General features: G+C 43.9%; 1 protein-coding gene across 1 annotated transcript; it reads right to left on the bottom strand.

Moving 5' to 3' along the window:
• Nucleotides 1-42,613: 42,613 nt before the first annotated feature.
• On the bottom strand, nt 42,614-105,341 carry LOC147425974 (uncharacterized). Its single transcript, XM_086499081.1, has 4 exons — nt 105,142-105,341; nt 43,592-43,711; nt 43,410-43,512; nt 42,614-43,305 (listed from the first exon to the last, which is right to left on the bottom strand). The coding sequence occupies exons 1-4, from the start codon at nt 105,237-105,239 to the stop codon at nt 43,057-43,059; spliced, it is 570 nt and encodes a 189-aa protein (XP_086355207.1). The 5' UTR covers nt 105,240-105,341; the 3' UTR covers nt 42,614-43,056.
• Between the last annotated feature and the right edge of the window lie 38,838 nt (nt 105,342-144,179).

Below are 144,179 nucleotides of genomic sequence, written 5' to 3'. Positions count from 1 at the left end.
AGGCGGAATGGGTAGCACATCTGAAATATACACAGTTGTTTCTATACATCTCAGGGTATTCATAGCACCTCTGTTCTAGAAAACACCTTCAAAAGAGACAAATCACACTATTAGGACCTTGCCTGCACACGTTCCAATGCACACACAACCGGCAAGATCGCCATGCCACATGGAAGCACCATTGGAGTTCATTTCGGTACTTCCAACTCACACTATACCTCTTAATCACTCTCTTCACACACAGACACCGCCGGTTCGAGGGGCACACACATCCACAACCAACACCGCAAAAAAAAAAAACGAGAGGAGGAGAAAGAGAGGGGGGATGGGGGAAATCAACACCACACGGAGCAAAGCGGACTTGATCTTGATTAAAAAAGCACTTCCAACCTTCAAGGTACCAACACCATGGCTAGCTTTGACAAAAAATCTCACTCTTGCCTTCATAGGCACCGTACACTCTCAAAAGCTCTTCTGTTAGCTTGACACGCACTCCCTCTTCGCAAGAAACTCCTGGTCTCCTCCCAAAAAAAAAAGACCCCCCAATTTTTTGAAGCCTCTTATAGAGGTGCTTTATATTTTAAAGGGTGTATGGTTCCTTCACACTCAAAAGCTCTTCTCTTAGCTTGACAAGCACTCCCTTCTTCCCAAAACTCTTGGTATCCTCCCAAAAACCAAGTGAAAGGGTCAGGATGGCTTTCTAAAACAATAAGAAAATGACTCTTGGTATCCTCCCAAAAACCAAGTGAAAAGGTCAAGATGGCTTTCTAAAACAATAAGAAAATGATAAAATCATTAGGTTGAGTTTAACTAGAATTATATATAATGTAAAACATTGTTCAGAATATCTCTTTTATTAAGAGACTTAGTTTCCTCCTTGCAAAAAGGCAAACCGAAAATAATAGTCGAATTTTTGAATTTGTAAGATTTTTGAACTAAGTTCTCATATATTTGACCATTTTTTCTTCCCTTTACCATGGTTTGCTCATTTAGTATATAATGTGTGTGTGTGTGTAAAATAAATAAATATATGTATGTGTGTATGTATGTATATGTATAGAATTACTAAAATTATGCAAGGTGAGGCTTCAATTGAGAATTCTAAAAGAATAGAATGCAAGTGAAGTCAAGCCGTGTATGAAAGGTGAAATAAAAAGATTCATTTAATATTTTAAAATGGAAATAACATTTAAGGTAAGTCTCCATCATGGCACTGAAAACAATGAAAGTATGCTTAATCCAACTCAACACTAAGGCTTCTTTTAGAAAGCCAAAAAGACCCCCAAAAATGTTTTTTTGAAGCTTCTTATGGAGGTACTTCACATTTTTTGGTAGCTAGTCTCCTATTGGTCCATCCAACCACGTGACTTAGAAATTTTGAGAGGATGCTACCCCCCTTGGTACATTATACACTTCATAAGAGCCTTCAATATCAAGCCAATAGCGCCCAATGCTACTACCCCCCCACGGGGTACTTTTGTCCTCAATAAAAGGTGAGGGCATCAGTAGCGCTAAGCTCCACCAAACATGATGCACCACAGACATCATCGAGGGGACTGCCAATGAGCGTCAAAAGCCACCCAGGCAGCACCGTGAGGGCCGCTCATGCATGCACGTCATAGCCGCCCAAGAGGAGCTCTCTCTCCCTCTCACTTGGATGCTCAATGAGGAGACTCCAACACCATATAAATATCCCTACCTGTTAGTGCCCCTCAATGCATATGGGCCTACTACTAGGCCACATGACAGCACCTGAGTCTCCCCCTCCTTATGAGTTAGGGAAAAACTTCACAAAACTTCATAAAAATCCGATGTTTTTCCAAATTTTAGGGCCCTCTCATTCATTGCTCACAGACCCAGTGCTCAATCCTTAAAGCCCGGTCAAAATCTCAGATCTCAGACTCCAACCCCCATCCTCTGCCATGCATTCTACTACTACGACTTCGAACCATCGGTGCCAAAATTGCAAAAAATAATTTGCTCCTACTCTCCCAGCACCTGCTCCCAACTTCAACCTGCCATATCTTAGTGCTTGAGATCCCGATCAATGAGCCATTACTTCTAGTCAACTCCACACACTAATACTATCTTCTAAAGCCTGAAGGAGCCGCAGGAAGTGTGTGTGAGTGCAAGTGCGAGAGCAGAGAGAGAGACCTGCTTTGGGTTGAGCGCACAACAAAGTTATCCTATTGTGGCTCCTTATTCTATTCTATTAAAGAATAAGTGTATACATGGTTAAGTTAGTAGATGGGTTAGTAGTAAGTGGGATGTCTGGCTAGTTGGCGTGAATCCCAACAAACTCCCACTTTAAAGCCAACGCAGCCCAACTGACTTGGTATGTACAATTGTGAAGAAATCTAGTGGCTTCAACCTATACCCATCAACTCACCGCAATGTGTTAACCGCTCCAAAGCTAAGCCTTTCATCAAAGCGTCTGCTAGGTTGTCGTCAGTGTGTACCTTGACCAAATCAATGAGCTTCTTGGTCAGAAATCTCTCACGAGATGATGCCTGACTTCAATGTGTTTCAATTTGGAGTGAAATATGGGATTCCTTGCCAATGCAAGAGCACTCTGACTATCACAATATATCACTTGGAGTCTCATCAATGCCAAGATGTCTGACCAAGTGAGATAACCATACAGCCTCTCTACTTGCATCCAACAATTGCAACGTACTCTCCTTCCCTAATGGAAGACGACGTACAATCTTGAAGACATGACCTCCAAGATACTGTTGCTCCAAAAAATATGAAGACATAGCCAAATGTCGATCTCCTATTGTCGACATAACCCGCATAGTCTGCATCCGCATAACCCACGATGGTTGCATCACTGTTCTCGAAGCGTAAACACCTACCGACCGTACGTTTGAGGTACCTAAGAATGTGCTTCACTGCTTCTCAATGCTTGCTGCCAGGATTTTCCATATATCGGCTCACCACACCCACTGCAAAAGCAATGTCTGGTCTTGTGGCCACCATAGCATACATGAGACTACCCACTGCCGAAGAATATGGTACCTTAGCCATTTCAGCTCGCTCCACATCAGATTTGGGTGCATCTTCCTTGCTGAGTTTCAAGAATGCCTGCATTGGGGTACTCAATGCTTTCCCCCCCTGCATATTGAAACGCTGCAAAACTTTCTCAATGTATGTTTCCAGAGAAAACTCAAGTATACGACGTTTGCGATCTCTTTTGATTTGCACGCCAAGAAAGTGTGTAGCATCCCCCAAATCTTTCATTGCAGAATTATTGCTAAGTGTTTTTTTTAAGTTGGCAATTTCCACAATGGATTTCCCAGCTATAAGCATGTCATCAACATACAAAACTAGAATGATCATCAAGCCATGATCTAGCTTTCTTGTGTACAAGCAGTGATCCTCTTCGCTCCTTTTATATCCTTGAGACCTCATACATGCACCAAATTTATGATACGAGTGCCTTGAACCCTTCTTTAAGCCATAAAGTGACTTTTTGAGCTTACATACTAGCTCCTCACGAGATGCGCTCTCCTGAACAAACCCTTCAGGCTGCTGCATGTAAACATCCTCATCGAGATCCCCGTGAAGAAATGTTGTCTTCACATCCATTTCCACAAGTTCCATGTCCTCAATCGCTACAAGACCAAGTACGGTCCTAAGCGTTCTCATCTTGACCACAGGCGAGAAGATTTCATCAAAATCGACTCCCTTTTACTGTTTGAATTCTTTGGCTACAACTCTAGCCTTGTACTTTGGATTTGGATCACTTGAGGTAAATTTCTTCTTGTAAACCCATTTGCAAGATAATCTTTTGCATCATTTGGCAGTTCTACCAAGTCCCAAGTGTCATTAGCCAGATTCGAGTTATACTCAAATTCCATAGCCTGCTCCCACTTCACCACATCATCCGTCATCATGGCTTCTTGGTAGCAGCTTGGCTCACCGCAATCGATCAACATGATGTAATCAAGACATGGCTCAAAACGCGCAGGAGGACGAGAGACTCTAGTAGACCGTCTCACTCCTTGACCATTTCTATCCGCTCCCTCTGGAGCATTGCTAGTGGAAGGTACATCACTAGCCCGCTGAGTTGATTTCACTGTCTCTGAGGCAACATCCTCAAAAGTGACTCTCCGAATTTCTATTTCCTTGATAGGTTGTTTATGCATCTTCGACTCATTGAAGATCACATCTGAACTACGGATGACTCGATGAGATTTCGGGTGCCAGAGACGATATCCCATCTCTCCATCTGCACCATATCCAATGAAAATACATGTATGTGACTTTGGCTCTAACTTATGTCGAAGTTGTTTAGGGATGTGAGCATAAGCTTCACAACCAAAAACACGTAGATAGTCATAGTGGGGCTTACGTTTAGACCATAATTCTTCTGGAATCTCATAATTCAATGGCGTACTAGACGAACAATTTATAATGTGCACTGCGGTCAAGACGGCTTCTGCCCAAAAGCCTTATGTGAGATTTTCCCTAGAAAGCATGGCTGTGACTCTTTTCTGAATCGTACGATTCATGCGCTCAGCAACTCCATTCTGAGCTGGTGTGTATGGTGCAATAAATTGCCTTTTAATCCCCCTTTTAGCATAGAAATTGTCAAACTCCTTGGAGACATAATCTCCACCGTTGTCAGTCCGCAACCTCTTGAGTTTCTTGCCAGACTGATTCTCAATGAGTGCTAAAAATTTCTGGAACACAAGATGAACTTGATCCTCCTGTTTCAAAGGATATGCCCACACCTTTCAAGTAGAGTCATCTATCAATGTCACAAAATAGTTGGCCCCCCTAGAGATTTGGTTTACATAGGACCACAAACATCACTATGTACTAAATCTAGTGGTTCAGCTCGCTTTTGACCCAATAGTAAGTGCACGGACCTAGTCTGTTTGCCATAGATACAGTGCTCACAAACAGGAAAGTCAACATAAGACAAGACAGGTAAGTAGCCAAAACGAGTCAGAGTTCTCATTTCTTTTTGGCTAATATGACCTAGCCGACAATGCCACAACTCAGTAGGAGACGACAGCTCGGCTGTAGATATGTAATCATGACCAACATCTGACACATGCATGGAATACAAGGTACCATGCTTTTGACCTCTGAGTACAACAAGATTACCTTTGTGTACTATCCACGAACCATTGCCAAATGTGGTGTTGTAGCCCAAATCATCAAGCTGACCAACAAAAATCAAGCTTTTAGTCAACTTGGGCACATGTCTGACATTACATAAATTAAAGTGCGTGCCATTCCTTAGATGAAATTTGATGTTTCCAACACCCTTGATGTCTAGTTCATAAGCATCACCAAGTCTCACTTTGCCACAAGAGTGAGAATAAGTAGAGAAACACTCTCTATGTGGTGTCTCATGGAAACTCGCACGAGAATCTACTATCCAGTTATGTGCATACTATGCATCATCTGTAACAAGAGCCTCGATAGGTAGATCTGCTGTGAAGACCACATTAGAGGTAAGTGGCATAAAAACCGTTGGAAGAGTCTCTCCAATAGGAGCATTTGGGGACTCTAGCACATTGATCTCCTCTAACTTTGCTTTGCCCTTGTTTGAATCATCAGACTTAGAAGTTTCAACGGATTGTTTATCCTTCTTGCTTTGCTGCCATTTCTTGCAATCCTTCTTCACATGCCCTTTTTTATTGCAGTGATAGCACTTGACATTACACATAGAACCCCAAGACATACTGCATGAGCCCCCACGTTCCTTGATTTTGGCACGACTTTCAGTGCGACCCCTCTGTCTATCACTAGCAACATATGCATCACCATCCTTCTTGCCTTCGAGAGCTTTCCTGCGAATCTCCTCGGTAAACAGACTCCCAAGGATGTCATTATACACGAGACTAGTACTAGGTGCTGAGTTTCTAATCGCAGTACATAACGTATCCCAAGACAAGGGTAAACTGCATAGCAAGAAGATACATTTGATTTCCTCATCGAAGACCAAATTCTGAGTGGTCAACTGAGTGAAAATGATATTGAACTCATTAAAGTGAGTAGAAATAGTGCCCTCTTCCTTCATACAAAGGTCAAACAGCTTCTTCATCAAGAAAACCTTATTAGTGGAACTTTTGTTCTCATAACTGGAACACAACTTATCCCATACATCTCTAGCAGTTCTTTCTCCAACTATAGTAAAGTACACAGACTCGGCCAAATGCAAACGGAGGGCAGATTTGGCATTAGCATCAAGTTTCTCCCACTCAACATCTGTATACTCACCCTCTGAGCGCTCCATGATAGGATCTAGCTTGCCTTTTTGTATAAGAACATCTTGAATCTTCTCTTTCCAGATAGAAAAATTCGTCCCACCAAATTTTTGGATATTGTAAATATCCTTTTCACCACTACATAACACGACTGCAAGCTAAAGATAATATGGCAATAAACACTGGTAATTCTGAGAAAAATTCAATAGAGTTTCCCCAGAAAAACTGACAAAATCTCAATCCAAAACTGTCATAAGAGATCAGTAACGCATCAAAAGTAATGCTCTCAAAGCATAAGATAGGTTCATCAACCACTAACTGTGCATAAAAAGTCAAAAGCTGACCCAAGACTACCAACATGGCGTCAAATGCACCTAGCCCTCTCTATACATGTCCTATGACGAGGCCACAAAAAAGGGGTACTCCAGCAACCTGTATCACCAAAAGAACATTCGAGAATCCCCCAGCTCAAGAAAACCTCATGCTATCGACCCTCACAAAAGGTTATGCAGACAAGGAACCAGCCCAGTCTCAGAAAGGGCCTCCGAACCGAGTCTCAAAAAAGGTTGAGACTGCCAGAAACAAGCCAAACAAAATGTGCAAGCAGTAAACAAATCCCTACGGGGAGTAAAACCGCTCTCAAAAGAGCTCAAGCACTATCAAAAGTGCCAAAACAATGCATATCCGCATCAAATACTCCCACTGAAATCTGTGATGATGCTAAACACTGCAACTTGTAAGAAACCTGGATGTCTTGTATGTATGCAAGAACCTGTGAGGAGATGGATGCTTGAAAAATCCGAGACAATGTTGATGCCGAAAAGTGCTCCTAATCAGCCCATAAACACCGTCTCAATAGCACATAATAGCCATAAAATGGCTATATACCATCCCAAAATAGTCTTTGAACAACCTGCACCTGAGTCCTGAACCTGTACCTGTAGCTGTAGCAAAAGTGGAGTTGACAAATACAACTTCTGAAGCGTAGCTCGGATGAAGCTTTCGACTGCACAAACAGCTTCGAAAGGGGGGTAAACCTACAGGACACCTGTTGGAAACACTCTCAGAATGCTGAATTTTCCAATGCCGAAATTGAAAATCTGTTTGCACTTTTGAAAGTGCACGCATGTAGACGCAAAGACAGCCAGCCTGCTCTGATACTAGTTGAAGGAGCCGTGGGAAGCGTGTACGAGTGCAAGTGCGAGAGCACACACACACACACACACACACACACAGAGAGAGAGAGAGAGAGAGAGAGAGACCTGCTTTGGGTGGAGCGCATAGCAACATTATCCTATTGCAGCTCCTTATTCTATTGTATTAAAGAATAAGTGTATACATGGTTATGTTAGTAGATGGGTTAGTAGTAAGTGGGATGTCCGGCCAGTTGGCCAGAATCCCAACAAAGCCTTGGCTAGCCCAAAATGATTCATGCCGGCATGCCTATTGAGGCGGTCAAAACACACCAAGATTTTTCCCCTTGAAAACTTCATCGGTCCATAATTTGCCCATTTGAACTCCAATTGACAATCCGAAAAGGCCACATTCACCACAATTCAAGACTTCAAGCATATCCACCCAAATCAGCTCTAATGATCCATATGCGCCCGTCGAATCCGACAAGGATCAGCAAAACGCCTTTAAATTGAGATATCTCGCATGTTGGAATTAGGGTTGCAAGAAAACACACACAACTTGGAGAAGAAAAAGGAAGCTCAAGGCACACAATAGAGAGTGTTTTACTTAGTGTGCAATGGAAAGATAAGATAGCCCTAGAGTGATGGGCATATGTACAATGCACGGGTAGAAAAACCTCCTAGTGAGGGAAAAAATGCCCCGAAGGTCCTAAGTGTGTTCACACACATCACTACCACATGTATATGGTAAAAAATCCCCCCTAGGAGTGATGCGGTGAACAAGAGCTGGCACCTAGAGTATAGGGAGGTGTCATGCCCTAAGGACATGATCAGTCCACAAAGGGGAGTAAGCCCAAAGCTTTGTGGAAAGCTTCAAACTTCTCATGAGACAATTCCTTTGTGAAAAGTTATGCAAGGTTGTCATGTGTTGGCACATAAGCCAAGTTGATCTCTCCTGTTGAGAGCCTCTCCATGACATAATGGTAATGCACCTCAATGTGCTTTGTGCGAGCATGAAAAATTGTGTTCCTCGCAACTACCAATGCTCTCTGACCATCAATGTAGATAGTGTTGGCAGTTTCCTATCCAACACCCAAATCAACCATAAGGCGTTTGAGCCATACACACTTAATTGTAGCTGTGAAGACTACCTTGTACTCAGTCTCACAACTAGAAGTGGCCACAGTAGGTTGCTTCTTGCTCAACCATGATATGCATGAACTACCAAGCATGAAACAAAAACCACTCGTGGACACTCATGTGTCAAGACAACCAACCCAATTTGAGTGCGAAAAGCATGTAAATCTAGCAGCAATGATCCCCGCTTGGGATAAAACAAGCCAAGATGTAAAGTGCCATTTAAGTAGCAAAAAAATCCTCTCGACAACCTGCCAATGCTTAGACCTTAGGCTATGCATAAATCTGCTAACATGTGAGACTGCAAATGAAATATTCGGCCTCGTGTTGCATACATAAATGAGGTAGCCAATAGAAGTTCGTGTAAAGAGTGACATCGGCAAGATCAACAGCATCATGAAGACTCAATTTCAAAACCTGTTTCCATGGGAGTGGAAATAGGTTTGCAATCCTCAAGTCCAAACCTACATAGCAATGTCTCTATGTAACTTTTCTTACACAAGGCAATACCACCACCACATTGCTTAAACTGTATACCCAAGTAATGATGCAACAGCCCCAAATATTGCATTGGAAAGTAGCATTCAAATCAGCCTTAAATTCAGCAATATGTCTCATTTGATCCTCTGATCAGCAAATCATCCACATAGAGAACGACAATGAGAAGTACATCATCCTCACGCTTTACATACAATGTTCTTTCTAGTGGACTATTACAAAAGCCTCGTCTGACCAAATGAGTGTCAGCCTTCTCATACTAAGCACGAGGAGATTGCTTCAACCCATATAAAGCTTTCTTACATCTGCACACTTTATCATCTTGTCCTTTCTTGACAAAACCGCGAGGGTGCGTTACATAAACTTCTTCAAATATGTCACCATTCAAGAAAGCAGTAACAATGTCTGACTGATGTACATCCCAACCAAAATGAGCTGCCAATGCACATAAAAAACGCACATTAGTCATATGAGAAGTGGGAGCAAAAGTCTCTTCATATTCAATGCCTTTCTTTTTTGCATAAATTTTTGCAATAAGTCAAGCCTTATAGCAATAAATCTCACCATTCGGCTTGCATTCCAACTTGTAAACCCACTTTGTACCAATGGCCTTTTTTCCAGGAGGCAAATCACAAAAAGCCCATGTGTCATTTTCTATCAGTGCATCATATTCTGATTGCATGGCAGCCATCCAATTTTTTGAATTATGTGCTTCATCAAAAGATAGAGGTTCCTCAACATCATGTAAGCTAGACACAGCCAAAGCATAACAATCTGATGTATAAGATGCATGGCGAGAACCTGAACGAGTATGACTAGACAAAGGTGCATCCAATTTACTATCACGCAAAGTATGCACCATCCATTTTGGCATACCTCTAGCCTGCTCATTCTCATTCCTTTCCTCATCAAGTACATCATGTACATTTGCATGAGTAATAGGGTGATCTGTAACATTTTCAGAAACCCCCATAGGTTGTACATTTGCCTCATTGGAATTATTCAAACGTCCACCACTGAAAAGAGGCAACAATGTCATAAATGTCATTTGAGATTACATTATTGTCTCTTGTACATGACAGCAAGGGCTGAATAGAATCTTCCACAAACACAACATCCTGTGAGACCATGATATGCTTTGATTACGGATGATACAACCTGTAACCTTTTCTGTTAGTACTATAACCAACAAAAATACATTTGACAGCCTTATCATCCAATTTTTTGCAATGTGTTTGTGACACCAAAGCTTATGCCAAACAGCCAGGAACATGCATGTGCTCAATAGAAGGCTTTTTATCATTCCATGATTCATATGGAGTGATAGACTGCAAAGCTTTCATAGGACATGTTAAGTACATAAGTGGCACACATGATGACCTCAAGCCAAAACAAATGCGGCAAAGCTTGACTTTTTATCATACACTGTGCCATTTTCATAAGTGACTTGTTTTTCCTCTCAGCAACACCATTTTGCTGAGGCGTATAAGGCATTGTACATTGGTGTTTTATCCCACGACTAGCCAAAAATACATTAAATTCATGAGACATATACTCCCCCCCTCGATCGGAATGGAGGGTGCCCATAGTACATTTCAAGACATTTTCAGCCATAGCCAAAAATTGTTTGAAGCGCATAAATACTTTGGACTTTGCTTTAAGTGGATATACCCATTCATGCTTGGAGTAATTATCAATGAAAGTCACAAAGTAAAGGTAATTTCCCAAGGAAGGAGTTTGCATGGGCCCACAAGCAGAAGCTGCAACCTGCATGTGGTCCTAGCTGAACCATCCTTTGGAAACTTCAAGCGCTGCATCTACCCAAAATATAGCCTTCACAAACATGTTTGACAGGTGCTTCATGAGACGGCAAAGAAGCAACCATATTAGATTTCTGCAAATGCGGCAAACTGGTAAATTTCAGATGTCCAAGACGTGCATGTCAAAGTTTTGCATCTGAAATTGCCTCAGATCCACAAACGCATTTGAAAAATTGTCATACAATGTGAGCTTATACAGGCCACGACATAAAATGCGAGACGCAACAATTTGATCATCGAAACTGAGATCATGTAATGTACATCTGTCATCCACAAATTTGACTACAAGTCTGAGTCTAGTAAGTGCATATATAGACAAAAGATTCTTCTTGATCCCATGTACATAAAGTGCATAAACAAGTGTGAAATAACTGCCATTTGAAGCAATAAGCACAATCTTTCCAACTCCCTTAACATGATAAGAGGCATTGCTGGCACAAGTGACAGAATTCCCATGGAAACATCCTTGAGAGAGGTAAACAAGTCACGATGAGAGGTAATGTGCTTTGTAGCACCTCTATCAAAGTACCACACTTGAGCATCTACAACAACTGACCAACATGCATCATGCACAGAAGGATCATAAGTGCACATTGTACTAAAAGCCCATTTTGCATCAACATCAGCATCACACTCTCCTTTCATAGAAGACTCAACAATAGTTGCATTTGTATTGGAACCAGCATTAGTAGTGGAACCAACCTCTTTCTTCTTAGCCTCTTTGGCCTTCAACTTAGGACACTGCTTGATCAAATGATCATTAGCTTTACAATAATGGAAACACGTCTTCTTTTTTCCCATTTTACTAGAATTCTCGGAAGAATTTCTACCAGTAGAAGCATTCGGAACAAGTGATTTACCACTCGTAGAAGAACCATGAGAAGTGGCTACATTGTTGTTACCACCTTTTCTTTGAGCAACAATAAAGGCATGTTCAATTGCACGCTATTTACACCCTTTTTTTTTTGTAAAGTGACTCTTGCAACAGCAATGTACATAATGCATCAAACTTGACAACTTCAGGATTTCCTTGGGTCATAAGTCTTCAAGTACTAGCAAAAGTCTGGAATATGGCAAGACATCAAGAACACTCTGCACAAGGGAACTATCTGAAATAACTTCATCTACAAAAATAAGTTCCTCATTGATATCCTTGACACCAGCAAGGAAAGTGTCCATGTCATCTTCCTCATGCATATTATTTGACTCCATTTCTTTATGCAACAGCAATGCAATTTTTGCCTCATTGTGACTTGCATAAAGACCAACCAGAATATCCCAAGCATGTTTGCAAATTTTGTTGAACGAACGTGAGGAGTAATATTGCACTTCACACAGAATGCAATCAATGCATGAGCCTGCACATCTTTTACATCCCAACGAGCTGGCAGCGGCAACCCTGCCACCAAAATGTGCAACATCCTCTGTTACCATATACATGTGGTAGTGATGTGTGTGAACACACTTAGGACCATCGGGGAATTTTTTCCCTCTTTAGGAGGTTTTTCCCCTCGTGCATTGGATATACGCCCATTCATTCTAGGGCTATCTATCTTTCCATTGCACACTAAGTAATACACTCTCTGTTGTCTTCTCCAAGCTGTGTGCAATTCCCTACAACCCTAATTCCAACAATTGGTATCAGAGCAGGTTGCTTCCTCTCGGGCTTAGTCGCCAGCAGCTCCAGTGCACGCCTGCTCACTTTCTCTGATTTCAATGAGCTTTGGCAAGCGTTTGCAGGTCGACAAAAATTTTAGGATTCGGGCTCATTTTGGCCTCCGTTTCAACTGCAGGCAGTACTACACAAGCTATTTTGTCATTTTGTGCAGAATTTTGTCAATACTGTTTTTTGCATAACAGGTCCCTTACAGTCTTCTACGGTTTGTGCTATATAGCACATGTTGTTCCCACTTTGTTTCTCCTCTTTTCGGGCAATTTCCACATCAGGTGCAGCATTTACCATGGTTGACAACAACACAAATGTGTTCAAGATGTTTGTTGCTGAGGACAGATTGGATGGGGACAATTACCCTATGTGGGCTTACATAATGCAACACGTTCTTGTGTCAAAGGGTGTCTGAAATATTGTGCAAGGCATTGATGTACGTCCTTGTTCCGAGGATGTAGGCGATGTTGAGGATGTTGTAGGTCTTGCTACAAGGATTGCTGCTGTTAGAGTTGTTTTGCCTACGGCAGAACAAGCTCATTGGAATGTAAAGGATGCGTAGGCTCATGCATTGACTGAATTGTCTGTGAAGTGCACCATTACTCCTCACATTTATTCATCAAAACCTGCAAAACAGGCTTGGGATATTCTGGCTGGTCTTTATGCAAGCTGCAATGAGGCAAAAATTGCATTGCTGCGTAAAGAGATGGAGTCAAAGATTATGCATGAACGAAGATGATATGGACACTTTCCTTGCTGGTATCAAGGATATCAATGAGCAACTTATTTCTGCAGGTGAAGTCATTCCAGACAGTTCCCTTGTGCAGACTATTCTTGATGCCTTACCAGATTCTTACCAGATTTTTGCTATTACTTGGAGACTTATGACCCAAGGAAATCCTGGAGTTGTCAAGTTTGATTCATTATGCACATTGTTGTTGCAAGAGTCACTTTCCAAAAGAAAACAAGACTAGAGAGCACGCAGTTGAACAGGCTTTTATTGGTGCACAAAGAAAGGTGGTAACTACAATGCAGTCACTTCTTATGGTTCTTCTACGAGTGCAAAATTACATGTTCCTAATGCTTATACTGTTAGCAATTCATTTGGAAATTCTGGCGATAAGGGAAAAAAGAAGATGTGTTGCCATTATTGTAAAGCTAATGATCACTTGATCAAGCAGTTTCCTAAATTAAAGGCCAAAGAGGCTAAGAAGAAAGAGGGTGGTTCCACTGTAAATGTTGGTTCCACTACAAATGCAGCTATTGTTGAGTCTTCTGTGAAAGGAGACTGTGATGCTGATGTTGATGCAAAATGGGCTTTTAGTGCAGAGTGTACCTATAATCCTGTTGTTCATGATGCATCCGTGTCAATTAAAGCATATTCACATGTGTGGTATTTTGATAGCGGTGCTACAAGGCACATTACCTCACATCGTGATTTGTTCACCTCTCTTGAGTTTGTCCCTCATGGGAACTCAGTCACTTGTGCCAACAATGCCTCTTATCTAATTTAGGGAGTTGGAAACATTGTGCTTAATTCTACAAATGGAAATTCTTTCACACTTGTTGATGCACTTTATGTGCCTAGGATCAAGAAGAATCTTTTGTCTGTATCCGCACTTGCTAGACTTGGTCTTGTAGTCAAATTTGTGGATGACAGATGTACAGTATATGATCTCAGTTTACATGATGAAATTGTTGCATCCGGCATTTAAATCCATGGGCTATATAAGCTCACTTTGTATGACAAGTGTGGGTAGAATTTTGCAAATGCAGTTTTGGATTCAAAGGCTATTGCAGATGCAAAACTTTGGCATGCTTGTTTTGGTCATCTGAATTTTGCCAGTTTGCTGCGTTTGCAGAAATCTGATATGGTTGCTTCTCTGCCACCTCTTAAAGCACTTGTCAAACATGTTTGTGAAGCTTGTATTTTGGGTAAGATGCAACGTTTGAAGTTTCTAAAGGATGGTTCAGTTAGGGTCACATGCAGGTTGCAGCTTGTGCATAGTGATGTTTGTGGGCCATGCAAACTCCGTCCTTGGGAAATCACCTTTACTTTGTGACATTCATTGATGATTACTCTAGGCATGCATGGGTAGTTCCGCTTAAAGAACAGTCCAAAGATTTTATGTGCTTCAAACAATTTCTCGTTATGGCTGAAATGTCTCAAAATGTACTATGGGCACCCTCCGTTCCGATCGAGGGCGGGAGTATATGTCTCATGAATTTAATGCATTTCTGGCTAGTCGTGGGATAAAACACCAATGCATAGTGCCTTATACGCCTCAACAAAATGGTGTTGCTGAGAGGAAAAACAAGTCACTTACAAAAGTGGTACTATGTATGGTCAAAAGTCAAGCTTTGCCACTTCTTTTTGGCTTGAGGCCATCATGTGTGCCACTTATGTACTAAACAGGTGTCCTACGAAATCTTTGCAGTCTATTTCTCCATATGAAGCATGGAATGATAGAAAGCCTTCTATTGAGCACATGCGTGTTTTTGGTTGTTTGGCATATGCTTTGGTGCCACAAAAACAGTGCAAAAAAGTGGATGATAAGGCTATCAAATGTATTGTTGTTGGTTATAGTGCTGAAAGCAAAGGTTACAGGTTGTATCATCCACAAACAAAGCATATTCTGGTTTCATGGAATGTTGTGTTTGTGGAAGATTCTATTCAGCCCTTGCTGTCATGTACTAGAGACAGTAATGTAAGCTCACAAGACATTTATGACACTTTGTTGCCTCTTTTCGGTGGTGGAAGTACGAAGGGGAATTCCAATGAGGCAAATGTATAGCCTATGGGGGTTTTTGAAAATGTTACAGATCAGCCTATTACTGATGCAGATGTACATGATGTACTTGATGAGGAAAGGGCTGAAAATGAGGAGGCTAGAGGTATGCCTAAATGGCTAGTGCATACGGCTCTCACCATGCATCTTATGCATTCAGATTGTTATGCTTTGGCTGTGTCTAGCCTACATGAAGTTGAGGAACCTTTATCTTTTGATGAAGCATAGAATTCGAAAAATTGGATGGCTACCATGCAATCAGAATATGATGCACTTATAGAAAATGACACATGGACTTTATGTGATTTGCCTCCTGGTAAGAATGCCATTGGTAGAAAGTGGGTTTACAAGTTGAAACACAAGCCAGATGGTGAGATTGATCTCTATAAGGCTCAACTTGTTGCAAAGGGTTATGCACAACAAAAAGACATAGATTATGAAGAGACTTTTGCTCCCACTTGTCGTATGACTATTGTGCATTTTCTATGTGCATTGGCAGCTCATTTTGGTTGGGATGTACATCAGTCAGACATTCTTACTGCTTTCTTGAATGGTGACATATTTGAGGAAGTTTATGTAACGAAGCCTCACGGTTTTGTCAAAAAAGGACAAGAGGATAAGGTGTGCAAATGTAACAAAGCTCTGTATGGGTTGAAGCAATCTCCTCGTGCTTAGTATAAGAAGGCTTCATGACACTCATTTGGTCAAACAAGGCTTTTATAACAATCCGACAGAAAGCACATTGTATGTAAAGCGTCAGGGTAATGTACTTCTCATTGTGGTTGTTTATGTAGATGATTTGTTGATCATTGGACCAAATGAGAGACATATTGCTGAATTTAACTCTGGTTTGAATGCTACTTTCAAGATGAAAGATTTGTGGTTGTTGCAGCATTACTTGGATATACAATTTAAGCAGTGTGATGGTGGTATTTCCTTGTGTCAAAAAATTTACATAGAGACATTGCTATATAAGTTTGGACTTGAGGATTGCAAACCTATTGCCACTCCCATGGAAACAGGTTTGAAATTGAGTCTTCATGATGCTGGTGATCCTGCAGATTTCACTCTTTACCAAACTGCTGTTGGATGCCTCATTTATGTATGCAACACGAGGCCAGATATTCAGTTTGTAGTCTCACAGGTCAGCAGATTTATGCATAGCCCAGGGTCTAAGAATTTGCAGGTTGTCACGAGGATTTTTCGCTAATTGAGTGGCACTTTACATCTTGGCTTGTTTTATCCCAAGGGGGGATCATTACCGCCAGACTTACATGCTTTTTCGAACTCAGATTGGGCTGGTTGTTTTGACACGCAAGTGTCCACAAGTGGTTTTTGTTTCATGCTTGGCAGTTCATGTATATCATGGTTGAGCAAGAAGAAACCTACTTCTAGTTGTGAGGCTGAGTACAAGGATGTCTTCACAGCTACGATTGAGTGTGTATGGCTCAGACGCCTTATGGCTGATTTGGGTGTTGGACTGCACACTACCAACACTATCTACACTGACAGTCAGAGCGCATTGGCAATTGCGAGGAACCCAGTTTTTCATGCTCGCACAAAGCACATTGAGGTGCATTACCACTATGTCAGGGAGAGGCTCTCAGCAGGAGAGATCAGCTTGGCTTATGTGCCAACACAGGACAACCTTGCAGATCTTTTCACAAAGGCATTGTCTCGTGAGAAGTTCGAAGCTTTCCACAAAACTTGGGGCTTACTCCCCTTTGTGGATTGATCATTTCCTCATGGTATGGCACTTCCCTTTACTCATGGGCCAGCTCTTGTTCAGCGCATCACTCCAGGGGGGTTTTGTTACCATATACATGTGGTAGTGATGTGTGTGAACACACTTAGGACTGTCGGGGCATTTTTTCCCTTCTTAAGAGGTTTTTTCTCCCGTGCATTGGATATACGCCCATTCATTCTAGGGCTATTTATCTTTCCATTGCACATTAATTAATACACTCTCTGTTGTGTGCCTTGAGCTTCCTTCATCTTCTACAAGCTGGGTGTGTTTCCCTGCAACCCTAATTCCAACATCCTCAACATCGCCTACATCTTAAGAACTAGGATGTACATCAATGCCCTTCAGAATGTTTCAAACGCCCTTTGTCACAAGGATATGTTGCATCATGTAAGTCCATATAGGATAATTGTCCCCATCTAATCTGTCCTCAGCAGCAAACATCTTGAACATATCTGTGTTTTTGTCTACCCCGGGGGAGTCACTTATCAAAAGACCCCTATATCACGTGCGTTCAAGAGGTAATTAATAATACCCCAATATACATACTATACTTACAATGTGAGCCTATTTAAAAAAACCCCGGGCCCCCCTCTGTATGTATACATTTTCATACATTTTGGTCTTTTAATAATCCTCTCCGGTTAACTCATGTGATATCATACACATTCTAAAAAGTGACCGCCCCGGGTTGTCAACCATGGTGAATGTTGCACCTTTTGTGAGAATTGTCCAAAAAGAGGAGAAATAGAGCAAGAAAAACACATGCTATATAGCACAAATTATAGAAGACTATAAGGAACCTGTTATGCAAAAAATGGCACTGAAAGAAATTTTGCACAAAATGACAAAATAGCCTGCACGGTATTGGCTGTAGTGGAAATGGTGGTCGAAATGAGCCTGAATCAAAAATTTCATTAGACATGGCTCTACAAGCTTTCCCAAAATATTCGTCAACCTACAAACGCTCGCCAAAGCTCACAAAAATTGAAGAAAGTGAGCAGGCGTGTGTTGGAGCTGTTGGCGACTATGCCCGAGATGAGGCAACTTGCTATGATACCAATTGTTGGATTAGGGTTGCAAGAAAACACACACAGCTTGGAGAAGATGAAGGAAGCTCAAGGCACACAACAAAGAGTGTTTTACTTAGTGCGCAATGGAAATATAAGATAGCCCTAGAGTGATGGACGTATATACAATGCACGGGGGAAAACCCTCCTAGTGAGGGAAGAAATGCCCCAACGGTCCTAAGTGTGTTCACACACATCACTACCGCATGTATATGGTAACATCGCACACCGTAGCTCTGATTGAGGAGCCGTCTAGACTGGTTTGGAAAGCACCTTGAGAACCACAGCCTCCCACATATTCCCAGTGCCTTGGACACCTTCAGCATACAATATGATTAGCCCACCATGGGGCCCCCTCTAGCCTAGAAAACCACCAAAAACATACATTTTGAGATATCCCTAGCTCCTCTGGACCCTTACACCTACTTTAGCACTCTAGCTGGTACTTGTGTACACCCTTAGCCCTACTTTGCACCATTCAAGCATTGACCATCTTTGGTTGCACCAACGTGCACATGCGTACGTACGCTGTGTGTTTGGTCATCATTACAAACGAAACAAATGTCAGCATTTGTGAGAAATTTTTGCCAACATTAAAAGGTTTATTACTCAACTCTTTTAAGCTTTACTACTTAAATCTGTCATTAAAAAATTTATGTTGTGTTTAGAAAATATCACTAAAACTCTATATTTTCTTTTGTGAAAATAATAAAAATAATCTTTGATGTATAGTATCTCTTGCTTCTAGAGTGAGTTTAAAAAAAGGATCTAAGTCCTCTCTTTATTTTTGAACATTAAATTCAAAAGTCAATTGATCGAGTAAATTCCACATTCTCTCAGTGTAGTATCAAAACCATCATAAGAGATCATTGGAGTGCATCTAGGGGTACCTAGTGATTAGTGCTACCTTTGAATGTGAATGAATGAAAGCTTACTCAAGAAGATGACCAAGTGGAGGGGGAATGTACACATCATGTGTGTGTGTGTGTGTTGGGGGGGGGGGGGGGGGGGGGGATAGGGATAGAGAGAGAGAGAGAGAGAGAGAGAGAGAGAGAGAGAGATCCAAAATCCACCTTAGACATCGGATTCTATAGACCAACAACTAGAGCAACATCTAATAAATAGCCTTATTTTAGAAAAAATTGGAATGTCTAAATCAATAGGAGAAGAAAAATCAGGTTATTAGTACAAAGCATCATGACCAATTACCAACCCAATCAAGAATTACAATGATAAGGATTCTAGAACCAGTTAGTGAGGTAAAGATTTAGTATCCCCAATCACAACAAGGAAAAAAACCATTCAAGCAGTGCTTTCCCCCTTTGTTTAAACAAAAACCATAGCTAAAGACCATCACAAAATATTTCCAAAATCTAAGTAAACACAAGAAAATAAGATTTTCAATAAAAGACATGCGAAGAAGAATCTCCCTCCACAATCTCCATATGGTCACAAGGGGAATACAGCCCAAATTTCCCAAAGATCAACTAGATGGCATCACCAAAAACCCTCTTCCACTCACTCTCACTCTCTCTTACTTGGAAGATAGGAACAACAAAACATCCAAAGGTTGAGTGAGGGATAGAGATCTCTCACCTTATGTAGACACAGGGAATTTATTATTAGTTAACAACCACCACCTCATCATGCATAGCCTTGAGCATTTCAAGCTACCTTTTCAACAAAAAGTAGACAAAGAGCCATTGAAGCAACAAGAGTAGTACTAGTTAGATAAGACACAATAAACATGATCCAAAAAGCATCTTCGAGACAAAACAAGACTAGCCTACCTTCATAGTAGCAACACGGAGGATGTATGCATCACAAGCATACATACCAAAGCTTGGATCCAGTAGTCATTGTGGGAGAGAAATAAACCAATGCACCATGCCATTTTAAAATGCAACAAAGCATCGAAGAAAATAGCAACCACCACACCGTTAGTTTTATGTCAATCAGGGGGAGTATCATATCCATATATCATTTCACACCGTTAGTCCTATGTCAATCAGGGAGAGTATCATATCCATATATCATTTCAAGTCTGATCTAGAAGAGTAGGAAACCATAAGGTGGCAATTAAATACAACAAGGGACAGAAAATTAACTCTCAAAACAAAATTATGTTGCAATATTGACTTCCAGGAAAAATCGATCCAATTAGCTACTAAGATGAGGAGAGAAAAGGACTTCGTACGTATAGGGATGACAGGGGGTTAATTCTCAAATGGTGACATTGCTATATAGATTTGCCAGAGAAAGGGAATGAGGGAAGGGAGCTTGTATAGGACCACGTGGCATGGAAGGTAGTAATAACTGCTTCCTCAAAGTCCAAGGAAGCCTTGGTGGTAGGTGAATCAATTACAAGGTTAGGGTCTCACCAAGAAAATGTTCTCCCCTAGGGAGTTAGAAATCTTAAAAACATGTTAAATAAGAGGCCATCTTCATGGGGGCCTTCAAGGTGAAAAAGAGAGTAGATTAAATGGCAAAAGCTTATCAAGGGGTTTAACCATGTAATAGATTCGAATCCAAGGGCAAGATATATCATCAAAGCATCACAAGGAGTTACATTCAAGGAGAGAGTGTAAAGCATTGAGAGGAGGTACAAACAACTTATGCCTATGTGTGTGTGTGTGTGGGTGTGCATGTGTGCACATGCATGTGCACGTAGATCTCTATGTGCGAGTATGTATTGACGAGCGCAAAGCACAACATGGACATCGATGGCCTCTAAAACGTCAGGAGTCGATGCACGCCGCAAGCCGGTCATAGTGAAGCAAACAGGGGGCACCACCTAGCTTTGAGCGACTAGGACGCAGACAAGGGTGATTTGAAATATCACGGACTCTACACACACACACACACACACACCAAAAAAAAAAAAATAGACAAGTGATGAAAACCCTCGGGGGTGTGAGGGAGAATTATTCTCTTGCAATATTTCCAGCAACTTTATTTCCGGCGAGGTGGCAAATCATGGTGATAGAGAGATAGAGGGAAAGATAGTGAGCCTACTTGGTGAGTTCCCTAGAGATGACTCACTGACACGAAAGCTTGTTAACATGAGTGTGTGTGCATCGACCGTTGGAGTCGAGATGTAGACATAGCTTCTTCACATAGTACAAATTCCCAAAGAAAATTGCTACACTAAATCCCCTCTCTCGTGGTGCAAATGTTGCCAATTCCTCCACCAAAATACTACCAAGTGCTGACCTCTGATGAACTTGCCTCCCCCTCGATAGTGACCTCTCAGTGACTTTTTATAGGTGTTGTCCGCTTTAGATTAGGATAATCTGGTGTGATTAGGGTAATCTAATCAGGGGAGACAAAGCAAGGCGGTGGGTCCTGGGTGGTTGACCCTTGCTTTGTCTTGGGAAATATTATAAGGAAAACCTCTAGGTGGGCCTTAGTGACCATCACCTAGAGAGATGAGAATTTACAAATTTGGGATTTTTTACAAGGTTTGGTTGAAACTGGAAAAAAAATGATGACAACCTACGGTTTTTAATGAAAAGGGCGTCGTGGACGTGATGCCGGTGAATGACAGCCTCGCTGGTGCATCGGTGTAGCGCATTCGTCACTTTCGGGGTCGGCCGGGGCATGCCTTCGGTGCCTTTGCTTGTTTTGGTGTCATTGTCGCGAGATTTGGTCGTCTTCTTTCTTTTGCCGATGTTGATGTCATTCGGTTTGTGTTTTTTGTATTTTTTGGTGTGTGCGTATACGCGTGCGTGTGTATGTATGTGAGTGCGTGTGGATATGTGTTAATATATATGAGTGTACCGTGTGTGTGCATGTGTGTAGGCGGGAGAGTGTGTGCGTGGGAATGAGGGAGTGTTATATATATATATTTATATTAAATTTTTTTATGTTTCTTACTGCAGAGAACGGCGATGCAGAGGTGTGAGTGAGAGACGGAGAGTGTGCAAGGGGTGTGTGTGTGTGTGTGTGTGTGTTTTACCAATGCGCCCACTGGGCCTGCTTACGGCGAGCGCGATGGAGAGACAGGAAGTGAAAGACGGGCCAACATGCACCGGGGAGTGAGTGGGTGAGGGATGGGTGTGTGTGGGTGTGATAGAGAGAGAGAGAGAGAGAGAGAGAGAGAGAGAGAGAGAGAGAGAGAGAGAGAGAGAGAGAGAGAGAGAGAGAGTTCCGGTTACTCTGCTACACCCGCATGGGCTAGGAAGAGAGAGAGAGAGAGAGAGAGAGAGAGAGAGAGAGAGAGAGAGAGAGAGAGAGAGAGAGAGAGAGAGAGAGAGAGAGAGAGAGAGAGAGAGAGAGAGAGAGAGAGAGAGAGAGAAACGGGCTGCTGTGGATGACACAGAGAGCATGGGAGGGAGTATGAGGGTGATGGTGAGGATAAGAATTAGGGGGAGAGAGAGAGAGAGAGAGAGAGAGAGAGAGAGAGAGAGAGAGAGAGAGAGAGCGTGCATATGCGGCTGTTGGCGATGCAAAGAGCGCGCGATGGCGGGAGAAAGGAAAGGCCCGGGTGGCCCGTAGCCAACAGAGGGCGAGAACGGGGGGGGTATAGTCAACGGAAAGAAAGGGGGGGGTTGTGTAGTTGTAGAGAGAGAGAGTGTGTGTTTTGGCGGGTTCCCACCGAGTGAGAGAGAGGGTGTGAGAGTGTGTGAGTGAGGGGGGAAGGATGTGGATAAGAGGTTATTGAGAGAGGGGAGTGAATTGAGAGTGAGAGAGAGAGAGAGAGAGAGAGAGAGAGAATATGAGATTCCCTCCTATGCCTGTGGGGCCGCTTACCCAAAGGAAGAGAGTGAGAGCTAATGGAAGGGGAAAATAGGGGGGCGGGGGGGTAGTAGGCCGGTGGTCGCCGGTGGGAAGAAAACAAGGGGGGGGGATAGGGAGGAGAGTGAAGCCGAGGGGGAGTGGACGAGAGGGAAGAGGTGGGGGTATAGTATGGCGGCCCGCTAGGGCTGGGATATGGACGAGCGAAGAGAGAGAGAGAGAGAGAGAGAGAGAGAGAGAGAGAGAGAGAGAGAGAGAGAGAGAGAGAGAGAGAGAGAGAGAGAGAGAGAGAGAGAGAATAATGGAAGAGAGAGAGTGAATATTACAAAACTAGCGGCCCGCTAGGGAATCTAGGAAACGTTTTTTTTATGCGCCCATTGGGCCGGGTGGTGCAGCGGCAAGGTAAGTGAGAGAGAGTGGGTTGGCGGAGCCGAGCAGTAGGAGAGAGAGCGGGCCCCAGGTGCTAATGGAGAGGTGTGGCCAAATTGGTGGCGCCCTGCCAGTGGTTAAGCCTAGAGGGGTGGTGAATGTTAAATAAACCTCCTTTTTCTCTTTTTTTCTCTTTTTTTCTTGGTAATATGCTCTCCCTTTCTTGGGGTTTGGTTCTCGCGATCGCGGTTTCGAAAACCGGCCATCATTAGCCCTCCCGTCTGGCTAGAGGCATTCATGCTTCTAGCCCTACCTCTGATTCTTTAGTCGTGGAGTTGGAGGGTTCTCCCTCTTCTGGAATATCTAGCATGCTCTGGATCAAACCTAAGGAAATACCTTTTTAGCCTCCATCCATTGACTCTAGTCTTGTGAATTCTCCCATCTGCTTCCATTGGCTTATAGCTGTCGTTGTCATACCGCCTTTTGACAATGAATGGTCCTTCCCATCGGGGTTGAAATTTCTTCTCCTTTCTGGTGTCAAATCTGTTGTCGTATCTCAATACTAACATGCCTTTTTCCAAGCCCTTTTCCTTAAGCCCTTGATTGAAGGTGAGCCGGCGTCGCTCTGCTTGTGCTGCATAGTGATTGATTGCATCTTCCCTATCTAGTTGGATCCTTTCCAGATCCAGGATGTGGTTGCGGAGATTTACAATTGGGCGCTGTAATTGGCTAGCCATGACTCGTAAGCTGGCTATCTGTACCTCAATGGGTAGGATTGCCTCCTTTCCGTAAACTAGATGGAAAGGGGTGAAACCTAATCATGTTCGAAACGTCGTTCGGTAGGCCCATAGAGCAGCCATGAGATGTTTATCCCAATCTCCTATGTGGTTATTCACCTGTTTTGTGATGATTTTGTAGATCATTCCATTTACCTTTTCTACTAGGCCATTTCACTGTGGATAGTATGGTGTGGAATGTCGACGTGTAATGCATAAATTTTTCATCAGTTCTCCCACCAGATCGCCTCTGAAACCTGGTCCCCTATCTGATGTTATCTCAAGAGGAGTGCCAAAACAGCAACAACAGATGTGCTCAAATATGAACTTTGCTACCTCTTGGGCTGTAATGCGGGTGGTGGCTACTACTTCTGCCCATCGGGTCATGTAGTCTACACCAACTAGAATGTATAGTTTTCCAGATTGGGCCCTTGGTAGTGGACCGATTGCATCTATTTCATTTCTCAAATGGACCATATGAGATGATAGGAGTCTGTGGCTCATAGGTTAGTGTGCAATCACTGGCCACTTGACAGGCCTTGCATGTTTTACACCAATGATGTACATCCCAGTTTAGACTAGGCCAAGAGTATCATGCGTGTAGAATCTTCCTACTGGTGATATCTAAAGCAAAATGACCGCCGCAGACACCATCATGGCAACTTGAAATTACCTCTGTGATCTCACTGGAGGTTGGCACTCGCCTAAGAATCTGATCCTTGCCCTTACAATACAAGTGGTCGTTTACAAGGCAGTATCTTGTAGCCTTCCTTACTAGCCACTGTTTCTGGCCTTTAGTGTACCCTTTCAGACATTCTCCTGTATCTAGAAAGCTAATGATATCAGGCATAGCATCACTAGCTTGAAAGAGGGGCAGTTTCAGTTTGATTGCTCCTACGGGAACGTCTTGTATTCTTTCCTTGGCTAGAGCATCTGCCTCCTGATTTTCTGTCCTTGGGACATGAAATAGTTTCACTGCTTCAAACTTCCTTAAGAGATCCTTAACTTGGCGTAGTTGACCAAGTAAAACTTGATTTTTGCAAACCCAAGTGTCGTTTATGTGCTTTATCAGAAGCAAAGCATCGCCAAACACATTTAGGTGCTGAATCCCTTACAAAATACATTGTTAAAGCTGCATACTCTGCTTCATTGTTGGAGTGGGAGAGTAATAGCTGCCCGATGGAGAATACTCTTTCCTATTGCTCATTGAAAATGATTATGCCAGCTGCAAACCGGTCCACTATTCTCTTGTATGCTCCGTCAAAGAAAAGAGAGTGAGCTCTTTCTAGCTTAGGACTTTCTACCATTGGTGTCTCTTCTTTTGCTTCCGTGTTGACCTTCAGCTTCTTCTCATAGTGGCAATGAGTAAGAATACCCGCTAAACTAGCCCTGGTGGAGTTTTCTACTTGCATGGTGTAGTCAAACTCTTGTATTTCAACCAGCCATTTAGAGTTCCTAGATGAGACATCCATGTGTCGCATTACATACGAAAAAACCTCCTCCATTGTCAGAATTACAAAGGGTCTAGGCAGTAGATAGGAGCGGAACTTTGTGGTAGCAAACATTAGTGCGAGCACCATGTGTTCTACTTCGGTGAGTCCCTTTTCTGATGGGGTCATGACACGTCAAGAGAAATAAATAGGACGCATGAAAGAAGTTTGGGGGTCCTTTTGCAGTAGTACATTGCTGCTCATTTTCTTCACTCCATGAGAAGACATCCCTCTGGGTGACTTGTTGTAGAGGGAGAACCACTTGAGATAGCAAGTGAATGAACCTACTTTAGTATCTCACCTTCTGAAGGAAAGAAACCAACTGCTTAGCTATGGTGGGTGATGACAAAGATACCAGAGCTTGAATATTGCTAGGATCAACCTCAATCCCTTTTGCTAAAATTACATGGCCAAGGAGAGTGACTTTGCTTTCACCAATGTGACACTTATCCACGTTGAGTTGGCCACCCAAAGTTTGCAGCCTGGTCAGGCCATCATAGACTTTGCTCAAATGGAGGGAGCATGAACTATGGATTCAAAAATCATCTATGAAGACCCATATTGACGTTCCAAAGTATGGTTGGAAGACAAAGGTCACATAGCACTGGAATGTGGCCGAAGCGTTGGTGAGGCCAAAAGGCATCACTCTGTAAGCAAAGCATCCCCAAGGTGTTATGAAAGTTTTCTTTTTGTGGTCTTCTTCCACAATGCTAATCTAAAAGTATCCTGAGTAGCCATCACATACTGTGTAGCGCTCATGACCTGCCACTTCATTGAAAATTTCATCTTGGAATGGGAGGGGAAAGTGATCCCTCTTTGTGGCTGCATTGAGAGGTTTATAGTCGACACAGACTCTCCACTTGCCATTCTTCTTTGGTGTGACTACTACTGGAGAGACCCATTATGAGTTTTCGACGGGGTAGATGAAACATGCCTATAGCAATTTCCTCACTTCTTTGAGTAGTGCCTCTTGTTGGATTACCCCAAGTCTTCTGAGCTTTTGCACTACGAGTTTACTTCCTTCCTTGAGTTTTATGCGGTGTTGTACTACTGTGATTCCTGTGATCTTGTCATAACCATCAATGAACAATGTAGTGAAGTTACCTAGCATGGAGACATATTCCTTCCTCTCCTCATCGGTTTACTCATTGGAGAGCATCCGATGTAACTTACTTGTATCCTCTAAGGATTGCGTACCTGATGGTTCCTCTCGGTTTGTCGAGGGTGCTTCAGATTGTGTCAATCTTTTTGGTTCTTTAAGGATGACCCCCATCACTTTGATGCTATTGTCACTCTCTTCAGTTGTTGTTGTCTCTTCTCCTGAGGTGGACGAATAGTCACTGGTGGAATCATCTTCTAAAGCCTCCAAGATCATGTTGCGTTGCTTCTCGGTCCTCATGTCGTAGAATATAGACTTCCCTTTAGCGTCCTTCATCTGGATCATTCCGGTACTCCAATCTTGCTTAGCTTCCATAGCCATGAGCCAGGGTCTCCCAAGAATGATAGGGTAGCCCTTCTCTTTGTGTGGCATGACGAAGATGTCTACCTCCACTTCTGTATTGAATGCCTTTACTTTGACCGCATTCACAATGCCTGCACATTTCACTCTTACATTATTTGCCATTTTGGCTCGGCAGGGTGGTGGCCTACTCATCTCTAGGCCTAGATGGTGCATCATTCTTTCACTCATGACGCATATTTGCGCGCCACCATCTATGTAGATGTTTGAGATTCATTGCCCCTTGATGTGGGCATCCATAGTTGGTAGGATGTCATCGAGATCCCTCCCAGAGATAGCTTGAGCTATCCTTGGTCTTGATTTCCTTGTACTTACCATCTTCGTCCATTGCCTCCTCATCTTTCGTGCAAGGTGGAGTAATTGGGGCCAAGTTATCTTCGGGCCATGCATCAACACATCCTGAACTAAGTCATAGGGTTTAGCATACTCACCTAGTGAGAAATCCACGATGTCTATCTTCCGTCGCGGTTTAGCTGCTTGCTTGCTAGACTCGTCGTTCCCTTTCATTTTCTCTTCTTTTTGAGAGGCTTCTTCGTGCCTGGCACGCTTTACTCCCATGGCATCCACTTATTCTACTTTTTCTTTCCCTTTGTGCTTCTCTCGAACTATTTCTTCTACCTTTGCCTTCCCTTTAGATTCCAAGCTAATAACACTCACTGCTTGGTTTACAGCAGGTGGTGGGGGTAGCGGTGGAATAAGAGGTTGTGGTTGTGGTTGTTGTACAAGTGGTCAAAGGATTTGGACCGGTGGAATCGACCCTGGTTGCCTGGGTGGTGGTGGTCTTGCCCTTGGCGGAGAGACCTGATTCTGTCTCCCTCCTCTATTGAAATTCTGCCTTCTTGGATGTGGGCAGTAGTACATACCATGGCCGTCTTCCCCGCAATTATGGTAGTGGTACTCCTGGTTTTTCCTTCGTTGTCCTCTTCCTTGTTCTGGATTTCTGACGGGTGCATGCCCTTGCTGCACCAGATGTACGGATAAACTCTCGAGTTGGGTAGTGATGTGACTCAACAGGTCTTGCTGCTCTTCTGATGCCTCTTCTGGTTGGGCTCTATGAACGGCTGTTGCAATCATTGGGGTTAGTCGGACTGAGCTTGATTCCTCTGACTCGTTGACTTTTGCTTGCATGCGCAGCTTCTTGTCTTTAAGGCGGACTACTTCCACTGCGAACTCATACGTTGCAGGAAACCTTCCCTTCACCTTCTCCTTAAGCGGCGACCACAGGCCAGCAATGAAACGGTCCTTCTTTAGGAAATTAGGCGCTCCTTCACCCTCCTCCAGTGAAGCAACCCATCTCTCCCACAAATCCACAAACTTGGGCTCGTAGGTGGCATACTCTAGCAGACCTCCTTGCTTTAATTCCGTCAGTAGCTGCCATAGCTTCTCCGAGGTTGTGCCTCCACCAAACCTCTTCACAAAGGCAGCATGTAACACATCCATGCATTTTTGGTAGCCTGGGGCAAAGCATTGTACCAAGACTTGGCCTCTACTTTTATCAGTAGAGGAAAAATTCGTATCCGTGAGGCGTCGTCATCCTTGTTGGAAACTACACAAGCGATGTCCAAATCATCCAGAAAGTCGGTGGTGACATCTTCTCCCTTCTTTCCACTGAACATGGGGAAAGAAACACTTGCCATGGTAGTGACTCAAGAAATTACAAACTTTTTTTTTTTAATTAAGGACAGTAGCGGCTCATAGCGGCTTTTTACAGGGTTGGACGGATAGATTAAAACAAAATAAAGAATGGATCGCAAAGCTAGAATAGAATAAAGATGCTTACATCAAAAGAGTGGTAGTAATCCAGAAGGGGCAAGATGATGGGGCGTGGAGATCTCAGGATTTCATCAAGCATCTCGGCTCCGAATAAGAAAACAATCTTTTGCTGATAGAATATCTTCCTATCAATATACACGTTTACATGCATGTGTTGCAAGAAACAGAAAGGAAATACTTCTGGCCTATTGTTATTATCCATGTCAGGTGTAGGGCAAGGATCTTGACCACTAGGGTTGAGTACCTCAGGTGTTGACGAGGTGACACCTTCACCACATGCTTCTACCTCTTGTAGAAGTCCGCACAATCCTCCACATTAGGTCCAAAACAGACTAGGCGAGAAGAGTCTACCACAATCGGCTTTCCATTCTGCATGCGGCGACGGTGCTTGGGTGGTCGAACTTCATTTGAACTCTCCAGGCCTAGAGAGAGTGTAGGCCCACTTGCGTCCACCAAATGCTCTAGGCTTCCAGACGTAGACTTTGTGGTTGATGTAGTTGACGATTCCTCTTGAAGCATTAGAGAGAAACACTTGGTGCTACAGAAAATTTGATTGTCGTGAGAGTGCCGCAGTTTTCAAAAGCAAAACTCACCGTTCTTTCTTCACTTCCTCTGTTGGCACTCATTGACAGAATGCTTTGGTTGACAGCAGTGATGGCACTTCATAGCCTTCCCACCTGATGCTCTCAGCTTGCAGTTAGCACGAGTAATACGAGATGGAGAGTTTACCTCTTGGATGTTTACGATGGTGTATTCTGGCAGCAGCACTTCGATGAAGGTGGTCAGTGCTTCTCCAGTCTCTTCCTCCGTCGTTCTCCAGTTAGAGAATTCCTTCAGCCATTCGTCCATGATTGATGAGGTTTGTTGCTTTCAGCATTGTAAACTGAAGGTTTCCGAGAATCCCTCCTTAGTGGGGACACCAAATGACGAGCGTAAAATGCGACACGGACCCCAACGGCCTCTAAAACGCCGGGAGCCGATGCACGCCGCAAGCCGGTCACAGTGAAGCGAACAGGGGGCACCACCTAGCTTTGAGCGGTTAGGACGCAGACAACGGTGATTTGAAATATCACGGACTCTACACACACACACACACACACACACACACACACACACACACACACACACACACACACACACAGAATAGAAAGGTGATGAAAACCCTCAGGGGTGTGAGGGAGAATTATTCTCTTGCAATATTTACGGCAACCTTATTTCCGACGAGGTGGCAAATCATGGTGATAGAGAGATAGAGAGAAAGATAGTGAGCCTACTTGGTGCGTTCTCTACAGATGACTCACTAACATAAAAGCTTGCTAACATGAGTGTGTGTGCATCGAGCGTTGGAGTCAAGATGTAGACACAGCTTCTTCACATAGTACAAATTTCCAAAAGAAAATCGCTACACTAAATCCCCTCTCTCGTGGTGCAAATGTTGCAAATTCCTCCCACCAAAATACTACCAAGTGATGACCTCTGATGAACTTGCCCCCACCCCCTCCGATAGTGACCTCTTAGTGCCTTTTTATAGGTGTTGGCTACTTTAGATTAGGATAATCTGGTGTGATTAGGGTAATCTAACCAGGGGAGACAAAGCAAGGCGATGGGCCCTGGGTGGTTGACCCTTGCTTTGTCTTGAGAAATATTATAAGAAAAACCTCTAGGTGGGCCTTTGTGACCATCACCTAGAGAGATGAGAATTTACAAATTTGGGATTTTTACAAGGTTTGGTTGAAACTGGAAAAAAAATGATGACAACCTACGGTTTTTACTGAAGAGGGCGTCGTGGACGCGATGCCGGTGAATGGCAGCCTCACTGGTGCGTCGGTGTAGCACATTCGTCACTTTCGGGGTCAGCCGGGGCATGCCTTCGGCGCCTTTGCTTGTTTTGGTATCAATGTCGCAAGATTTGGTCTTCTTCTTTCTTTTGTCAATGTCGATGTTATTCAATTTCTTTTTTTTGTATTTTGTTGGTGTGTGCGTTTATGCGTGCGTGTGTATGTATGTGAGTGTGCGTGGATGTATGTGTATATATATGAGTGTGTGTCGTGTGTGTGCGTGTGTCTAGGCGGGAGAGTGTGTGTGTGGGAACGAGGGAGTGTTATATATATTTATATATATATATATATATATAATGTTTCTTACTGCAGAGAACGGCGACACAGAGGCGTGAGTGAGAGAGGGAGAGTATGCGAGGGGTGTGTGTGTGTGTGTGTGTGTGTGTGTGTGTGTGTGTGTGTGTGTGTGTGTGTGTGTGTGTGTTTTACCAATGCACCCACGGGGCCTGCTCACGACGAGCGTGATGGAGAGAGAGGAAGCGAAAGACGGGCCAGCGTGCGCCGGGGAGTGAGTGGGTGAGGGATGGGTGTGGGTGTGTGTGTGTGTGTGAGAGAGAGAGAGAGAGAGAGAGAGAGAGAGAGAGAGAGAGAGAGAGAGAGAGAGAGAGAGAGAGAGAGAGAGAGAGAGAGAGAGAGGTTCCGGTTACTCTGCTGCGCCAGCATGGGCTAGGAAGAGAGAAAGAGCAAAAAAGGGGCTGTTGTGGGTGACACAGAGAGCGTGGGAGGGAGTATGAGGGTGATGGTGAGGATAAGAATTAGGGAGAGAGAGTGCATGCATATGCGGCTGTGGACGATGCAGAGAGCGCGCGATGGCGGGAGAGAGGATAGGCCCAAGTGACCATCGAAAATCGGTGTCATAATAATCAATATCTAATTCTCCTAAATGATTTTCTCATATTAAACTGATCATTTAATGTGGGGAAGTGCCAAGGGAGAAAAAGCTAGAATATTGGTTAAGCTAGCAGACTGGCCACAGTAGGGATCCAAAGGAGGGAAAATAGGGATCCAAAGGGGGGGCCATCTGCAAAAGAGCCATGTGAAACAATGGGCCAAAAAGACCCTAAGGTTCGGCCCATTACGACTTCCAAAATGCTAAGGTTCCAAAATTCAAAGGTTGTGTCCAAAGGTCAACCCTAGGGAAAATTGGATGCTTAGTGTGTGCCCTAAAAGTCTTTTCACATCCCTACATGGGAGGGGGCGAGCCCCAAAGGTAGGGGATGAGAGAGAAAGCCACACACACACACACACACAGGCTCCCTTTACACAAAGGGAATGAGGGACACATGTCAGCTCCCTAGGCCAGATGCCCACAAGGTGTGCCCAATTCCTATTGGAAGACCCTTGAAGTGGACCAATGAGAATTAAGCTAGAGTAAATGTAGTTTAATTAATTTAAAAACATTTAATAAAAGAAACCAATGAGAATTAAGTCTCCTAGAAGACTATTGGGCAGTCTCCCAAAGGGTCCAATGAGCATTCAGAAGCCTCATGGCTTGCCTGATTTCTATTGGCCAGGAGACAAAGGGGTCCAATGAGAGTTTTGTTTAATTATTTAATTACCTAAAGCTCTCACAAAAGGGGAAAGGGGGACACATGTCAGAAGGCTATCACTTATGCTGATTAATTCCTATTGGTTTGACCTGGGGAGGTCCAATGAGGCAAAAGCCAGACCTAATTAGCAGCTAGGGCTCGCCCAAGAGAGAGGGAGGGCTGATTTTTGCTTGGCATTGACACACACACACTCACACTTGACCATGTGTGAAGGAAGAATACTCTATCTCCTCCCAAGCTTTAATGGAGAGCTCATCACCTACTCCAAGCTTGTGAGATAGAAGCCTACATCAACACTCTCTTGGCATGTGGATGCAAATCCAACCAAGAGCCAAGCTTCAATGCATGCTCATCTTCTCTACCAAGCTAATTACTAAGCTAAGCTATGCTAATATGAGTGATAATGTGAGGAGATGTACATCTTTCTCGTAAGATACTCCTTCTTCCTCTCAATCTACTCTCATACCCTGCTAGCTCTCACCATCTTCGAAGGTGTGTGAGGTCTTGGGTCTGAGAACGGGGATAATTCAAGTTGTGTTTGATTTAGTGTTTTGCTTAGTGTATGAAGCTTCCATCTTCATTGCACTAGCTAGTCTTGAAGGAACACAAAGAATTGTATTGTACAATGTCTCTCTTGATGGGAGAAACTATAATACAAAGCCTTTTGGAGGGGGGACCGGCTCCATGCAAATCCGGTCCTCAACTGTTGTCAATAGCTTAATTTCTCTCTCTTTTGAAAGTATTGTCGATGCTATCTAATTAGGTGTTATGCTTTTTGTTGCTCTCTCCACCCAAGCACTCTTGTAATTCTCATTAGGAAGCTATTCTAATGAAATGCCCACTATGTTCATGCTGATTTCCGCTACACAAAAGTTATTAGGCCATTAAATGTTACATTGGTATCAGAGCACAAGGTTTCTCTTTTCTTGCTCAAGAAGGGAGGTCCTCAAGCTAGCTACAAATGGTTGGTATTATTAATTGCCTGTGAGTAAGTAGAATAGGGATTTTTCAGCCTTGCAGTGCGCCTGCCTTTGTGCAGTTAACGGGGCATCACCGTCGAGAGCTATGGTCTTAATAGTGGAGTCCTACGGGGCTTGCCTACGGCTTAACCACTATTGAGCTATTAGAAGCTTGACAGGAGCCGGTGTTGTCTTGGTGTCGAAAGACCCTCTCTTCTATTCCTTGCAATTAATGGTATTCGAGTCGCGGGTACAGTAGCTTGAGTGCTTTTTCTAAAGGGGTAAAGAGGAGTAGCAACTAGGGCTTGAAGTGCCAAAGTACACCTAAAAAGTTTACACCTAAAAGTTGTTAGAATGGCTGACAATAGTAAAGAGAGTGAAATTAATGTTGATAACTTTGATTTTGCTCATGAGCAAGCTACTAATGATGCTTCAATGCTTGTTAACTATCTTGTTTCTAGGCTTCAACAAGCCATGGGCAATCCATCTCTCCAAAGTGAAGTGCAACGGCAGCTCCGTGCTCACGGGATTCTCCAAGCTCATCACCATGACGAGAGAACACCTAGGAAGCCTCCTTGTGAGACTACCAAAAGAGGTCTCTCTCCGATTTGGGAAGAAGAAGAGAATCCATATGAAGGGCTCAAGAATTTACTTCTTGATGATGTATCTCCTTCCAAAGGAGAACTCAAGAGCCTCCATCGAAGGAACGAGAAAGAAGCGAGTCTCCCGCCACCTCGGCGGAGATGGCTCCACGAAGACGGCGGGCTAAACGCTCTCCATCACCACCAAAGCGGAGAAGACCATCACACTCTTCTCCACGCCATAATTCAAAGAGGGATGATAAAAAACAAGAGAAGAAAAAGGCGAGAAAGAGGACACCCTCTTCTCCATCTTCTTCATCCTCTTCCTGTTATGAAAGCTATGGTGAAGACAACAAAGATCAAGACAAGAAAAAGGCGAGAAAGAGGTCACCCTCTTCTCCACCTTCTTCAAATTCTTCACCTTCTGAAGAAAGTGATGGTGCAACTTTTGAACCATCAAAAAGAAGAGGCCATAGGAAATCCTATGCCGCATGGAAGAGGTCGTCCAAGCTGAAGAAATTCAAAGAGGGAGGGAAGAGCATCTCTTTCCTTACCTATGATGGCACCTTCGGTGCTACAGACAAAGTTTTGGCCTTTATCCAGCAATTCGATGCGGCGTTTGGAGATGAGGGCTTCACGGAGTCCTCTAAGCTACGCCATGTAGCTATGCACTTTCAAAAGTCCGCCAAACAATGGTGGTCTAGCCTACGAGCCAACGGTGAAGCTCCACGAACATGGAAGGCTTTAAGAGCTTCCATTATGAAGCAGTTTTTGGCCACCGATGCCAAAGACAAAGTACTCACCGAATGGCGAAGCTTAAAGCTCTCTCCCAATGAATCCATCCACAAATATGTAGACAAGTTTTGGGACCTACAACTCAAAGCCACTGTCTTCAAAAAGTTGGATTTTGGAGAGCAAAAGCAACAATTTTGTGCGGGCTTAACCGAAGAAATGGCAGAGTATGTCAACTCCCAAAGGCCACGTACCATATCGGCGGTAATACACCATACTATGGTGGCCTCGCGAATCAATTTCCAAACGGGGGGTAAAAGAAATAATAAGCCCCCGGAAAACAAGGGTTCCAATGAGCCTAAGGGGAAGGACAATGTCCAAAAGTCTCCTAAGGGCAATTCCAACAAAGCTAAAGAGAAGGGAGTTTACAAAGGAAAGAATAAACTCTCTCTGAAGAGCTTGAGCGTTATCGTAAGGATAACCGGTGTTTCAAGTGCGGCGAACAAGGGCATGCGTACCGCGCTTGTCCCCAAAAGAACAACCGCCAAGATCCTCCTAGAGCTTCTTTGGTTGAAATCCAAGAGGAGGAGATTCACCAAACTCACCACAAAGGATCTCCTCTATGCCATGCTTGGGGAAAGGTAAGAGAACATGATGCTTTTATTCTCTTTGACCCTGGTTCTACTCACAATTTCATATCTATGGAGTTAGCCACCAAGCTAGGCATACAATCCTACGAGATGGGAGATATCCTACCCGCAGACAGTGCCTTCAAGGGGCAAGAAGCTTCAGTCACTCCCTTAATCGGGAAATTGAGGCTTCATGTCCAAGGCTATGTGGACAAAGAGGACTTCTTTATCTCTCCTCTCAAGCATGAGGATGTAATCCTAGGGGCACCATGGTTTGACCGCCTGGCTGCCGATGTTAAATTTCCTGAAAGGAGAATCTCCTTTAAGTTCAGGGAAAAGGACATGTATATAGATGCTAAGGAGATGGGTAACACCATCCCCATTGTACATACACCAGCTTTCAACAAGTCAATAAAGAGCTCTATTTCCGTGTACATGATTTTTGTTAAAGATTCTCAAAATGAACCTAATGCTTTAGCAAAAGAAAATAAAAGCAACCAAAAGGAATTAGAGTTATCCAATTTTCTCAAGGGGTTTCAAGATGTTTTTATTGACGACATCCCTTGTGAGCTACCTCCTAAACGAGGTAATGATGACCATGCAATTGAACTTCTTCCAGGAAGTTCACCGCCTAACAAACCTCCTTATAGAGTTTCTCAAGCTCAACAAGAGGAGATTATGCGGCAAGTGCATGAGTTAGTTGAGAAGGGCATGGTTAGGCTAGCTCATCTCCATTTTGCTCACCTGTGCTATTAGTGCAAAAGAAAGACGGCACATATCGTATGTGTGTCGACTATAGAGCACTAAATAGGATCACTATCAAGAATAGGTTTCCCGTTCCACGGGTAGAAGACCTATTTGATAAGCTACAAGGATCGACCTACTTCAGTAGGATTGACCTAAAAAGTGGCTATCATCAAATAAGGATAGTTGATCAAGACATTGTAAAGACCGCATTTCGTACTACATTTGGTCTTTACGAATACATTGTCATGCCTTTTGGCTTGACTAATGCACCAGCCACATTCAACCGCTTGATGGAGAAGCTGTTCAGGCCTCATCGAACCTTCACTGGAGTGTTCTTTGATGATATTATCATCTACTCTAATTCATTGGAGGAACACAAGCAACACCTCCAGGTAATATTTCAAGTTTTAAGAGAGAATAAACTTTATGTTAATCGAAAGAAAAGTGAATTTTTCTTGCAAGAGATTCAATATTTAGGTCACATTATCTCTCAAGATGGAATCCAAATGGATCCATCCAAGTTAGAGGTAATAAAAGGATGGACTAAACCAAGGAATCTTCATGAACTAAGAAGCTTTATAGGTATGTGTGCATACTATAGACGCTTCATAGAAAAGTTCTCACGAATTGCGGGACCATTACATGACCTAACAAAGAAAAATGTTAAGTATATGTGGTCTGCTAAGGAGAACAATGCTTTCGAAAAGCTTAAAGAAAAGCTTATCTCTCAACCTGTGCTTACACTACCGAATCTCTCAAAACCATTTGAGGTCCAATGTGATGCTTGTGGTGATTGCCTTGGGGCTGTTCTGCTCCAAGAAGGGCACGCCATAGGCTATGAGAGTCGAAGGCTCGACCCTGTTGAGCAAGCTCTAGGCATATACGAAAAAGAACTCCTTGCAGTTCTACATGCCTTAGACTCATGGAAGCACTATTTATTGGGGACTCCTTTCATTCTGCGAACGGATCACCAAAGTCTTAAGTACTTCATGACGCAGACCAAGCTTTCCGACAAACAAATGAGGTGGGCAAATTTCCTTTCGCAATTTCATTTTCATATTGCTCACATTGCTGGCAAGCATAATCAAGTAGCCGATGCACTCTCAAGACGACCGAGAGTGAATGCGGTTTCCATAGCAACTCACAATGATCTATCTTCAATGATAGATGAGTATGCTATTGATCCCGATTTTAGAGATGTGATTTCAGCCCTTGCATTAGGGAAGAAAGAAGAACCATTTACTTTACAAGATGGTTATCTTCTCTATGGCAATAGACTATGCGTTACTAACTCACTACGTGAGAAAGTAATGTATGAATCTCATGCTCCCCCATATGCGGGGCATAGAGGGATTCAGTCTACCCTAAAGGGAATTGAAACATATTTCTATTGGCCTACCATGAAAGTGAACATACACGAGTATGTTTCCAAATGTGTGGTATGTCAAAAGACAAAATTTGATAGAGGGAAGCAACTTGGATTGCTTCAACCCTTGCCAATCCCTAATTCACCTTGGGAGAGCATATCCATGGATTTTATCTTTGGATTGCCTAAGTCTATCCATGGGAATACGGGAATATGGACGATAGTAGACAGGTTCAGTAAACAAGCTCATTTTATACCTGTCAAAAAGACTATCAAAGCCCATCAAATGGCAACCCTCTTCATTTCACAAATTTTCAAGTACCATGGCTTGCCAATGTCCATAGTGTCGGATAGAGATCCTAGAATGACCAGTAATTTCTGGAAGGGTCTCTTTGAGAATTTAGGAACAAGGCTAAACTTCTCTTCGGCCTATCATCCACAAACTGATGGCCAAAGTGAAATAGCTAACCTAACCATTCTTGATCTACTGAAAGCCTATGTAACGGAAGTAGATCAAAGATCCCAATGGGAGAAGTACTTACCTTCAGTAGAGTATGCTTACAATAACACTGTACATACTTCCACAGGAAAAGCACCTTTCGAGGTAATTGAGGGAAGATCAAAAAGTCCCTTGCTACTTAAGGTACATGGGAAGATCTTCGCTGCAGATGAGTATAGCCGAGACCTACAAGAATCTTTCCAAAAGATTAAGGATGCTATCTCTATCTCATAGCAAAGGCAAAAGGCTGCTGCTGACAAGCACAGAAGAGCCCAAGCCTTTAAAGAAAACGATTGGGTCTTGTTAAAGTTTCCCAAGGCTCGATTAAGGCACACAACGGGCAAGAATCCTACGGGCCACCAAAAGTATTATGCTAAACTAGCAAAAAGGTATTATGGTCCCTTCCAGATTCTTAGGCCAATCAATGAGATGGCCTATCAACTTATCATTGGCTCATACACAATGCTTTTCATGTGAGCCTATTAAAGCCTTACAAAGGAGAGCCACCTCAAGAACCAACTATTGAAGACCCACCGGAGATCGAGGACCACGAGGAGGTGCTGCAGCCCGAGTCCATTCTCCGACATGAAGACAAGGTATTAAGAGGCGGTAAGACTATCCGACGATATCTTATTAAGTTTAAGAATTATCCTTTTGAAGATGCTAGATGGATGCAAGGCATACAATTAAAGGATAACCTAAACCTTGTCAATGCTTACAATGCTTCCCAAGAGTAAGCAAATGTACAAAATGTTAAAAATGAACAAAATTTTTGTCTTATAAGACTCTCTTTCTCTTTTTCTGTGCACAAAAATGAAGTAGTATGCATGCTTAGATCAAGTTTGCGGAGACAACGTCTCCCAAACACCAAGTAGAGCTTGTCACTCTACTATGGAAGATTGATAGGACTAATGTGCAGACATGCTTGCGGCAACCTCAGGCTCTCAAGCGCCAAATGGACTAGTCATCCATTATGGAATGATGTCATAGGGTAACATAGGGATCCTCTACCCGCTAAGAAAAGGACTCATGCATATGCTTTATCTTCTCTACACCATAGTCGAGGACGACTATGATTTCAAGAGAGAGGTAATGTCATAATAATCAATATCTAATTCTCCTAAATGATTTTCTCATATTAAACTGATCATTTAATGTGGGGAAGTGCCAAGGGAGAAAAAGCTAGAATATTGGTTAAGCTAGCAGACTGGCCACAGTAGGGATCCAAAGGAGGGAAAATAGGGATCCAAAGGGGGGGCCATCTGCAAAAGAGCCATGTGAAACAATGGGCCAAAAAGACCCTAAGGTTCAGCCCATTAAGACTTCCAAAATGCTAAGGTTCCAAAATTCAAAGGTTGTGTCCAAAGGTCAACCCTAGGGAAAATTGGATGCTTAGTGTGTGCCCTAAAAGTCTTTTCACATCCCTACATGGGAGGGGGCGAGCCCCAAAGGTAGGGGATGAGAGAGAAAGCCACACACACACACACACACAGGCTCCCTTTACACAAAGGGAATGAGGGACACATGTCAGCTCCCTAGGCCAGATGCCCACAAGGTGTGCCCAATTCCTATTGGAAGACCCTTGAAGTGGACCAATGAGAATTAAGCTAGAGTAAATGTAGTTTAATTAATTTAAAAACATTTAATAAAAGAAACCAATGAGAATTAAGTCTCCTAGAAGACTATTGGGCAGTCTCCCAAAGGGTCCAATGAGCATTCAGAAGCCTCATGGCTTGCCTGATTTCTATTGGCCAGGAGACAAAGGGGTCCAATGAGAGTTTTGTTTAATTATTTAATTACCTAAAGCTCTCACAAAAGGGGAAAGGGGGACCCATGTCAGAAGGCTATCACTTATGCTGCTTAATTCCTATTGGTTTGACCTGGGGAGGTCCAATGAGGCAAAAGCCAGACCTAATTAGCAGCTAGGGCTCGCCCAAGAGAGAGGGAGGGCTGATTTTTGCTTGGCATTGACACACACACACTCACACTTGACCATGTGTGAAGGAAGAATACTCTATCTCCTCCCAAGCTTTAATGGAGAGCTCATCACCTACTCCAAGCTTGTGAGATAGAAGCCTACATCAACACTCTCTTGGCATGTGGATGCAAATCCAACCAAGAGCCAAGCTTCAATGCATGCTCATCTTCTCTACCAAGCTAATTACTAAGCTAAGCTATGCTAATATGAGTGATAATGTGAGGAGATGTACATCTTTCTCGTAAGATACTCCTTCTTCCTCTCAATCTACTCTCATACCCTGCTAGCTCTCACCATCTTCGAAGGTGTGTGAGGTCTTGGGTCTGAGAACGGGGATAATTCAAGTTGTGTTTGATTTAGTGTTTTGCTTAGTGTATGAAGCTTCCATCTTCATTGCACTAGCTAGTCTTGAAGGAACACAAAGAATTGTATTGTACAATGTCTCTCTTGATGGGAGAAACTATAATACAAAGCCTTTTGGAGGGGGGACCGGCTCCATGCAAATCCGGTCCTCAACTGTTGTCAATAGCTTAATTTCTCTCTCTTTTGAAAGTATTGTCGATGCTATCTAATTAGGTGTTATGCTTTTTGTTGCTCTCTCCACCCAAGCACTCTTGTAATTCTCATTAGGAAGCTATTCTAATGAAATGCCCACTATGTTCATGCTGATTTCCGCTACACAAAAGTTATTAGGCCATTAAATGTTACAATCGGCCATCAATATTTTTGGGCACCATTACCTAAACTCTTGTATTAAAAGATTACAAAGTATGAATGCTAGTTTTTCAAATCAAATAAATATCAACATTTATGAGAAATGTGGGATTCATAATCCTTTAAGAAAAAACGCATGCCCTTATGGCGTTGTGCAGCCCATAGTACCACAATTCTCCAAGCATGCACCTTGAAGAGGTTGCACAACTCCCCTGTGTCAAATTGTTTTCTTGTGCTTGGAGATCAATATATTGATTCTTTGATTTTATTACTCAAGATTATAACATAAAATTCAAAACCACTTGTAGAAAAAGCAAGCTCCAAACATTGTGCCAAAACAGAGACATTGCTTCCTTGAGGGTTTGAACCATCTACATAGCAAACAAATGTGTCTTATTTCAAATTACCTTGCAATTTTGCTTTAAAATTTTGGTTGAAAGCTAGGTGGAAAACCTTCTCTATATTTAAGTAGTGTAGAGCTCACACATGTTTGTTTTCTAATGGAAAAGAAAGCACCTTAGAAATCTTATATGTTTTTGGTCATTTGTATTTGGAGACTCTTATGCCCCTCGAGGGGAGGACTTTGTGTGTAGAGCCTTCTCTCTCTCTCTCTCTCTCTCTCTCTCTCTCTCTCTCTCTCTCTCTCTCTCAAATTCTTCTTGTTTTCTTCTTCTTGTGTAATTTATGCTTAAACATATGGTTGTACACTTAAGCATAGCTTACCCTAGGATACTTTCCAAGTAATCATTTTGTATCCCACTCAAGATAGTTCAAAGATGAATAATCTACCCCATTTGTAGGGCTTGCACAAACTAGATCCTTTATACGACATAGTTCATCCATGATGTAGTTTAATACTTCTCTTAGAAAGTCCCTAAAGGCACTAGGTCTCAGAATGTCCTTGAAGACACTAGCTCTTTGTACTTTCCCCATGCATTGCAGTAGAAGCTTATCCCCATTTTTTTGTCAACCTCATTATATCATGAGTGCCACACTTGTATCACAGTCAGATATCCAAGTTTGAGTTAGATTACCTAAGGTAAAATTGATGTGGCAAAGATGTCCATAAAGGAGCATTCAATCAATGACGCTTCTAGCCATATGAGAATGACCATAGTAATACATGTGGAGTACCAAAGTAAAAGTAGATATCCACTCAGCAAATGAAGGGAAAATTGTCAAAACTCCTTTCAATGAGGTGAAATCCGTTATAAAATCTAACAAAGAAACATGCAATACTTGAGATAAACGAGAGCAAGAAGCTCAAGGCATACACTTACAAATCAATGAGGGAATTTCGTACAACACAAAGGATACAAGTGGAGCTTGAGAATGGAGTAAGGTCAAGGTAAGGTGCTTGACACTAGAGTTGGAGATTCCAATATAATGTCATTTCGCACATGGAGTCTACTACAAAATTCTAGTCTAAGGCCAATTGTCTAATCTAAGGTAACCTCCCAATCAAATGATTATATTAAAAGGAGAATATGCCAAGTTCGTTGGAGTTACTAATGCCTATGTATACATTTGACTTTTGTCTAGTACATGGGCATGTTTGCTTTGTGGCCCCGAGGGACCTACAAAAGAGAAGAGCTAGTTTTAGTTCTAGGTTGAATCCAAAAGCTCACTTATATTCCACAACACCAAAAATACAACCACCATTGGTGAAGCATTTCCTCAATTGCAACAATCTCACAAAGCCCCAATCGTCCATTGCCTCACCATAGTGCACATGATACACATTCTAGCAAAGACCAACCCATTGAAATAGTTCAGAAGTTAGATCATATCAGAACCTCCCAAAAATTAGTAGCATTTCCCATTTCACGATGGATCCATAAATACCCTTTGTAGTTGCAATTCAATTGCAACGTCTTTGGCAAATTTTGCGAACTAAAATATCTATCTCTTTGAGATCAAAGCAAAGGACAAGCTAGTTTCTATCTATTTAGCGAACTCAAATAGAATCGATGATCCAATATGGCTAGAGAATCCCAGCACATAGGATCAAGTAAACACATGGGATGGAAAGTCTTGGAGTATAGCTTATAGAACAAGGATGCTACCAAGATCAAAATTATGAGTGCCCAGCCTTGGCTTGAAATTTGTTCATAGAATTCAATGGCATATTAAATAAAAAGAACACACCAACCACTAAAAAAGCTAAGGGCACTCCAAGCAAGATGAAGAAAGATGAGATTAGAGAGCTAGTTTAATTGCTTCGAAGGCGTCTATCTACAAACAGTTTTCTCATGCAAAGCGGATCCCAACTCTTGAAATCAAACGCAACATTCAAGAAAGAGAGAGCCATCAACAAAGCGGGTCAACATTTTTGCCACCCTTTGCAATTGTAGTCCAATTGCCACCTCGTGAGCAAATTTCCCAACTCAAGTATCCCTCTCTAAAGATCAAAGCAAGAGGCAAGCCAAGAGAATCCCCAAGCAAGTAAACACAAGAGGATAGTCTCGAAATACCTTGTAGACAAAGGCACTCAAAAATGTCACTGAGACAGGAGCAGCTTGGGACATTTTAGCATTCACAATTTTCTCCGTAGCTTTGACAAATCTGACTGGGTTACCTGTTGTAGGTAACCCATTTTATCTCTTCAACTCTCACTAGAGAAACAATTAAATACCACTTGCTCATACACGACGTTTGATGAAGCTTGCAAATGAAAGTTGAGCACAACGTAGGCCCCAAAAATCTACACAATCAATCATCATCGTCGGTATCCTCATAGTCTTCCTCTACCCTTTGTGCAGCCAGAATTCTAGCAGCCTCCATAGCCTCCCTTTGCAATTTCTGCTTTCGTAAACCTTCCTTCAAGTGGAAGGCTTCTCGCTCCTGAATGCGCCTGATCATTTTCCTCGGCGGTGGAGCTTTTTTCCCCTCAGCAATGGCCTCAGCCCTTGCAGCATCATACTCCAAGTTCTGCTCACGCCTCACATTCCAAAACTCTCCCTGCATTACAAGGATAGGGTCAGACAACTCATAAAATGTTGAAGAGGATATCTCAGAAATGACAAACCACTCCTCCATATCTTTCGACTATTGTAAAGTCATACATCAGCAATTTCAGTAGCCCTCTCCTTCGGGATCCCCATGTCAATAAGCTCCATGATACGGTGTGCCAATTTTCTGGCTGGGTACTTCTCAAAAGTGCTTGGGCTGTTCAAGGTGCCTGGATGAGTTTACACTATTCAAAAATCATACAGCTTTTGGTTGAACACGCTTGAGAAAGACATACTCATAAGCTTCATATAAGAGCTCAGGATGTCGTTTGTAAACTTCCTTCACAAATGGATCTTCTGGCAAGACAATCTGGCCTGGATCTGTTGGAGGTGTATAAGGTGCGAGAGGCGGATTCCTGAAATAGATCTCTCTCTCTCTCTCTCTCTCTCTCTCTCTCTCTCTCTCTCTCTCTCTCTCTCTCTCTCAGATTCACCAGTTTGTAACGGATTGGTCTCATATGCCATTTTGGCCTTTTGTAGACATGAATATATCATTTCATCTCATTTCATTTCTCTCTCTCGCGCTTTGTGGTTGCCAGAAAGCAAGGTCTTAGACCCTTGTGTATCACATAAACAGCTTACAAAGTTTGTAGGCATCACAAGATAAACCGAAATTGGCAGTGAAAAAACCCCTGAAAATACATCAATAACCACGAACCATAGGGGAAAAACCACCGGTGGCACTCAGTTACAAAAGATGGGTGATGCAAACCACTCACCAACCCACAAACCACCCACATACATAAGCAGTAAAAACATTGCAACAATACTGAACTGAATGTAAAAACATCAAATTGAACTTGAAAATACACTACAGACGAGCCACAGAGTGCCGGAGTTCCACTTCACAAGCACTAGCCCCTCAAGTAGGCGTCTGTGGCACTTTTCCTTCATGTTGTTAAAAAATTGTTGTGGTAACAATTATTCACCCAATCTAATACAATCATTTGCGCAAATCTAGGATCTGATGGTATCCTAGCCTCTCTTTTATAGGCACTTGGCCCCAAAAGCAAGTTAGAAATCACATGTTATTTTTGCAAAGTGCTCAAAAGCACATCAATAATCGATACATATAAAGCACCAAAAGCCATCTCTTTAAAAATCTGGTGCCCAAAAGAGCTAAAAATCAGCCACATCAGCATGTCCATATGCCATGCCACTTCATCGGCCATGTCATCCTATCCATGGACTGGGCAATCAACTTCTGATGCTTTTTGGGGACAAATGTAATTATTGGATGCTTTTGATTATCATTTGTAATAAACTTGTAAATAGCGTATGGCTTAAATGTGCTTTCAGTATGGGACCCTTAAATATGTGGCCTCTATGTCGGTTGTTACTCAGATTATGAGAAGTAGTCTCTCCCAACAGTCGTAACACTTGTCGAAGGTTTAGCAGAAAAGTGAACCAGATGACGATCAAGTCGACAACTCTGAGCAAATCTCCTCTTGAACATGGGCAGCCACCAGATCTCTGCGCTATTGCGATAGAACTCCACTGCCAAACAAGGGGAGCCCACTGCACAGGCCTCCGACAACCACAACCTGCAAAACAAGGCTAGGGGAGGGTGTCACAAAGTGCCAACCTGGCAATTCACTGAAGAGGACTTGTTTTAAAGCGCCTAAAGTAATTGAACATTGAGGACATCTAAAAAATAAGGATGTGGCAGTTGTACAGACATCCCGGTTTTGCGCCACAAACTGCAGAGCTTACGGACAGGCCCAGAAATCGTAGAACAGCCCTTTGGGCATCAGCTTTTCATATCGGATGCTTTTGGGGACTCGGCTTTTCATATCTATCACTTTTGGGGCCAAGGGCCCTTAAATACAAGCCTTGGGGACCCTCTCTAGCATTCCGGTGTGCGGAAGCAAAGGCAGAGCTCCTTGGTGGTTGCACCTTTGTCTGATCAATACAGTAAGAAATACCAAAAAGGGCGCCAAGGTTTGGGGCCAAAGCTTCTAGGAGTGAACTCCACCACTCTCCGTCTACCACGTGGATTCTCTCTCTCTCTCTCTCTCTCTCTCTCTCTCTCTCTCTCTCTCTCTCTCTCTCTCTCTCTCTCTCTCTCTCTCTCTCTCTCTCTCTCTCTCTCTCTCTCTCTTTGTACGAGGTCTTGAGTTCAACTTTCCTCGTCGGCTAGATCTTTAATGTCTCTTGGGATAGTTTCCTAGGCGATAAAACTCTCTTCTTCGTCTTCGTCTCTCTCTCTCTCTCTCTCTCTCTCTCTCTCTCTCTCTCTCTCTCTCTCTCTCTCTCTCTCTCTCTCTCTTTTGGAAAAAGTCAGGGCTGTATATTACTGAGTACAATATAATCCCCAGCGGATGCCAAAATAGCCTATCACGTGGGGTGTACAAGCTGAATGTAAGGAGGAGAGCCACTATAGTGACAACTCGACTAGAACAATCTCATGGTGGTCGGTGTGATGAGTGGAGGAGAAACCACCGAGGAGGGGCATAATGCCACGTAATCTGGCCACCTGTAAGTGTGAAGAAGAGTGGGGATCGGGCCCAACGCCGAAGGAAGGCAAATCGGCGAGCCTCGGCTGCTCGAGATGTACCTGAGGAAGAATCCCACAGCCAAATCAGGGTGTGAATGATGTCCAGCCAAATGGCAGTGAGGGTATCCTGAAGGAGCTGTGGAGCCGCACTTAGAATGTGGAGACAACGAGCTCTCCAAACATTCCATAGTGTAATACTAGTGATGACTGAAAAAACTTCATCACGTGTCTGAGAATCCCCCTGCCAAGCAATCTGTGGTAGCATAGCCAAAGTCCCTCGTCGATAACCAGTCGAGGTAAGCATAAAGGCTGGATCGTTGTCTGAGCCCTCGTAGAAAAGATGCGGGCTGGGCATCGGCATCAACCATGAGACAGATCCCCAAGTAAGAAATCCATGCTGAACACCTGCTCTGCTAAGTAGAAAGCAAACTGCAAGCCACACTACATGGGAAGCTGAGCATGACCAAAGACAGTGTGCAGCTGACTCAAGTAGGCGCAAAGGACAGCGAGTACATAACGGATCATGACCCACAGTAGCTAGCCAAGTCCCAACTGGAAGTCCCGCATGTGCAATCATCCACATGAAAAAAGAAATACAACGAGCCGCATGTAAATCCCAAATGGCAGACCAAAACTGCTGCAGATAGGCATGGGAGAGGCCTGAATGTAACCAGAAACGCAAACGAGTGGGCTGCTCTGGTCGCTGTCTCATCAATGCTAACCGTCCAATCCTGACAGTGTACTCAAAGAATGATACAGGTGCACCGGTGGGGTCAGAGTGAGGCCAATGCCACTCTCCTGGGTCCCAATAAAGCTGAGATAGGGCACGACCCTCCCAGACCCAAAGCCTCCAAAGTGCAGCATCTGCGGAAGCGAAACGGGGGTCAACACAACGACGCTTCCCGCGGGAGCCAACTACTCTGATGGCCTCCCATCGAGCGCCGGGGAAGACAAGGTGCGGAGAGGTGGCATCATATGTCAATCTAGCATGAATCCCCTGAGACTGGTCAGTATCAATTGTGAACAGCATGGTGTCTAAACGAACTAATAAGAGAGTGCTCTGAGCAAAGAGGCCTTCCCAGCCACAATGGGGAGGCATCTGAACCGTGCCTCGCATGACTGCATCCCACTGTGAAGGAACGGCGGAATCAATCTCAAGCAGTCTGTCTATCACCCCGCGACCAATGTCATAATGTTCTGCCACAAAATCAGCATCCAGCATACGTGTCTCATGAAACAACCGCATAGAGGCAACAGGCCAGTGTCCCAAGCAGCCCAATCAATGTGAGTCCTCTCTCCAAGCTGACGGGGTGGATTAACCGAAGAATCAAGAACTGCAGCATTCCAAATGAGAGGCTTGCGCTCAATCTCCTCACGACATGAGGGAGGTGAGCGTATGATAGCCCGTCGCATGGAAACCCAAATCTGAAGGAGCAATCGGATGAAGGGTGAGAGGGTGGTGATGGACAATGGGGCATCCGTAAAGAGAAAACGATACCCTATATGCCAAGTATGACCATCTCTAGTGCCGAGTCGTGGAGTCACTGCGCAAAGAGCGGCTTGAAGAAGCATCTTCCAAGGTTCTTGGCCGGGAAAAAGACCCCGAACAATAAGCTTGGTAAGAAGGGCGCGGCTCTATAACTCTGGATCAATAAAGCCAAGGCCTCCCTCTGACCTAGGACGAATAATCGTGGACAAGCACGAGTATCAGTAGTCCCATCTGTGCCACTCCATAAAAAGTTCCGCACTAGTCGGCGGAGCTGACTTATCACACCAGAATGTAACATCCAACAAGAGGCCGTATACCATACTGTAGCCAAAATGACCTGGTTGGCGACCAATGCACGGCCAGCCAACGACAGATGACGTGAAGACCAATGGCATAGCTTCCTGCGAATAGACTGTAGTACGGGTGCAAACTGCTGCTGTGAGGTAACATCGAATCCAACCTGAAAGCCCAGATATCTGCATGTCTGACCCGGCTGCAGCCATGTGAAACCATCAGCTACCCCCCAAGTAGGTATGTCATCACTGCCAACCAGTAACCCATAGGATTTATGCCAGTTAATGCGTGCACCACTGGCAATGCAAAAAACCTCTAGGGCCTCCCGCATGGCATCAAGAGCGGCTAGCAAATAGCGTAACATGAGCATAGTGTCATCAGCAAACTCCTGATCAATAAGGTCTGGAGCTGTAGGTACTGGCATGGTCAAGCCACGAAATGCATGACTCTGAGCACGAAGAAAGTCAGACATAGTCTCTCCTACAAACAGATACAGATATGCTGCAAGAGGACATCCCTGACGGACAGATCGAGAAAGCTCAAAACTGCGACTGACACGGCCACCAATAGTAATAGCACTGCTAGCATTCCTGTAGAGAGCGGAAATGCCTGAGATCCATCTCGAAGGGAAACCCATCCTGGCTAAAGATCCTTCGAGAAAGTCCCACTCAACACGATCGTATGCTTTCTCGAAGTCAAGGATGAAAAAAGCGAGAGGCTCAGAAGATGATATGGCCTACTCTACTGCCTCATAAAAAGTGAAGATATTATCCAGGATGCATCGATCCATGACAAAGACTGTCTGAGAAGTATGAATAATATCTGGTAAGAACGGCCGCAAGCGATGGCTGATCAGTAACGCTAATATCTTATAGACCGAAGGAAATAGGGTAATAGGTCTCCACTGTCGAAGTTGAGTGGTGTCACCCCCCTTCGGAATAAGAGAATGAGACCTGAACAAAGATCCGGATGCATATATCCTGATGCAAAGATGTCCTGACAACCGCGAAGCAGTCGTATATGCAATACATCCCAATATGTCAAAAAGAAAGCTCTAGTGAGGCCATCCTCTCCTGGACAGGAGGATGGATCAAGACTCTCTATAGTAGCATGGAGCTCTGCAAGTGTGAAGGGTGCCAACAAGATCTCTGCCATAGTGTCTGTACAACGGTGTCGCGTGTGATGCCAAATTTGCTCACGGGCAAGTAAAACCTCAGTAGTTCATACATCAACAGTGAACAATGTCTCAAAATAATCTACAGACATATCAAGTATAACATCAAGATGCATATGTAGTGTCCCTTGAGCATCGCACAAAGTCCGAAGGGTGGTGCCAGGAGGGCGCTCTTTATGCGCAGCGAAGAAGTCTTTATTCATTCGATCAGCTTTAGCTATCCAATGAGATACTGAAGCATGATGAGTGAACTCAGACCTAGCCTCCTGGACATGACGAATCTCCTCTGTGAGCTCTATCTGTCTAGCAGCGAGATAAGCATCTTGAGGCCACTCCTCAAGCAAGCGCTGAGTAGAACCAAGAGGGATATGAAGATCAAACTCGCGTACTCTCAACTGACGATGAATAATAGCAGTCTGATCACGGCAGTAAATACTAGACTGCGTAATGCAATGAGCAAGAAACTCTCCAGGGGGTCCACAATAAGAAGCATCCGTGGACCATAAGTCACGAATCTGCTGCTGCAATACTGGAGTGGTGAGAACATTGTCAGGGATGCGGCAGTCTCGTCTCTGTGCAGAGGATCTAGTGAAGGAGATAAACAATGAGATGGGTAAATGATCTGAGAGGCTGGTCCCTCTCCATATAGTAGTAAATCCGCCTAGAGATGCTGCCCAAGGGCCAATGTAATAACGATCAAGTCGCTCTAATAATCTCCCCTGTTGTCTCTGAAACCCCCAAGAGTAATGGAGTGTAGCAGGGTGGTGACCAAAAGAGGGTATGTGCCAATCGTCAACACCTTGAATAGCGAGAAGAAATCGATCCCAAGCTGGCTGCTCATCGGGAGAAATGGATGATAGAACTGGAGGTGTGATGGCTCGCCAATCAGAGTCGCTCTCAACGTTGTTGAAGTCACCTCCAACAACCCAAGAGTCTAAAGCAGGTAGAACAGCAGCCGAAGAGGACCAAAAAGTAGCCCTCTCCCGAGGAGTAGTGGGTGCATAGACTGACATAAAACCAATGATAGATTCCCGAATCCGAATAGAAACATAAACTGCTCTGCCAACGACAAGGGTGCCATGCTGCTGAACTGAGGCCAAATAACGTGGCCCCACTGAGATGCATACACCGCAACTCTGTCCATGAAGGCCCAGAGCAGGCTCCCAAAAAGTGCGGGCGTCCGAGTGCATGAGATTGCCAAAGGGAGTGGCAATCTTATGCTCCTGTACTAGTAATATATCCACAATGCCCACTACATGAGCGTGTAAATCTCTGCGAAGTAAAAGCTTACGGGAACCTTTTACCCGAGAAGTCTGTAAACCATTAGCATTCCAAGAAACTACATGTAAATCCATAGACTGCATGAAAGAGTTTGAATAGCATCTGACTAACTGCGCATCTTCTTGGAGGCAGCTAGGCCATCCAAGGGGTGAGCTTCAGGCGGTAGGAACGCTACCTGCAAGCCCTCTCTAAGATATGGTGTCTCATTGCACCCACTGCGGACCTCAGCTTGTTTACATTGCATTACCGATGCTGCAGCTTTGACACCCCAAATGCGCATAGACATAGGAAGTACCACATCTGAGGATACATGAATGACCATAGGCAATGAATAGCAAGCATAAACATCACTCCACTCCATAGCACCAATACATGAAGGGTAGTGAGGAGACAAAACATCAAGAGCGGAAGTAGACAACCATAAATGAAGCTGAGCCATAGTCTGTGCGTGCACAAAATGTAGAACCTGATCCTTGGACCATTCCTGAGCAGCGTGGAATGGAAGGAAAAAGGAATGGGTAGGTTGAGAGCGACTGCCTATTAAAGAGGGAACACAACCTGTCTTGTGATGCATAAGATAGAGTGCACCCGCAATGGCCCTTCTGAGTCACCGCACATCTTAGCCCAATGAGTGCCCCAGGAAAGAGGGCAAGAGCTGAGAAAACTGCATGGGACGTAAGTATGAGCTGCTGAGGGAGGGGGAGGACCAGAAGGCGGAGGGGGGAGAGTAAGGGCGAGAGGAAGAGGAGGAGAAGGGAGAGGTAGTAGCGGTGAATGATCCATCTGCATGGGAACAGGTACCTCGGGAAGAGGGGAAGGAGCGGGCGGGGGAACTGCAGGTGAAGGAGGAGCTGGTAGCAGAGGTAAGTGATCCTGTGGCGAGGAAGAAGAATGGCGAGGAGATGCAGGGGGTAAGGGGGTGGTGGAAACTTGAGAGGGAGCAGGAGAGGTAACACTGGGGGCTGGCTGCGTTGTTGGTTGCTGACGAGGACGGAAGGAATGATTACAACCCACTGTCTGCCATGCTGCCTCAGTGTGAGCTGAAGCGGAGGGAGGAACATGGAGGGTCGGAGCTCGAGGAGCGCCTGTAGGCTGCTGCGGTGCTTGAGTAGTAGATGGGAAAGAAGGAGGAACCGGCTGTTGACGCTGACCACGTGGCTGAGCATGACTGCCACGAGCCAGCTGTTGTTGCCGCCGATGTCGTGGCAGGGTGGGGCAATCTCGCGCCAAGTGTCCCATCTCATGACAGCGTAAGCATTGTCCTAGGCGGCCAGTGACTACCATTCGGAGAGAGTAGTCTCGATCGTGCACAGCCACAGTAACTGTATCTGGTAATGAAGTATCCCCAAATACCAAGACTTGAATGCGAGGTGGGCCATATGAGAAGATGCAGGATCCTGGAACTACCGTGCCAAAATGAGCAGCAATCATCTGGAGGAGATGCTCATCAATAAAATGGAGAGGCATATCCGAGAAGGAGAGCGTCAGAGGGAATCTGGGAATAAGGTGTCGACTGTCAAACTCCTCAGTGGAAAACTCGGGATACCACCTCGTCAAGTATATCATCCTGCGATCAGAGAGTATCGGAGAGCAAGCCAGGAGAGCTGAGGCGGTGGCGGGATCTGAAAGACGTACCATGAATATGCCTCTGCCAAGGAGTGTAAGCTTCGAGATCCGTCCCTGAGAGTGCCCAATGCAATCTGACACCAATCACGTATAGAAGATCGGGGTGGAGACTGTCCAATCATCCGGCCAACCAAGGCATGCTGAGCCAAGTGTTGTACTTTGGAGTCAATGCGTGTCAATAGGTCGCCAGTGCAGTCCATGCGACAGGCAAGTGGTGATGGAGCGCCGTGTGTAGCACTCGAGACCGGCAAAGCCGCCATGAAGAATGGGCGAGACTGGCAAACGGTAAAAGCAAGACCCGAAGTGAAGCTTGGACTCTCTCTCTCTCTCTCTCTCTCTCTCTCTCTCTCTCTCTCTCTCTCTCTCTCTCAGGCAATAGGTTGTTGAGCGCAGGGAGTGTGTGAGAGCAGGAGGAGATGGACACACACTGCAGGAAGTAGGGTGCCCAACAGATCGAAAGAGAGAGAGAGAGAGAGAGCTCAAGCGTAAGAAACCCACCATACTTCTTTTGAGGGTTCTTTGTTTTATTTAAGTACACTTATAAGTTGTCCGGCCAAAGTGGCCGGACACTTAATAAAAAATGTGTGTACTCACTTGTAAGTGAGTTTTAAGTATAAGTATGTGTACACTATACGAGAAAGGGGGCCACAGGGGGCCTTTACCCCCAACAACCTCCCACTTAAAGGCCCAATGTGGTACCTTTAAGCAACTCCCACTAAGCGTCTGCAATGCTCATGTTGAGACTTTGCAAGACTTTTAGTGAGGACATCTGCAGGGTTGTCTTGTGTTTTGATCTTTGTCAATGAGACAAGACCATCATCCAAGACTTGTCGTATAAAGCGGTACCGCACATCTATGTGTTTGGTACGAGCATGAAACATGGCATTCTTAGCCACGCATACAGCACTCTGACTATCACAACCAAGCACTAGAGCATGTGCAGGAAGACCAAAATCCCTGACCAACCTGCCAAGCCATATGGCTTCCTTAGAAGCCTCTGTGGCTGAAATATATTCAGCCTCTGTAGTGCTCAGTGCGACAATCTTTTGCAACCTTGAACACCAAGAAATAGCACCTCCAACAAGTGTGAAGACATACCCACTGGTAGATTTCCTAGTGTCAAGATCACCTGCCATGTCCGAATCACAATAACCCCGCAACGCAAGTGTACTCCCACCATAGCATATACATATGTCCTGTGTACCTTTCAAATATTTAAAGATGCATTTCACTGCCTCCCAATGTGGTTTGCCAGGGTTGGACATAAACCGACTAACAACTCCCACTGCATGAGCAATGTCTGGACGTGTAGCAACCATGGCATACATCAAAGAACCACAGGCGGATGCATAAGGAATCCCTTTCATGACTTGTTTGGCCGCATCATCTTTTGGGCAATCAAGCTTGCTAAGCTTTGTGTGTGGCGGTAAAGGCACACCAAGAGGCTTAGCATCAGCCATATGAAAACGTTCAAGTACCTTCTTGATGTACTTGTCCTGTGAGAGAAACAACAATCGTTTCTTTCTATCTCGCTTAATGCGCATGCCCAAAATATTTTCAGCTGCATCCAAATCCTTCATAGAAAAGGCTGAATTCAGCTCTTTCTTCAATGCATCTAATGTCGCTCTATGCTTTCCTGCAAGTAGCATATCATCCACATAAAGGACCAACACAATAAGGCTTCCATCCTCAGCCTTTTTAGTGTAAAGACAGTGATCTGCATGACTGCGTTTGAACCCATGGTTGAGCATAAAAGTATCAAACTTCTTGTACCACTGTCTAGGGGATTGTTTCAACCCATACAAGCTACGTTTCAATTTGCATACCAAATGCTCTTTCCCTGGAATGACAAAACCCTCAGGCTGTGCATATACAGCTCCTCATCCAAGTCACCATGTAAGAAAGCAGTGATCACATCCATTTGATCCAGGTCCAAATCCAAGATAGCACATAAAGCAAACAGCACACGGAGAGTGGACATCTTCACCACATGTGAAAAAATCTCCTGGAAATCAATGCCTTCCTTCTGTGCATAACCCTTAGCAACTAGACGTGCTTTGTACTTGGGTTTGTCATCAACACTTTTGACCTTATAAACCCACTTGTTAGGAATAGCTTTCCTTCCTTTGGGCAAAGGCACAAGCTCCCATGTATTATTTGCATACAATGATTGCATCTCAGATTTCATAGCAAGCTCCCACTTACTCTTTATCTTCACACGACTGGGCCTCTTTGTATGTAAGAGGCTCTCCCTCATCCGTCAACAAGACACAATCCAAAGATGGCTGAAACCTCTCTGGTTGTCTTCTTACACATGTAGACCGCCTCACCCAATGATCTACATTAACCGGCAATGGTTCTACATCATGCGGAACATTAACCCCATCAATTAGAGGCTGATTTTCAGCATTTATACCAATGGCTGACCAGGACGAACCACTCATATCAAAGGTTTCGGAACCCAAATTTTATTACCCAAAGTATGGTTTCTCAGAGACAACTAGACACAAAGTACCTTCGTGCGAGCAGCAAAAGTCTCCGCATGAATATTCTTAGAAAAGTTACAGTTCTAAGAAATCTACTTCTTATTGGAATCGTCAGCACCAGAAGCAGCAACATGAAGCTTCCAAAGGATCATCAGCAATATCAAGATAGGCTTACTTAGTGGCACATATATCCGACCCTAGTCGAGTACTCGGTCATGAATGCCACGCGGCTAGACAAGTTCCCCCTCACGAGCCATGCCCTACATTTAAGTCTTTCTTGTCCGATGGTGGTAAAGTTAAAGATTTATTAATTCTTTCCTTGTCCAAGAGGATTCTTCAAAGGTCTAGGAGGCAACAACTCCCTCAACCTCCTCCTTCTCAATTGGAAGTCTTAATACCCGCTGAGAAAGCTGAAGTTTCAGAAGAATTTGGTTCTTGTGTGACAACAAACAATCACATGACCCCTTCTTTGGCCATGATCCAGGCAGAAAAATTTACGGAGTCACCGCCCTTGCAGAATAAAGTCTTTGTCTCTGAACACATACCAAATACAATGGTGAATGATAATTCTTCAAACTGGAAGACTCGAGTCCTTATCTTCAATGATGCAAAGGATAAATGAGATGTAGAATCTTGCAGCACGACTTTAGTCGCAGCAATTGAATCTTTGGACACAACTTGTTCCTCATATAAACCTTTACAAATGGATATACCTCCAAATGCTACTCTGTCTCAGTTTACGACATCCCTTCAGGAGGATTTTACTGTTCCAAATAAACCAATGGAATACCTTACAGATTTTCAACCAGTGGTCATCACTCAACAGAAAACTCAAGTCAGTTTACAAATAATTTCACTTGAAGCAAATAAAGATTCAATCTTTTCTTGGACAAAGCTCGAAGTTACAAATGACTTTGACAAAAGCACTATCAAGTTACAGATGTGATACTGATACTTTTGACAAAGATGAGACAAGTTGCAAATATGATCAGTTTTCAATTTGGGAAAATAATTATGGTCAATAATAGTGCCATGATGTGGTACTTAACAAAAAGAGCTTTAGATGCAAAAGCACTACAACAATACATTTCCTTTCTCCCGAAGTTCCTACAGGCTACAACTACCCTAGGTTTTATTTTAAATGGGAGGGAATGTCACGATTGTGACGTATTCTTTGTCTTTGTATTACCTTCTTCAATTATTCTTTTGTAGATACGAGATGCACCAGATCCGAGACCCCGATTCTCCAAAGGATGTGTCTCTTCGTCCAAGAGTCGCACATGTTCGGCGAATAGCCATGCCTCTTCAGCAAATGGCTGCACCTTTACGCCGAAGGGTCACGACTCTACAACAAAAGGACACGACTATTTGCCTAGAGTCATGTCTCTTGACCTATGGTGGTGTCTTTTCATCGTGCTCTTCAGTTTCTATATAAGAACACCCTTGTAACTCATTTCAATGAATGAATCGATCAAACACAGTCTTCTCAGTCTTGTCTCTAAGTGAAGTTCAAGTTTCTTAAGTCTTAATCATGAGTTTAAGTACTTAATTAAGGATTAGTAACTAGAATCCTTACAGAGAATGTTCAAAAGTGTTTTCTTACAAACTTTCTCCAAGTTAAGAGACAAACACCATAGAGAGAGAGAGACAGTAGACGGGCTCGCTGCTGCTCCCGCACGCCCCCCCCTCCCGCCCTCGCATTGTAAGCCCAACCTGCTACGCGCTGCCCCTGCTACCCATTGCCCACTGCCCTCTGCCGTCTGCAGCGCGCCACGCGCTGCCCTCACCCCTTGCCATTTCCAGCTCGCCGCACGCTACCCTCACCCTCTTCCATTTCCAGTCCCCCCTCCCCCTTGTTTTCATTCTGCCATCCTTTCCCTGAAGGCTTCTTTCAACTTGCTCCACCAGTTCTGGTTACTTGACAATGCTAGTTGAGGTTTTTTTCAGAGAAACTTCTTCATCCACTCCTTTTCCGCCAAGCAGCAGACTCAAGCTCCGCCACAGAGGGACTCTGATGAAGTCCCTCGCCTGACCCCGATGAGCCCACCATTTGACTTGCTCTTACTCCGACAAAGCAAGCGAGCCTAGCCACAAAGGTGGAACGCCTTCAGGCGACTTCCGTCATCTACAAGATTCTCGGCACCAGACCCAACAAAGCAGAGCTCCGTGATCTTCTCCAGGCCCGCCTTCTCGCGGAGGTGGGCAAGATCTTGGATGTTCAGTTCCTCAGATGCGGTTACTATCAGATTGAGTTTGAGACCTCCGAGTGGCGTCCAAGGTCATTGCGATAAGCCCCTTGACCATCCGAGCAATTCGAGCCAACTTTTGACAGTGGAGACATGGTTTTGACCCCGCCTCAGATATTCTGGTAAAGGAGACAGACCTCCCCATCTCCGTCTGCTTTCTTGGTTTGAGAAGGGAGTACCTACCACTTTTGTCCAGGATAGGCTCAGAGATTGGGACTGTCCTGGAGACACCTCGCACGGCAACCTCAGTAGTTGCCAAGGCGGCTGGCATTCCTTCAGTACGGGTTCTCGTTAGGGACACCCACACTCTCCCGAAGGTCATCCTACTTCTTCTGGTGAGTGGGGGTTGGTTCCGACAGAGCGTTGAGTATTCGGGTCTCCCGTATCAGTGTTTCATTTGTCGACAGAAGGGCCATCTTGCAAAGGCATGTCGACGGAGGAGACCTCGACCTACACCACAGGCCCAGCCCTGGCCCTCAAGGGCTAGCCAGCAGCAGCAGGCAGAGTCAAGAGTACGCAAGCAGCGCCACCATCCGAGCCTGGGGCTCAAGCAGAGGAGGGCTAGCAGCAGGTTCGTGGTCGACGTCGGCAGGGGCCACCGCACCAGCCTAGCACTCAGAGTGGTCCTCAGGCTCCTACCCAGCAGCATTGGGTTCCCACGCGAAACCCTTTCGACCCTCTTCAGCAGGACGAGGTCCCTGCTCCAACCTCCACCTCAGCCTCACCCTTGACAACCCCTCCTCCCTGGGAGTTCCCCCCCTCTTCTGCCCCCCCACCTCCTCCTCCCTCTTACCTCTCCACCCCGACCTCCTACCTTTGCCGATCCCCCTCGCCCCTCCTCCCCCCCTTCTCCCCCTGCTCCCTCACCTCCTCCCGCTCCAGTCTCGCAGCCGTCCCAAGGGGCAGGCCTTCCTCGACTGCTAGGAGATCTCTTGGCAGCACCTTTGCCACAAGTCGCTTGGCGCGAGAGGGACAACCTTTCTTGCGACCACCTCTTTTGGTGCAGACGCCTCCCTTTGCAGTAGTTCCTCGTGATCTGACGAGTTTCGACATTCGTCGTCATTGGGATTTCTTTGCCTACGACTTTACACAATTTCTCGACGATCCCTTACCAGACCTTGAGACAGCCTGCTTCAGAGTTCATGTGTTGTTCCTTGCAGCTAGGGGGATAAAGGCCTTGGACTCGGCAGTTGGCTTCTCTTTTCCCCTATGCAGCATGGACCAAGCTGAGTGGACTATAGACTCAGTATGGAGTGGCTACAGACACAGGCCCTAGAGTTCTCTCATCACACGGGAGACCTAGGGGTTACAAACTTGCTTCAGACTCTGTGGCCATTGGCCAAGTTCGTTGTGACACCTCCAGACGCAGCAGGATGTAGACACATTGTGGTTCACTTTTTTGCTGACATGCAGAGCCCGCCATGCTATGTACACATACATGAGGACTCCTAGACAGAGAAGGTTGCTTTACGCACGGCTCGGTCTACTTGGGCTTGGGCTAGACACTCTTTACAGTCACGCCTATCTCGAGGACGCTCGGATGCGGATTACTCCCCATCCAGCCTGCCTCGAATATAGCACGGTTAGCTGCTATGGCAACATCAGTTCTCTCTCGCTCCCCATGAGGATCGTCTCATGGAACGTACGGGGATTAGGTGGGCCCCAGTTTCAACGTCAGAGGGGCCGACTGCGTCAGGAGCTTCAGCGATGCCTTGTGGGAGGAGAGATTGACCTTCTTATGCTACAGGAGCATCATCGGTGTAAGAGCCACATTAGACATTGTGGTCAGCTTTAGCGTGGAAGATATGAGACTTTTTGGTCAGCTGCATTTGGACCTGGAGGCATCCAGGGCGATGTAACTAAGTCACACTTTGTAACTAATTAATTTATTTACGAGAAAAGAATTATCTAATTAGTTGTGTGCACACCAGAATAGACCTAGCAGTTCTAAGGCCTCAGGTGAGCCTAAATGCGGGCCACAACACCTCAGAGGGACCTTAGCAGAAATAACCCTGAAGCCCTAGTGATTGGGAAATCGGGTCTTCAGAAAGGGGTAAGCAGTAGCCTCAGATTTTAGGCTCAGAAAAATACGCACGTCAATACAAGCACATGAATGAGATGGGGTCCTTAGAACAGTGACCCTAAGGCTAATAAAGCTAATGAAGCCTTAGGGTAAGTTTCGTGAAATTAAATTTAACGGTCCGTGCCCGGGCGGGCGGCTGGACAAGTGTGAACAGGTAAAGGCGGTGCAGTGCCCGTGCGGCATTGCGCCAGCAGACCTTTGGTGTTCTCATAAAAGAATCATTGGTAGCAGTTGTTAGTTAGTTGCACTTTTTTTTTTAATTAATGAGCTAGAAGTTTTTAAAGTCAAAAGTTGAATGGTTTTTACAATGCAAGCTTTCACTCTCACTCTCCCTTATCTCCTAGCGCCCCCTCTTCATGCATGAAGCCTATTTAAGAGCATCAGCGCCCCCTTCACAAGGGCTGGCAGTGCACCTACACCCCCCCCCCCCAATGTGAGCGTGCTCTACGCGGTGGAGCCCTCCATTGAAGCTTGAGAGCAGCCCCTTGCGACATATGTGGTAGCCTTGTGCTCCCATTGTCAAGAACAAGGGATCTCACAGTCATAGACACCTTCTAGTGAAGTTTCATCGCGAGAAGCTGCCGTAGACGCTCTCTTAGCAGAGTGCGGCTGCTGTAATTCTCTGTTTTCAGCCCCTAATCACCTCGATTAGGGCTGTTTTCAGCAGATCAGCCATAGAAATTCTCTTCTCTCTCCTTATCCTAAGTCTACATCAAGTTTGGCGCGATTCCATCGCGAAGAAGACCTCTGTTTCGGCGTAGGGGTGTGCACAGGTAAGAATTTCAGGTTATGTGCAGAAAATTACAGCAAGCATGTGCGTGTGCATTTTGCTTGTTTCTCTTTTGTGTTCGATGCATGAATGAATGAGCATGAAGGCAACACATAACGGAAGATGGACTCTCCTCTGTGAGAGCTTCCGATGAGCTGTTTCGGAAGATAGACTCTCTTTTCGAGAGCTTCCAACCAGTCTCGCAGAAGAGGGGAAATCCCCTAAGCAGTAAGAAAGTGGAAACACTTTCTCAGTCAGTAGTCAGAACAGAACAGAAGAAAGAATAGAGGACGGGCGTATGCCCCGTTCCTGTGCTTGTAAAGATTCTCCCTTAGTGATAAAGATATTCTCTTTATGGGGGGGGGACCAGCCCATCTTCTGGTCCCCAATGAAGTGTCAAGTTTTCTCGCTCCCTCTAATTCTCTTGAGTATTTGAAGTGCAATTAAACGTCAGTTTACGCTTCCGTATTTTTGTGACAGTGGTATCAGAGCAAGGTCCTCTCTCTCTTCCTGAAGGGATTGACGACTCTTGGCAGACTGCAGAAATGGGAGGACGCGAGATAGAGTTCTCTCTCCTTCAACAGCAGGTGGAAGAGTTGGAGAAAGCTCTCTCCCATCCAGAAGTCCAAAAGATTCTCCATACTCTTGAAAAAGGGAAGGAGAAAATGCCGATGGGGTCGGGAGAATTTCTGCAGAACCCAAAGGCGCCACAACCAAGAAAAGATCCTTTGATTGGAACTTCACGCATGCACGAGAGGCAGAAGAAATCTCCAGAACGTCATGTGCGGTTTAATCCAAAAGTTCAAGAGCACGATCCCCCTGATTCCCCTCAGTTCTCTTTCATGAAGGATCTGGAAGACATAGTTTCTCCGGAAGACATGTTTCTTGACGATCCGTCGCAGCAGGAAGTACATTCAAGGGAAAGGACTCCTGTCCCCAAGGAGTCTAAGCATAGAAAGAAGGAGCACCATAAGAAGAAGCACCATAGGCAGAAAACATTCAAGTCGGGAGATAAAGATGTGAAATTCGACACCTACAATGGACGGCGTGATAATGACAAAGCTTTGGCTTTCATCCGCCAATTTGAAGTTGCATTTGCTGAAGGGAATTTTAAAGAAAGATCCAAGCTTCGCCATGTTAGTTTGTACCTGAAAGGCACCACCAGCAATTGGTGGTTAACCCTTATCCTGGAAGATTGCAAACCCCAAGATTGGACCGCTTTCAAGAAGGAGTTCTACGCACATTTCCTTCCTCCAGACTATGAGGAAGAGGTAAAGAAAGAATGGGATCGACTTTCACAGTCAGAGAACGAAACTGTTCCACGCTATGTGGATAGGTTTTGGGACGTTCTCTTGAAAGTCACTCCATTCAAGAAGATTGACGATTCGGAGAAGATGCGCAAGTTTGAAGCAGGTTTGCATGAAGCCTTGCAAAAGGCTATGAAGCTTTACCCTCGAGGTAACTTGCAGATACTTATGGAATCAGCCCGCATAGCTGATGGAATACATGACAAGGGTACTCCCAGGAAGATGGAGCAAAGCACTTACCATGCTAATCAGAAGGCTCTCCATGAGCAGCCTACCTCTTCTACTTCTTCTCAAAAGAAGAAAAGAACCGCCTCCGAAGCAGAAGCAAAGCCAAATCAGCCCAAGAAAGGGAGATATCTCTCTCCTGCTGAGTTGCGAACATACATTAGTGAAGGAAGATGCTTCAAGTGCGGACAAGTTGGTCATATGAAGGGTGACTGTCCTACCAAACCTCCACAACCACCCTCTTTCAATGCAGTCCCAGATGTACAGGGAAATACAACCAAGGATGGAAAAGAAAGAGCTCTTCTCAAAGCATGGGGTAGTATCAACAACCAGCGGGCTCTTATTTTGTTTGACCCTGGTAGCACAGACAACTTCATCTCTACCAAGCTAGCTGACGACCTGAACTTGCAGCCCAATCGTTTCGGAGTCTCTATTCAAGCGCAATCTGCTTTCAAAGGGCAGAACTCAAACTCTACTCCAATCATAGGGAAGTTGAATCTAAAGGTCGACGACTACAAGGATCAAGAGTCTTTCTTACTAGCTTCACTTGAAGGATGCGATGTTATCTTGGGAATGCCTTGGCACTACAAGATGCATCCCATTCCTGACTATGTTCACAAAACCTTATCTTTTGCTCATAAAGGAAAGGAGTATCTTGTACTTGCAGATGCAGGTGATTGGCGTATTCCTATCGCCAACCACATTGCCATCAAGAAAGAAATGAAAAAGTGTGTTTCAGCGTACTTGATTTTTGCAAGAGAGAGAGATGTGTCTGTTTCACAACTTTCTTCCTCTTTAGAGCAAAAAAGACTTAAGTTATTAGAAAGTTATAAAGATTGTTTTACAGATGAACTTCCAAATGAACTTCCACCTTCACGACCTGAGGATCATACCATTGATTTGATCCCAGGAAGTTCTCCTCCAAATCAGCCCCCTTATCGAGTTAGTCTAATGCAGCAAGAGGAAATTCTCAAGCAGGTTAACGAACTTTTGGAGAAGGGCTTAATAAGGCCTAGTACTTCTCCATATTGTTCACCTGTCTTGCTAGTACAGAAAAAGGATGGCACATTCCGCATGTGCATAGACTATAGATCTCTAAACAAGATCACAATCAAGAATCGATTTCCAATTCCTCGGATTGACGACATTCTTGATAAGTTACAAGGAGCCAGTGTCTTTAGTCGTATAGACTTGAAGAGCGGTTATCATCAAATCCACATAGCTCCTCAGGATGTGCATAAGACTTCATTTAGAACAACCTTCGGGTTGTATGAATTTCTAGTGATGCCTTTTGGGCTCACTAATGCACCAGCTACATTCAACAGAATGATGGATAGAATCTTCCACTCATACAGAAGCTTTACAGGCGTTTTCTTTGATGACGTCTTAATCTTCTCAGAGACGGAAGACGAACACTATAGGCATCTCGCCTTAGTGTTTGAAGAATTACGCAAACACAAATTATTTGTGAATGCTAAGAAGAGTGAGTTCTTTCTAAAAGAAATCCACTATTTGGGCCATATAGTATCTCACAACCAGGTGAGAATGGACCCTGATAAGATTCAAGCAGTTGTAGAATGGCCTACGCCAACTACAGTACATGATGTACGAAGTTTCCTCGGCCTCTGTTCTTACTATCGTCGTTTCATTTGAGCTTTTGCCGCGATAGCAGGTCCCCTCCATGACCTGACAAAGAAGTGGATTCCATTCCATTGGGGGTCTGGACAAAAACAAGCTTTCGAAAAGCTTAAGTATCTACTCGGTCACGGACCTGTTCTCACCGTCCCTGATCTTCGCAAACCTTTCGAGGTATACTGCGATGCATCTGGAGATTGTGTAGGAGCAGTTTTGAACCAAGAGGGTCACGCGATAGCCTATGAAAGTCGGCGCCTTAAAGATGCAGAGTTGCATGCCTCCATATACGAAAAAGAGTTAATGGCAGTAATTCATGCTCTTTCCATTTGGAAACACTATCTATTAGGAGCTGATTTTATTATCAAGACAGATCATCAAAGTCTTCGCTACTTTCTCACACAGAGAAAGTTATCAGAAAAGCAGATGAGATGGGCCAACTTTCTTTCAATGTTTCATTTTCAGATTTTACACACTTCTGGAACAAAGAATGCAGTTGCAGATGCTCTCTCCAGGCGTCCAAAGATCAATGCACTAACAACAATTTATCATGAGGAACTAGAATCTCTCAGCGAGATGTATCCTCAAGATCCAGACTTCGCCACAATTTGGGCAGATCTTCAAGCTGGTCACTCAAAGCCACCTTATTCTATCAGGGATAATACACTCTATCGTCAACAAGCAATATGCATAGCTCAACCCTTACGACAAAAGGTGATGGATGAAGCACATGATTCACCTTATGCCGAGCATCGGGGAATTGCTTCCACCACTAGTACCCTCGAAAGGTATTTCTTTTGGCCAACACTCCGTGCGGACATTGAAAAATATGTACGTCAGTGTTTAGTCTGCCAAAAGGTAAAATATGACAGACATAAAGTTTATGGCAAGCTTCAGCCGCTCCCTGTGCCTAACACGCCATGGGAAAGTATTGCCATGGATTTTATTACGGATCTTCCTCGATCCAAGAATGGAAATGATGCAATCTGGACTATAGTAGACAGATTCAGTAAGCAAGCCCATTTTCTTCCAGTAAAGAAGACGATCAAAGCTGATCACATGGCTAGAATATTTCTAACTCAGATTTTTAAACACCATGGATTGCCAAAGACTATTGTCACCGATAGAGATCCCCGCATGACTAGTCTATTTTGGCAGGCATTGTTTGAAAACTTGGGAACTAAGCTTGATTTTTCATCAGCTTATCATCCTCAAACAGATGGTCAAAGCGAAATCGCTAATGCCACTGTTTTAGATCTCCTCAAGTGCTATGTTTCGGAACGACAATCCGAATGGGAACAGTACTTACCAATAGTTGAGTTTGCGTATAATAATACCATACATTCCTCAACTGGTAAAGCCCCCTTCGAAATTATTTACGGGAAGCCACTCTTACTTCCTATTATGGTGACCAAAGAAAACATCTTCGCCGCAGATGAATTTGTGCGCAATATTGATATTGCCCATCAACAAGTAAAGCAAGCGATTCTTCGTACTCAAGAGCAACAGAACAGAAAAGCAAACAAGCACAGAAGGAATCTCAATCTTGAAAAAGGACAATTTGTCCTGCTTCGGTTTGAGAAAGCTAGATTGAAAAAGCGGGTCGGCAAAGGGAAAGTTGTCAAACTTTCCCATAGATTCTACGGCCCTTTCAAATTACAGATAAAGTCAATGATGTGACTTTCAGATTGGATTTACCTTATAATTGGCGAATCCATAATGCTTTTCATGTCAGTCTCCTCCGACCCTATGTTGGACCTCCTCCAGTGGCGCCCGTACAAGAAGATCCTCCAGAAGTCGAAGAGACTGAGGAAATCCTTCAACCTGAACAAATAATACACCACTCGGAGAGACAACTCAAGTCGAGGAGTCTACATCGAAAGTATTTAGTCAAGTTCAAGAATTACACTCCTTTAGATGCAAAGTGCATGACTGAGTCCGATCTCAAGGACTACCCTGACATCTTGCACAGTTATGTTGACGCTCTACAGTTGAGGTCAACTGTTTAAAACCAAGAGGGATGTAACTAAGTCAGACTTTGTAAATGATTAATTTATTTACGAGAAAAGAATTATCTAATTAGTTGTGTGCACACCAGAATAGACCTAGCAGTTCTAAGGCCTCAGGTGAGCCTAAATGCGGGCCACAACACCTCAGAGGGACCTTAGCAGAAATTACCCTGAAGCCCTAGTGATTGGGAAATCGGGTCTTCAGAAAGGGGTAAGCAGTAGCCTCAGATTTTAGGCTCAGAAAAATACGCGCGTCAATACAAGCACATGAATGAGATGGGGTCCTTAGAACAGTGACCCTAAGGCTAATAAAGCTAATGAAGCCTTAGGGTAAGTTTCGTGAAATTAAATTTAACGGTCCGTGCCCGGGCGGGCGGCTGGACAAGTGTGAACAGGTAAAGGCGGTGCAGTGCCCATGCGGCATTGCGCCGGCAGACCTTTGGTGTTCTCATAAAAGAATCATTGGTAGCAGTTGTTAGTTAGTTGCACTTTTTTTTTTAATTAATGAGCTAGAAGTTTTTAAAGTCAAAAGTTGAATGGTTTTTAAGTTTTTAAAGTAAGTGTGCCAAGTGGCACACTTACCAATGCAAGCTTTCACTCTCACTCTCCCTTATCTCCTAGCGCCCCCTCTTCATGTATGAAGCCTATTTAAGAGCATCAGCGCCTCCTTCACAAGGGCTGGCAGTGCACCTACACCCCCCCCCCCCCCCCCAATGTGAGCGTGCTCTACGCGGTGGAGCCCTCCATTGAAGCTTGAGAGCAGCCCCTTGCGACATATGTGGTAGCTTTGTGCTCCCATTGTCAAGAACAAGGGATCTCACAGTCATAGACACCTTCTGGTGAAGTTTCATCGCGAGAAGCTGCCGTAGACGCTCTCTTAGCAGAGTGCGGCTGCTGTAATTCTCTGTTTTCAGCCCCTAATCACCTCGATTAGGGCTGTTTTCAGCAGATCAGCCATAGAAATTCTCTTCTCTCTCCTTATCCTAAGTCTACATCAAGTTTGGCGCGATTCCATCGCGAAGAAGACCTCTGTTTCGGCGTAGGGGTGTGCACAGGTAAGAATTTCAGGTTATGTGCAAAAAATTACAGCAAGCATGTGCGTGTGCATTTTGCTTGTTTCTCTTTTGTGTTCCATGCATGGATGAATGAGCATGAAGGCAACACATAACGGAAGATGGACTCTCCTCTGTGAGAGCTTCCGATGAGCTGTTTCGGAAGATAGACTCTCTTTTCGAGAGCTTCCAACCAGTCTCGCAGAAGAGGGGAAATCCCCTAAGCAGTAAGAAAGTGGAAACACTTTCTCAGTCAGTAGTCAGAACAGAACAAAAGAAAGAATAGAGGACGGGCGTATGCCCCGTTCCTGTGCTTGTAAAGATTCTCCCTTAGTGATAAAGATATTCTCTTTATGGGGGGGGGACCAACCCATCTTCTGGTCCCCAATGAAGTGTCAAGTTTTCTCGCTCCCTCTAATTCTCTTGAGTATTTGAAGTGCAATTAAACGTCAGTTTACGCTTCCGTATTTTTGTGACAGGCGGGGTATGTATGACTTTTGCGGTTTCTTTGCAGCAAGCCATTGTGGGCAGAGGGATTATTGTGCCAAGCAGGGCTCAGTGGATCACTATGCAGGTTCAGGGTTGTCTTGTGGGCTTCCTAAACATCTATGCGCCCAATGGGGCGAGTGCACGTGAAGAGTTTAGGTCTCAGTCTCTGCCGCAGGCTAAGCAATGGTGCATAGGGGGTGACTTCAACATGGTGGAGGACCCCTCTGTTAGGATTGGTGGTAGCCATACTATTGTGCATGGAGTTGAGCTGGCAACTTGGGAGAGGTTTTGTATGAATCTGCGGGTTTCAAATGTGTGGCAGCATTCTAGCTTTGTGAGGCTCCCAGACAGCTTGCCCTTGTCTCGTTCGGACCGCAGAGTGGGAGGCGTGAATCTATCTCGGATAGATCGCTTCTACACTAGTGACCACTTCTGTGACTTGGATGGGACAGTTGGCATTTTGGCAGGGACTTCCTTTCTGGACCATGCACCGGTGATTCTTACAGTGACCGATAGGCAGAGGAGGAGGAGCACGATGTTGCACATCCCTGAGAGGGTCTTCATGGACTCTGCGCTCAGAGAGCGAGTGGAGGCTCTTTGAACAAAGAGCCTAGACATGCACGATTCTCCTGCTGACAGAGTGGCCTCAGGACTTGCTCAACTTAGTCGTTTCTTTCTTCAAGAGTCTTCGGCTCGCCTTGCTGCAGCGAGAGAGCAGGAGTAGCGTCTCTGACGGGGAGTTGCTTCCTTGAAGAGGATGCACGAGCAGCATCCGCACAGTCCTTGGTTGGAGGAGCAATTACAGTAGGCTCGCTAGGAGTTCGTCAGCACAGAGAAGAGGCGCCATGAGTTTGCTTTCCATCGGCAAGCATCTCAGTGGACCCAGGTGGGTGACAGAGTGACAGGCACTTTCTTTGAGGCAATGGGACCCCGGGATACGCATGCCAAGGTCAATCAGTTGAGGAGGCCCGACGGGTCAGTTGCTTTAGAGCCAGAGGACATGCGTGCAGTTGCTACTGACTTCTACCGTGATCTACTGTCTACAGAGCCTCAGTCAGAGCGTCAGGATGCATGCAGAGAGCAGGTGTGGGCATAGATGCCTTGTCTTGTGGCTGAGGAGATGCACCAGAGGCTTGAGCTTCCTCTTCAGCTAGAGGAGCTACACACGGCTCTTAGAGCACTCCCCCGCGGTAGCTATCTAGGTGAGGATGGCTTGACTCCCAGCTTTTTCTTCGAGTACTGGGACTTGCTTAGTACAGAGCTCTGCAATGCTTTTCAGTTCATCCTGCACACAGGAGAGATACCTGACAGCATGAGCGAGGGCCTGATTTACCTCATTCCCAAGGAGAGTGGCTCCTTGGATGAGATTCGACATTGGCGCACCATCACCATCCCTACAAAATTCTTGCCAAGGCTCTGAGTTTGAGGATTCAGCCATTTCTAGAGAGCATTATACATGGGACACAAACAGGTTTTGTCAAGGAGCGTAGTATCCTTGACAACATCTTTTCTTTTTGGGAGGCTCCTGCCCTCGCGCGGCTCCGTGGTGAGGATCTGGTGATTCTTCTTCTCGATTTTGAGAAGGCCTACGACAGAGTTGACTGGGACTTTTTGGAGGGCAGTCTACGTAGGATGGGCTTATCAGATGCTTGGATCAGAGAGGTGTCAGCTTTGTAAAGACCAGCACACAGTCAAGTACTTTTGTCAGGAGGTAGAGGGGATGGTTTCATGCTCACACGCTCGGTCAGACAGGGCTTCCCTCTTGCCCCCTTCCTCTTTCTATTCTATGTTGAGGCGATGAGCAGGTTTCTGGTTTCACAGCAGGTTGGTTTACGTGGCTTAGCGCTCCCTATTTGGGGAGATGAGCTACTGGACGCTGAGTTTGCAGACGACTCAGCCTTGTACTTGGATGGCCAGGAGGCCAACCTTCACAACGCTCTTGAGACTTTTTGTTGTGCATCAGGCGCAATGATCCACTGGAGAAAGACAGTGGCTTTCTCGGTTGCTAGTGCTCCTACGCCTGATTGGATGCCAGGAGAGGGTTTTAGGTGGATTCCCCCAGGGACTGCAGTTAGGTACTTGGGTTGTCAGGTTGGTATAAACTTGTCTCTCGAGCAGCAGATTGCTCCCCTCTTCCTGTCTATCAGGAGGAAGTTGTTACATTGGAGCTCCACACGACTTTCTCTGGCAGGCAGAGTTGTAGTGGCCAACCAAGTGTTGTTGGCTACTATATGGTACATCACTTCATGTTGGATCTTTTCGAGCTCTTGCATCAGCCAGGTCGAGAGGCTGATCGGGAACTTCCTATGGTCAGGGAGTGACACTCAGATTGCCCGGGCCAAAGTGGCATGGCAGGTCATCATTCTTCCTGTTCTCAGGGAAGGTTGGGGATCATAGACCCAACACAGCAGAGCAGAGCCCTTCTAGGGAAGTTTATGGTCAGAGGACGTCTTCCAGGAGAGGAGCCCCGGAAGGAGTTCTTACTTCAGCGGCTTAGTGTTGGAGTGCCTCACGCTGGAGGCCACTGGTGACCTTCGACCAGATGATTTTCACAGAGATGCGTAGAGTTGGCTTGAGCAGGAGACTGGAGAATCCCTTCGCTGTGAGTCTGCTCTGATCCTGGCAGCAGCTGCGAAGAGGCCTAGAGCAACGTCAGCCTACTTGCACGGAGGAGCGCCTGAGACAACCCCTTGTTTGGAACCCTATGGTTGGCACTCAGAGAAGCCACTCTTCAGCTAGAGGAGCTACACACGGCTCTTAGAGCACTCCCCCGCGGTAGCTGTCTAGGTGAGGATGGCTTGACTCCCAGCTTTTTCTTGGAGTACTAGGACTTGCTTGGCACAGAGCTCTGCAATGCTTTTCAGTTCATCCTGCACACAGGAGAGATACCTGACAGCATGAGCGAGGGCCTGATTTACCTCATTCCCAAGGAGAGTGGCTCCTTGGATGAGATTCGACAGTGGCGCACCATCACCATCCCTACAAAATTCTTGCCAAGGCTCTGAGTTTGAGGATTCAGCCATTTCTAGAGAGCATTATACATGGGACACAAACAGGTTTTGTCAAGGAGCGTAGTATCCTTGACAACATCTTTTCTTTTTGGGAGGCTCTTGCCCTCGCGCGGCTCCGTGGTGAGGATCTGGTGATTCTTCTTCTCGATTTTGAGAAGGCCTACGACAGAGTTGACTGGGACTTTTTGGAGGGCAGTCTACGTAGGATGGGTTTCTCAGATGCTTGGATCAAAGGGGTGTCAGCTTTGTAAAGACCAGCACACAGTCAAGTACTTTTGTCAAGAGGTAGAGGGGATGGTTTCATGCTCACACGCTCGGTCAGACAGGGCTTCCCTCTTGCCCCCTTCCTCTTTCTGTTCTATGCTGAGGCGATGAGCAGGTTTCTGGTTTCACAGCAGGTTGGTTTACGTGGCTTAGCGCTCCCTATTTGGGGAAATGAGCTACTGGACGCTAAGTTTGCAAACGACTCAGCCTTGTACTTGGATGGCGAGGAGGCCAACCTTCACAAGGCTCTTGAGACTTTTTGTTGTGCATCAGGCGCAATGATCCACTGGAGAAAGACAGTGGCTTTCTCGGTTGCTAGTGCTCCTACGCCTGATTGGATGCCAGGAGAGGGTTTTAGGTGGATTCCCCCAGGGACTGCAGTTAGGTACTTGGGTTGTCAGGTTGGTATAAACTTGTCTCTCGAGCAGCAGATTGCTCCCCTCTTCCTGTCTATCAGGAGGAAGTTGTTACATTGGAGCTCCGCACGACTTTCTCTGGCAGGTAGAGTTGTAGTGGCCAACCAAGTGTTGTTGGCTACTATATGGTAAATCACTTCATGTTGGATCTTTTCGAGTTCTTGCATCAGCCAGGTCGAGAGGCTGATCAGGAACTTCCTTTGGTCAAGGAGTGACACTCAGATTGCCCGGGCCAAAGTGGCATGGCAGGTCATCATTCTTCCTTGTTCTCAGGGAAGGTTGGGGATCATAGACCCAGCACAGCACAGCAGAGCCCTTCTAGGGAAGTTTATCGTCAGAGGACTTCTTCCAGGAGAGGAGCCCCGGAAGGAGTTCTTACTTCAGCGGCTTAGTGCTGGAGTGCCTCAAGCTGGAGGCCACTGGTGACCTTCGACCAGATGATTTTCACAGAGATGCGTAGAGTTGGCTTGAGCAGGAGACTGGAGGATCGCTTCGCTGTGAGTCTGCTCTAATCCTCGCAGCAGCTGCGGAGAGGCCTAGAGCGACATCAGCCTACTTGCACGGAGGAGCGCCTGAGACAACCCCTTGTTTGGAACCCTATGGTTAGCAATCAGAGAAGCCACTTGGTTGGTAGTCGGCCTCATGTTTCCTGGGGTCCCATGGCAAAGGGTCCAGCACGCACTTTAGGTGACTCGCTACAATTCTCAGGCTTGTCAAAGGAGCTTCTAGACATTCAGCTACAAGGCATGAGAGGGGTGCAGAGCATGTGTCAGGACATCTCAGAGGCAATACCAGCTGAGTGACTCACACCTCTCGAGTCAGCAACGCCCAGATGGATGGGGGCCTTCACGGGACTGGAGGTTCTCATCTCAGTTCGGGCTTGCTCAGAGACTATACCCTCCTTGTTTTTCGAGCTACAGGGTGAGGGACGCTTACACCAAGTTGCAGTAGAGGCCCCACAGGTGGCAGAGTGTTGTTTTCAAAGGATCCGAGTGGTAGGCATCTGTGGGAGGACTTGTTTCATAGATCCCGACCCAGCAGCTCTTGAGACTGGCCATTGGAGACTGTGGGCTTGGGAGAGTTGTCCACTGGCACGAGTACAGTGGGATCCTGGAGAGTGGCTTTGGAGGGACCCTTTCTCCTCAACAGACCATCTAGGTGTCCCTTTCTTTCAATACTGTTCGATTGGGACGTCACATAATGACAACGCAAAGAGAGGCTCGTCCTGCTCCAACACCTCATAAGCAGGAGGAGGGTCTCACAACCGAGTTCTTGGAAGCTTTTTGGGAGAGGTTGTGAGACTCCGGCAGCCGAGGCAAGTCACTTTGTTCCAATGGCTGGTTGCACACCAAGCTACAGAGTTGGGAACTAGCTTGTACATAGTGAAAGCAAAGCTATATTCTCGAAGGCGTATGATCTAGAGGATTTCCACACCAATAATGAGGTGGGGTATCTCACTTTGCATTTGGGTTTAAAGCAGTGCATAGAGTTTGGAATTTCAAGGTTGGTGGTGAAGGGAGATGCGTTGCTAGTCATCAAGCAACTACTAGGCCGATGGCAGGTAAAGCGCGATTCTTTGAAGCATTGGTTTTTTCCCATCAAGAAGATGTTGAAGTCTTTTGAAGAAGTCCAATTCAAGCATGTGCGGAGAGAGCAGAATCAAGAGGTGGATCAGTTAGCTAGTAGCAAAGTACAGGTGCATGTTGCAGGTCTATATGCGGTCCCAACCACTTATGTAGGTAGGGAGACTCTTAAGGAGATGGGAGCTAGCTTGTACATAGTGGTCTCTCGGCCGCATGTGCAGCTTGTGACCACCTTGTGGAGAGTCAAGGTCACTATCTTTGGGACTGTCCTTTGGCACAGCAGGTGTGGCTTCGTGTTCTTCGGCTAATGCCAGCTCTTTCTACAGCTCTGCAGTACACTTGGGGGGTAGCTGCTTGGTCCACTCTCACGGGCCCGGCACTTCAGTTTGAGCTATCCTCCACCAGCAGGATGATAGTGATGCAAAGGGGTCCACCTGCCTGCTAAAGAGCTTACTCCACGCGAGTGGTGCAGGGAGAGAGAGGAGTGTTGGAAGCTCATAAGCGGCCTGACACTCTGGTTCATCTGGCGGGCCCGCTGCTTTCGCATCTTCAAGGCTCGCCTTGTACCACCAACAGAGACTGTTCGGGATCTTTGGCTAGAGTTGATCCATACTCTCAGAGGACAACTCGAGAGACTCCAGGGCAGCTCCGACCGCATGCGGGAGCGCAAAGGGGCTTTCCTTCGACTCTGGCGTCTTGGCCTTTTTTCACCACGGTCCAGAGTGTGCTCAGATGGCACTACTGTCCACCTGTGTGGCTTTTCCCTCCTCCCATTTCTTGATTTAGCCTCATTGTACATATGTTGTTTTTTCATTAGGAGAGTCTCCCCATCATGATGGTTGTAGCCCTCTCTTGTAGAGGTGGTTGTAGCCCTATGGGCAGTTTCATTAACTAATAGAAGGATCTTTTTCTCGGGAAAAAAAAAAAGACACAAACACCATATATGCTCCTACTTCTTGAGTCGGGATCTCTTCCAATTGAGGTTATGGGCATGGAAAGGGTTGTGAAGTACATGATAAAGATGCGTCAAACCCCCTCACATCGACTTCCTACAATTGCATAGGAAGCAAGCAAAAAAGTTCAAAAGACGCGTAAAAGCAAGATCTTGAGCACGGGATGGATGCAAGACATAAAGAAGTGGTTTGGGAGATGGGATGCATTACACTTGCTACATGATGCTTCAATTGACTCCCAAGTGAATGAAGCTTTTCTCCAACGCCAATGTATTACAGCTTGGGAGAAATCCGGTTCGTCACGCTTCATACATCACACCACTCATATTGCCCCCAACTACAAAACCATGTTCTTCGTTGAAAGAGGAAATCGTACTCACACTTACATGCTTGAGCCTATCCCCTTGTCTAGCGATTCGCACTATCGTAGCCATTCGGCTTAGCTCCCACTCCCTTCGATGCGAGGCAGGGCGTTGGGGCAATGGAGAAGAGTCAATCGATTGTGCACATTATGCTCACTGCAAGTTCGAGAGTCAGAGTACCACACACTACTAGAGTGCTCAGCTTTTGGTCACATCCGAACTTGCTTCTCTCACATTTTCAGCCATGACTTAGACACACACACTTTCCTCTCCCAGCCACAGTGTGGGCTCTCCATTGCGACTCATCACACCACAATTTTGGAGCATTGAGAGTCACTCATCAGCCATACACATACTACATCACATGTAACTTTGGTCCCATAGGTCATATTTGACCTCTGAGGACAATAATAAAATCTATCTCTCAAGTGTGGTAGATTGGTTATGCCATTTCCCTCGTGAATAACAAGTCTTGAGTTCAATTCTCCTCGTCGGATAGATCTTTAAGGCCTCTTGAGATAGTTTCCTACGACGTTAAAATTCTCTCTCTCTCTCTCTCTCTCTCTCTCTCTCTCTCTCTCTCTCTCTCTCTCTCTCTCTCTCTCTCTCTCTCTCTCTCTCTCTCTCTCTCTCTCTCTCTCTCTCTAAGCTCTTTAGCGACCGATGCAATACTTTCTCAGACAACGCCCGATGTCGGGCATCCTCGGGCATGGATGATGATGATATATATACCTAGATAAATCCAGGATAAGCCCAGATTCACCCTTGAAGGAAAGTGCAAGGTATAGACCCATGGTAGTCACCCACAAGACAATATAACCATCAGCTCCATCATGCATAGTATTGACTAAATACCACGACATCCCCACTAACGTCGTCAATGCCCAATAGTGGGTGTAGAACTGGGTACTAACATATGCTCCCCAACAAAACACACACGACACGCGCACATGCGCACATGAGCATACATCAACACAAAGTTCAGCGTACTGAGTTTTTGTCATGACTCCGGAGATCAAGGGCAAACTCAACCATAATGAAGCCTAGCACTAAAAGAAGCAGTTTAGGGTTTCCTCTTTCAGCGAAGTACATGGTTTTCAAAGAGGAAAGAGAAAAATAGGGGGGGCTCCGGAACATTTCCGCAATTTGGGTAAGATAATATATATGCAAACCTAGGCTAGCATCATTTGGCAGAAGAGCAAGGAGAACACATGCCAAAGCGCAACAGGTTCCCTCTCTCTCAGCAAGACCCCCACCCTTGGCTGGCATTTTCTCCCTAGCTTCATCAACGTTTTTTCAGCCTATCTGGCGATCTCAGGCAACGCTTCTAGCCTCTGCATTCAGCGTTTTTCAACAGGATCTAACCAACGTTTTTGACCACCGATTCCAGTGTTTTTGGGCTGCCGATTCCAGCGTTTTGAAGCAGCCAAGTTCAGCCCCTCATAGCATTCTTGGACCGCAGCCCCACAGCAGTTTTCAGCAGCATTTAAAGGACCTGCAGGTTGCAATTTTGCATCAGCAGATTTCAGCATTCTTAGCGTTTTTGCACAGCAAAGCAAGCAACATTTTCAGCGACCACGTAGCAAGCCAAACAGTAGCAGATCAGCCCGACAACTTCAACCCCTTGTAGATTCATCAAGCATTCAGTTTTCAGCCATTAGAATTGCATCAAATAGCTTCTACATACACTTGTACCAGATTGTGCAATTAATAGAAGACCACTCGCCATCGAGAGTGGGGCCTTTAAAGGAGGGTTTTACAACGTCTCTGGTGTCGTATTCTCTTCTCTCTCTATCTCTCAGTCTCATGCACTTTCACTCACAGTGTCCATTCACTTTGTTGGTGTCCATTGCACTCTCTCATTAAGAACGGAAGGCTCTCCCTTCCCTAAGTAAAAGGAACCTTGAGCACAGTTCGGAGCACTCATCTTGAGCAAAGTTCAACATTCATTCCACTACACCTTACATTCCCCCTTGGTTGCTCAAATGCATCTTGATCCTGATGTTGCCTCGGTTCACTTTGTTGTGCGTGTGCAGAGTGTTATTCAAGACTATGGCAAGCATTACATGTTTCAATTACGTGGTGAGGACGCCAAGCATATGTATCAACAGCTCCAACTCTTAGCTAACACACGTTTGTTGTCAGAAACTAAATCCACGGCCCTTTGTCAAACCCGGCTGTGTCTGCTGCATAATGACAAACAAAAATGGCAAGCTCGTGCTCATCATCGATCGTTTGTAGACAAGGGATGTGCCTCAAAGCAGTTTTTTAAGCACTTGCATCATTCAAGGGCCTCTCAAACTATTAAGCGGGTTATGTTTCGACCAAGAGCTTGGACAGCTTCGAAGCGTGAGCTTGCAGATGCCATGGTGTCCTATTTTAGGATTGTTTTTGCCGCTCCCCCCGTGGCATCCGCCGCAGTTATTCATGCACGACAACTTTTGTTATCTACAGTTGTCTTGCCTCAAGACGCTTTGGCCATGAAGGCGGCTTTTACAAAGAATGAATTGCACTCAGCTTTGCTTGCTCTCGGAAGATGGTGTTCGCCTGGTTTAGATGGGCTCACTGTCGAATTTTTTCTCTCTTTCTGGGAGCTTTTGAAAGAACCTTTACTTTATATGATGAACGCTGCGTGGGTGAAACAGGATTTGCCAATGTCTAGGAAAGAGGGTTTATTGAAGTTTCTACCTAAACAAGCCCTTTGTGAGTAGTTCTCGCATTGGCAGCCAATTTCTCTTATGCCGATGATCTATAAAATCTTGGCTAAGATCATTGTGAATTGTATCAAGGAACCTCTTATGGCTGGTATCCATTACGTACAATATGGCTTTATTCCTCATCGCCAGATTTTGGATAATCTGGCTAATGTATTAATTGGAATGGAATATGCCAAATATACCCAACAGGATGTTCTTGTAATGCAGGTAGGTTCAATGGGATTTCATTGCTGCTACCATGAGGACCCTTGGCTTTGGCCCAGAGATGGTCAATGTCGTTTACTTCTTGTATGCTCGCACTACATGTTCAGGCCTCCTTGATGGAGACCTAACAGAACCTTGGCCTCTTGGATGCTCTGTCAGACAAGCTTGCCTGCTTAGCGCCTTGTTGTATGCCATTGCTACTACCCCTCTCTTATTGTATTTGGATCACTTGACTTCGCTCAGTCGTCTTCATGGGCTGAAGTTACCCAATGGGAAAGACTTCGCAGGACACACTTATGCTGATGATTCGTTGTTCATGCCTCGTAACAACCAGGATGATGTGCGTGAAATTATGCAGGCATCGGATACATTTGGATTGGCAGCAGGCCTTAAGGTTATCTTTCGGAAATCTAAACTCTTGCCTCTTGTTGTTTGTAACTGGCATCATCTTTTGTGGCCTGGAGAGATTCTCGATTTGCATGTGGTGGTCAGGCATTTAGGATATCCTATCGGTTGGCAGGTTACTAATACGCAACAAATCGATTGGTCATGCAACGATTGAATGTCAAATTGCACAGTTGGAAATTGTCTACATGGCCACTGCATGCTCGACTTCGTATAGTGCAAAGTATCATGATGGCATATGTTCAGTTTTACTTGCCGCTGTTGCACTAGCCTCGCTTCCGCCTCTCATTGCTTATGTCTACTATTGTATCTCACTTGTGGCGCATCAGTTCTCATGTCACATGACACATCCAACCCTATGTGTCCGTGGACAAGCTACAGCATGATCAGGGTTCAGTTCGGTCAAGTCAATCTAGAATAGGAAGTGATCTATGAAACCGGCCTGTTCAATCCAAAAAGGGCGGTAGACTTTACTTTAAACCTTGATTTAGCTTTCACCCATTATTAGTCGTCTATTTTACCTGTACTTTCAAGACACATCAAAGGGGAGAGGGATACAGGCTGCTAGATTGCACCTGTATAAGTAGACGGACACCAGATTGGCCCCTAACTTAGGCGCCCCTTTCGGTATTTCTTTATTGTTCAAAAGAGGGAATAAACGCTGTGGTTCCTACAAGCTGCCCCGCACAAACTCGGCTGAATTTCCACTGTTCCAGCCCGATTTCGGTAGCATAACTGTACTAGAACCCTTCACGGTCAGTATTCCCACGCATTGACTGACTTTCCCGACGCATACGGGCACTTTGCAAAACCTGGCGAGAATCTGCAGCACGCTGAATTCTCTGTTTTCAGCCCTGAAAATGCGCCAGATCGCCTGTACAGCGGTCCCCTTGCGTCCCCGAACCTCCTGGGGGTATTAGGGTCCGTTTAGGGCCAAAACCCTAAACCTGCAAAAATACACAGCAGGCTGTAATTCACTGTTTCGGGCTCCGTTTCGCGTGCCGGTCGCATCCCTAGCAAGTCCTCGAGCTCCCGCACCTGTAGGGCTACTTGCCCTTTGAATCGGACGAGATTTCTGGCGTGAAACCTCTCCGAATTCACCTGTACCTGCGGGGGGATTAGCCGCTAGCTAATCCAGTACCTGTGCAAGAGGCTCTTGCCTCGGCAATCGCGCATGAACCCACACAACTGTACATTGGTCAAATGAAGAGCCCACTAGAGGGGCATAACATACTGCCAAAGGGGAGAGAGAGGGCAGTGCGTAGCGTGCAGGGCATCACTCCTGGCACCGCACTGTGCATAAGAGGGAAAGCAAGCACTCCATAGCTCTTAACCTGTGACAGAGACTTGCAAAATGAGCCTCCCAGCTATAAATCACGTTTTTCCCTTCTCTATAAGTAGTAAACTGGCCTCAGAGTGCCAAGTGTCACTCATTTGTGCACTTTCCCGCTTTAGACCCTCGGGTCTAAAAATATCTCACCTGCAGCCTCTGTTGACTTGGCCACAGAGTAACAAAATGATCCCCATGTCAAACTGCACGTAATGACGCGAAGACATTTTCAGGTCCCAAAATAGCAGTTCCCTAAATTTTAGGAGATGTTGCCATTGTATCTTTCTAGGTCATCCGACCCTCTTTGTACACTGCGGCCACATCCAGAACTGAAATGTAGCCTCTGTAGCAAAGGATTCCACTTTGGCTAGTCAATGACCCCACTTGGCTAACCATAGTCCTTGTCCAACCTTAGTGCTCTCTTGCCCTCAGGCCTGGACTCCCTTTGGACAGTTCCACACTAGCTATGCAATGCAGGGCAGTTAGATTTCCCGAGGGGTGTTTCCAAAAAGTGAAAGTAAATAGATAATAAGAAAGAAATCAACAAAAAGGATAGATAGTAGTCACACACTGGTGACATACCCCCCTCTTGAAATCTCAAACGTCCTCGTTTGCATCTATGTCGTACAAGCTCCTAGTCAACATTGATGTATTCAACACCTGTCGACACATGTACGACACATACATGCTCATTGTCAACCCTGGTGTATTCAACACCTTGTTGACTCATGTATTGCCTGCGTGTGAACCCTGTCCCAATGACATAGTGGTAGCTTCGCACTCTGCCATTGCTTTGAGTCACTAACTTTCCAATGACAAAATGGTAGCTGCACATTTTGCCACTGTCTTATAGTACACGTTAAATCCCGTAACACTTTCAAGCATACCCAAACCGACAGTTTAAGAATGCAGTTACACATGTACTCTTCAATAGAAGCAATCACTGTATCCTTGACAAACTGACAAGAAATACTCACTTCTATAGCACTAACCAAACTTTTGGACATTCCATAAGAGCAATTGCCAAACTGACAATCTGTACAGCTCTAACATTCATGTAACAAGTATTTGATTTGAGCTCACTTTAAATACCATGTACATCATTTGTTTCAGAAGCCATTGTCACACTGACAATCCATGTAGCTTTGAAACTCAAGGGGTCAAGGTAGGTTGCAAATCGAAGGCTTCCAGGTAAAGTGATAACACAGTTGGTGACTCTGCAAGTTCACCTTCTTCCATCCACTTAGCATCCATTGGTGGATAGTTTCTGAACTTTACTAAGTAACGCCTGGCAACCTTGCCTTTCACTTTCCTTTCTTTGTGTGCCAAAATCTGTTCAGGGACCAAGATCTCGTCAAGTTCCTCGACTTCCGGCTGATCTTCAGCTGGCATATCTTCTGGCACATCACCCACATAGGGTCTGAGAAGACTCACATGAAACGCATTGTGAATCTTCCAACTGTCAGGCAATTTCAGCCTATATGCAACATCACTGATTATGTCGCATACTTGAAAAGGCCCATAGTAACGCATGCTGAGCTTTGGAAAGAGTCTTTCCTTGCCCTTCATCTTCTTTAACCTTGCCTTTTCAAACCGTAGAAGCACCCAATCACCAAGTGAATATACCACTTCACGACGGTGACGATCAGCTGCTTTCTTTTGCTTTGCCTGAGTCCTTTCTAAGGCCACTTTGACCTTCTTGTACATTTCATCCATGTCCTGAACATACTTATCTGCTTCAAATATCTTGTCCTTTGTATGCAGTATGGGAGGAACTTTCTTGCCACCTTCAACTATCTCAAAGGGTGCCTTGCCAGTTGATGAATGCACTGTATTATTGTATGCATACTCCACCAATGGCAAATACTGCTCCCACTTTCCTTTATGCTCTGACACATAACACTTCAGCAGATCTAGGACAGTAGAATTTGCCTCTTCTGACTGCCCATCTGTTTGAGGAAGAAATGACGAAGAGAATTTGAGCGTGGTCCCCATATTCTCAAACAAACCTCTCCAGAACAAACTTGTCATGCGTGGATCACGGTCGCTAACAATCGACTGTGGCATGCCATGATACTCGAAAATATTGCTCATAAACAAGCGTGCCATCTGATCTGGCTTTATCTTCTTCCTGACAGGAATAAAATGAGCCTGTTTGCTGAATCTGCAAATAATGGTCCAAATACCATCGTTTCCTATCTGCGTTCTCGGAAGATCAAAGATAAAATCCATAGCAATACTTTCCCATGGTTTATCTGGAATAGGTAGTGGTTGCAATAACCCTGGTGCCTTTTGCCCGTCAAACTTGACCTTTTGGCATATTAGGCATTCTCGCACAAAGGCATCCACATCTCTTCTCAATGTAGGCCAGTAGAAGAATGTCTCAACCGCTTTAACTGTAGCATCGATACCACGATGCCCTGCATACGGTGGGACATGACTCTCTTCCATAACTTTGCGTCGCAATGGCTTTGTGACACACAATCTGCCATGCATCATCATGAACCCGTCTTTAAGAAGATAGTGTTCATGACGTTGTCCATCCATTAGTTGCTCGAAGACCCTTGCAAAATCTTCATCATTTGCATACTGTTCTCTCATATCATCAAGTTCATGATGATAAGGAATCGACACAGCTGAAATTTGTGGCTTCCTTGACAAGGCATCAGCCACAACGTTCTTCTTGCCTTCCACATGCACAATCTGAAAATGGAACATGGACAAGATATTTGCCCATCGCATATGCTTCTCAGATAACTTTGTCTGTGTCAAGAAGTATCGCAAGGTCTGATGATCCGTTTGGACAACGAAATCTGCACCTAGCAGGTAGTGTTTCCAACTTAAGAGCGCATGAATCACAGCCAGTAATTCTTTCTCATAGACCTGCATGGTCATCTCTGGCCCTTGCAAAATTCTGCTCTCATAGGCTACTACCCTGCCATCTTGCATTAGCACAGCACCAATGCTACTACCGCAGGCATCACACTGGACCACAAATGACTTCCTAAGATCTGGCAACACAATGACTGGATCTGAAGTCATCTTTTCCTTTAAGAGATTAAAAGCTGAAATCTCTTTTTGTGTCCATCTAAAAGTGACTGCCTTCTTTTGAAGAGCATGTAAAGGTGAAGCAATCTCAGCAAAATTTCGGATAAACCTTCTGTAATAGGAGCATAGTCCCAAAAAGCTTCGGACATCATGCACCGTCTTCAAATTTGGCCATGACTTGATCGCTTCGACTTTTGCAGGATCCATTCTGACACCATCCTTTGAGACAATGTGTCCCAGAAAGTGAATCTCTTCCAGAAAAAACTCACTTTTCTTTGCATTGATGAGCAACCTATGACTGCGTAGCTCTTTGAACACAATGGCCAAGTGATGCCTATGCTCCTCTTCATTCTTTGAGTAGACTATCATGTCATCAAAGAATGTACCAACAAACTGCTGGTGTGGACGGAAAATTCTGTCCATCATCCTATTGAACGTAGCAGGAGCATTTGTGAGACCAAAGGGCATCACTAAAAATTCGTAAAGGCCAAACGTCGTTCTAAAAGCAGTCTTGTGCACATCCTCTGATCTAATGCGGATCTGATGATACCCACTCTTTAGATCTATCCTGCTAAACATAGCTGCTCCTTCTAATTTGTCCATAATATCATCAATTCTAGGTATAGGAAACCTATTCTTGATGGTATTCTTGTTCAGTGCACGGTAGTCGATGCACATACGCCATGAGCCATCCTTTTTCTGCACCAACAACACTGGAGAACAGAATGGAGATGAACTGGGCTGAATCAGCCCCTTTTCTAACAGCTCCTGTACTTGGCCCATTATCTCTTTCTGCTGAGCCGCACTAACCCTGTACGGAGGCTTATTTGGTGGGCTACAGCCTGGCACCAAATCTATCGCATGGTCCTCGGGTCTCTCTGGCGGTAATTGAGACGGTAATGAATCGGAAAAACAGTCACTATACTGTTGTAAAAACATTGACCTTTCTTTATCTAGCACAGATAAATTTGATTCATCACAATCTGACACTTCACGTGCAAAAACCAAGTACGCAGAAAGATGCTTTTTCATTACAGAAGTAATAGCAGAAGCTGATACAGTAGGAATAGACTCCCCTTTAAGCTTTACATCCAGAATGTGAGTCTTTCCCCTGCTCTGTACAGTGATCTTTTTGTTGTAGGCATCCATGATTCCCTGTACACGAAACAACCAAGGAATACCTAACAACACATCACATCCGTCCAGTGGCATGATGTAAAATTCTTCAGCATCTACATAGGACTGGATATGTAGACGCAACTTTCCAATGATGGGTGTCACAGCCTCTGTATGGCCAGGACATGCCGAACCTGCCTCTGCTGTATACCCCATCTCTTCAGGTCTGATTCCCAACTTTGAAGCCAATTCTGGGGAAATGAAGTTGGCTTTGGCACCTGGATCAAAGAAGATAAGCACTGTTTGATCCCTGACCTTTCCCCATGCTCTGCAAAGCTCACTTGCATCTGAATTTGGTTTGTCGCCCATCATATCTGGCACTAGACCAGCCATGGGCTTCTTTCCTTTCTTGTCTTCCTTGTCATCAGAATTAGCTGGCCTTTTCTTTGTAGGACAGTTGTAAGCAATGTGGCCAGGCTGCTCACATATAAAGCATTTGTTCTCTGTCCTCATACCTTCTTTTGCTCTTCTGACTTGCAAGGAAAACGTCTTTTCCATTTCTTTGCTGGTCCTTTTTCTAATTCAGCCGTAGCTTTATCTTTCCCTGCGTTGGCTGACTCCCGAGTCCCTTTAGGAGCCTCCTTGGGAACGTGCTTCTTGGCTGAATTTTTCTTGCCTGATCCTGCCTTGACGCCAGTGTTAAATTCACAATCTTCTCCCTTGAGCAAACCATTGCCAGTGTTTGCTACCTCGATGAGCTGCGTCAAAGTAGTGACTTTTGTCTTCGTGCAATATTTTCTCAATCCTTTAGGTAGGCCACAACAGTATTTTTCAATCTGTTCTGTCAATGGCACAAACCTATAGGAAGTTACTGGAAGTAGAGCTTTCCAAAACTTCCGATTGTAATCATCCAGATTTCTGCAAGTGGCAGCATTTAGCTGGTGCCATTCTGTCATGACATCTGCTTCAAAGTCATCAGATAACCATGCTGCTGCAAAAATCTGCTTGAAGTAAATCCATGTGGACGGAGCTTGCCCTTGAAGCAATAAAGTTGTCCACCATTGTCCCGCATTCCCTGTCAAGAAAGTGGCTGCCTTGCGGACCTTTGAAGCCTCTGTAAAGTTTCCCCCTGCATAGGCCTTGTCAAACTGCTGGAGGAATGAAAGAGCCTTCTTCCTGTCATCAAACCCTGTAAAGGTCGTGAATGACACACCTTTGCCACCTTCTTTGTACGGAGTTGGCCTCTCCAGCGGCGTTAAATTGTCATATGGAAGTGACTGAAACATGGGAACACTATTAAGGTTCATCTGTGTTCCTTGGCCGCTATTAACTTGACCTGGAAATGCCATATTTGGCTGCTGATTTGTAATTCCAGCCATACCAAAATTTGCTTGTGGCATCCCAAATTGTCCCTGAGTGCTTTGAAACCCTGGTTGCATACCCATGACACTGTACATGGGGTTAGGCATCATCGTTTGAGCACCCGCAAACACTGTTCCTGGCGTATAAAACTGATTTCCAGGTGCATGACCAGCCATGCTTTGGAATACGGATCCACCTCCAAAATAGCCAGGGTGTACTGAAGGTGGTGGGAAGACCTGTTGCATAGCCTGTAAGTTGCTTCCCTGCCCATTAGAACCAGCTATAGGCTGCTGAAAGGTGGCGGGCTGAACTCGTACAGCCTGAAAGGCTGGCATCTTAGCCACCTGTTCTTGTACCTTAGGCATAGGTTGTGGAGACTGCATGTTCTCCGTCGAGTGTACAGGTGTTTCCATTGACTGTGCGGTATGAATCACCTGTGCTCGAGCCTTAACAGGCTTTTGAATATGATCCAGTGACCCAACTTGCTGAGACGGAACAGGAGGTTGCAGAAAGGCTAAAAACCTCGGATTCTGCATTACTTGTGTGAACATAGCCACAGCAGTAACCAACTGGGTCCTGAATATATCATCATCAGTCTGTGGTGGTCTTGAGGACTCACCCACTTCATGTGTCTGTTGACCCTGTGAAGAGGAAACCTCTTCAGTCACATCATCTGGTCTGTCAGCCATAATTGCAATTCCCTGTGTCTGGTCTATGATCCCCTATGTCTTCAAGCCGAAAACTGCCCAAGGCTCACTTCTATGGGAAAAAGTGATTTAATCCCGTCGATGGAACCATGTAACCGGCCTGTTCAATCCAAAAAGGGCGGTAGACTTTACTTTAAACCTTGATTTAGCTTTCACCCATTATTAGTCGTCTATTTTACCTGTACTTTCAAGACACATCAAAGGGGAGAGGGATACAGGCTGCTAGATTGCACCTGTATAAGTAGACGGACACCAGATTGGCCCCTAACTTAGGCGCCCCTTTCGGTATTTCTTTATTGTTCAAAAGAGGGAATAAACGCTGTGGTTCCTACAAGCTGCCCCGCACAAACTCGGCTGAATTTCCACTGTTCCAGCCCGATTTCGGTAGCATAACTGTACTAGAACCCTTCACGGTCAGTATTCCCACGCATTGACTGACTTTCCCGACGCATACGGGCACTTTGCAAAACCTGGCGAGAATCTGCAGCACGCTGAATTCTCTGTTTTCAGCCCTGAAAATGCGCCAGATCGCCTGTACAGCGGTCCCCTTGCGTCCCCGAACCTCCTGGGGGTATTAGGGTCCGTTTAGGGCCAAAACCCTAAACCTGCAAAAATACACAGCAGGCTGTAATTCACTGTTTCGGGCTCCGTTTCGCGTGCCGGTCGCATCCCTAGCAAGTCCTCGAGCTCCCGCACCTGTAGGGCTACTTGCCCTTTGAATCGGACGAGATTTCTGGCGTGAAACCTCTCCGAATTCACCTGTACCTGCGGGGGGATTAGCCGCTAGCTAATCCAGTACCTGTGCAAGAGGCTCTTGCCTCGGCAATCGCGCATGAACCCACACAACTGTACATTGGTCAAATGAAGAGCCCACTAGAGGGGCATAACATACTGCCAAAGGGGAGAGAGAGGGCAGTGCGTAGCGTGCAGGGCATCACTCCTGGCACCGCACTGTGCATAAGAGGGAAAGCAAGCACTCCATAGCTCTTAACCTGTGACAGAGACTTGCAAAATGAGCCTCCCAGCTATAAATCACGTTTTTCCCTTCTCTATAAGTAGTAAACTGGCCTCAGAGTGCCAAGTGTCACTCATTTGTGCACTTTCCCGCTTTAGACCCTCGGGTCTAAAAATATCTCACCTGCAGCCTCTGTTGACTTGGCCACAGAGTAACAAAATGATCCCCATGTCAAACTGCACGTAATGACGCGAAGACATTTTCAGGTCCCAAAATAGCAGTTCCCTAAATTTTAGGAGATGTTGCCATTGTATCTTTCTAGGTCATCCGACCCTCTTTGTACACTGCGGCCACATCCAGAACTGAAATGTAGCCTCTGTAGCAAAGGATTCCACTTTGGCTAGTCAATGACCCCACTTGGCTAACCATAGTCCTTGTCCAACCTTAGTGCTCTCTTGCCCTCAGGCCTGGACTCCCTTTGGACAGTTCCACACTAGCTATGCAATGCAGGGCAGTTAGATTTCCCGAGGGGTGTTTCCAAAAAGTGAAAGTAAATAGATAATAAGAAAGAAATCAACAAAAAGGATAGATAGTAGTCACACACTGGTGACAATCTAGCACTTTTTTTAGTCTGTTCGCAAATCGTGCATGTCAAGATACTTAGAGTAGATGCATATCCTCCGGCTGCACACAGCATGATCACCAGATTTCCATCAGAACCCATCAGGAGCATTTTTACAGTGCATAGACCTATTTTCCCTATTTTTGACATTTTTCACTTATTATTTTTAAGCGACTTTTGTTGGGAACTGGGTAGGGCAAATTCAGTAAGCAAATATATATAGAAACCTAGCGCTAGCACTTTCTAGCAAAAGAGGCAGCAGGAACCCTGTGTTCATCAGGCAACTTCTCAGCAAGATCCCCCAAGACAGAAGACCTAGCATTTTTGCATTGCAAGGCCTAGCGTTTTTGACCCGGATGAGCCCTAGTGATTTGGATTGCAGATCATCCCGGCAGCAGCAAGCCACGAGAGGAACCCGAGTTTTTGCATCAGGAAGACAGATTTCAGCCAGCGTTTTTGAGTTGCAGATCAGCCCCTAGCGTTTGCAGTTCTACCGCGACATAACTCAGAAGAACACCAGCGTTTTCAATTTTCAGCATAGACTCATCGTAGTTCAAGTCCCAAACCTCGCAGATCTCACCTTCTCGCAGCAGATCCTCGTCGCACGGTCAGATTCATCAAGGTTTACAGTTTCAGCCCAGAAAACGCAGATGCTGAGCATCTGCGTTTTCAGCGCGTCATCGTCGCATCGTCGTCACCGACATAGAGTCAGAATTCAGCAGATAAAGGTTTGCAGATTTCAGACATTAGCATTTTCTGTCACAAAGAGATGACGTGTCTGCACGAGAGCATGCGAGAAACCCTAACCCTGACTGCTGCTGAAAACCCTAATTTTGCAAACCCTAACTTTAAAACCTGCAAATCCTAAAATCTGCCAAAAACCCTAACCCTAATCCTAAAAGCAACAAATGATTTTTCCGTGAAATGCACTGGCATGATGATGTGGCATCGTACGGAATTTCCGGATTTTGCGCTGATTTTCAGCTTTTGAGCGACGCAATTTGAGCATGAGAGAGAGAGAGAGAGAGAGAGAGAGAGAGAGAGAGAGAGAGAGAGAGAGAAAATTGCACTGCTTTATTTTTATTAAAGCCTTGGAGAGGGCTTGTGAGAGAAACAGAGTTTGCTTTATTTTGAAGCTTTTGGGGCTCTGCTTTTGGCATCCCTTGTAAACTTTAAATAAGCAGTGAGGACTCACACTCTGAAGAGCATCTGGACGTAGAGTCTGAGAGTGAGACCTTGACCGCTCTATTGTACTTTGATCATTGATTAATACATAAAGAAATACCGAAAGGGGCTCCTGTCTTTGGGCCCAATATCTCTAGGCACGGAACTCCGTCGGGCCAGTGCAAATCTATTGTGATCTGCGAATTGTTTTGAAGTGGTTATTTGGTGCTGTTGTGATTGATTCTTGACTTGGAATGTCCAAGTCTGTTACAATGGTATCAGAGCACGGCTGATTTCTCTTCTACCGGAAATCAGATCCCCAAATTTTTTTTTCCACGGCACCTATGGCTTCATGCAAGGATCAGTCGACTCCCTCTGCATCTGGAGATGCGGGCAGGGATCACAAGGAAGATTTCGGCAGAGAGTATGGCCCGCCTCAGCCTACTCAGGCGAAGCAAAGAGAGATGAAGCGTCGTCAATTGATCGGCGATGCAACAAAGATGATGCTCAGTTTTGCGAAGGACCCGAAGTTGGCAAAATATATGAGCGAGACTTCTTTTTAGGAAGTGCATGCACAGTGGCAGAAAACCACAACACAACCCCTGAAACCCGCTCTCAAGACACCTTCTGATCACAAGCAATATTCAGAGAAGGAATTAGAAGAGGTGGTTGATGCACGGATAGCTCGGCTTTTGACGCGCAGAAGAAAGCCAAAAAGCACGGCAAAAAGCAGAAGAAAGGCACTGACTTCCCGGGTTATTTGGGTCGTCAGTCGACATTTGACAAAGCAAAGAAACAGAAGAAGCGTGTTCGCTTTGAAGGAGTACCAGGTTCTTCTTCTTCTTCTTCTTCTTCTTCTTCTTCTTCTGACAGTTCTTCTAGCTCTTTAGATTCGAGCGAAGAAGACAGAAAAGGCAAAAAGAGAAGCAAGAAACAACGTTTCGGAAAGGGCAAGAAAAAGGCAAAGAAGTCTAAATCTCTCCCAGTGACTGACAGTTCTACAGAGGACTCGTCTACAAACAGTTCAGACTCCGATGACGGAAAATTTTATGCGAACAAGAAGAATTTTCATAAAGCCAACCAGTATGACTTTTTGGAAGATAAAAGCAAGAAAGTCCAAGAGTTTAAGGAAGGTGGACAGTCGATAAAATTTGACAATTTTTCAGGATACCAAGATGCTTCGAAGGCTTTGTCTTTTATACAGCAGTTTGACATCGCTTTCGTGGGAGGACGCTACTCAGAGCACTCCAAGATTCGGAGAGCTGCCTCTTACTTTAAGGGGAATGCAGAACTTGGTGGTCCACGCTTCTTTTAAACAAGACTGCGCCAGTTAAATGGCTGAAATTTAAGAAGCTTTTTATTTCTTCTTGGTTGACGCAAGAATATGAACGCGATATACGAGCTGCTTGGAACCATCTTCAAATGACCAAGAGAGATACAGTGAATGCTTACTGTGAGAGATTCTGGAGCTCTTTTCTACCCGCCTCTTCATTCAAGAAGATCTAGTTCAGAGAATAGATTGAGCGGTTCACCTTGGGTCTACCTACAGAGATCCGAGATCACTGCTTGGAACAGTAGTCAGCTTCTATTCAGGAGTTGATGAGTCATGCGAAGCGGGGCTTTGCCATTCACTCTGGCAGTCTGACCTACCCCACCGATGAGGCCATGACACAACGAGCCGAACAGACTTCTGGGAATTAAAGTAAAAAGAGAAAGAGCAACCCAAAGAAGAAGGATGCACGACCCAAGCTTACTCCTCAGGAGAGATCTCGCTTCATCAGGGAGAGGAAGTGCTTTGGATGCGGGGAACATGGACATATCTCCACGAAGTACCCTAAAAAGGCACAGAAAGAACAGAATGATAAGGACGACCACAGGCGTGAGAGTTCGAGAGCAGCTGAGAAACGTGGAAGAAAAGGCAAGATGAAAACAGGACTGGTTCCAGATTGTGTGGGTACCGATCCCAACACCATGGACGAGAGTACAGAACTTTGCCGAGCTTGGGGCAAAGTGAAAGATCAAGAGGCCCTGATCTTCTTTGATGGAGGAGCCAAGGCCAACTTCATTTCACAGGAATTGGCGGCGCGGCTCGAGATCACTCCCAATCGGATGGGACCACTTGCAGAGGCAGTTCTAGCGGCACCCAAGCAGGGACGTAGCTATTACACCTGTCATTGGCAAACTTCGGTTGCATTGTCAGGGGTATTGGGGCCATGAGGACTTTTTCATAATGCCTTTGGAGGGTTGTGATGTTCTCTTAGGGATTCCTAGTACCACAAGAACAACGCCGTGGTCGATTATCGGGCGAGGAAAGCGACATTGACTACAGAGAAGGGCAGAACCATTGTACTTCATATCAAATTGAAGGGCGAGTCTGTCCCTATTGTATCGGCTTCGACCATTTCTAAATTAATGAAATCCAGTTTGTTTGTTTACTCGATCTTTATGAAAGAATTGAGCGATAAGGATAGGACAAATATGTCTAAACTTGATAAAGAACGCCGAGATTTTCTCCACTCTCATGCCGATTGCTTCTCAGAAGGCCTACCAGGCGAGCTACCACCTGCTCGTCCTAAAGATCATACCATTGATCTCATACCTGGAAGCACACCACCGAACCGGCCACCTTACCGTGTGAGCGGAGCACAGAATAAAGAGATTATGAACCAAGTGAAAGACCTCTTGGAAAAGGGTCTTGTCCAACCTAGTACTTCACCGTATTGCTCTCCAATGTTGTTGGTTTTGAAGAAAGATGGATCTTGGAGAATGTGCATCGATTATAGAGCTCTCAACAAAATCACCATCAAGAACAGATTTCCGATTCCTAGGATCGATGATGTACTCGACAGATTACAAGGATCCTCGTGCTTTAGCAGGATTGATCTGAAGAGAGAATATCATCGGATCAAAATCGCGCCGGGAGACGTCTACAAGGCAGCTTTTCGGACGACTTTTGGGTTATTTGAGTTTTTGGTGATGCCTTTTGGCTTAACCAATGCTCCTGCGACATTTAACCGGATGATGGACAGGATTTTTCGAGAGTACAGGCTATTTGTTGGCACTTTCTTTGACGACATCATTGTTTTCTCCAAGAATGAGCCAGAACACAGAGATCATTTGCTTCAAGTCTGATTCGAGAGTACAGGCTATTTGTTGGCACTTTCTTTGACGACATCATTGTTTTCTCCAAGAATGAGCCAGAACACAGAGATCATTTGCTTCAAGTCTTTCAGGCATTACAAGATCACAAGTTAGTGATTAATGCAAAGAAAAGTGAATTTTTCCTACCAAAGATACACATTTTGGGACACATTGTCTCAACAGCAGGAGTGCAAATGGATCCGGCCAAGATAGAGACTATTCGTGATTGGCCCGATTTGAAGAATGTCCATGAAGTTAGAAGCTTCTTGGGACTGTGTTCGTACTACAGGCGGTTCATTCGAAAGTTTGCAGAGGTTGCTTCCCCTTTGCATATCTTGACACAGAAAGGAATCCCTTTCTCGTGGGGATCCACAGAGGTGACTGCCTTTCAGACATTGAAAGAGAAATTGACTACACGACCAGTTTTTACTTTGTCGGACTTGCAGAAGTCATTTGAAGTGTATTGTGATGCTTGTGGTCGTAGTCTGGGTGCGGTCTTAATGCAAGAAGGCCATGTCATTGCTTACGAGAGCCGATTGTTCTCAAGACCGGAGATGACAGCACAGATTTATGAGAAAGAGATTTTGGCGGTTATCCATGCTCTTACTCAGTCGCGGCGTTACCTACTCGGAGCGGATTTTACTATCTTTACAGACCATTAGAGTTTGCACTACTTCTTGTCACAGAAGCAGCTTTCGGAAAAGCAGATGCGGTGGGCGAACATCTTGTCACAGTTTCACTTCCAGATTGTCCATGTGCAGGGACAGAAGAATGTGGTGGCAGATGCTTTGTCTCGGAAGCCGTTGGGAGCTTCGAGGATATGGTCGACCAGTATGCCACAGATACAGATTTTGCAGACGTTTTCACACGGATACAGGATGGGGAGACAGTAGCGGGATATTCCATTTGGGATGGCTACTTGATGAGAAAAATCATGTTATGCATTACACAGCCATTGAGGGAAAAGGTTATGACTGAATGCCACTGTCCACCTTTTACGGGTCACCGCGGCATTGCTACCACCATGAAAGGGGTAGAGAGATACTTCTTTTGGCCGAGACTCAAAAAGGATGTGGAAGAGTTTGTGCGCACTTGCGTATGCAAGAAGGTTAAGTTTGACAGGCATAAAGCACAGGGATTGTTACAGCCTTTACCCATACCCACCCGCCCCTAGGAAAGTATTGCAATGGATTTCATTTTTTATCTCCCAAGAACACAAGGTGGTCACGATGGTATCTGGACTGTTATTGACAGATTTAGCAAGCAAGCTCATTTCATTCCAGTGAAGAAAACAGTCAAGCCGGATCACTTAGCGAGACTGTTTGTGGCCAAGATCTTCAGATTACATGGCATGCCTGAGACGATTGTCTCCGACAGAGACCCCAAATTTACGAGTTTGTTTTGGAAGGCAATTTGGGAGAACATTGGCACGCGGTTGCAGTTCTCGTCATCATTCCACCCGCAGAGACTGATGGGCAATCTGAGATTGCAAATTCAGTGGTTCTAGATTTATTGAAGTCTTATATCTCAAATCAGAAGACTCGATGGGAAAAGTACCTACCTTTGGTGGAATTTGCCTACAATAACACGATACACTCTTCGACGGGGAAGACGCCATTTGAGATTGTTGAAGGTGCTACGAAGGTTCCACCCTTCCTAAGCACGAAAGATAAGATTTTTGAAGCGGATGAATATACGCGAGACTTAGATACGGCTTTTGCCAAGGTTCGCGAGACTTTGCAGAAATCTCAAGAACGACAAAAAAAGGCAGCTGATCGCCATCGTCGCGACTTGAAATTGAAGGAGGATGATTGGGTGCTCTTACGTTTTGAGAAGGCACGCCTGAGAAAGAAAAAGGGAAAGGAGAGGCTTTTTCCAAAGCTTAGTATGCGATACTACGGACCTTTCCAGATCACTGAAAAGATAAATGATGTCTCCTTTCGAGTGAAACTGCCTGATACTTGGAGGATTCACAATGCCTTTCATGTGAGTCTCTTGAAACCTTTAAGGCTGATGTGCCTGATGATGGGGAGCCTGATGAGCAACCCGAAGTGAAAGAAAACGAGTAGATCCTTGTTCCTGAACAGATTTTGGCACATAAGGATACGAAGAATAAAGGTAAAGTCTGAAGGCGGTTCTTGGTTAAGTTCAAGAACTATCCTGAATTGGATGCGAAGTGGATGGAGGAGGAGGACCTAACAGATACTCCTCAGATTGTGAAACTTTACCTCTATGCTTTTGGTTTATCATAGTCTACTCCAAATGGAACCCAGAATTCAGCTTGGCCGGAGATCTGGTGCAGTGGGATGCACAAGAGGGGAGCCACTCCGCTCCTTTGTCAACAGATGCCTTGATTTAGATACTAGAGTCACTGATGTCTCTTTGAGCTTCAGGGATACTGAAAGCTGACAGTATTCTGTTGTATGACTTTATGAAATGGAATTCCTGATTATGATACTGATTTGTTCTTGACTTACTTTAAGTGCAGGAACTGATAGACGAAATGACAGCAGCATTTTGGCCTGATTGATCTCGAATAGACATGGTTGCAATAGGGGCTAGTCAATCGGATATCGATGAGGTCCCAATTGGATCTAGATGCGATTGCTAGCTACATTGCCGATAAATCATGGTCTAAGATCTGAATGAATGTTGAATGTCATGTGATGTCCTGTGATGTGATTGTCGATTTGGTACATGTGCTAGATGTGTGTTCCTAGTATGTAGGTACTAACAATCAGTGTCTGCTAAGACGGGTTATGGCTTCTGTCTGTTTTGCAGGCATACTCGAGGGCGATTACAATGCTTTCAAGAGGGGGGTATGTCACAAAGTGACGACGTGTCTGCCTGAGAGCATGCGCGAAACCCTAACCCTGATTGTTGCTGAAAACCCTAATTCTGAAAACCCTAACCCTAAAACCTGCAAACCCTAAAATCTGCCAGAAAACCTATCCCTAACCCTAACCCTAAAACCTGCCCTAAACCCTAACCCTAACCCTAAAAGCAACAGATGATTTTTACGTGAAATGCGCTAGCATGATGACGTGGCATCGTACGGAATTTCCGGATTTTGCACTGATTTTCAGCTTTTGAGCGACGCAATTTGAGCATGAGAGAGGGAGAAAATTACACTGCTTTATTTTTATTAAAGCCTTAGAGAGGGCTTGTGAGAGAAACAGAGTTTGCTTTATTTTGAAGCTTTTGGGGCTTTGCTTTTGGCATCCCTTATAAACTTTAAATAAGCGGTGAGGGTTCACACTCTGCAGAGCATCTGGACGAAGTCTGAGAGTGAAACCCTAACCGCTCTCTTGTACTTTGATCATTGATTAATACATTAAAAAATACCGAAAGGGGCGCGGGCGCCAGTCTTTGGGGCCAATATCTCTAGGCACGGAACTCCACCGGGCGAGTGCAAATCTATTGTGATCTGTGAATTGTTTTGAAGTGGTTATTTGGTGCTATTGTGATTGATTCTTGACTTGGAATGTCCAAGTCTGTTACATTTTCAGATTTCAGCCCGTCTCGTCGTTGTACTCATCGTCGTCGACATCGTCGGCAAGTCCAAGCATTGTAGAGATTTGTGCAATCATAGTAGACCACTCTCGCCATCGAGAGTGGGGCCTTTGGAAGAGGGTTTTACAACGTCTCCGGTGTCGTATTCTCTTCTCTCTCTATCTCTCAGTCTCATGCACTTCCATTCACAATGTTCATCCACTTTGTTTGTGTCCATTGCACTCTCTCTCTAAAGGAACGGAAGGCTATCCCTTCCGTAGGTAAAAGGAACCTTGAGCACAATTCGGAGCACTCATCTTGAGCAAAGTTTAACATTCACTTCCGCTTCACCTTACAATTGTATCAGAGCTTTGGCAGTGTTCTGTATCACTCAAGGAAAGAACCACAAGAACCACAGAAATTTTTTTTGCTTGTTGAGGTCGCACGAACCCAAGTTCACTCGGGCGTGTCGATTCCTAATCGTGTTTTTGAAGAGTGACAGGAAACCCAAGAAAGAAGGGCTTGTCCAGCCTCCCCTTGTGCCTCTTTTCACTCATTGAGAGCGGACCCTCCACTTAGCGGCTGGCCAATCAACGTGAGGTGGGAAAAAGCAACCTTGGTGTGAGCGCAAGGCCGCCAAGGGGTGCGCCCGCGGAAAAGAGCAGAACTCAGGTGAAAAGAAGATCCTTCCCTAACACAAATTGCAAGCGAAAGAAGAACCTCAAGAACCTCAAGACCCTCAAGACCCTCAAGAACCCACGAACCCCAAGACCCACAAGAACCCAAGTTCCTCGTGAACTTAAGAACCCAAGACCACAAGAACCCACAAGAATCCACGACTTCAGTGGATGGTCATCACTCGAAGCAAAATGGATACTTCGCTTGGAGGTCATGAGCATGAGAGAGGCGAAGAAGAATTTTCCCCACCAAGAGGTTTTTCCGACCCTCCCCCTTCCCCATCTACGCCAAGGATTGCACTAACTCCTATGAAGGAGTTGCCGAAGTTGTTTATGGACAGGAAGTTAGAACACGAAGAAAGAAGGGCAGCCATAGATCGTGACTATGAAGAAAGAAGGGCAGCCATAGATCGTGAATACGACGCAAGAATGGAAGCCATAGAGCGTGAGCACGAGCACGAGAACAAAGAAAGACAAGCAAGATTTGATCGCAAGAACAGAGCAAGAGTGCAAGAGATGTTGCGACTCTTTTCTCAAGTGCAGGCGCACTTTGCACAGAATCACGAAAAGGATACTCTCTCAGTCTCTACTTCTCCAAAGCAAGACACACATGATTTGCATGATAATGACAAACATGATGATTTGGATGACAATCACAAGCATGATGATTTGCATGATCAAGATGTGATTTTTCACCAGCATGATGATCACGATGTGATTTCTCACGAGCATGATGATTTGCATGAAGATGATGTCATTGTTCACAAGCATGATGGGTTATTGATATTGTTTCTAGTGAAGCTAACCTCATTGCATATTCGATCAATCACGAAGAACCGATCTTGGCTCTCGAGCCTAGGTCCCAAGAACCCCCTCAGGAAGAACCGATCTTGGCTCTTGAGCCTAGGTCCCAAGAACCCTCACAGGAAGTACTATGTGTTCGCATGATTAGTCAGCACGCATTGTTCGACTGTTTCATTCGTGATCATTTCCTGTATTTTAGTCAACGTCTTTATGTGATCCCTTTTCCTAGGCATGACATTTTGTACGTTGAGCACGTTTCACTCATGAATAAGCACGGATGTATGCGGATCATTTAGGAAAAGCTAAAAAGTATGCATTCAAGGAATTCACATTCTATGTTTCTTCCTTGCCACGACACAGTTGTAGAAAGAGCACAAGAAAGTATGAGCACCAAGCATGGGCATTTCCGTTGTGAATTGCCACAGTTGATTGATTTAGATCAGAAAGACACGATTCGATCTCATTGTTTGCGTGTGTGGTGAACGGGTTGGCACTCCGTCTATTTGTTCATCTACATTGCATGCACAGTCTTGGAGGAAGACGAGATTTTTTCCAGTCACTTTACATGGAATGGGTATGTTCATGTTTTTGTGTTGGAAGTCGTTTGAGGAATTTTCAGCCTCGGAGATTCTTGAAGAAGGTGGACCTACGTCCATAGACGAAGTGGAAGCATTGAAGGAGACTCAAATGACTGTGTCGCTTTCGGCACGGCCGAAAGAAGCAAGCATTGCAGACCTTTATGAAGTTCAAGTATCGCATGACCCACACATCAGAGTGGGCCGGCGAAGAGTCCTTTCCAGGATTCCGAATGTTATTGGCGTATCTCCCTCGACGCCATACAGTCCGATACCAATACCTCACTATGAAAAGGAGGGGATGTCACGTGACACATCCAACCCTATGTGTCCGTGGACAAGCTACAGCATGATCAGGGTTCAGTTCAGTCAAGTCAGTCTAGAATAGGAAGTGATCCGGCACTTTTGTGAGTCTGTTCGCAGACCGTGCATGTCCAGACACTTAGATTAGATGCATATCCTCTGGTTGCACACAGCATAATCTTCAGATTTCCATCAGAACCCATCAGGAGCATTTTTGCAGTGCATAGACCCATTTTCCCTATTTTTGACATTTTTCACTTATTATTTTTAAGTGACTTTTGTTGGGAACTGGGTAGGGCAAATTCAGTAAGCAAATATATATAGAAACCTAGCGCTATCACTTTTTGGCAAAAGAGGTAGCAGGAACCCTGTGTTCATCAGGCAACTTCTCAGCAAGACCCCCCAAGACAGAAGACCTAGCGTTTTTGCATTGCGAGGCCTAGCGTTTTTCACTCAGATCAGCCCTAGCAATTTGGATTGCAGATCAGCCCGGCATCAGCAAGACACAACGAGAACCCTAGCGTTTTTGCATCAGGAAGACAAATTTCAGCCAGTGTTTTTGAGTTGCACATCAACCCCTAGCGTTTGCAGTTCTACCGCGACAGAACTCAGAAGAACACCAGTGTTTTCAGTTTTCAGCATAAGACTCATTGTAGTTTAAGTCCCAAACCTCGCAGATCTCACCTTCTCGCAGCAGATCCTCGCCGCATGGTCAGATTCATCAAGGTTTACAGTTTCAGCCCGGAAAACGCAGATTTCAGCATCTGCGTTTTCAATGCATCGTCGTCGCATCGTCATCATCGACATCGTCACCGACATAGAGTCAGAATTCAGCAGATAAAGGTTTGCAGATTTCAGCCATTAGCATTTTCAAATTTCAGCCCGTCGCGTCGTCGTCGACATCATTGGCAAGTCCAAGCATTGTAGAGATTTGTGCAATCATAAGTAGACCACTCTCGCCATCAAGAGTGGGGCCTTCGGAGGAGGGTTTTACAACGTCTCCAGTGTCGTATTCTCTTCTCTCTCTATCTCTCAATCTCATGCACTTCCATTCACAGTGTTCATCCACTTTGTTTGTGTCCATTGCGGTCTCTCTCTAAAGGAACGGAAGGCTCTCCCTTCCGTAAGTAAAGGGAACCTTGAGCACAGTTCGGAGCACTCATCTTGAGCAAAGTTTAACATTCACTTCCGCTGCACCTAACATCTCATAAGAAGGGCCTCCGTTTGTTAACAATGGAGAAACCTTGCACTCCAAAGCGCCTTGGCGAGCTGAAAATCTTAAACCTTCGTCGCCATGCATTGGCAAGGAAGGCTATGTTATTGCCCACTCTTGCATTGCAATCTCAGCCATGGACAATTATGGTTGTTGATCTATGTCGACATATGGCCACTCCTGCCTTTGGTCATTGGCAGACTTCCCTTTGGGAGACTCTGTTTGGCAAAATGGTCGGTAATATTCCTGGTTGCTTGATCACCATTGGCTTGCTCTCCGCTTGGAAAGTTGTTACGGATCATCTCTCTTGGCATGGCAGGCAGCAAGCATATGGGAATTGGAGTAGGGCGTTTTCTTTTACCCTTGTTGATTAGTCGCCTCGTCAAGCCTACTTCCTCTTTGGTCGTGGCATACGCATGGTGGATGATGTGGTGGATTCATCCGGGGATTTGCTTACCTTTTCTCAAGCGGCAACACGCTTTGGGTTGGGCCTACATTATCGTCAGATTTGGAGCTTGCTTCGGCATATGCTGGGTGTTTTTCTCCTATTCTGCCGCTGACCGGTGGATGCCGTATGCAGGATTGGAATTTATGGGACTCTTCTTTGGATGTGATTTCTGCTCGCCATATCTATGCTTCTCTCATGCAAGACTCTTGGCTAGCTGATCATTGTAATACGCCCTGGGATTTACACAAATTCGATCAATGGTGGAGGCAGGCTCTTACTGCAATCTGAAAGTCTCACTTGCAGCGTTTGTTTCTTTGGCGTTGTTTGCTGGGAGTTCTTCTAGTTGGAACACTCCTTGCGGCGCGTCATATTAGCTCCTCTCGTTGCGTCGATTGCTCCGTTGCTGATGAGATTGTCAGACATCTGCTTTGGGAGTGTTGCTGCACCAGGGCTTTCCTTCGCCGCGTTTCTGCTTGTATGCACCTTCAATTTCCCTCAGGGGTCTTCCACAAACAATTCTGGCTTTCTGGCATTCTTCCGAATTCCCTCCAGCAATTTGCCATTTTCTTCGCATGGGTCAGATTTTGGTCATTATGATCCTTGTGGCATCGTCACAATCTCCACATGTTTCACCAGCATGATGCAGATCCTTTTCCATCGTTCAAGTTTTCGTTCAAGCAATCGTTACATTTTGTCTTTGACATTGGGGACATATCCCTGGAAAACAGCAACTCTTCTATGTTTGCTTTTAGCGCTTTTGTATAGCAGAACACTTCAGTGTTTTTCCCTTTGTATATGATCTTTTTGGTGGGTTTTCCTCGCCTTGAGGTTTCCCACAGGTAAATTAAACTAAACAGATTTACAAGTGTGAGTGTGAGTGTGTGTGTGTGTGTGTGTGTGTGTGTGTGTGTGTGTGTGTGTGTGTGTGTGTGAGAGAGAGAGAGAGAGAGAGAGAGAGAGAGAGAGAGAGATCCAACGCAGAGAGGTTACATGTAGCTTTCGATAGTACACTAAAAATAAAAAGTGTATGTTATATGATTTTAGAGTATATATGGGTGTGTTCACACCCTGTGTGAGTTGTGTGAGTTTATACATGACGTGAGAGCCTTTACTGTAAGGTGCAACGACAGTGAATATTGAACTTTGCTCAAGATGAATGCTCCGAACTGTGCTCAAGGGTTCCTTTTACTTACGGAAGGGAGATCCTTCCGTTCCTTTAGTGAGAGAGTGCAAGTGATCACAAACAAAGTGAATGAACACTGTGAATGAAGGTGCTGAGACTGAGAGATAGAGAGAGAAGAATATGACACCAGAATGTTGTCAAACCCTCCTCCGAAGGCCCCACTCTCTATGGCGAGAGCGGTGTACTTGATTGCACGAATCTCTACAATGCTTTGAACTTGCGGACGATGTCGACAACGATGAGACGGGCTGAAATATGAAAATGATAAGGGGTGAAATCTACAAATCTTTATTTGTTGAATTCTGACTCTATGTCAGTGACGATGTGGATGGTGACGATGCGACGACGACGCGCTGAAAACGCAGATGCTGAAATCTGCGTTTTCCGGGCTGAATCTGCAAACTTTGCGGGATCTAAACGTGTGGTGAGGATCTGTTGCGGGAAGGTGAGATCTGCGAGGTTCGGGACTTGTTCTGCTGTGTCTAAGGGCTGAAAACTGAAAACGATGGTCCTAGGGCTGATTCCGTCGCGAAGATCTGCAAAAAACGCTGAGGTGTCTGGCAGATGCAAAAACGCTAGGGCTGAAAATCTTCCTACGGTGGGAATCTGCTAACACCGGGGCTGATCTGCTGTGGTTCTGTCGCCAGGCTGATGCAGATCCAAAAACACTGGCTGATCTGAGTTCTTGTTCAAAAAACGCTAGCCCATCTGCTGTGGAGCAAAAACGCTAGGGATCTTGGGGTCCTGCTGAGAAGTTGCCTGTGAACACACAAGTTCCTGCTGCCTCTTCTGCCAGAAAGTGCTAGCGCTAGGTTTCTATATATACAAACTTAGCAAAATTGCCCTACCTAGTTTCCAACAAAAGTCACTTAAAAATAATAAGTGAAAAATGTCAAAAATAGGAAAAATATGTCTATGCATTGTAAAAATGTTCCTGATGGGTTATGATGGAAATCTGATGATCATGCTTGTGCAACTAGAGGATATGCATCTAATCTAAGTGCCTAGGCATGCACGGTCTACGAACAGACTCACAAAGTGCCAGATCACTTCCTATTCTAGACTGACTTAACTGAACTGAACCCTGGTCATGTTGTAGCTTGTCCACGGACACATTGGGTTGAATGTGTGACGTGACATCCCCTCGTTTTCAAAGTGAGGTACTGGTACCGAACTGTATGGCGTCGAGGGAGATCGCCAACAAGGTCTGGAAGAATCCTGGGAAGGACTCTTCGCCGGCCCACTCTGATGCGTGGGTCATGCGATACTTGAACTTCATAAAGGTCTGCAACGCTTGCTTCTTTGGGCTGAGCCGAAAGCGACACAAAGTCATCTGTAGCTCCTTCAATGCTTCAACTTTTTCTATGGACGTAGGTCCACCTTCTTCAAGAATCTCCAAGGCTGAAAGTTCCTGAAACCACTTCCAACACAAAAACATGAACATACCCATTCCATGTAAAGTGACTGGAAAAAATCTCGTCTTCCTCAAAGACTGTGCATGCAACGTAGATGAACAAATAGACGGAGTGCCAAACTGTTCACCACACACAGGCAAACAATGAGATTGAATCTTATCTTTCTGATCTAAATCAATCAACCGTGGCAAATCACAACAGAAATCCCCATGCTTAGTAACATCTTGATCATCATGCAAACCATCATGCTTGTCATTGTCATGCAATTCCTGTGTGTCATGCTTGGGAGAAGAAGAGACTGAGATAGTCTCCTTTTCCTGATTCTGTGCAAATTGAGCCTGCACAATAGAAAAAAGTCGCAAGAACTCTTTCATGAGTTGGTTGCTCTTTTCTTTTCTTGCTTTGTTCTCGCGATCAAATTCTGATTGTCTTGCTTTGTTCTCGCAATCAAATTTTTCTTCTCTTTCTTTGTTCTCGTGCTCGTGCTAACACTCTATGGCTGCCATTCATATCTACGCTCTATGGCTGCCATAATTTCGTCGCTTTCTAGCTCCTTGTCGAAAGCCTCCATAGCAGTTAGTGCAATCCTTGTCATAGATGGGGAAGGGGGAGGTTCAGAAAAACCTCCTGGTGGGGAAAATTCTTCTTCGCCTCTCTCATGCTCACCACCTCCAAGTGAAGTATCCATTCCACTTCAAGTGATGATCATCCACTGAAGTCGTGGGTTCTTGTGGGTTCTTGTGGTCTTGGGTTCTTAAGTTCACGAGGACCTTGGGTTCTTGTGGGTCTTGGGTTCTTGGGTTCTTAAGTTCACGAGGAACTTGGGTTCTTGAGGTTCTTCAAGGTCTTCAGGTTCTTGCAGTTCTGCTTTCGCTTGCAACCTGTGTTAGAGAAGGATCTTCTCTTCACCCGAGTTCTGCTCTTTTCCGCGGGCGCACCCCTTGGCGGCCTTGCGCTCGCACCAAGGTTGCTTCTTCCCACCTCACGTCGATTGGCCGGCAGCTAAGTGCACGGTCCGCTCTCAATGAGTGAAAAAAGGCACAAGGGGAGACTGGACAAGCCCTTCTTTCTTGGGTTTCCTGTCAGTCTTCAACACGATTAGGAAACGACACGGCCAAGAGGTCTTGGGTTACGTGCGACTGCAACAAGCAAAAAAAAATTGTGGTTCTTTCCTTGAGTGATACAGAACACTGCAAAAGCTCTGATACCAATGTAATGTGGAGCGGAAGTGAATGTTGAACTTTGCTCAAGATGAGTGCTCCGAACTGTGCTCAAGGGTTCCTTTTACTTGTGGAAGGGAGAGCCTTCCGTTCCTTTAGTGAGAGAGTGCAAGTGATCACAAACAAAGTGAATGAACACTGTGAATGAAGGTGTTGAGACTGAGAGATAAAGAGAGAAGAATACGACACCAGACTGTTGTCAAACCCTCCTCCGAAGGCCCCACTCTCTATGGCGAGAGCGGTCTACTTATGATTGCACAAATCTCTACAATGCTTTGAACTTGCGGACGATGTCGACGACGATGGGGACAACGACGAGATGGGCTGAAATATGAAAATGATAAGGGGTGAAATCTGCAAATCTTTATTTGTTGAATTCTGACTCTATGTCGGTGACGATGTGGATGGTGACGATGCGACGACGACGCGCTGAAAACGCAGATGCTGAAATCTGCGTTTTCCGGGCTGAATCTGCAAACTTCGCGGGATATGACCGTGTGGCGGTATCTGCTGCGGGAAGCCGAGATCTGCGAGGTTCAGGACTTGTTCTGTTGTGTCTAAGGGATGAAAACTGAAAACGTTGGTCCTAGGGCTGATTCCGTCACGAAGATATGCAAAAAAATGCTGAGGTGTCTGGCAGATGCAAAAACGCTAGGGCTGAAAATCTTCCTGCAATGGGAATCTGCTAACGCTAGGACTGATCTGCTGTGGTTCTGTCGCCAGGCTGATGCAGATGCAAAAACGCTGGCTGATCTGAGTTCTTGTCCAAAAAACGCTAGCCGATGCATCTGCTGTGGAGCACAAACGCTAGGGATCTTGGGGTCCTGTTGAGAAGTTGCCTGTGAACACACAAGTTCCTGCTGCCTCTTCTACCAGAAAGTGCTAAGCTAGGTTTCTATATATACAAACTTAGCAAAATTGCCCTACCTAGTTTCCAACAAAAGTCACTTGAAAATAATAAGTGAAAAATGTCAAAAATAGGGAAAATAGGTCTATGCACTGTAAAAATGCTCCTGATGGGTTCTGATGGAAATCTGATGATCATGTTGTGTGCAACCAGAGGACATGCATCTAATCTAAGTGCCTGGGCATGCACGGTCTGCGAACAGACTCACAAAAGTGCCAAATCACTTCCTATTCTAGACTGACTTGACTGAACTAAACCCTGGTCATGCTGTAGCTTGTCCACGGACACATAGGATTGGATGTGTCACGTGACATTTACACCCAACAACCTCCCACTTAAAAGGCCCAAAGTGGTACCTTTAAGCTAACCAACTCCCACTAACTAGATGCAATGCTCATGTTGAGCCTTAGCAGGACTTTTAGTGAGAACGTCTGCAGGGTTATCTTGGGATTTGATCTTAGTCAAATCCAATGAAATGGTACCAAACATCTATATGTTTGGTACTGGCACAAGGTGATACCAAACGTACCATATGCGGCGTATGTGTACGTACTGTACATTGTCCGGTACAGGAAAAAAATTTATGTACGTAAAAATACGTACTCTTGTAAAAAAAACTCAATTTACCAAACTTTCTAGGACATTTTGATAAAAAAACACGAGGGCAACAACTTTTAGAGACATTTATAAAGACATGTTTTACAAGACAAGCACATACTATGTAACTACTGCAAAAGACTTCAACGTTTAGACGAGATTGATGATTGAACAGGCATATTAAAGCTGAAATGAGAACTAGTTTGGTTGCCAATAAGTCAGCAAAAATGCATCAAAAAAACCTCTGCCATGCTTATCTTCCAAAAAGAAAAATTTTAAGAAGTGCCTTGTACGGATCGATCTGTACCGTGCGGATCATACAGTACGTTCGTACGGTACAGAACGAATCCGTACAAACGTTTTGATCCTACCTTGTACTAACATGAAACATGGCATTCTTAGCCAGACATACTGCACTATGGCTATCACAATCAAGCACTAAAGCACATGCAAGAAGTCCAAAATCTCTGACCAGACGGCCAAGCCAAACAGCTTCTTTGGAGGCCTCTGTTGCTGAAATATATATAGTACTCAGTGCCACAATCTGCTGTAGTCTCGAACACCAAGAGATAGCCCCATTAGCTAGAGTAAATGCATATCCACAGGTGGATTTCTGAGTGTCAAGCTCTCATGCCATGTCAGAATCCCCGCAATTCTAGTGTACCCTTTTCATAGCATATATATTTCTCGTGTACCTTTTAAGTACCGAAAGATGCATTTCATTGCTTCCCAATATGGTTTGCCACGATTAGACATAAAGCTGTTGATAACTCCCACTACATAAGAAGTGTCGGGCCGTGAGGCAACCATGGCATACATCAAAGATCCGCAAGCTGATACATAGGGTATACCCTGCATAGCATTTGCAGCTACATCATCTTTTGGACAATTAGCTTTGTTAAGCTTTGTATGCAGCAGTAAGGCACACCAAGAGGCGCTTATAGAAACTAACCCCGAATGATTTTAGTTTTACTTTGCATTTAGATACTTTTTTGAACACTGTTTATACATTATTTGGAATAGATTATGTTTGTTTTGAACTTGTTTTAATTCATTTGATTCTGGTTTCAATGCCATTTGATAAACTCTAAACGATGGAGACTACGATCTAGGGAGCATTTCGTTGTACTTGGGACCTCTAAATGACATAGGCTAGGTCCGAGGAGCGTAGATAGAAACCTCTAAACGACGCACGCTGCGATTTGGGGAGCATTTGGTTGTTTATGGAACCCTCTGAACGATAGACACTTCAGTCTCAGGAGCTTTACGTTATGTGTTTGCACATGTGAATCTATGTCATTTGAAAAGCATTTTTGTGAAGCATATAAATCTTGTGCATCAATAGTTTCATATTGTCTGGGTACGTGGTCGCAGTGCATCGAGACACCCCTTGAAAGGATCAACGTGGTCTAGTTGCAATGGCTACTATTGCTACGGTAGAGTATCAAGAGCTCCAATGCAGAAGAGATGATTGGATGAAAATTTGATTGTGGAACTGTATAATGTAGTGCATGCTAAAGAATGTGATGTCTGATCGTCATGGTCATTGGCGTGTATGCATAAAGACCTTGTCTGCTAAAGAATCTGATTGCGTTTTGCACGTGTGATCACGAGTAATTACTTTTCTTCAAGAGAGGGATATGTCACAAAGTGTTGATGTGGCAATTCCATTGAAGAGGACCTAATTTAAAGCTTCATAAGAGACTAGTCACTGGACATTGAGGACATCATCAAGCCCCAAAAATATGTTGACGTAGCAACTAATGGACATCCCGGATTTTGCGCCACAAATCATAGAGAAATGTATGGACACGCTCGAAAATCGCACAACAACCCTCTGGGAGTTAGCTTTTCATATCGGATACTTTTGAGGACTCAACTTTTCATATCTATCGCTTTTGGGCCAAGCGCCTCTCTAGCCTTAGAAGCAAAGGCGACAGTTGTACCTTTGTCTAAACAACACAAAAAGAAATACCGAAAGGGACGTCAAGGTTTGCGGCCAATGCTTCTAAAAGTGGAACTCCGCCACTCCTTAGACAGCCTACCGCGTGGATTCTCTCTCTCTCTCTCTCTCTCTCTCTCTCTCTCTCTCTCTCTCTCTCTCTCTCTCTCTCTCTCTCTCTCTCTCTCTCTGTGTGTGTGTGTGTGTGTGTGTGTGTGTGTGTGTGTGTGCGCGTGCGCTCAGTTGTGTTTGAAGCCATTTTAAGGCTAGTCCCATAGGTCTCGCACCGTCATGCACCGTCATGCAGTGCGTTTTTTCAACACCGCTACTCTCCCTCCCCTGTAGAAAGCAATTTTCCCTTTTTCCCTCCCTGCCTTGATCTCTGGCATCAAATCTTGCGCGCGCGCGTGTGTGTGTGTGTGCGTGTGTGTGTGTGTGTGTGTGTGTGTGTATGTGAGAGAGAGAGAGAGAGAGAGAGAGAGAGAGAGAGAGTGGACAAGCCCTGCGACGCAAACTTTGCTAACACGAGAGTACACAGGTGCTACACTCCTCTACATCATGTCAAAATAGGGGCATCCCCCCCCCTCCCCTACAACATGCCAGAATGGGGCGGCCCCCGCTCCGTCCCCCCGGCTCCCCTCCTTATGTAGGGGCTCAGCAAGAATACCCGACCCACCCACGACCCATAAAATGGAGAATACATGGAAATCTGGTAAAAAAATAAGGCGCCCATCAAAAAGACCTACAAGTTGTTCATATACCCCTAGTTAGACTCTCCATCCTCCACATTACGCTCTCCCAATCATTGTATAGATCACTCATTACAGTTCTAGTCCATAGCCTTAGCTTTAGTTTTTATGTTTTTCCTTCCTTTGTCTCATAGGCAGAGTTCGCCCTCTAGAAGACGTTAATAAATCAATCTCTCTCTCTCTCTCTCTCTCTCTCTCTCTCTCTCTCTCTCACAACACAGAAAATCATTAGGAGAGCTTACTTGAGGAGGGGCTGAAACCAGAGAGGTTCCTCGGAGAGAAATTTGGCTTTAAGAAGCTTCTCTGTCAGGTAAACGAGAGGCACCCTTCGGTTCGCCATTTCTGCAGCAAAATGCTTCTAAGACTGAAACCTTTCGTTATTACGCGAAGTGACGGGTGTCGAACTAGGACGGGTTGGAGAGAGAGAGAGAGAGAGAGAGTTTTCACATCTTGAATTCGAAAAAATATGCAGTCTCTAGAAAGATTGTGAGTCTCTCCATCCATATTCTCAACATGGTATCAAAGCGTGATTCTTACTAAAGTTCCTAATCCTACATGCTTTAAGATTTGATGTCAAATGTTTGTATATGGGAACCTCTCTTATACTAGCATCCTAAGCCTATGAGTTCATTATCACTTGACACGATCAAAGATATCATTCTTTATTGCATATTGACTTCATAAACCCTCACTTACATATTCTCAAAGTTCTAGTTATTGAGTTCTAGTCATTGGGTAATGCTTCAAGTGTTGTGTTCTCTCTCTCTCTCTCTCTCTCTCTCTCTCTCTCTCTCTCTCTAATCCTCCTTAATGTGCTTTGTGAGAGCATGAAAGACTAGGTTCTTCCCAATCGCCAATGCACTTTAGCTGTCAATGTAGATGAGAGTGTCAGAGACTCGTCCAGTTCCCAAATCAACCATAAGGTGTCTGAGCCACACACACTGAACCATAGCTATGAAAATTGACATGTACTCAGCCACTAGAAACTGCGTTATTACATCTACAACTTTCTTTTCCTACCCTTTTTTTACAGAAGCATGAGGCTGCATTACATACACTTTCTCATATAAGTCACCATTCAAGAAAGTGGTTTTAATGTCCGATTGATGTACATCCCATCCAAAGTAAGTGGCCAATGCACAAATGAAATGAACAGTATTCATGTGACAAGTGGGAGAAAAAGTTTCTTCAAGATCAATGCCCTTTTGGTGAGCATAACCTTTTGCAACAAGCCGTTGTAGCAATCAATACTACCATCTGGATTGTGTTTTATCTTATAAACCCACTTTGTACCAATGGTCTTCTTGCGAGGAGGCAAGTCACATAAATACCAAGTATCTTTCTTCACAAGTGCATCATATTCATCTTGCATAGCAGCCATCCAATTCTTTTCATTTTGTGCTTAATCAAATTTAAGGGGTTCAAACTTGTCACACATACTTGATATAGCCAAGCATAACAATCTGATGGACAAGAAGCATGATGAGAGCCCATATGATGAGAGCCCAAACAAGTATGACTAGACAAAGGTGAATCCAATTTACTATCACGTAAAGTATACACCAACCATTTTGGCATACCTCTAGCTTCTTCATTTGTAGCCATGTCCTTATCAAGTGCATTATTTATATCTGCATCAAAATTAGTCTAGTTTATGACGTCACTTGAAACTTGTATAGGCTAAAAAAAATTCTCATTTGGACTTACATTTGCATTCCCACCATTGAAAAGAGGCAACAAAGCATAAAAAATGTTCAGTGAGCATACACATATCTCTTTAGTACATGACAACAAAGGTTGAACTCCCTCTTCCATGAAAACAACATCTCAAGAACTCAAGATATGTTTCAACTGTGGATGATATAACTTGTAACCCTTGCTTTCAACACTGTAATCAACAAGCATAGATTTGATAGCCTTACCATCTAAGTTTGTATGTTGTTGATGCAGATTTAGAGCATAAGCCAAGTAACCAAAAATACGTAGGTGACCAATAGATGGCTTCTTATCATGACATGCTTCATATGGAGTCATAGACTACAAAGCTTTGGTGACACCTATTGAGTATCTAGGCAGCATATGACAGTCTCTAGCCAAAAACCATGCACAAAGCTTGGCTTTTGGCCATACATCATGCCATCTCCATAAGTGGCCTATTTTGTCTTTCAAAAAGACCATTTTTTTGAGATGTATAAGGCATTATACATTGGTATTTTACCCATGACCAACCAAAAATAGATCAAATTCTTTTGACATATACTCCCCCCTTGATCAAAATGGAGGGTGTCCACAGTACAACCAAATACATTTTTTGTCAACAACAAAAAATATTTAAATAAGAACTTAGCCTTAAGCAAATTTACCCATATATGTTGTGAATAATCATCAATGAAAGTTACAAAGCACTAAGTATTACCAAAAGAAGGAGTGTGCATTGAGCCGCAAACATCACTATGAACAAGCTGCAAATTGCAAGCAGCCCACACTAAACCATCTTTTGGAAACTGAGAGCATTGCATATTCCCCAAAATACAACTTTCACAAAAATGCTTAGATGGTGCCTCCAAAGGGGGCAATGAGGCAACCATATCAGATTTTTACAAATGCATTAAACTGGCAAAAATTCAGATGTCCAAAATGTGTATGCCATAGTTTAGCATCTAAAACAACTTAAGAATCTACAACTGCATTTGCAAAGTTTTCCACACACTTTTCATAATAATTGAGCTTGTACAACCCACAAGACAAGGTTCGTGATGCCACAATAGTATCATATGAAGTAAGATCATGAACAACACATCTGTCATCCACAAACGTTACAACAAGGCCAGTCTTGCTAATGCAAAAATAAGCAACAAATTCTTCTTGATTATATGCACAAAAGGTACATCAAAAGAAACTGCCATTAAGTACAATGAGTACAATATTTCTGACTCCATGAACTGGATGAGAGAGGCATTGTTGGCACAAGTTATAGTATTCCCATTAGGGACAACATTAAGAGAAGTGAACAAGTCACGATGAGATGTAACGTGCTTTGTAGCAACACTGTCAAATTGCCATACATGTGAATTTTCAACCTCAATCGTGCATGCATCATGAACAGAAGGGTCATATTGACATTGTGCACTAAAAGACCATTCTAAATCGAAAATAGAATTTGCATATTTTGTAATGGCTACATTTGAAGAAGATTCATTTCTTTCTTACGTCCCTCTTTAGCCTTTAGCTTATGACATTGCTCTAGCTAGTGATCAATAGCTCTGCAATGCAACTTTTTCTTTCATTTCTTAGTAGATTTACAAGATGCATTGCGGGAAGCATTTATCGCAATAGTTTGTCACTTGAAGAAAGAACATTGGAAGTAGCAGCATTATTATTGCTAACTCTTTTGTGCAACAACAAAAGCCTAACCAATAGCATGTTGGTCATCCGTGTTTTTCCTTGACATAGTTACTTATAATAGCAAACCGACCAACCCATCAAACTTAACAACATTATCATTGCCTTGAAGCAAAAGATCAATTTTGTAATGCATCCAGCATGCTCTACACAAGTAAATGGTTGGGAATGACTTCACCTACAACACAAGAAAAATGTAATTATGATTTTTTATTCTAACTATTTGCAGAGGTATACTATTTTTATCTCATTGTACTTGCATGCAAGCTAGCTAGAATGTCTTAAGCCTGTTTTGTTTTTTTCTTTGTTTTTTTATGAACAAATGTGAACAATAATGGTGCGCTTGATAGACAATGCAATCAATGCATGTGCCTACGCATCTTTACTATCCCATTGAGCTTGTTCAAATGTAGGTAAAACAACACAAATAGTAAGAGCACAATTGCAAGAACCGCTAGAACCTGCAACCTCCATAGAGCTTGGGCGTACCTCAAAACCCTTAACAATGTTCCATACACCCTTGGAAAAAAGTACAAGTTGCATCATGTAAGCCTACTATGCATAGTTGTTTCCATCTAATTTTTCATCAACAAATAACATCTTGAAAACATCATCGCTCTCAACCATAGTGAAAGACTTGACCTGATGTAGAAAATGCCCAAACTGAGTAGAAATCAGAAGGAAATTTGTTTGTGCTATATAGCACAAACCACATTAGACACTCAATGACTTGTTATGCAAATTGCAGTCAATGAAATTTTGCACAAAAGGATGAAAATTGCATATACAATACTTGTAGTAGTGGAAACGGAGGCCAAAATGAGCCCACATTGAAATCATGAGCACATAAAGCTCTACAAGCTTGCCCAAAGTATTTATTGACCTTGAAGATGGAGAAGAAGCTCAAGGCACACAAAATGAGATATTATTATTCAGTGTGCAAATACAAGATAAGATAGCCCTAGAGTGATAGGCATATATACAAAGCATGGGGGAAGGAGACCTCCTATTGAGGGAAAAAAGTGCCCAAACGGTCCTAAGTAGGCAACACCAACTTCTCACTCAAAGAGAAAACAAGAAATTACCAAAAGCATCATGCTCAAAAGTTGAAGCCTAACTGGGAACCCACACGTGAAAGGACAAAGTTGTGATTTCTAAAAGCAAAAGAGGATTTGCATCAAGCTGTGGATGGCTAAAAGAAATTAAAGAGGATCTACATCAAGCATATCTTGGCACCTCAAGCCATTATATTATGACTCAAGAATACCTTGGCACCTCAAGCTATGGTATTACAGCTCCCTAGTCGCAATTTGGTTGAACCACTCCTAGCTAGTAATATGAATTTTTTGCCATCGAATTGAAGACTTGGATAAACCAATAACTTTTGGAGCGAATGATTCCCGCTATCTCAAATCTTTAGGAGATTTGAGATAGGATCATCCTAATTTTCAACAACATTGCAATGCTCTCTACTTCAAAAATTTGAATAAGATTTTCATTTATGTTTTGCATATTCATGAATAACTTTCAAAGGTTTGATCTTGTATATACTCACGTGTCAGGTTTAGTCAGTGATCGTGCTCGTAGAAGGATGTTGGAGAGGGGGAATGGAGAACACACCCGAAGCACAACCAGAATGCCTCTCTATAGCTCAGGGTATTCACAACAGTCCTATCCTCTTGAAAACACCTTCAAAACAATACACTCCCTCTTTGCACACAAACTCAGGCACCTATGTGCCTTCACTAAGGCCAAAGATGCTCACATGACTTTGAAAATCAACACCCATACACCATCCACAATGCTTCTATGGAACAAACCACTTCCACACACAATACATCTCTCTCTCTCTCTCTCTCTCTCTCTCTCTCTCTCTCTCTCTCTCTCTCTCTCTCACACACACACACACACACACACACACACACACACACACACGAAAACAATCCGGGGGCACACCCACACACCAGCCCCGACAGACCAAAGAGCAGAAGAAGAAGAAGATGAGGGGAGTGGAGGGATAGATAGCAAAATGGAGCTTGATTCCTTTAGAAAAAACTCCACACACAAACTCTTATACACTTGATGGCTCATCCTCTTGATAGCCTGGCCAAAAGTCTCTCTCCTTGGCTCCACAGTAAAACCCCCTGTGAACAAGCCCCTCAAATGGGCTATTCTGGGCTATTTAAAAAAATGTTTGTCCTTTCTTAGTAAGTTGACTAGCACCAGCACTTTTCCTCTATAAGATTTTGCATGCATGGGAGCTCCTCTTTGTAGGGCGGTGTCGACTTGGTGGATTCTCCACTTCTATCTTTCACTTGAGCTGAGAGCACTAGTTCTAGCACTGTTGTCCTCAATTAAAAAGAAGGGGGTCCCATGGGCCCTGATCCGTGTGAAAAAGCCCTAGATGGGTGTTTCAAAATTGTGACCGCCTGTCGGCTGATGCCTAATGATCCACCAACACCAATAAATGCCACAACCACAGCCAAGCAGCACCATAGTCGTTGCCCGCGCAAGCCAGCAAGGGGGAGAGAGAGAGCTCCATGGGAGATCATGTCTCTCTCTTTGGTTGACAATGGGAGTGCTTCACTCCAATATATATAGCCTTCTTTTACTTTGCCCACCGAATGCACGTGGGATCTTGAGAATTCCACGTGGTGGTTTCATAACACAACAATTTTTTGAGCTTGAAAAAAATGGTTGACAATGGGAGTGCTTCACTCCAATATATATAGCCTTCTTTTACTATGCCCACCGAATGCATGTGGGATCTTGAGAATTCCACGTGGTGGTTTTATAACACAACAATTTTTTGAGCTTGAAAAACACCTTCTGGCAATGCTTCAAAAAAAACTTTTTTTTTGCCCTGACATTGGGATGCTTCCATTTTTAGCACACCTGCCAATCGATAGAAACCCATCAAAAGTCCATGTTCTCGGCTCCAACTCCCATCACCTGCTCCACATTCCAAGGTTTCCACGACCACAAACCATCGAAGCCAAAATCGCCAAAAATCATTTGCTACCATTTCCCTTGCAATTGTTCCACTTCAATTGGGCATATCTCCGCATTCAAAACTCCAATCGAGGATCCCATCACTTTTGCCTAACTCAATACACTGCATATTATCTCTATAGACCCTAGTGAGCTCAAATAATCTCCTAATGGCACACTTTTTGAGGTGATCAAAGTGGCACAGAATTGGCCCCGACAAAACTTCAAATGCCCATAACTTGGCCATTTGGACTTCGATTGTCGATTTGAAAAGACCGACATGCACCATAAATCAAGCCCTTCTGCCCTAGCACCAACACATACACTTCAAGACCTTATTGCACTCATCCACCCCGAAAGGGATCTGCAAACCACCTCCACCTTCAAACTGCAATATCTTGCACCTCGTAGCTCCGATTGAAGAGTTGTCTATACCAGCTTGGAGAACAATTTGAAGATCACACTTGACACTCCATTTTAGCACTTTGAACCCTTTGATCAGTCACCTTTGATAAGAAAACCATGGCAGAGCACCTTGGCCAAGTAACCTCATCATGCATACACATTTGCAACCACTTTCCTTCCCTTGATCTTCATATCTGCTCTACCGCTTTGGCATGCACTTGTAGACACCCATAGCCCTGCTTTCGCCTCTTCACAGCACCGACCATCTTTGGTTGCACCATTGCCCAACCCCCTTGTTGAACATTTATGTACAACCACAAGCATGCTTATTGAACTTTGAAAACTGTAAAACTAGACAGACAAACATTGTAAGCAAACACACAACTACTACCATATGTACAAGGTTTTATTCATGCTCCCATCTGCTTCTTCTCAATCGGGTTGCCCAACCCCTTTCAGTCAAACCATCTGGATGAAACACATAGCATTGAGGGTGTCCATCCATCTACAACAACTCCACATAGTGTTGCACCCAAGCACATAGCTAACCATGCACTGTATAAAAGGCACACAACATCCTTCTTACACCGCTCCAAGCATCTCCTTGTATCCAAACTGCTTCAAACAAAGCACCACAAAGCACATTATCCTGCTCCATATGCATACTTGACCCTCCCTCCCAACCATGTAACATAGAGATCTCCTCAAGAGAACCTTGTAAACGGGCGAGTGGCCCATTGTACAGTTGCACTCACAAGCCTACTCCTCAACCATGAAGCACATACCTCCTTAGATAGCTTGAACAAGTCCACAACCTAGAACTCCCCTCCATGTATAATAGGACATATATACTGCATTGGAAACTCCTCCATCATAGGCTCCTTTGCCTTCATCAGCTTCGCGCTTGCCTCCATACCTATAGTATCTTCAATCCCAGCATCATCAAGCCAAAACTGGCTCCTAGGGAGAAACAATCATCTCTTGCATGCCAACTTCATCTTCTTGCTCTTTAAGAACCTATCCTACTGCCACATCCTTAGATAAAGAAGAAATAAAATCATTCCATATTGCATTACCCTGGAGCATAGTGCCGACAGACTCTCCCTCTTCATAAGAGCATGTATACTCATTGTGCCTAGCTTCATCACTATCTGTCTCCACCAAACTCAAACATGAGTCCACTTCACCATAGCCACAAAGTAGATCGGTAACCACCACTTCATCCATATGCACTTCTTCCATAGCCAAGGACGCTTTATCCTTAATAGACGAGATCCGCACCTACTGCACCACTTTGCACACCCCACCAACATAACCCCTTGTATAGTCTCCTAGTCCTTACACACATTTTTATCGACATGCATGAGATCGTACTCCTCATACCTCAAATGGGAGGAATCTATCTCTCGGGTTGTATCCAGATCTAGAGAGCTACTATAGATGGCCTCATCATCTCCTTCTGTTTTGGGATCCGAAATTTCATCTATCTCTATTGCTGTGACCTCGTTTGCAAACTTTACTTTCACATCACAACCACAAACCCAAGGAGCTTGACCAACCATACATGATCTTGACCATACATCCTTCGTCTTGTTTGGAGCCACTTGCACCTCCTCCATAGCTGGCATCTCTCTAACCAGCATCTTGAGCATAGGAACAACTCCATCTCTTTGCAACCAAAGAACCTTGGCTCTTCTTGCGTAGGTAGACTCTCTTGCATCAGCTTTGCCTTTCCCTCCATCACATCAGCTAGCATAGGCACCATCGGATTCAACAATCCCAATTTCATTTGACGCTTCTGCAAAATATTTTTGGTCCGACCTCTTGCATAAGCCACCGCTTCCGCATACGTCATATGTTATAGAATTGATATTTTATTATCTATTGTAGCTGACAGGTGGCAAAAGCATCAGCAGATAATGGATTATGCAGAAGGATATTACAGTTTATGTATACTTGATTATTCAAGTGCTCTTTATGAGCTTTGGCCAATTATGTCCGACCGGCCAGTTTGTACTCATTTTTGGGCATTAAAGAAATCTATAAATGAAATACGTGCAAGAGGGAAATGTTAAGTACAAAATTGTGTATGACAATATCTACACACGTTCCTACTCTAAGAGTGGTTTGTGATAACCACTTTTGCAAACTCATATAACTAATGCTATGACTCATACTCATGATCTTTTTGTGTCTCCTTCCATCTACCGAGGTTGTCAACTGCCATAAACTCATTTGTAGGGCTTAAAATTTATTGCACTTATAAAATTGTGAAGATTTCTTGATTTTTTCCTCTTCAAATGGCTCATTGTTATCTTTTACTGGTTGTTAATTACAGTCGCAATAGACAACACCATTATCTTTCTTAAGTTTACCACAACTTTACAAAAATACCAATCTCTGTCTTTACTAAACTTAACCAAATGATTTTGATACTGATCTTCATTTTTCTAACTTGTTTATTGTTTCAGATTCGCACCAACTGATGCAGACCATAATGTGAGGAAAACATATAAGTCATCTCATTGTTATATTTGGAAAATTACTTTAAAAATCTTGAGTGATAATATACTAGCCATGTTCTATTAGATTATATAATACCTTCCTTGCTTGTTATCAATCAAATATCTAACCTAATCTGTACATTACTACTTGGTTGAGTATATTGACTCTCTCATACAAGATTGTGTCACAGTACGCCTTGATGTGTTTACTAATTCCATCCAAAAAGACAACGCAGCTCTCTCTACATGAACACACAGGTACATATGTTTTCAGCTGCAACATACCCTCTAGGTATGTCCATCGAATACATCACTATTCTGTTCATATTTGTCATTGTCCTATACACTATGAAATCAAACACTTCTCACATCTTGGCTCCTACTTACATTGACTGAAATTTTGGTTGACATGATTTGTCATTAAGCTCTATAGCTACTCACATCAGCTAAGATATTTTGGATTCATGAACAACAGTTTGTAAGTAACCTCCTACCCAAACATGCTCCAAATTGATCTCACACATGTGATAAATGTTATATTTTTATTATGCCTTGTCTAGTCCATTGGTCACGTGCACACAGATTCACCAATTTAGGCAGTGTGTAGATACTCATCTTGGTGCAGATCCACTGATTTAGGCAGCACATTGATAAACTACAGATTCATGACTTTTAAACAATATCCAATGCAGATTCGCCGATTTAATAGGCAACACGTCTTATTGGTGTAGACTTGCTGGTTGAGGCAACACCGATCACAAAATCATGCTACATTGGCTGGCCACCACTGTAACTGGTATGATTTTGTTACCCGGGTATGGAAAATGAAAGATATTTTGGATTTGGATTTGGATTTGGATTTGGTATATGATGATTTTCTATCGCGACAGTATTTATGAAAGTGAACTTGAGATTGATGAGAATTGATTTATACAATGATGAGTGTGACCAATGATATCCTGCTTCATGAGGATATGACATATACTACTTATTCTAGTGGTATGGGACACTAGAATAGGTAGTATGTGGATGACGACAGGCATAACCGATGTGTCTAATTTTATGGATTTTTCTTTTACTATTTGATATAGATTTCTAATTATTGTTTTTGACAAGTGTTGTTTGCAGATTTTTATCTTGCGCAACAGAGGACAATTGCTTTCCAACAGAGAGGTATGTTATAGAATTGATATTCTATTATCTATTGCAGTTAATAGTCTTAACGACATCCATAATAGATCGATTTATTTACTTACCTTTCTTAGCTTTTCTCAACCCCCATCGTCCCTTAGCATGAAGCCACACCTTATATCACCCCCCCTCCTTGCAATCACTTCAGGTTTGGTGCCATGCTTGCAGTGGGAAACAGTGTTCGATACAAATCATTTTCCTAACCATACACAGAAAGAGGAAAGTCTAGACGAATGATTTTCATTTTTTCTTCTTTTTACACTATTCCTCTCAAATTTCAAGCGGAATGATTCCTTTTCCTCCTGCTCCTAAGGGGCATTCTTGACTTTTCAAGCAGCATGATTGTAAGCTAAGACACACTTTCCCGCAAGTGGGAAGGGTTGCAATTTCAACCTTGCCAGTGTGTGTCTATATTGTTTTTTTTTTAAATTGGCTTTGAGATTTGTGTGTCTATCTTTAAGGTGGAGGTAAGTGCTCCTATGTCTCTTGGTATTTCAGTGTTTGTTGTATCCGTTCAAAGATGACCATCGAAAGTAGTTCCTACAACATTTTTCACGAGATTCTCTTTGAAAGAGCAACGATGGAAATCAAACTTTGGATCAAAGTAATCATAGCAATGTTTGTCGATCGAGTTAGGGCTTGCCAAAAACGATTTTCCTAAATGAAGACAATAAGGGCACACCTAAAGCTCTTTCCGATTTTTTAAGGTCAAAATTCAAAGATTTTCAGGTATTCACATTAAAATTTGTAAAACTTTGTCGATTTACTTAAAGAAAAGCATGGAATCTAGCCGATGTTTTGCTATTTTAGCTAGTTTCAATAACACTGGTGCAATTTTACTAGCTTCTAATTTTCTTGCGACAACAATCAATGGTTTAAAAACTTACTCACATATACAGCCCACCTCACCGATATATGACACCCATCTGTACGACTTGAACTTCATGGCATCTGTACTTTGGTTGGTTCTATCTTGCATGACATTACTCAAATGATGTATTTTACTATTGCCCTTTATTTTCAAGAACTTGTTTAGCGTTTGACGATTTGGATACTAGTCACTTCTTCAAACTGCCTCCAGGTACGTAATTTTACGTTGTCATGAAGCTCACTTATCACACCATAAATCCCCTTCTTTTATTTTTACAGTATTACTTATCACATTCAGGTCATATTCCACTAACACTATTCTAAGAGATTCTCAACTGGCATTCTTTGTGTACCGATCTACTATCTAACCTAATCTCTTACTCAATACTTCATTTGTTAAGTATGCTAATTTCTTGTCTACAACTCTAGATGTGTCTACTGCTCCCATTCCAAAAGAGAACAACACAGTTACAACCCTCTCCAGCTTGTACGAGCATTCTATTTTTGCATGACCCCCTAATCCGAATGGTCATTCTTTCAATTATAGCTCTCTATGCATGCACACACTGCTTTGGCTTTGGTTTCTAATTAATTTAAAGGCTTTTTCATTATGATCATTTGTCATTAATCTATACAGCTACTCATGTGAGCTACGGTGCTCTAGGACAGTGAACGACAGTTTGTAAGTATCCTCCTACTCAAACATGCTCCAAATTGGTCTCACACATGTGATAAATGTTTTATTTCTATGCCTAGCCTAGTCCATTGGTCATGGACACACAGATTCGCTGGTTTAGGCAATGTGTAGATACTCATCTTGGTACAGATCCCCTGATTTAGGCAGCACGTTGATAAATTGCAGATTTATGATTTTTTAAACAATATCAAATGCAGAATCGCCGATTTAGGCAGCATTACTGCAGATCCGCCGATTTAGGCAGCACGCTGATGAATAAGATATTTACTGTTTCCACAATATTAAGTGCAGATCCGCCGATTTAGGCAGCACAAGTGCCGATTCACCGATTTAGGTAGCACGTCAGGTGTAGATTCGCCGATTTAGGCAACACCAATCACAAAATCATGTTGCAATGGCTGACCACCACTGTAATTGGTATGATTTTGTTACCTGGGTATACAAAATGAAGAATATTTGGATTTGGATATGGAATTGGATTTGAAATGGGTATATGATGCTTTTTTGTCGCGACAGTATTTGTGGAATGGACATTGAGATTGATGAAACTTGATTGTTGAATGATGAGTGTGACTAATGATATCCTGATTTATCAGGGTATGATATATACTGCTTATTCTAGTGGTATGGGACACCAGAATAGGTAGTATATGGATGACGACAAGCATAAGCAATGTTGTTTATTTTCATTTTTTTTACTATATGTTAGTTTTTGACACATATTTCTAATCACTGTTCTTGACAAGTATCGTTTTTTTTTTTAATCTTTGCAATTGAGGACATTTGCTTTCCAACGGAGAGGTATGTTATGGAATTGATATGTTATTATTTATTGCAGTTGACAGGTGGAAAAGATTAAACCGAGCTAGGCCTATGTGAATGGAAATATATATATATTGTACATTTTATTATTCAAGTGCTCTTTATGAGCTTTGGCAATCTATGACCGACCGGCCAGTTTGTAATCACTTTGACCATTCAAGAAATCTATAAATGAAATACGTGCAAGACGGAAATGGTCACTCTTGCACGGGGGGAGATTGCACCCAGTTTCTGTGTTATTCTTCTCCTCTCCTCTCTTCTCTCTCTCGCCGCGTCGACGTAGCACTCCGATCTAGGAGGTGCGCCTGCACGTGTACTATCTCACTCTTGGTCTTTCTCTCTCTCTTTGCTTATGGCTTTGATTCTATGCTACGAGACTCGTTAGGTATGCGGATTTGTCGGTTTTATGTTTGCAACGTGTTATGTATTTTGCAGGCCTTCCACGTTCCCGTTTGTAGCAATAGGTTCATCCACTTCAACTTTGTCACAAATATCCTCATGTAGGCAATCTATAAACTTGCTTAACTTCAAAAACCCAACATTTTCTGCAACAACTACCTTGATAAGATGTCCCCAAAAAGCCTCAAACTCCCACTCTCTCAAAAATCGGCATCCAAGCTTTGCTTCAAACCTTCCAGTTTTTGCTTCCCTTCATCCAGCTGCATATCCATCACATATTTGCATCAAAAGGCCCCTTCCAAGGCCATCCAATTCATCTTCTCTTCATTGCATAATCCATCGTACCACTTCTTTGCTTTGCCAGGAACCAAGAGCAAAAAAACTTAAACCACACCTTCTTCTCTCAACAAATTGCTCTCAAGCAGAAATAACCCATAATCTTGTAGCCATGTTTCTTCATCTTCTGTGAAGGAATGGATCAAAGGCGCGCATGTGTGCAGTGAAGATGGAGAGAGAAGGGAGGGAGAGACAGCACGACACAGGGATGTGGGGTGGAGCTCCTAAATCTCATTGTATGAGCAAAGTGTGAGAATGAGTGAGAGCTCCTTATTCTTTGTATGTATAAAGGATGAGGAGATAAATGTGGGTGGCTCGACATTGCCCGGCGGACATGGGAAAAGCACGGTGCGGCACACCGCCTTTACCTAGCATTCTTCCACTAAAGGCTGTGTGCCGATAAGTGGCAAGAAGACTAGCCTACAACTAGTATATACAAGAGGTGAGAGAAGACGGCTCTCAACCTATGTCCACTGGCTCACTCCAAACACGTGAGTGCATCTGTAGCCGCTCTAGTGGAAATGCAACATGCATACCACCTAGAGCTAGAGCCATGATGACACTCCTGATGCAAGTATCGAGTGACGACCTGCATGGCTCCATAATGCACAATGCAAGTGTCGGACATCACACAACTGACAACTCCCACTACAAATGCACCAACCAAATAAGCAAGATTAGGTCTCAAGACCAAAAGGTTAGACATGAGAGACCCAAAAGCCAATGAAACATGCACTATGTGTGCCAACCTATCCCTGTCAGCAACCTCAATGCCATATGCATCCTCATCAGGAACCACCTAACTATGCATCAACTTATCAGCATCGTCTGGCAAAGGCATATCTGTTGAGAATGACTGCAAAACCAAAATATCAACACCAATGCAATCGCACACAACTATCTGAAAGACATTGTCACCCTCAATGCATCGGTCTCTCGCTCAATTGATGTCACCTCAACTGATGACTGATCAAGTTGTGCATCCCCAGAGATACCACTGTCTGCGTGAACGTCACCACAAGACAAATGCACAACCTGCTCTCCATGTAGCAAATCCAAAAAATACGCCTCGTCTTTCGCTCCAAACATGGCTGCAAATACACGGAGACTACATCGCCTCGTATGTCAGAAATATGCATACCAGACCACTCCTAGCAACTCTGGCTATCACCAATGATCCCCTATGCATCTGAAATGACCGCTCTCCAAGCAGTACACAATGTCCACTATGCTGCAACTGATGCACTGAAATGAGACTCTGGCCGAGTCCTAGTACATAACATACATGTCGTAGCGTAAGCAATGCATCGCTAGGTAAAGACATGCATACATCTCCAGCACCATCTATATCATATGATGAACCATCAACAAACTGCACACAACCAAGTCTCCCACTAGAGAAAGAGAAAAACAAAGCATGACGTGGCATCATGTGAAAAACTACATGCTCGTCTATTAGAAAACGCGTAGACAATGTGCTATCCCAAGACACAAAGTAGTTAGAAGGCAAGCTAGACTCAAAAGTGACATGCCCATCACATGCATATTCTCTAGCATCTGTCCTCATAGTAGCACCATGCATTTGTCTCTTTCACTACCTCCTACGCCTAAAGCAACGGTGCCTAATATGCCCATCGTGGCCGTAGTGCCAACATGTCAGTCGTCGCAATCGTGAGCGAGAAGCACCTTAACCTGAAGTGTCTCCATATCCATGCCAAAACTATGGCAAACAATGCTCGAGATCACAACTCTCCCACCCGAGAGCAAACCACTGTCTCAAGCAAAGAAGGTGAGCAAACGGTGAAGCTCACTAGCCTCTACAATAGGCATACATATTTGGCAAAATTTTGGCAGAGTCTCCTTTGAAACTGGAGCAAAAAACTCAATAGTAAATCACAATAGAGACAACAACAAATGCCCAGATGGCCAATCCGGGAATGTAGTCGTTCAGAATCACCTTACAAAGTCATACACAGAGCCAAACCACTCTAGATGGAGTATCACTCAATGGTGCCATACATATGTGAGTGAAAAACTACTGCCAAAATGTGTCAATGAATGAACAATGCGCTAGAAAACCATAGCATATACAACCTGCGTAAAAGTGGGAGTCAAAACTCAACCACTATCAAGAGTAACAAGAACTATAATTGTAAAGTAACACAAGCTCGTGTATGGCTGAGAAATATGGCTGCAAATCAGCCCCAAGTTCAGCTCTCAAATAGCTGAAGAAACAGGTCACAACTATACCACAAATTAGCTTACAATTGAGCCATACATAGGACCTGCAAAGAGGGAACAATGGCTAGAAAATTCAGCTCACAAATGACCCTCAAACCTGCATGTAAACTTGTCAATGTGAGATCTAAGCTCAATCACAAACTATGGCAAGTAAACTCTAGCCACTATCCCACAAAATCATACACAAAGCAAAAACTCAAGACACCTGTTGTGTCGCAACCGGTATGCAAGCCAAAACACTGCACAAGATGTCCTCAACTGCAAATGGCAACACCTGTGGGAGTATTAGACTCAACCTATAGTTGGAATTCAAAACTATAAGTTCCAAATGGTTGAGCACTCACAGATCAAGGCAAAAAATGTAGAGCAAAACACACTCGCGATGCACCATTCAAAAGGGAAAACACTGCACGCAAATCCTGAGTGCTTCAAGCAATTGATCTCGATCACACCAACGATACACATAAAACTGCTGGAAAAATATCACAAGAGTTTTGTTATCAAAACGGCTACAAAATCGGTAACCAAAGCGACTGCATGCTCAAAACCATGAGCAACCAAAGTGCATCAAACCGCACTCCAAATGCATGCACCAATCTCCACACTTTGCATGCATCATTGCAAACACTTGCTACAAATCTAGTACACAAATACTTGTTGTACCTGTGAGTGACTGCCAAAAAACATGCTCGAGGCATACATTGCTGAGCTCAAACTGCAATCATATGAGTCTCCCTGAGCATCAAACCACATAAGGGCATACATTGTATCCTCCCACTTGTGAGCAAACTCGCAATGGAGCTCGACCCAATTATCCTGGTGATAATTGATAGTACAGCGGAGATACTGTTCAAAAACTTGATTTACTCTCTCTGTTTGTTCATCACTTTGTGGGTGATTGGCTAAGGAGAGGTTGATTTGTACTCCGAGTAGCTTGAATAAGCTTTTCCAAAAGCTAGAGATGAATTGTGGGCCTCGATCAGAAACTATGTCATCCGGTAATCCGTGATAACGATAGATATGCTGTAGAAAGAGTTTGGCCGTACCTTCGCTGGTGATGATTTTAGTGGTTGGAATGAAGTGTGCCATTCTTGTAAACCGATCCACGACTACTAAAATGGAGTCAAATCCTTGTGACAAGGGTAGCTCTACAATGAAATCATGGAGATGGATGACCATGGTTTGGTTGGAATGGGCAAGGGATGGAGTAACCCATGAGGACGATGATGAGGGGCCTTTGATCTATTGCAAGTGTGACAAGTGCCTACATACTCCTTGACAAGCTTCCACATTTGAGGCCACCAAAAGTCACGGGAGAGAAGCTCAATTGTCTTATTAACCCCAAAATGACCTGCTGATGGAAGATCATGCCGTTACTGAAGTACCTCCAAGCGTGTTGTTCTTGGCGGAATATAGAGAGGACCCTTATAGTAAATTAGTCCATCAATTTCTTCAAAGTCCTCATTAACCTCTTGTCCTTGTAGTTGTTGTCTAATATTCTGAGCAAGTGGGTCTTTTGTAATTTGCGTCTTCACCTTAGAAAAAAAAGCAGAATCTTTAGGAGCTTGGCTCATGGTGACGTTTAGCTTAAGCTGCTCAGGTTTCAAAATCATTGACTCTTGTTGATCAAATGCTGCATCGCCTTCTCTAGGTGCAAGGTAGGATCTTCTTGATAAGGCATCTGGCTTAGCTTGTTGATGGCCAGGTCTATAAGAGATAAGAAAATCAACCTTGATAGGATACCACTCCACCTGGCTTGGCGACGATTCAAGACGTGGGATGTCATGAAGTATTCCAAATTCTTGTGATCTGTATAGACAGTGATCTTATGAGGAGCTCCTTCAAGTAGGTGACGCCAAGTGTTGAAGGAGTCGATGATTGCTAAGAGCTCTTTGTCATGGATTTCATAATTGATTTCTACAGCTGAGAACTTGCGGGAATGAAAAGCCACTGGATGTACTCGACCATCCTCTCCTACTTGGGATAGTATAGCGCCAAGGGCAAAATCTGAAGCGTCTGTTTCTAGGATGAAAGGCTTTGTAAGATCTGCGTGAATTAGAATGGGTGCGGTCGTGAAAGCTTACTTGACAGTCTGAAATGCTTTCGCGGCCTCTGAGTCCTAGACAAACTTATTATGGCATGTCAACCTTGTGAGTGTTGTAACCACCTTGGAGTATCCCTATATAAAAATTTGCATATCCGAGGAAACATTGAACATCTCTTACCGAGGTGGGTGTCTCCCAATCAAGGATGGTTTGAACCTTCTTTGGATCCATGGAGATTCCCTTTTCAGAAATTACATAACCAAGAAATTCCACCTTAGATTGATGAAAAGTGCACTTCTCCAACTTTGCATATAACCCTGATGCACGAAGCTTTTCAAGCACTAATTGTACATGGTGCTCATGCTCTTCTTGATCCTTAGAAAATATCAAGATATCATCCAAATATATTACCACAAAATAATCCAAATACTCCCAAAAGATATCGTTCATTAAATGTTGAAAAACAGCTGGGGCATTTGTGAGACCAAATGGCATGACGGTATATTCAAAGTGGCCATACCTTGTCTGAAAGGCTGTCTTCCATTCATCACCTTCTTTGATTCTGACTAGGTTGTAAGCACCACGAAGATCTATTTTTGTAAATATTCTTACCTTGCCAAGGCGCTCAAGAAGCTCTGGGATCAAGGGAAGGGGATAGCGATTCTTGACGGTGATCTTGTTTAGGCCCCTATAATCCACGCACAACCGGAGAGTTCCGTCCTTCTTTTTTACAAAGAGTATTGGAGCTCCTACTGGGGACTTTGAATGCCTATGAACCCCTTAGCAAGATTCTCATCAATATTTTTCCGTAATTCTACCAATTCATCTTGAGATAGCTTGTATATTGGGCCAAAAGGGGGTTGGGTTCCCTCCTGAAGCTCTATAGCACAATCATAGGGTCGATGCTCCGGTAAGAGGTCTGCATTCTTCTTCTCGAAAACATCATTGTAATCTTGATATTGACGTGGCAATGCCTCCATGATTTTTGTTGTCGACCTGTCGGTTGGTGTGGCAAATATCAGGAAAGTTGGATACTTTTTGACTGCACGCATGAAGACCTTGGCTCCAATATATATAGGCCTATTATGCCTTCCCTTCTTCTTTTGGAATTTTCATGGTTCAATTCTCTGAGCCCTCCAATCGATGTCAGGATTATGTAAGTCAAGCCACGGTAGCCCAATAACAATTGGATTGCTTGGGCTTTGTATAATATTGAACACTATTCTTGAAACATGCTCCTACAATGTTACTTCTATGGGGCGAGTTTCATACCTGACATCCCCTGAAGCGAGGGGACGACCATCAATGACTTCTACAGTTGCTGGATTAGACTTCTCTACAAGTGCTATGCCTTGTTCTTTTGCAAATTTGTTGTCCATGAAGCAGGCCATTGCGCCTGAATCTAGTAATGATTCACAATCCATGTGCCTACCCAGCATATGGATCTTGACTGGTAGCATAAAACTTGAAGTGGAATCAGCGGGAAGAAAGAGACCTTTTTTGCTTGTCTTTTGTCCAACCGGTCGGTCTCTATTGGGGTTGGACGTCCATGTTTTTTGAACACGTTGAGGCCATTGCACCATGAACCTTCATCCTTCTCTTCCTTGGACACTATTGTACTATGTGCCCCTGCTCTCCACAATACAGACACATAAGCCATTAATGTGTCGCCTTTGCTTCTCCTGGGCTGAGAGAGGTTGAAACCATGCTGAATCAATTTGCATGGGCTCAATGCTTGATTCATGGACCTGTTGAGGTGTGTAGCCATTATGTGTCACTTCTGTTTGGGGTCGCAACGGTGCCCCACGATGCCTCTCTTGTCTCCTCTCAAATAGTCGATTATCACATTCTATTGCTTGAGAGATGAACTCTCTTAGTGTGTGAACCTTTGGCATAGTCAATAAAAGATCTTTTACGTCATCCTTTAATCCCCACCAAAATTGGCTAATGAAATATTCCTCATGCCAAGTCAGATCACAAGTGAGCTGTTGAAATTTAGATGCATAGACGGATGCAGGTCTTGATCCTTGGCGGAGATTTCTAAGTTTGGTTTCAGCAACCCTTGCTCTATCAGTATGCCCAAAGGTTGCAGAGAACTCCCGCACAAAAGCTTCAAAGTCATGAAGAAGAGGAGATTCTTTTTCAAGTAAGGGAGCAAACCAAGAGAGAGCCGTACCTGAGAGGAGGGTCCCAATAAGGCCTACTTGAGAGGCATCATCTAGATAACGCTCTCGTTGCATTCAAATGAAGAGACGCACTTGTTGGAGAAAACCTCTAAACTTTGATCTAGTCCCATCAAATTTTTCAGGCAAGCTGACCTTCGGCTCCCTTCGGCTCCTTCTTATGTTGTTGAGAATAGCTAGATCTTGCAGCTTGTGCTTAATGTGTGCTTGGCTCTTGAAGCTCTTGAATTTGACGTTGAAGATTTTGCTTAGATTTTGCAACGCCGGTCCCAAGATTAGGGGTTTCCCTGCTTGAAGTTGAGTGTTACTCTCGCGAAATTCTTGTAACTGAGCTTGGATGTTTTGCAATGCGTTGATGACACCTTCCATCATCGGCTCCATGATGGCTTGAGAAGATTAAGAGATGGTGGTCTTGCCAAACTGTTATGAGCGCGTATAGAACTAGAAGAGAGCAAGAGGAGGCGCTCACAATGTACAAGAACTTGGATTTGATGATAAGCTTAATATATATTACAAGACTTGGATTACATGACTTGAGTACAAGACAAGGCTCGATTGCAAGCACAAGACTTGAACATAAGAACTAGAAGAGGGATTTGGTGATCAACCACTAGATATGTGCTCATGGAAGCTTGAGGGACATTCCTAAGATTGAGAGGAGGGTGTATTGCAAGTGTGTATCTTTTTTTGCAGCCATACTTGCAGGAAGAATGAAAATTTTCATTTTCGCAGGTCATTTTTCGAGCTCCAAAACAGTGTTTTTTGCGTAACTTTTGCATACAGAATGCGATTTATGAAAGGTTAGGGTTTAACCTGGGGTTTTGACACGCTCCAAATGCAATGGTGATGTCCATTTGGCAAGGATTCCACACATGGTTTGCTCTCGGATGTGAGAGTGGTATTGTACCGCTAGTAGAATTCTCCTACAATAACAGTTTTCATGCCTCCACCCGTCACACTTCATTCTTTGCTAATTATGGTCAACATCCCAAACAGGATATCCTACAGACACTATCAAGTCAAGAATCGAGTTGCTATTCATCTTACACAACAATTATCTGCAATTCACAAAGAACTTACAATTCATATCAAAGAAGCTCAATCCAAGTATAAGGAAAGTGCAGATCTCCATCGCATGCAACATCCAAAATACAAAGAAGGGGATAAAGTGTGGCTCCTTCTTGATCAACCATGGTTTAAAAATAAACATAATGTCAAAGAGTTCCTACAACAAGTGCAAATGGCCGATGGACACAGATCATGGCTGGATGGTAAAAGTGGCAAACAATTCATCCAGTGAATTGTATGTAGCATGTCCAGGTGTGAAGGTGACAATAGGTGATGTAAAGATTGACCAAAACTTCTTTGTACAGGATACATCTTCATATCATCTCATCCTTGGACAACCCTACATCGTGGGAGTTCGAATGGAAACAAAGGTAATGGACGATGGTTCAGCATATGCTAGGTTATGCAGCAAAGATGGTAAACATGCTGTCCAATTTCTCACAATTTGTGTAAACCATGAAAGAAATCATGACAACCTTAGAGAACATCCTCTACCAAAGGTGAGAAAAGAGTTTCATGATCATAGAGAAATTATGGGTTTTGGCCAAGTACCATTGTAAAGCGGGATTGCAATGGTACAGAAAGAAAAAGGGTCTCGCTTGATCCAAAAATATGTGAAACTTTCTCAACGAGCTCCTTGGTAACAAGGAATGGATCAATATGTTTTACAAAACTTGAATATTTGAAGAGATGTGAGAGGCAATATGTGCATAATGTACAAATAGGCATGAAAAAGAGTGGGTTGCTAGAGCCTACTGAAAATGTTTTGGGTTTGTGTGAACAAGTTTCTTTTGTAGATACTATAGGTGAGCTTGATGCTATAATGGGGTCTAGTTTGCATTTTGAAAATGAAGTTGTGGAAGTTTGCTCTATGGAAATGTATCAAGTAATAGAAGCCTTTAAAGAAAACCAAACAGTTTTGGCCCAGAAGTCCATGTTGAAACTAAATACAAGAGTGTAGCAAAGAAGGTGAAACCAGTAGCTTCACCCTTACCACCCAACAATAGGGAAAAGATTGAACAGGCTTCTTTACAACCAAGTTTGAGGAATCCTAAAAAGATTGGACATACCTTCACAAAGGAGTCTTTTCAAAGAGTTGCAAATTGGTCGCGAGGAGTTTCTAACACAGGAGGAGACAAAGTGCTTCAAAGAAATGCTTTCAAATCATGGTAAGGCTTTTGCATTTGATCCACATGAGATAGGATGTGTTGATCCTTCTATTGTAGCTCCTATGGTAATTTTCACAATACCTCATGTGCCTTGGAATCTGTGGCCTATTCCGGTTCCAAAGGCTCATTTGCCAAAGTTAGGAGAGCTACTAAATGAGAAAATCAAAATGGGAATCTTGGAGCCTTCTTATGCTCCATACTCAAACAGGTGGTTCACAGTTCCAAAGAAGAATGGTTCTCTACGCTTCATCCAAGATATGCAACCAGTGAACAAGGTGACAATTAGAAATGTAGGTATAGGTCCAATTGTGGATGAGTTTGCATAGGCGTTTGCAGGGAGGGCAATCTACTCAATGGGAGATCTCTACTCAAGGTATGATCAATTTCAGCTTGCAATCGAAAGCAAAGACTTGACAACCATGAGGACACCTTTGGGTTTGGTAAGGATGTATACCTTGCCACAGGGAGCAACCAACTCGGTTGCACATATGATGAATGGGATGAATAAAGTCTTACGTGACTTTATTCCTCAAATCACAATGCCTTTCATTGATGATTTGCCTATCAAAGGATGTGAAGAAAGTGACAAAGATAAAGCTTTGGATCTCAAGGGATGTTGCAGGTTTGTGGTAGATCACATAAATGATTGTGATAAAATTTTGTTTAGGTTGGAAGAAGTGAATCTTACATTGTCAGGGAAAAAGTCTATGTTTAGTGTCAATGAAGTGCTCATTGTGGGGCACATGTGCGGGCCATATGGTAGGTAACCTTGTCCAGCAAAGGTAGATGCCATCCAAAGAATGAAAGAAACGTGCACTAGCATCACTGAGGTTAGAAGGTTTCTGGGAGCATGTGTCTTCTATGTTACTTGGATTCCACATTATGCACATGTAGCTGATCCTCTTTATCAACTGCTTAGAAAGAATCAAAAGTTTAAATGGAAAGAAGCACATGTAAAATCCATGAAAAAGCTAAAGGAGTTGCTCCATTTAGCACCAACTTTGAGAAAGGTAGACTATGAGTGTCAAATGCCAGTAATTGTGAAAGTAGACACCAGTCCTACAGGGATTGGATGGGCAATAGGGCAAGATGACGAAGAAGGACACGGGTATGTGGTGAGATTTGGAGCAAAGGTACTAAGTCCTCGCCAAAGAAACTATCCACAGATAAAGAGAGAGTTATGGGGTATGGTTACAGCCTTGAAAAATGGGAAAGAGTACCTAATTGGTGCATGTGTGGTTGTAGAAACAGATTGTCTACCACTTCTTGGGATGATTACAAGCTGTTCAACGCCAGACATTGCTATGTTGCGGTGGATTGCCTACATTAAGTCCTTAAATCCCGAGTTTAAGCACATTGCAGGTAAAGATAATACAGTGGCAGATATGCTATCAAGGGCAAGGTATGAAGATGAGTCACAAATGATTGATGAGGGAGATGATGTAGGCACAAAGTTCTATTCTATCTCTCATGTCAAAGGTAGCAATGTCTGCATGACTAATTCACTTGAATTGTTCTTGAAAGATCTTTATGAAGGTGATTGGCTTCTTATTGGAAGCTACTTGAGTACTCTAATAAAACATGATGATTGGTCTGAACAAGAATTCAAGAGGATACGCAAGAAAGAATATGGGTACTTTTTGAGGGATGGTTACTTGTGGAAGCATCCTAAACAGAAGGGTGCTACACTACAACGGGTTATATGTAAAAAAAAGACTCAAGTAAAGCTCATGCAAGAGTTTCATGAGAGTCTATGGGCTGGACACAGGGGTGTGTGGGCAACCTTCTCCATGTTGAAAGAAAAATACTGGTGGAAGGGTATGTATAAAGATGTACCTCAGTTTGTAGAGTCGTGTGTAACTTGTCAAATGTATTCAAATGTCCGACATCGTGATGGATTGCACCCTACATATCCGTGGGTCTAGTCACAATGCCTTTAGGACTCTGGCAGATTAGATACTTGGTTCTTGCACGAGAGGACCTAACTAACGAGGTTGAAGGAAGAGCATTAAGAGCTAAAACCAAAGAAGCTGTGTGCAAATTCCTTCTTGATGAGGTGATTTTCCGTTATGGTTGTGTGGGAAAGATCACTGCAGACAGAGGTGAATTGGATGTGGAGGAACCAAGGGAGTTCTTTTCTAGATTAGGAATCAAGCTTTCTCTTACTACAGCTTACAACCCTGAAGGCAATGGAAAGAGTGAAAGAGGGCACCCTCCTATCATCAAAGCTTTGGCCAAGGCTTTCAAAGGAAGAGTTGGTGAGGCCATATGCTTTATGGGCTGATCGTAGAACACATAGCTCAGTAACTGGCTACATGCCTGCGGAGCTAATGTATGGTCAAAAGCCAGTGATGCTGATTGAAGATACAATTCCCACATGGAATGTACTACCTTGGCAAGAGGGGCTTAACACGGAAGATCTCCTTGCATTGCGCATAAGGCAACTAGAGAGAAGACCTGGAGACATTGAGGCTGCAAAAGAATGACTCAAAAATGTAGGGTTGAAAAACAAGGACTACTTATGATAGTAGCCTTGATAACCAACACACAGTCATGCGTAAGTTTTCAAATAGATGGTTTGGACCGTATGTTGTAAAGAATGTGCATGAAAATGCTACTTACAGCTTGTCTGAACTAGGTGGTACAGAAGTAAAGATTCCCATTGCAGGAAAAAGGATCAAAATGTTTAAGAGAAGAGGAGACAATGATCCAGAAGATGTTGATGAGGAAGGAGAGCAAAACACAGGTGAAGATCAAGTGAAGATGAAGCTCTGAAATCATCCAGTGAATATGAAAGCAAGGAAGATGTACAAGAGGAATGATTTTACAAATAAATAATGTGGCACATATCGGAGGACGTGCAGGTTAAGAGGGGGTGGATCTCGTGCTGTGACATGTACATAGTGGGAACACATACTACAAGAGTTATCTTGTAACTTTTTAGATACATAATAATATTTCCTGTAATATACATATGCATATTTAAGTATAATAATATGCTTTCTATCTCATCCTATTATTTATCTCAAGGGTAATGTATCCTTACTTTACCGTCAAAAAGTACTATGGGAAAAGCGTCAATAACTCTGCCTCTTTAACTTGGGGCAAAAAGCATTGATTTTTTCTTTCTAATATCTCATTATTATCTCACACCCTAGCTAGATCCTATATCTAGGGTAACTTCCAATATATATATATTCTATGTATTTTTCATATTTTTCTTATATTTCTTTTTAAATAGCTACTAGGAGGGAATCAAATCCTAGTGGGACACTAGGTGGCATGATTTCAAAGATACACTTATTTTAATGCATTATTGCAAGCATGATTACAAAAAAAATTCAAGGAGCAATGTCATGCTTTAATATGGCATGAGGTGTCCACTGGAATCAAATAAAAGTCTAGGCTAAGGGGACCACAAGAAGACTTTTACTGCCAAAACTATACCCTATTTTGATGAGTTTTTTACACAAGGTTCCAATCCAAATTGGAAAATGCATGTAAAATGAAACTCGTAGGTAGTGAGCTGAACTTTCTGCCCATATTTTTACTTTTTTATTTGGAGCCACGGTTGAGGAGATATGATCAAAATACTGGACCCTAGTCTGCCCACATCATGCAGGGACAACTCATTTCTAACTTTTCCAGTTTCTGTTCACACTGGCTTTTCTCTTCTTGTGTAAACCCTTGGGGGTTCCCTTCACCTATAAAAGGGACCTCTTCTTCCTTGAAAACCATTGAAGCATTCAAGCCATTCAAGCCATTGATGAGAGGAATTCATGAGGGAGTGAGTAGTAATGCTTAATTGTACTTAGCCATTAACATAAGCCTAAGGCTACACTTTCTGCTAGAGGAAGACTAGCCATTCTTGTAAGCTATCCTTGGAAGATCAACTTTAATCAAAGAAGGTCTTGGATTTGGTGTATCAATCAAAGTTGAATTCTTCCCTCTTCTTCTCTTCAGGGCCGTTTGAGGTCAATCGAAAGGCCAAAGGTGCCCAAGGGATAAAGTGAAGTGTGGACACTAAAAACCGTGCAAAAAAACGTGGAGAGAGGAAGAAGAACAATAGCAACTGAGTTTTCGCTATTTTTGGAGCCTGTTTTGGCCATAAACTTCTCATTCAAGGTCGGATTTGAGCATTTTGATATTGAAGATTGGGGTTTTGGGCCGTTCCAGACGCAATGGTGATGTCCATTTTGCCAGATTCCTCACTAGTTTTCTTTTGTTTTGACTGTGTAAGTTTCTCATATGAGCGAAGCCTCTGTTTAAATTTGTGATTGTATTTGATATATTTCATTGTGTGAGCTATGTGCCCCATTAGTGCTGGACCAAGCTCAATTGTATCTAATCATAAAAAATCTTTCTCCTTTGAGCTGAGTTTTTTGGGTGTGTGTGTGTGTGTGTGTGTGTGTCTGTGTTGAATGGAAAAATGGACAGTCTCTCTCCTCTCACTCCATCGGTGTGTTCCCTGTCTCCGCCAAGTGGGTTGTGTAAGCCGAGTGGTGTCCCATAGTGTGTGTGTATGTGTGTATCATCCCAAGAGTGTGTGTCAGGTGATTATAGAGGTGTTGTGTCTGTTTCCATCCCGCTCATACCATCGGACAATCTTACCGCCTCTCACTACCTTGTCTTTGTGTCAGAGAATGGACTCGGGCTGCAACACCTCTTCTTGGTCTTCGATCTCCGGTGGGCCTTCAATGGTTGCTTCATGGGGTGGATCTCCTTTGTAAGGCTTTTATAGGCTCACATGGAAAGCATTGTGTATGAGCCAATGATTGGGAAACTTGAGCTGATAAGCCGTTTCATTGATTGGCTTAAGAATCTGAAAGGGGCCATTGTACCTTTGCTAGTTTAGCATAGTACTTTTGGTGTCCCGTAGGATTCTTGCCCGTCGTGTACCTTAATCGAGCCTTGGGAAATTTAAGCAAGACCCAATCATTTTCTTTAAAGGTCAAGGCTCTTCTGTGCTTGCTAGCAGTAGCCTTTTGCCTTTACTATGAGATGAATATAGCATCTTTAATCTTTTGGAAAAATTCTTGTAGGTCGTGGCTGTATTCATGTGAAGTGACAAAGATCTTCCCATGTACCTTTAATAGCAGGGGAATTTTTGACCTTCCCTCAATTACCTCAAAAGGTGCTTTTCTCATGGAAGTATGTACAATGCTATTGTAAGCATACTCCACTAAAGATAAGTACTTCTCCCATCGGGACCTTTGATCTACTTCGGTGACATAAGCTTTTAGTAGATCAAGAAAATTTAGGTTAGCTATCTCACTTTGGCCATCCGTTTGCGGGTGATAAGCCGAAGAGAACTTTAGGCTTGTACCTAAATTCTCAAAGAGACCCTTCCAAAAATTGCTAGTCATTCTAGGATCTCTATCCGACACTATTGACATTGGCAAGCCGTGGAACTTAAAGATTTGTGATATAAAGAGGGTTGCCATTTGATGGGCCTTATAGTCTTTTTGACAGGTATGAAATGCGCTTGTTTACTAAGCCTGTATACTATTGTCCATATTCCCATATTCCCATGGATATACTTAGGCAATCCGAAGATAAAATCCATGGATATGCTCTCCCAGATTGAATTAGGGATTGACAAAGGTTGAAGCAAACCAGGTTGCTACCCTCTATCAAACTTTGTCTTTTGGCAAACCACACATTTTGAAACATACTCTTGTATGTTCGCTTTCATGGTAGGCCAATAGACGTACATTTCTATCCCTCTTAGGGTAGCTTGAATCCCTCTATGCCCCGCATATGGAGGAGCATGAGATTCATACATTACTTTCTCACGTAGTGAGTTAGTAACACATAGCCTATTACCATAGAGGATATAATTATATTGTAGGGTAAATGGTTCCTCTTTCTTCCCTAGTGCAAGGGCTGACATCACATCTTTAAAATCAGGATTGATAGCATACTCATCTATCATAGAAGATAGATCATTGTGAGTTGCTATGGAAACCATATTCACTCTCGGTCGTCTTGAGAGTGCATCGGCTATTTGATTATGCTTGCCAGAAATATGAGCAATATGAAAATGAAATTGCGAAAGGAAATTTGTGCATCTCATTTGTTTGTCGGAGAGCTTGGTCTGCGTCATGAAGTACTTGAGGCTTTGGTGATCCGTCTGCAGAATGAAAGGAGTTCCCAATAAATAGTGCTTCCACGTGTCTAGGGCATGTAGAACTGCTAACAGTTCCTTTTCATATATGCCTAGAGCTTGCTCAATTGGGTCAAGCCTTCGACTATCATATGCTATGGTGTGTCCTTCTTGGACCAGCACGGCTCCAAGGCAATCACCACAAGCGTCACATTGGACCTCAAATGGCTTTTGAGAGATCTGGTAGTGTAAGCACAATTTGAGAGATAAGCTTCTCTTTAAGCTTTTCAAAATTAGTTTTCTCTTTGGTAGTCCATGCATACTTAACATTGTTTTTTTTCAGGTCATGCAATGATCCTGCTATGAGTGATAATTTTTCTATGAAGTGTTTGTAGTATGCACACATACTTATAAAGCTTCTTAATTCATGTGGATTCTTTGGATTAGGCCATGCTTTTATTACTTATAACTTTGATGGATCCATTTGGATGCCATATTTAGAGATAATACGACCTAAATATTGAATCTTGTAAGAAACATTCACTTTTCTTTTGATTTATGTAAAGCTTATTCTCTCGTAGAACTTGAAAAATTACCTTTTTGTGTTTGTCCAAGGAATTGGAGTAGATGATTATATCATCAAAGAACACTCCAATGTAATTGCGGTGAGGCCTAAAGAGGTTCTCCATCATGCGGTTGAATGTAGCTGGTGCATTGGTCAAGCCAAAAGGCATGACAATGAATTTGTAGAGACCAAACGTAGTGCCATGTGGTCTTTACAATGTCTTGATCCACTATCCTTATTTGGTGACAACCACTTTTTAGGTCAATCCTACTGAAGTAGGTCGATCCTTGTAGCTTAATAAATAGGTCTTCTACCCACAGAATGGGAAAGCTATTTTTGATAGTGATCCTATTTAGTGCTCTATAGTCGACACACATACGATATGTGCCATCTTTCTTTTGCACTAATAAAACTGGTGAACAAAATGGAGATGAACTAGGCCTAACCATTCCTTTCTCAACCAACCCATGCACTTGCCGCATAATTTCCTCTTGTTGAGATTGAGAAACTCAATAAGGAGGTTTATTAGGTGGTGAGCTTCCTAGAAGAAGCTCAATTGCATGGTCATCATCCCCTCGTTTTGAAGGCAATTCATTATGGATGTCGTCAATAAAACATCTTGGAATTCATTAAGAAAATTAGATAACCCAGATTTTTTTAATTCCCTTTATTTTTATTTGACAAAACATTAGGTTCCTTTTGAGAGTCTTTTACAAATATCATGTACACGGAAATAGAGCTCTTTATTGACTTATAAAAAGCTTGCTTATGTACAAGAGGTATAGTGTTACCTAACTCGTTAGCATATATGTACATGTCTTTGTCCCTGTACTTAAAGTAAATTTTCCTTTTAGGTAACTCGATGTTGGTCACCATGCGATCAAACCATGGTGCCCCTAGGATTACATCCTCATGCTTAAGGGGAGATATGAAAAAATCCTCTTTGTCCACATAGTTTTGGACATGAAGCCTCAATTTCCCAATTAAGGGAGTAACTGAGACTTCTTCTCCCTTGAAAGCACCATTCGGCTGGTAGGGTATCTCCCATCTCAAAGGCTTGGATGCCTAGCTTAGTGGTTGAATTCGTGGATATGAAATAGTGAGTAGAGCCATTGTCAAAGAGAATGAAAGCATCATGTTCTCTTACCTTTCCCCAAGCATGGCGTAGAGGAGATCCTTTGCGATGAGCATCTTCTTCTTGAACTTCAACTATGGAAGCTCTAGGAGGTTCATTGCATGTGTTCTTTTGTGGGCAAGCACGATAAGCATGCCCTTGATCCCCACATTTGAAACAACGGTTATCCCTGCGATAACGCTCTAGCTCTTCAGGAGAGAGTCTATTTTTGCCTTTATAGAATCCCTTCTCCTTATCTTTGTCGTTGTTGAAGTCGCCCTTGGGAGACTTTTGGACACGGTCCTTCCCCTTAGGCTCATTATGATCTTTGATTTCCATGGGCTTAATATTTTTCTTAGCCCCTTGTTGAAAGCTGATTCGCGAGGCCAGCATAGTATGGTGCATGACCGCTGAAATAGTGCAAGGCCTTTGGGAGTTGACATACTCTACCATATCTTCAGATAAACCCGCACAAAATTGTTGTTTTTGCTCTCCAAATTCTATCTTTTTTTAGACAGTGGCTTTGAGATGTAAATCGCAAAACTTGTCTACATGTGTGTGAATAGATTTGTAGGGAGAGAGCTTCAAGCTTCGCCATTCGGTGAGCACTTTGTCTTTGGCATCCCTAGACAAAAACTGCTTCATAATGGAAGCTCTTAAAGCTTTCTGTGTTTGTGGAGCTTCATTGTTTGCTCGTAGGCTAGACCACCATTGCCTGGAGGACGTTTGGAGATGCATGGCTACATGACGTATCTTAGAGGACTCCGTGAAGTTCTCATCTCCGAATGCCGCATCAAATTGTTGAATAAAGGCCAAGACTTTGTCCGTAGCACCAAAGGTGCCATCGTAGGTAAGAAAAGAGATACTATTTCCTCCCTCCTTGAACTGTTTGAGCTTGGACGATGACCTCTTCCAAGCGGCATAGGATTTCCTTTGGCCTCTCCTTTTGAGTTCTTTTGGGAGCTACACCATCACTTCTTTCAAAAGAGGAGGAGGATGATGAAGCTGGAGAAGAGGGTGAACTCTTTCTCACCTTTTTCTTCTCATATTTCCTTTCTTCCTTCTTTGAATTATGGTTAGAAGGACTATGCATGGTCTTCTCCGTTAGGGGGTGTTGGAGAGCGTTTTGCCTACCCTCTTCGTGGTTCCATCTCCATTGAGGTGGCAAGAGATTCACTGCTTTCTCGTTCTTTCGGTGGGGGCTGTACCATTGAGATTTGGGCTCTCCTTTGTGAGGGAGTTGCCCCATCAACTTGTAACTTTTGAGCCCTTTGTATGGGTCCTCCTCTTCTCTCACCGTAGAGAGCCCTCTTTTAGAAATCTCACTAGGAGCTTTCATAGGCACTCCCTCTTTTAGAAATCTCACTAGGAGCTTTCATAGGCACTCCCTCTTCTAGGTAAGGAGAGTGGAGAGTCCCATGAATGCGTAATTGCTATTGCACTTCTCCTTGGAGGGATGGGTTGCCCATGGCTTTTTGAAGCCTTGTAACAAGATAGTTCCCAAGCATAGGAGCATCATTAGTAGATTGATCATTAGCAAAATCAAAGCCATCAACATAATTTCACTCTCTCTACTATTGTCAGCCATTCTAGCTAAGTTTTAGGTGTAAATTTTTACTTGTAGTTTGGCCTTGAAGTCCTAGTTGCTACTCCTCTTTACTTTCAAAGGTAAGCACTCAAGCTCCTGTACCCACGGCTCAAATATTATTAATTGTAAGGAATAGAAGAGAGGGTTTATCATAGCCCAGTTGGCACCGGTTCCTGTCAAGCTTCTAATAGCTCAATAACGGTTAACCATAGGCAAGCCCCTTGGGACTCCATTATTAAGACCATAGCTCTTGACGGTGATACCTCCTTAATTGCACAAAACAGGCGCACCTCAAGGATAATAAATCCCTATTCTACTTACCTTCATGCAATTAATAATACCAACCATTTGTAGCAAGCTTGAGGACCTCTCTTCTTGAGCAAGAAAAGAGAAACCGATAGCTCAGATACCAATGTAAAATTTAATGGGTAATTAATTATGTGTAGCGGAAATTATATAGACATAGTGAGCATTTCATTAAGAGCAATTCCTAATGAGCATAGCAAGAGTTCTTGGTTGGAGATAGCAACATTAGCATAACACTTAATTAGTTTGGCATAACGATACTTGAAAAAGGGAGAGAAAAAGAACAATCATCAACTATTGAGGACCGGATTTACATGGACCGGTCCCCCCTCCATTAGGCATTTGTATTACAACTTCTCCCATTAAGAGAGACTTTGTAGAAGACAATTCTTTGTGTTCCTTGGTAAAAACTTGCTGCAGCAATGAAGATGGACGCTTCATGCACCAAACTTACACGTGATAACACATAACATCAATTCTCTCCACTCTCAGACCCAAGACCTCACACACCTTTGAAGATGGTGAGAGCTAGCAGGGTATGAGACTAGATGTAGAGGAAAAAGAAGTATTCTTACGAGAAAGAAGTATTTCTCCTCACATACTCACTCATAATAGCTTAGTGTTATGAGCGCGTATAGAGCTAGAAGAGAGCAAGAGGAGGCGCTCACAATGTACAAGAACTTGGATTTGATGATAAGCTTAATATTGATTACAAGACTTGGATTACATGACTTGAGTACAAGACAAGGCTCGATTGCAAGGACAAGACTTGAACATAAGAACTAGAAGAGGGATTTCCTCATAGGAGGCTCACAACTGATGTTGGCAAGACTGAGGGGCTTGTGGCCTAAGACCCCTATTTATACTAGTGCTTGAGGAGGTTACTTGAGGAGGTTAGGAATTTCTAGGTTCTTCTTGAGGAGGTTAGAATCTTCTAGAACCTTCTTGATCCTTCTAGTTCTTCTAGAACCTTCTGGATCCTTCTTCAACTTTCTAGAGCTTTCCAGAAACTTCTAGATTCTTTCAAAATCTTCTCCAAGCTTCTAGAAACTTCTTGATCCTTCTAGTTCTTCTAGAACCTTCTAGATCCTTCTTCAGCTTTCTAGAGCTTTCCAGAAACTTCTAGATTCTTTCGGAATCTTCTCCATGCTTCTAGAAACTTCTAGAATCTCTTTGATACTTTTAAAGCTTCTAAAATCTTCTAGATCCTTCTAGATTCTTCTAGAGCCTTCTAGCGATGATGTAGGCGATGACATAGGCAATGATGCAGGTAGCGACTGACTCTCAAGCATCCATGACATTTCCTTGAGTTGGGCTTCCATGGATGTTGTTGATGGAACTCTTGGCCTTTGAGAGATGCATGCTGTAGATTGTGTGTTGGTTCCCAGGTTTGTTCACTAACATCATAGCCTTTCCAATGCACCAAGTACTGTAACCTGCCACACGAAACTTGAGAATCTAGGACTTTCTCGACCTCATATTTGTCATGTCCTTGAATCTCAACCGGAGGAGGTGGTTGTAGGGCCTTCCTGGGATCTTAGATGTGTGACAAGGTTTTAGGACTGAGACATGAAAGACCGGATGGATTTTCATGGATGAGGGCAATCAGAGTCGATAGGTGACTGGATTGACTTGACGGATAATTTTAAACGGGCCAAGCCTTCGATAAGCAAGCTTTTGACAGGGACGAGATGAACACAGATCACCACAAATGGCTCTTCAAGATCACCTACCTTGACCAAAGTTTCTGTAGTAGCCCTTGCCCAGTGATTTCGCGAATAGTAGCTCCTGGGAATAGCTTCAACTTCTTCATCATCATTTGAGAAATGCACTTGCTTCAGATTCCCACTAGATTGGTAGCATTCTACCACAGCTCCATCATCCTCCTTATTTTGCAACTGCATCCCTTGTGTCTTCAAGGTTTCCCCTTCAACCTGTGGATGACCTGTGGACGAGAAACTTCAGCAAGAGTTTGCCTCTTCCTCTTGATGATGTCAATGATCTCCTCATGGAATTAAAGCTTTGCAATGCCAAGAACTTCTCCCAGAGTAAATTCAATCTTGCTATTCAAGATCCTTTCCTCCAAGACTTTCTTTAAATCTATAGCAACCTCAATATCAGATTGTAGTTTATAAGTTGGGCCTTTTGTCTTACCTTTTGTTGGCTCTTTCTTCTTTCTTGTTGTAGACTCCTCCATGAGTACTTCAGGTGGAGATGCTCCTTGTGTCGAGGGTGTTTGAGAAGGCATTGAGTCGCTTCTTCCCCCACTTCTAGAAGCTCTTTTTTATGGTCCTTCATCAACATTATCACGTCTGCGCTTCTCTTCTACAATAGCTTTAATTTGTTGGCATTTTGTAATGTAGGCACGCACTGACAATGAGTCCACTGTATCATTCCATCCCGTTTCTAGACATATGTAATCACCTGCTTCATGTAGAATCTCTTTTGTAAGCTTTTCCTTTTTAGCTAATTGCATGACATTTGGCCAAATTTGACCATGATGGTCACTCACCTCTTCATCACTAAGATGCTTACTTTTTATTCCATAAGTAGTTGCCTCAACTGAAGAGGTGGCATGGTTAGTTGCTATATCTTCAACTAAGGTTTGCATTCCCCCCTTCCCAAAGGTAGTTCTCAAGGGTAGACCTGTCTCTCTTAAGTGGATTTTACCATCCTTAAGAAAGACAACATCTTTTGACAAAGCATCACTAAAATCATCACAATCCCTTCTTACATGGTTTGTACTATCACACCAAATACATCTATTAAAAAACCCTTCTTTGGGCTATTGTCTTTGCCTAGGAAGTAGCCCTGATGGTTGGCCTTTTTCTTCAAGCTTTGCAAGCTTCACCTTCAAGTCATGCATTCCCTTCACAAGCTCATCTAGCATAGACTCATCAAACTTAGGAGCTATAAAAGTAGGCTTTACCATTTTGTCAAAAGTTGAGGTTGAAGGACTTGTAGTGTTTACTACCATCTTGTCCCTTCTTCTTTGTCGTTTGGCAAGCAATGAGACAACACCTCCAACTTCATTCCAGTCGGTCTTTAGTCCTTGCTCAGCATTGTTATCTTCAAGAAGAAGCTCCAAATTTTCTTGAAACTCTTTACCTGCAGCTTGTAAGAAAAGATCTGTCTTCTCTGCATCTAGTGTGGCCCTTTCTGTCCTGGTGAGTTGTGCATAGCGCCGCTCAAATTTCCTAAGTAGCTCTGTTATTGATAGTCCTTGCTTTGGCTTGACTACCCATTCTAAGAATGTCCTTTTGGTCACTCTCTCAGAGTCCTCCATGAAATATTCCTCCTTTAAAGCTACTTTGAGTTCTTCCTCTCATCAATGGCTTGAATGCTTCAATGGTTTTCAAGGAAGAAGAGGTCCCTTTTATAGGTGAAGGAAATCCCCAAGGGTTTACACAAGAAGAGAAAAGCCAGTGTGAATAGAAACTGGAAAGTTGGAAATGAGCTGTCCCTGCATGATGTGGGCAGGCTGGGGTCCAGTATTTTAATTATATCTCCTCAATCGGGGCTCCAAATAAAAAAGTAAAAATATGGATAGAAAATTCATCTCATTACCTACGACGTCCAATTTATATGCATTTTCTAATTCGGATTGGAACCTTGTGTAAAAAAATCATCAAAATAAGATACAGTTTTGGCAACAAAAGTCTTCTTGTGGTCCCCTTAGCCTGGACTTTTATTTGATTCTAGTGGACACCTCATGCCATATGAAAGCATGACCTTGCTCCTTGACAAAGTTTTGTAATCATGCTTGCAATAATGCATTAAAATAAGTGTATCTTTGAAATTATGCCACCTAGTGTCCCACTAGGATTTGATTCCTTCCTAGTAGCTATTTAAAAAGAAATATAAAAAAATATGAAAAATACATAGAATATATATATTGGAAGTTACCCTAGATATAGGATCTAGCTAGGGTGTGAGATAATAATGAGATAGTAGAAAGAAAAAATCAATGATTTTAGCCCCAAGTTAAAGAGGCGGAGTTATTGACGCTTTTCCCATAGTAATTTTTGACGGTAAAGTAAGAATACGTTACCTTTGAGATAAATATTAATAGGATGAGATAGAAAGCATATTATTATACTTAAATATGCATATGTACATTATAGGAAATATAATTATGTATCTAAAAAGTTACAAGATAACTCTTGTAGCATGTGTTCTCACTATGTACATGTCACAACACGACACCGTCATTACGCAACCTGTGCTCCACCGTCTATATAGGCCTAAACCTGCATCCTTTTTTCAATGAGCGCATCCACTAGAGGAAGGACATCAGTCGGGCTACCCACTCTCAATGCCATGTTTTGTATTGCATGCACATTTCCCTTAGCCTTTGGTAGCCTCGTGCTGACACTGGTAGACCACTGTCTTCGTAGCTTGGGATTCAAAGCCAACCAACTGACCAAAAGTAATGTTAGCCTTTTGATTTTGAGCATTGCTTACCAAGTCGTATTCTGGGTAACCACGCCCTAGCTGAAAGTCTGCTTGCTTGATTTTTTGACGTCTCCTCTTCTTGCTAGTTTTCGGCTGCTCCTTGCCTTCGTACACTTTCTGTTTACCTTTACGAGCCCTCGTCTCCCGCTCGGTTTCTGTCTCCCTTTCCATCCTTGCTCTTTTGTTGGCCAAAACTTCAACATCTTGCTTATCCACTCGGATGATATTCACCCTAGGGACTTCACCCACCATCCGGAGGAGCTGGCTGCACTTTATTCTCAACTACCTGCTCCCTTGGGCCTTTGAGTTGTGCTTGGCCTCTACTACTGCCGAACAATAAATAAATAACGCCTCTTTCTCTTAGTGGATGAGGGAAATCCGGCACATAGTGTCCTTCTTTACCGCAATTGTAACACCGGCTGGGTTGTGACCTTGCCCTGCCCCTTGCTCCTCTTGGTTGACCTCTGTCCATCACGCTTAGCCGCAATTCTTGCATTTTCTCAGACAAATCTTGCACGGGTTCGCACCCAGTTTTGTGGCACAACAGATACACCTTGGTTTGCCTGGTTCTCATCATGAACAGCATCCCTCAGACCTTGAGGTTGGACCACCGCCCGACCACCGCTTCATAGCCCGACACGCCCTGCTCAATCTTCTATTTGATTTTCCTGCTTTTTGCCTTTGCGATGGCCACTACACCATTATAGTTTTCTGGGCTCTCAAAATCCACTTTCTCCCTCACTTTAGGATGTAGGCATGCCATGAATTTATCCAGTTTGAAGTAGTCCCCATTGGCCAATTGCATGGCACCTGCTAACTCTGCCCAACACACTTCGAAACGATCCAAAAACAAACTGAACTCTTCGCTTACATCCTGCTTGAGCGCCTTCAGTTTGGCATCCATTTTGACCGGGGGCGCCTCTTTGCGGAAATCATGTAGGAAACGCGCTCGTAGAGCCGGCCAAGCATGCCTCGGCTCACCTTCCAAAGCTTCGTACCATACCTTTGCCTTCCCGCGCATCACCAAAGGAAATGTCTGCATCTTGCTGTCCTCATTCGGCATACGCAACGACATCATATACAACTCAAAGTCTGCAACCCACTCATTAGGATTTTCCTTAACCTATAAAAATTGGCCCATAGCTTCGAGACGCCATGTCGACCAACACCAAAAACTGCTTCTCTTCACTTAACTGGGAGCAATCAATGTGCTCCTCCATGGGGGCACCAGAAGATGGAGAGGGGGAATGGGGAACACGCCCAACACACAAACAAAGGCTTCCCTATAGCTCAGGGTACTCACAGCACCCCTATCCTCTCAAACACACCTTCAAAACACTCATGGCTTTCTAGCAGAGCTTCACTTGCATCTCACCTAACACGCACGGTTCACAATACCACAATCGAACACACCTATGCCACAATGTTCAATCCTTACCCTTCAACACAGACAACACCCCCCCCCTCTCTCTCTCTCTCTCTCTCTCTGCAAATCCACACACTGATGGCTCGAGGCTCACACACACTCGTATGTGACATCGGGAATTGCACAAGAGCATAAGACGAGAGCAAGGGGGAAGGGGGAATCGACACCAAGAAGCGGGCAATGTTCCTTCACTTTACTCAAGATGATCCAGTACAACCGGCTTCATCGGCACAACCTCGACGAGCACCCAAAAAAACCAGAGCTCGACGACCTTCGTTGACATCGTCCTGATGGTAGAGATTCTTCCTTTGCTTCCTTGCCGCCAGGCACAGGCAAGAGCTTTTCTCCTTGAATTTTCTTCCCTCCTCGATGAGTCGAAAAACCCTTTCGCCTCCCCAAAAAAAAACCCCTCTTCCTCGTAAAAGAAACCCAAGTCCCTCCTTTTCTTTTTTCCCCCTTGATCCTTTTTGCCCCAAGGGGCAATGACGGCGCCCTAGTTGTTCCCTTCTCTCTTTGGCTAAAAAATTTGCCCTCTCTTTTTTTCAAACTTGAGCCAAACTTTTCAACTTTCTTTTTCCCAAAAAGGGTTTCAGAGCGACAGTTGGGCTGGGTTACATATCTTTTTGAACCCACTTAAGCTTTTTTATTTCCCTTCATTTTTAAGTTTGGAGCTCCACCCCTTTATTTTTAGCCTTTACAAATAATAACCAAGGGGTTTTTAAAACCCTCGTTTCCCACATTGCCGGTGTCTTCTACATTGATTCTCGAGTTGCAAAAAGATACTAAAGGTCGCCGACCCGGAGTCTGAACTTGCCATCCTACGCCACACTTGAACCTTGCCGAGGTCGCAAATCGGGGTTGCAAAAATCAAGAAAATAACCTGGTGCTGCCTTGTCGGCAATTGTCGTCAAATTCCCACCTAACGAAACTTGATCACCGCAACTTGGATTGTTGAGCCGTTAATTTTTTCATAAACTTCACGTAACATGAACCACCCTCCAGAACCTGGTCAAGCTCAAAACCCATTGGATGGCGTGTCTTTTGATGCTGCCAAGTGGGCACACACTTGACCCTCGACTAATTTTCAACTGGCCATAACTTGCCCGTCTGAGCTCCAACGGCTAATCCAAAAAGACCGGCATGCTCCACAGTTCTAGCTTTACATATGTTTCCAGTGATTCCAATTTTCACCACCTGTCTGTACCTGCCCTGCTCGTCGGAGATCTGCAAAGCATTCCATCTTCGGACAATCATAACTTTCACACCGGGACTCCGTTTGATGAGCCGTCTGGACGGGCCAATAGAGCATCTCAAAGACCACATTTTAGAACACTGACTCAGCATTCCGGGCACCTTTACCTTCTATTCTACCTAGACCATTTTGGGGCCTTTTTGGC

The sequence above is a fragment of the Adiantum capillus-veneris genome, chromosome 24, assembly GCF_014529385.1.
Source record: "Adiantum capillus-veneris isolate H3 chromosome 24, ASM1452938v2, whole genome shotgun sequence".
Lineage (NCBI taxonomy): Eukaryota > Viridiplantae > Streptophyta > Polypodiopsida > Polypodiales > Pteridaceae > Adiantum > Adiantum capillus-veneris.
The sequence above is the reverse complement of the archived record's forward strand: the minus strand, read 5'-3'. Positions and strand labels throughout refer to the sequence as shown.

What these genes read in the sequence shown, in the direction of transcription:
- LOC147425974 (XM_086499081.1), bottom strand. Translation starts at nt 105,239, where the DNA reads ATGGCGAACCGAAGGGTGCCTCTCGTTTACCTGACAGAGAAGCTTCTT. An exon ending in TGGTTTCAGCCCCTCCTCAA is followed by an intron (nt 43,712 to 105,141) that starts GTAAGCTCTCCT and finishes GATCTATTTCAG; the next exon opens with GAATCCGCCTCTCGCACCTT. An exon ending in CTCTTATATGAAGCTTATGA is followed by an intron (nt 43,513 to 43,591) that starts GTATGTCTTTCT and finishes CACCTTGAACAG; the next exon opens with CCCAAGCACTTTTGAGAAGT.